General features: G+C 43.5%; 1 protein-coding gene across 1 annotated transcript; it reads left to right on the top strand.

Annotated features, from left to right (window-relative positions):
• Positions 1-26,655: 26,655 nt before the first annotated feature.
• COL9A2 (collagen type IX alpha 2 chain) lies at positions 26,656-105,954 on the top strand. Its single transcript, XM_088462689.1, has 32 exons — positions 26,656-26,877; positions 32,042-32,116; positions 40,716-40,748; positions 41,193-41,255; positions 45,451-45,504; positions 47,176-47,211; positions 47,312-47,335; positions 47,434-47,487; positions 49,415-49,468; positions 55,112-55,159; positions 64,167-64,223; positions 64,355-64,408; positions 68,085-68,138; positions 71,442-71,495; positions 72,769-72,822; positions 73,172-73,225; positions 77,106-77,159; positions 78,089-78,142; positions 78,234-78,287; positions 81,024-81,068; positions 83,564-83,617; positions 84,491-84,544; positions 84,713-84,766; positions 87,854-87,925; positions 88,134-88,169; positions 88,369-88,413; positions 92,840-92,872; positions 92,957-93,103; positions 93,323-93,377; positions 98,106-98,294; positions 100,329-100,406; positions 100,514-105,954. Exons 1-32 carry the CDS (start codon positions 26,806-26,808, stop codon positions 100,708-100,710), a joined length of 2,061 nt encoding a protein of 686 aa, XP_088318815.1. The 5' UTR covers positions 26,656-26,805; the 3' UTR covers positions 100,711-105,954.
• Positions 105,955-144,179: the final 38,225 nt, after the last annotated feature.

Raw genomic sequence — 144,179 nt, 5'->3', positions numbered from 1 at the left:
GGTCAAGCCAGCCGGCCCTTTACTTATGACACAGGCGCACGCTTGGCACTACTTTGTTGATGCACGTGCGACTACTGCGCACACAATTCACAAACACAGAAAATAAAATTTTTTTTGGTTTGGACTGGAGTGTACTTTCGGGGGTTACAGCACCCTTAACGGTCAAGCCAGCCGGCCCTTTACTTATGACACAGGCGCACGCTTGGCACTACTTTGTTGATGCACGTGCGGCTACTGCGCACACAATTCACAAACACAGAAAATAATTTTTTTTTTGGTTTGGACTGGAGTGTACTTTCGGGGGTTACAGCACCCTTAACGGTCAAGCCAGCCGGCCCTTTACTTATGACACAGGCGCACGCTTGGCACTACTTTGTTGATGCACGTGCGGCTACTGCGCACACAATTCACAAACACAGAAAATAATTTTTTTTTTGGTTTGGACTGGAGTGTACTTTCGGGGGTTACAGCACCCTTAACGGTCAAGCCAGCCGGCCCTTTACTTATGACACAGGCGCACGCTTGGCACTACTTTGTTGATGCACGTGCGGCTACTGCGCACACAATTCACAAACACAGAAAATAATTTTTTTTTTGGTTTGGACTGGAGTGTACTTTCGGGGGTTACAGCACCCTTAACGGTCAAGCCAGCCGGCCCTTTACTTATGACACAGGCGCACTCTTGGCACTACTTTGTTGATGCACGTGCGGCTACTGCGCACACAATTCACAAACACAGAAAATAATTTTTTTTTGGTTAGGACTGGAGTGTACTTTCGGGGGTTACAGCACCCTTTAACGGTCAAGCCAGCCGGCCCTTTACTTATGACACAGGCGCACGCTTGGCACTACTTTGTTGATGCACGTGCGGCTACTGCGCACACAATTCACAAACACAGAAAATAATTTTTTTTTTGGTTTGGACTGGAGTGTACTTTCGGGGGTTACAGCACCCTTAACGGTCAAGCCAGCCGGCCCTTTACTTATGACACAGGCGCACGCTTGGCACTACTTTGTTGATGCACGTGCGGCTACTGCGCACACAATTCACAAACACAGAAAATAATTTTTTTTTTGGTTTGGACTGGAGTGTACTTTCGGGGGTTACAGCACCCTTAACGGTCAAGCCAGCCGGCCCTTTACTTATGACACAGGCGCACGCTTGGCACTACTTTGTTGATGCACGTGCGGCTACTGCGCACACAATTCACAAACACAGAAAATAATTTTTTTTTGGTTTGGACTGGAGTGTACTTTCGGGGGTTACAGCACCCTTAACGGTCAAGCCAGCCGGCCCTTTACTTATGACACAGGCGCACGCTTGGCACTACTTTGTTGATGCACGTGCGGCTACTGCGCACACAATTCACAAACACAGAAAATATATTATTTTTTTAGCACTTGGGGGGAGCACCCCTGATGGACAGAGCACCCCCTGGACAACACTACAGCACTCCTTTAGGACTGGGACACTGCACAGGACTTTGGAGTGGACACAGCCCCTATGGAGAACTGACTGCACAACACAGTCCAGCCAGCCCCTATGGACTTTGAAGTAGTGGACACAGCCCCTATTAACAACAGCAGCACAGCACAACACAGCCAGCCCCTATGGACTTTGAAGTAGTGGACAACAGCAGCACTACACTACACTACACTACACAGCCCTAACTCCCACCCTCCCTCTTCACTGTCCACAGCCGAGTGAGAAAATGGTGCCGACGTGTGTACCTTATATAGGATCCAAAACCCGCGAGACTCGGAAGGCGGGAAGATGACGTTTTGCCTCGATTTCAGATCCGAGTCAGGCGGGAAAAGTCGAGCCTGACTCGGATCGGACTCGGATCGGGGGGGCTCGGGGGGGTTCGGATTTCAGAAATCCGAACCCGCTCACCCCTAGTTACGGCTCTGGCTGGCACCTTGTCGCTTTTCACTTTGTCTCCTAACACTGCTTAGTAAATAGACCCCATAATGTGAATAACACCATCCTGTGATATATAAATTTAAGTTGTAAATAAGGTTGCACTACTGTGTGGCGTAATTTGAACTGAGGGTACTATCGTGTGGCCATGCCCCTTTTTCGGGGGGCACGCGCTATCCCAATTTAAAGTATGAGGGATGGGGACGGCAACGCTCTTGCTGACCAAAAATGTCTAGTTACAGCTCTGTGGATGAGGATTGCTATGGGTAAGGGGTGAAAGGGTGTTGCTGACTGCTGCTGTGATCTGTGTTGCTGGGTGATGGGTGCTGTGCTGGGAGAGGGGTGCTGGGTCAGAGGCAGAACTAATAGCAATGCTGGGGGCACCTGCCAAAATCTTGCCTAGGGCATCAAATTAGTTAGGGCCGGCTCTGTCCATAATACTCCATGCCATTATACTATAGAAGTAAATTGATAATAAAACATAGACATAGACATGATTGTTAAATAAACATTAAATAAACCCTTGTTCACCAATATATCAATCTAAAATAAAAATATTCTAATCCAGTGCCAATTCTTTTTGTAATCCATGTGGAAATTTTTTTTTAACATGCACAGTTTTATTCAGTTAATGTGCATGTGCAGTAATTGCTGGCCAGGAAGGAAGAGGTAACTTTGCTACAGAGATAATGATAGGTGTAAATTATTTGTGCATGTAAAAGAACTCACTGGAACAAGCCAGTATACAGTAGGGATGTGCGCCGGACCATTTTTGCCGGATTTGGATTTGGTTCTAATTCGTCATCCGGCTTTGGATTTGGATTTGCCAAACTGCGGTGACTGGCTTTGGATTTGGATTTGGATTTGGGTTTGGATTTTTTTACAAAAATTGACAAAAAAAGCTAAAATCACATAAATTGGTCTTTTTTTTCTTCCTAGAGTATTATTAACCTCAATAACATTAATTTCCAGTCAATTTAGACCATATCACAGCTTATAATATTGTTTTCAACATCATTGGCCAAAGGTTGCAGTGAGCTGACTGGTTACTAAGCGACAAAGCAGCGGCACAATGACACAGACACCACAGTATAAAGCACATCTATGACACATTGCCACACAGCAGTGGCAGAAATGAAAAGTAGTGCACCCACCCAGTGGGGTACGGCCAGCAGAATCACAGTACTTGTTTACATAGTGGGCTACGGCACAGTGCACAATCTTATTCACATTACACCGCACATAGGGCCTGATTCACATTACACCATAAAGTAGTGTCTCTTATTTATGTTACGACACACAGTAGTGCCCCTTTTACACAATGCCCACAGTAGTGCCCCTTTTACACAATGCCCACAGTAGTGCTCCTTTTACACAATGCCCACAGTAGCGGTGTCCCTTACACAATGCCCCCAGCAGTGGTGCCCTCTATGCAGTCCCCTTAGTAGTAGGGTCCCCTATGCAGTGCCCCCAGTAGAATGCCCCCCAGTAGTATGCCCCCCATTAGCAGGCCCCCCCAGTAGTATGCCCCCCATTAGCATGCCACCCAGTAGTATGCCCCCCATTAGCAGGCCCCCCCAGTAGTATGCCCCCCATTAGCTGCCCCCCCTCAGTAGTATGGCCCCCCCAGTAGTATGGCCCCCCTAGTAGTATGCCCCCCCCAGTAGTAGGTTGTCCCAGTAGCAGGCCCCCCAGTAGTAGGCTGCCCCAGTAGTAGCCCCCCTGTAGTATGGCCCCCCTGTAGTATGGCCCCCCAGTAGTAGTAAGCCCCCCCAGTAGTATTCCCCCCCAGTAGTAGTAAGCCCCCCCAGTAGTATGGCCCGCCAGTAGCAGGCCCCTCAGTAGTATGGCCCCCCAGTAGCAGACCCCCCCAGTAGCAGATCCCCCGCTGTAGTATAGCCCCCCCAGTAGCAGGCCCCTCAGTAGTATGGACACCCAGTAGCAGACCCCCCCAGTAGTATAGCCCCCCCCAGTAGCAGGCCCCTCAGCAGTATGGACCCCCAGTAGTCGACCCCCCAGTAGTATAGCCCCCCCAGTAGTATAGCCCCCCCAGTAGCAGACCCCCCCAGTAGTATAGCCCCCCCAGTAGCAGGCCCCCCAGTAGTACGGCCCCCCCCTCACCCCCAGTAGCAGACCCCCCCAGTAGCAGACCCCCCCCAGTAGTGCCCCCGGCCCTTGCACAAGTAAAAAAAAACAAAAAAAAAACTTACCTGATTCCCCGCTCCCGCGCCGTCCGCTCTGCTGTCACACGCTGAGGAGGGAGCCGGAAGATGGAGCTCATGTGTGAGCTTCAGCCGGCTCCCTCCATGCAGCAGCCAATGAGAGTCTGTGTGACTCTCATTGGCTGCTGTAACAAACACACAGCTGCCGCTGGCGGCTGTGTGTTTGTGTCTGTGTAGGGCAGAGCGCTATCACTGCGCTCTGCCCTACACAATAGGAGCCCTGATGTCGGATTCTCTAGTGAGAATCCAACATCAGGCGGCTGCCGTTCGGCCCCGAACGGGGATCCGAGTCAGGCGGTGAACACCCGAACAGGGTTCGGGTGGACTCAGATCCCCAATGTTCGGAGCGGTTCGGATTCCACAGAATCCGAACCGCTCATCTCTAGTATACAGTATGTGGCTGCCCGGTGATATATTTTAAAAAAAAAAGCAACATAAGCAGCAATAAAAAATATTTGTTTTCTACAGAAATGGACTGTAAATAATAGACCCATTACAGTTAAGCACAATTTTCAAGCCCAAACATACATGATACATGTAAAATGAAGACTGTAATAGTATGCTTCTACCTAGTTATTTTGAGATGCATACAGAGGTGTAACTAGGGTCTTTGGAGCCCAGGGCAAATTGAAAAACGGCACGTGGCAAAAAATGGGCGTGGTCACACACACACACACACACACCGAAGGGGCATGGCCACTGAAAATAGGGAGTGCCAACATGACACGCCACACATTTCTCATCACTTTGGGAACATTCCTTTTCATTCCATATGCACCTTACCTATACGGTGATTTCAACAATGTGGAACCTCTGAAGAAATGTATCCTCCCTGGGAAGATGGCATCTTGAGTCGGTATTCACTATTCACATCGTCCGGAAGATGCTTGTTTGTGTAGGAATGTTAACAAGATCATCATCATACAGCAGCGGTTCAACCAGTCTCATGCCCCGTATGTAACTTCCTTCCCCCTGCGTCTCTTAGCACACCATCTTCCCCTGCAGCGTCTCTCAACACACCATCACCTCCCCTCCGTGTCGTCTCTCAGTCACACCAACATCTCCCCCTGTGTCGCCTCTCAGCACACCATTACCTCCCACAGCATCATCTCTCAGCACACCATCACCTCCCCCCCGGGTCGCCTCTCAGCAAACCATTACCTCCCCACCATGTTGTCTCTCAGCACACCATCGCCTCCCCCCCTGCATCGTTTCTCCGCCACACCATCACCTTCCCCTCTGCGTTGTCTCTCAGCACATCATCACCTCCCCACCGCGTCGACTCTCAGCACACCATCAGGACATGTGAATGAGAGGCTGGACAGGGTATCGCTCTGGACAGACAAAAATATATGAGTGCTTAGTAAATTTAGCTCCTTAACCTCTCACGCCTTTTTTGAGCAAATGTTACAATTTTTGTGGGCTTGTCAAATTTCCACATGTGTATTTGATGGACACAGACATGCACACAGACACACACTGACACAGATGCACACTGACACAGATACACACAGACCGACAATGTCTCCCTCTGCTGGGCCTGCCACAGCTCCCATGGCACGTGCCCTGCTCAACTCCCCCTAGTTATGCCACTGTATGCATAAGATAAATGAACCAATCTTCAGCTCGATGCTGCTATTTTTATAGTGTGTTAGAATACAGCCGCATCGAGCTATAGCTGAAGCTGGGTACACACTGCGGCTCTGTGTACTAAGCATTGGAGAGAGATAAAGTGGAAGGAGATAAATCGCAGGTGGGGAACTGCAGGCCGTATACATCCCGCAAGATCATTTTATCAGGCCCAGCCAGTTGTGGCTCTCTCTACTATGGAAGCCAATCCCGGGATCAATGGGATCCTGGGATTTAGCCCCACATAGTCCGGGATTTCAATCCCGTATTTTGGGATTGCATCCTCTGCAGCTGTGCAGTCACTGAAGTCCCTGCATAGCCGTTCATAAGTCACTGAGCAGATGGAACTGACAAGCTGCCCGGGCCATGACCTATGAACGGCTATGCGGTAGCTGTGTGTGTCCAGAGAACCCAACACAGGAGGTGGCGTGTCCCTTTACCCTGCGGGTCACCGTCTCCACTGATCAAGGCGTGAAGGCACCCCTGGATGTCACCCAGATCTTCCTTGAACCAGAGCCCGACTAGGGCGAATCACTCTGGGAGGAACTTCCCCACTTCCGCCCACAGAGGGTGTAAATAGCGTGCAGTCTGTGGGCTTCTTTGCCATGTTGGACATGGACATGGAGGGCAAGATGCCACTTATTTCACCAGGGACCCCGTTGTGGGTGTTCATCAGGGAGCAGAGGGGGTTCATATCCCGGGGCTAGGAGGAGGTGTGTGCCGCCATATGGAAGGGCTTCATAGCCTGTCACCATGCCTGTGACTGCATTCTTTGTACACCTCATGCTGCTGAGAGGTGCACAGTGCCTTTGTTTGGCATTACTAAAGCAGATTAAATAGTAAAATATACAGTGTGTGTATATATATATATATATATAATTTGGTATGGCCCGCAAATCATTTTATAAATATCACAATGGCCCTTGGCTGAAAAAAGATTCCCCACTCCTGAGATAAAGCAACAAACAATCAGCTCCTGTCAGGTTACAGGCTGTGTTTGAAAAATGAAAAATGCCATTTTATGATTCTCTTTGTACATAGGCCCTGATTCAGAGCCGGACGCTCTGACAGAGCGCTCGCTCTGAATCAGGGCCGTCCTCTTTTTTTAGAGCGGCCTCCTGGCCACTTGCATAGCTGTGGGTGACCACCCACAGCTATAGCGAGCGGCCAAAACGATGGTTGTGATGGTCAAGACCATCGCGACCATTGGGCTTGTGACGAGACCCTTGTGGTAGGGTCTCGTTACCGCAAGCCCTGGAGTGCTTTTGGCTCTATCAGAGCCGAGAGCACTCCCACTGACATCACTTGTGATGTCAGTGGGGCCGGCCACAGACGGTAGGCATTCCCATGGGAACGCCTCTGTCTGGCAGCCATGCCCCCGGCATGCCCACCAAAGGGGGCGTGCTGTCACTCACCATCGACAGCATGCCCCCTTTGTAGCGAGACCCGGAGCGACGGCTTGGCTGTGGCCGCTCAGCGCCTACCGTCTGTGGCCGCTCAGCGCTCGTGAGCGGGTCTGAATCAGGCCCATAGACCCCTACATCTGGTACGCTGATGCAGTCAAATGAATGAATCTATGATGGCAGCACCCAGCCGACAGGATGACATGATGGAACAATAAATTGTGCCGCCTGTACACAATGTACGAATATGGTGTATGACGGCGCAATGTATCGTTCTAGGCTGCATTTAGCTGCATGGCATCGTTCTTCTCAGCAGATGGGATGATGCAATGAAGGACCCACAGGCACACGTGATCTGGCGTACACACTATGCGATCTGCATGATATATTTAGTTACGATCTTTAACGGAACGATAAATCATGCAACGGATCGCATAGTGTGTACACAGCTTCAGTCTTCTAGGCTGGCAAATTTGGTGGTATGTCACGTTCTAATGCTGTGTGTGTGTAAATTATTAGGTGTTTGAGATAGTACCACTATACAAAAGTGGCAGCAAAGAAGAAGCAAGTAACTACAGACCAGTGAGCCTTACATCAGTAGTGGGAAAAATTATGGAAACACTATTAAAAGAAAGAGTTGTGGAGTATCTCAAATCCAACAATTTAGAGTATCCCAAACAGAATGGATTTACTCAGGGGAGATCATGCCAAACAAATCTTATTGACTTTTTTGACTCGGTGACCAAAGTAATAGATCAAGGGGGGGCCGTAGATGTAGCTTATCTAGACTTTAGTAAGGCTTTTGACTCTGTCCCGCATCGCAGAATGATAAACAAACTGGAAATCTTGGGATTGGATTTTATGACTGTTGAATGGATAAGATTTTGGTTGCAGGATAGGAAACAAAGTTGTAGTAAATGGAGTGTATTCACAGCAGGGAAAGTGGAGTACCCCAGGGATCTGTACTTGGGCCAGTGCTTTCTAATATCTATGTTGGTGATATTGCAAATAATATTAAAGGGAAAGTATGCCTTTTTGCAGATGACACAAAAGTATGCATCAGGGTAGATACACCAGGAGGGGTAAAACAAATGACTGAGGATCTGGGTAGACTAGAGGAATGGGCAAGAACATGGCAACTACAGTTTAATGTCAAAAAATGCTAAATCATGCACTTGAGTCCCAATAACCTAAAGGCTAAATATAGTATCGAGGACACTATAATAGAAAATACAGAGGAGGAAAGGGATTTAGGAGTCACCATTTCAGATGACTTGAAGGCAGGCAAGCAATGCACCAAAGCAATGAGGAAGGCAAGTCAGATGCTTGGTTGCACAGGGAGAGGAATCAGTAGCAGGAAAAGAGAAGTGATAATGCCACTGTATAGATCATTGGTACGGCCTCATCTACAATACTGTGTTCAGTTCTGGAGGCCATATCTCCAGAAGGATATAGACACATTAGAGACGATACAAAGAAGGGCAACTAAAATGGTGCATGGCCTACAGCACAGAACTTACCCAGAAAGACTAAAAGATCTTAATATGTATAGTTTGGAACAGAGAAGGGAAAGGGGGGACATGATAGAAACATTCAAATACATGAAGGGTTTTAACAAGGCAGGAGGGAAGCATTCTTCAAAGGAAGAGATGTACAAGAACACGAGGACATGCACTGAGACTGGAGGGAGGTAGGCTCAGAGGAAATTTGATGAAAAATTACTTCACAGAAAGGGTAGTGGATAAGTGGAATAGCCTCCCATCAGATGTAGTTGGAGCTAAAATGGTGGAACAATTAAACACGCTTGGGATAGGCATAAGAATATCCTTAAGAGAGACATAAGGAGTAAATAGGGTTGAAGTTGCCTAAAGGATACATGAAAAGGGGCAGACTAGATGGGCCAAGTGGTTCTTATCTGCCGTTAAATTCTATGTTTCTATGAGGAGAGGGGGTTAAGGGCCTAAAGATTCAAATGCTCTAGGATGTTGTCACGGCCCTACGGTTTTGACGGTTTGGACCAGGACCCGTGGACTTAGCTAGATGAATGGGAGAATAGCAGATGCTTGAGGCCCTAATAAGACTCCTTTGCATGAGACCAATTATATATTTATATTGTATTGATGTGACTGACTGAGTATGTATACAATACTAGAACTGCCAGGAAGCTGTCAGGGTTCAGCCTAGGATTGGCCTCTCTCACCTCCTTGCTGGCTTCCCCTGACTTCCTTGCGGTCAGACGTCTGGTGCAGTGATGGATGTGGGGCTGAGTATTCTGTCTTAGGTGCTTTTTGCGAGCTTCCATGGTCGGTTGTGTGTGCTGGGGATCGGAGTTCCCATCATGGGTGCCGCCATGACAGTTCCTCTCATGTGACAGTACTCCTAACCTATGGTAGCATGATTTCAGTCAGCTGATGCTGTGCTCCAGTAATCTGCTACCCCTGGGTATAAATCCGCCTCCAGAACTCCAGGAAGACGCTGTTCAACTTCGTTATTCCAAGTGCCTGTGTTACTCCCACTGTTGCTCTGTGCTAAATCCTTCAGCGTGTTGCTTCAGCCTGCTCACAGTTTCCCAGTTTCCTGTATTAGCTTCCATGCTAAACCTTACTCTGAGACTTTAGCTTTCTCACAGTACTTCAGTGTTTCATGTCCCTTCCCTGTGTGTCTTTGTATATGTGCTGCTAATTCTATTGCAGCTTTCCTGTGGCTAGTACCCTGTATCACTGAAGTGTCAGATTACCTGCTGGTATTAATTAGCTCACAGCTGGACCTCCCATTACATGTCTGTGTCAATCTGCTCTGTGTCTTGTCGGTGCAAATCTGCACTTGCAGTTAGCACTCTAGCAGTGTATGCCTATCTTCTCTATATGTCTTGTCTGTGCAATCTGCACCTGCATATATAATTATTCCCAGTATTTTGCCTTTGCCTAGTACCAGCATTTCTAGCTCTCGCAGTATTTGGCCTTTGTCCAGTACCACATTTCTAGCATTCCCAATATATTCCTTGAGTCCACTCTACTCTTGTATGTGCAATCCCTAGTATATGTTTGTGTTTTCCTGCATATTTAGCAAACTCCAGTACCTGCCTGTGTCCACATCTCCCTGAGCTGCTGAGCTAGTCAGCTCCTGGATTTCTTAGTGATTCTTAGTACATTCTCAGTAATCTCATGCAAGCCGGTGATCAGGATTTCTAATTGTGTTCCAGTGTATCTCCAGTGTTCTAGCAGTAACTTAACGTAATATAGTGTCCGGTCTTCTGCCATTCCCAGGTACCTGTCCAGAGGGCCGCGACCTGCTCATTTGGTGCAGCGGAAAACCAAATCCCAATTGGAGGGGTCACTGGAGAAAACCACCAAGTGAGTTAGACTCCGCGCCTCTGGGCAGGTCTAGCCAAACCTGGGTTCGGCCGCAAATAGGAGACCTAGCCACAGTCACTCCGATAGTCACCTGAACCCCCCGGCTCACCGTCCTTCACAGAGGATCACTTTCACCAGATTGTGACAGTTTGAACAGCCTAATATGCAAGCCGCCGGGTTCCAGGTTGAAGCAGGTTTTCAGGATTTACTCTTTCATGTGTCTGCACAGGAGACAGCTTTGCAATCCGTCAGACAGCAGCTGCAAGAGCTCTCTAGTCAAATTACGGTTATTCATTCAGTTCTAGCTGCTTTGTCTCCAGACACACCACACGTTCCGCCAGTGAATTCTCCACAGTTTCGTTCCGAAGTTTCAATTACCCCTACAGATGAAAAATTTTCTGTGCAAGCTAGTGAACCTCTCAAGTGTCCTCTGGTTCCCCAATTTCCTGATATTCGTGACCCTGGACCTTTCCAGAGTTTCTACTGGCTTCTAGAACAACTACAAAATCTCCGTCCCAAAATTTTTCAAGTTATTTCCAAGCTTTCTAGTGCTACTCCTGACTTGACTAACAGCTTTTCCAAGCAAACTAAAGTAAAGCATCAAAGTTACCTGCGCCCTAAACTTACTGAGGTTGAACGTCAGCGACGCCGGGAACTGCTTCTGTGTTTATATTGCGGTTATGACGATCACTTTCTTAAGGACTGTACTCTGCGCCCACTGAGAAGTGGTGACAAGGGTGTGACTCCTAATGTCTGCGTTTTCAGTTCTCCCCATTATCCATCAGTGATTCCCGTTTCTTCACTTACAGATAAGGAGGTGATGTCCACTAAGCAAAAGAAAGTTCAAGTTTTCGATTGGGGCCCTGCTACAAGATGCTTCAACCCTCGTCTAAGAAATATTGGGAGGATATTTCAACCTTCTAAAGTCAGGGACACTACTCATTCCACTTCTACAGGTCACGGCCCGGATTCCATTTCCATCAGTCCCAGCCCGGATTCTGCCTGTTCCGGTCCTAGTCCGGATTCTGCTTTTCCCAATACGGGACTCCAGTCAGTAGCCCCAGGAGGGGTCTCAACTTCCTTACCCCAGCCGGGGGTCCCAAGTCTCGCACCCCAGCAGGGGGTCTCAAGTTTCGCACCCCAGCAGGGGGTCTCAAGTCTCGCACCCCAAAAGGGGGTCTCAAGTTCCACGCTCCAGAAGGGGACCTTCGTTTCAAGTTTCATACCCCAGGAGGGGGTTTCAAATCTCTCACCCCAGAAGGGGGTTACAAGTTTTGTACCCCAAGAGGGGGCTTTCATTTCAAGTTTCACGCCCCAGGGAGGGGTCTTCGTTTCGAGTTTCATGCCCCAGGAGAGGGCCTTCATTTTGAGTTTCATGCCTCAAGAGGAGGCCTTCGTTTCGAGTTTCACACCCCAGGAGACGGCCTTCGTTTCGAGTTTCATGCCTCAAGGGGAGGCCTTCGTTTTGAGTGTTATGCCCCAGGAGCGGACCGTAATTTCAAGTGTTACCCCCCAAGAAAGGGTCTCAAGTTCCATACCTCAAGAGGGGGTTCTGAGCCACTCACCCCAGGAGGAAGTCTGTGCTCTTGCATCCCAAAAGGGGGTTTCATATTGCATACCCCGAAAGGAAAAGCCAAGTCAGCTTCCCCAGAAGGGGGTTTTAGGTACCATACTTCAACAGGGAGTGTCAAGTTCTGTACTCCAGGAGGGGGCCTTGAGTCTCTCACCCCAAAAGAAGGTTTCAAATCTTGTTTCCCAGGAAGGGGCCTCAAATGCTATCCCCCAGGAGGGTGTTTCTAGTGTTATACCCCAAGAAGGGATTTCAAGTGTCACGCTCCAAGAGGAAATCCTCATTTCAAGTTCTTTACCCCAGGAGGGGGTTTCAAGCCTCTTACCCAGAGAGAGGGTTCCTAGCTTATGCTCTGTTGCTTATCTGGGTGATATGGTCACTAATGTAGCAATATATATTATCCATGTCCTGTATTGTATTGTTCTGTAAGTCACTTGTATACAATTTGTTTTTGTACTTTGTAAGGCGCTGCGGAACACTTGTGGCGCCATATAAATAAATGCTAATAATAATAATAATAATAGTGTCCTTCCCCTAGAGGGGACTTCAAGTGTCTCACCCCAGGATGGGGTTCCCAGTGTAATACCCCAGGAGGGGATTTCCAGTGTTACGTTTCAAGAGAAAGTTCTTGTTTCAAATTCTTCACCCCAGGACAAGGGTCCAAGTATCCTAACCCAGGATGGGGTTTCCAGTGTTATACCCCAGGAGGGGATTTCAAGTGTTACGTTTCAAGAGAAAGTCCTTATTTCAAGTTCTTCACCCCAGGAGGGAGTTTCAAGCCTCGCACCCCAAGAGGGGGTTTCAGTTTCCCCACCCCAGGAGGGGATTTCAAGTGTCTCACCTCAGGATGGGGTTCCCAGTGTTGTGCCCCAAGGGGGAATTTCAAGTGTTATTCTCCAAGATGGGACCTCAAGTGCCTCACCCCAGGATGGGGTTCCAAGTGTTATACCTCAAGATGGGATTCCCAGTGTTATACCCCAGGAGGGGATTTCAAGTGCCTCATCCCAAGATGGGATTCCCAGTGTTAAACCCCAGGAGGGGATTTCAAGTGCCTCATCCCAAGATGGGATTCCCAGTGTTAAACCCCAGGAGGGGATTTCAAGTGACTCATCCCAAGATGGGGTTCCCAGTGTTATACCCCAGGAGGGGAATTCAAGTGCCTCATCCCAAGATGGGGTTCCCAGTGTTATACCCCAGGAGGGGAATTCAAGTGTCTTACCCCAGGATGGGGTTCACAGTGTAATGCCCCAAGATGGGGTTCGTGGTGTTATTCCCCTGGAGGGGACTTCAAGTGTCTCACCCCAGGATGGGATTCCTAGTGCCATCCCCCAGGGGGGATTTCGAGTATTACATTTCCATAGAAGAGTTCAAGTGTCTTACCCCAGGAGGGGGTCTCAAGTCTTGTACCCCAAGAACAAGGGTTTCCAAGTGTTACTCCCCAAGATGGGGGTTCAAGCATCATACCTCCAGAGGAGGTTTCTAGTTATGTACCCTGGCAGGGGGTATCAAGTCTCATAGTCCAGGGGAAAGTCTCAAGTTTTACATCTCAAAAAGGGATTTCAAAATCTGTATCCCAAGGAAAGATCTCCGGTTCTTTACTCAAGGAAGAATCTTCTAGTGTTGTGTCAAAGTCAAATGCTTTAGTGCCCAATCCATTAAGAGGTTCACAAGATGATGCTACCACTACATTTAAAGGTATACCTCAGGATCCATCTGATGTTTCTATGTCCATTTTTTTTATGGAGATATAATGCAGTATTATGCTTTGGTGGATCATTTCATCGCTATTATGAAATCCTCTCCATGGTCTGAAATCAAGCCTACTAATGTAGTAAAATGTATAATTTCATCTTTCCGAGGTAAAGCTTGGGACTGGGTTGAGCCTATTTATGATTCAAAGGATCCGATGCTGTCAGATTTAGTAGCCTTTACTGCGGCAGTCATTAAAGAATTTGGTCCAACTTATCCTTACAGTTCTCTCGAGGATACTCATCTCAACAAAGTCTCCAGTTCTGGGGTACCACCCTCTGCTATTAAGCTCAGATGCATTTCTTTGAGTCCTTCTCAAAAATATCCAGTACAAAAACAACCTGTCCAGAAGGATAAGACTCAAGGAGGCATAAGGATGATGAATTATAACACAGATTCTGACTATGATCCTGAGTACGATGAAAAAACTATTTCGGTAGTTCCCATGAAAGACACTTTGCAACTTAAGTCTTCTTCTTCTTCAAGTGGTTCGAAAAAGTCTCAGAAAAAGAAGAAGAATCGATGACTTCCTGGTGACCAACCTTTCTTGGACCAAGTTGACTATTTCTTCCAATTATTAGTCTTAGAATCCATCTGGTATTGGGAACCTTGTTCTTCTAAATTTTCCAGTTCTTATTGTATCTTCAATCAAGATTTTCGAGTTTCCTGTGTTTTTCAAATATATTTTTTGTGTCTTTCTGAGGAGTTCCATTTGAGCCTTTATGGGTGTTCGGTGCCCACCCTAAAAGGGGGGGGTACTGTCAGGGTTCAGCCTAGGATCGGCCTCTCTCACCTCCTTGCCGGCTTCCCCTGACTTCCTTGCGGTCAGACGTCTGGTGCAGTGAAGGATGTGGGGCTGAGTATTCTGCCTTAGGTGCTTTTTGCGAGCTTCCATGGTCGGCTGTGTGTGCTGGGGATCGGAGTTCCCATCATGGGTGCCGCCATGACAGTTCCTCTCATGTGACAGTACTCCTAACCTATGGTAGCATGATTTCAGTCAGCTGATGCTGTGCTCCAGTAATCTGCTACCCCTGGGTATAAATCCGCCTCCAGAACTCCAGGAAGACGCTGTTCAACTTCGTTATTCCAAGTGCCTGTGTTACTCCCACTGTTGCGCTGTGCTAAATCCTTCAGCGTGTTGCTTCAGCCTGCTCACAGTTTCCCAGTTTCCTGTATTAGCTTCCATGCTAAACCTTACTCTGAGACTTTAGCTTTCTCACAGTACTTCAGTGTTTCATGTCCCTTCCCTGTGTGTCTTTGTATATGTGCTGCTAATTCTATTGCAGCTTTCCTGTGGCTAGTACCCTGTATCACTGAAGTGTCAGATTACCTGCTGGTATTAATTAGCTCACAGCTGGACCTCCCAGCACATGTCTGTGTCAATCTGCTCTGTCTTGCCAGTGCAAATCTGCACTTGCAGTTAGCACTCTCCCAGTGTATGCCTATCTTCTCTATATGTCTTGTCTGTGCAATCTGCACCTGCATATATAATTATTCCCAGTATTTTGCCTTTGCCTAGTACCAGCATTTCTAGCTCTCGCAGTATTTGGCCTTTGTCCAGTACCACATTTCTAGCATTCCCAATATATTCCTTGAGTCCACTCTACTCTTGTATGTGCAATCCCTAGTATATGTTTGTGTTTTCCTGCATATTTAGCAAACTCCAGTACCTGCCTGTGTCCACATCTCCCTGAGCTGCTGAGCTAGTCAGCTCCTGGATTTCTTAGTGATTCTTAGTACATTCTCAGTAATCTCATGCAAGCCGGTGATCAGGATTTCTAATTGTGTTCCAGTGTATCTCCAGTGTTCTAGCAATAACTTAAGGTAATATAGTTTCCGGTCTTCTGCAATTCCCAGGTACCTGTCCAGAGGGCCGCGACCTGCTCTCTTGGTGCAGCGGAAAACCAAATCCCAATTGGAGGGGTCACTGGAGAAAACCACCAAGTGAGTTAGACTCCGCGCCTCTGGGCAGGTCTAGCCAAACCTGGGTTCGGCCGCAAATAGGAGACCTAGCCACAGTCACTCCGATAGTCACCTGAACCCCCCGGCTCTCCGTCCTCCACAGAGGATCACTTTCACCGGATTGTGACAGAAGCACAGGTAGTAGGAGTGACCACAGCGGAGTGCCAGTAGTACCAGTGACAGCCTGCAGGAGAATGGATCATGATGTGCTGCTCAATGCTGAATGCAGGATGTAGATGAACCTTCAGAGTACAATGGGACACCTGCTGGATTGAGTGTGTGGTGCACGACCCAGATGATGAATCATACCTCCCAACTGTCCTGCTTCCAGCGGGACAGTTCTGTTTTTCTGGGTCTGTCCAGCTGTCCAACCTGCGGGGCGCAGTATACTGCAGTGGGGGGGAAGTTGGGGAGAGCACATACCGCTGCTCTGCATAGCAGAGCAGCGGGTGTGCAGGAGGAGAACAGATGCCATGTGCATGCGCACGGCATCTGTTCTCTTGTGTACAGACTGCCTGGGGGCTGCCCACCATCTCGGAGAGTGCTGGGCATGCCCCCAAAGTGTTGAAAATGGGGGAAGGCGCGAGGCTCCGCCCCGGTTTCAGTTGACTCTGCTACTTTTCCCGGAAGCCACGCCCCCCTTTTGGACAGCCCTGTCCCTCGTTGGGAGGTATGGATGAATGCAGACTGAATCACACAGGATGCACTTGTATGCAGGTAACTCTAGATGCAGTCCTAGACACAGATGCACCGTTTGTGCAGTTATAAGAAACCTGTACAGATGCACTCCGTGGGGTATATTTACTAAAGGGCAGGTTTTTAAAAGTGGAGTTGTTGCCCATAGCAACAAATCAGATTCTACTTATAATTTATCTAACACCTTCAAGAACAGGGGTGGGAAACCTTTTTTCTGCCAGGGGCCATATGGATATTTATAATGTCATTTGTGGGCCATACAAATTATCAACTTAAAATTAGCCTGCTATATTTGGTCAAAAATGTAATTAACTCACCCCTAATGTTTAATAACTATCCAGTTTGTGATAACACATTTTTGCAACACTCCCAGTCTATCTGGCACTGACTGTCCTCTGAGTAACTGCAATACAGGCAGATGAGCAACATACGTGTCTGTCCCATCATGTAAACAGCACATCTCACCACCCACCATGTCCTTTTGTGGGCTCCGGTAGCCAAGAGGAGGGAGAGACTGTCTGTATCATACTTGCCTAACCTCCCGGGAGTCACGGGAGGCTCCCGATTTTATGGGTAACCCCTTGCACCCCCAGAAAGGTAGGCACTTTTCCAGCATTCTGCCCACTTCCTAGTAAAGTGGACAGAATGGGGAGAATATTACCAGGGATTGGCGGGTTCGTGCGTTGGGGGCAGGGCCTAATGACACAAAGAGAATCGTGTCATATAGCCCTGCCCCTATTTTAAATATCCGTGGTTCGTGGCAAATTCCCGCGAAGAGCGAGGCTTAATGCCCTCAACCAACTCTGCCAACCTGAGTCTCCTCCCCTGGAAGGGCAGCCATGGGGTCCTCTCACCAGCACTGTGGCAGCTGTACAGTGCTGTCATCAGGCCGGGCTGGTTACATCAGTGCTCCCATAGTAACAGACCGGCTGCCACAGTTATGGATGGCAGGGCCAGACCAAATGATGTTGCGGGCCTTATAGGTTCTGCAGGCCAGATGTTCCCCTCAGCTGTTCTAGAAGATAATAGCTTGAATCTGATTGGTTGCTATGAGCAACACCTCCACTCTTATAAACCCACACTTTAGTAAATATACCCCAGTGAGTGCAAACAAGGGAAGGCCGAGTCAGATGCAGGTGCACTAGTATGCAAGTCACTGAAGGCAATCAAAAGTAGTAGCACTGTGGAAAAGCAGGTTACTAATGGCAGATGCACTTTGGAAATGCAGGTTACTGATGGCAGAATCAGATGCAATTGCACATAGCAAATGTAGTTGGCTTGAAGCAGGATCAGATAAAGGAACTGAGCAGGGCGCTCCCAGCGTCTATTGGTCAAACAGGTCATGTGTTTTTTTATATTGTATTGATGTGACTGACTGAGTATGTATACAATACTAGAACTGCCAGGAAGCACAGGTAGTAGGAGTGAGCACAGCGGAGTGCCAGTAGTACCAGTGACAGCCTGCAGGGGGACGGATCATGATGTGCTGCACAATGCTGCATGCAGGATGTAGATGAAGCTCCAGAGTACAATGGGACACCTGCTGGATTGAGTGTGTGGTGCACGACCCAGATGATGAATCATACCTCCCAACTGTCCTGCTTCCAGCGGGACAGTCCCGTTTTTCTGGGACTGTCCCGCTGTCCCACCGGCGGGGCGCAGTGTCCTGCGGTGGGGGGGAAGTTGGGGAGAGCACATACCGCTGCTCTGCATAGCAGAGCAGCGGGTGTGCAGGAGGAGAACTGACGCCTGGAGGCAAGTTATAATTTGGTGTCCCCACCTCCACCATCACAGTCACTGACATTAATTGTTATGAATCCCAGGTAAGACTCACTTCTGATTTAAATTAATAGTGCTGAGGATTATTTGGCGCAATGGGGTCAACTGAATTGGTAGTCCTTGATAGAGGTGAGACACGGTGACCCAGTCGCAGCCTAGAGGGTTGACGTGCAATTGACAGAGGTGTGGCCTCGGAACTATGTAGCAGCCTTGAGGGCTGATGTGTACCTGGTTGAGGTGAGGTCTTGAGCTGAGTTGCAGCCTTGAGGGCTGATGTATACTTGGGTGAGGTGCGGCCTTGGGCCAAGTTACAGCCTTGAGGGATGATGCATACTTGGCTTAGGTGCGGCTTTAGGCTGAGATGCAGCCTTGAGGGCTGATGCGTACTTGGCTGAGGTGTGGCCTTTGGGCTGAGTTGTAGCCTTGGGGGCTGTTGTGAACTTGGCTGAGATGCGGCCGTGGGGCTGATTTGCAGCCTTGGGGGCTGTTGTGAACTTGGCTGAGATGCGGCTGTGGGGCTGAGTTGCAGCCTTGGGGGCTGTTGTGAACTTGGCTGAGATGTGGCCTTGGGGCCAAGTTGCAGCCTTGTAGGGCTGATGCATACTTGGCTGAGGTGCGGCCTTGGGGCCGAGTTGCAGCCTTGAGGACTGATGTGAACTTGGCTGAGATGCGGTGAAGATTGTATCAGAAAATCCACACGGACATAGAGGTGTGACTGAGACTGCAGCAATGTCCAAAAACAAGAGTCCAATCAGACACTGTAGTGCGGCTGAGACTGTCGTGATGTTAGGAGTGAAAGTCCACTCAGACGCTGACTTGTTGCTGAGTCTGCTAATGTTTGTAGCAGATAGTTCACTCAGATGCTGAAGTGTGGCTGAGACTGCTGGGATGTTCTTAGCAGAAGGTCCACACAGATGCAGAAGTGCGGCTGATACTGCTGAGATGTTGATAGCAGGTAGCCAGCACAGTCGCTGAAGTGCGGCTGAGACTGCAGAGATGTTGATAGCAAATAGCCCACACATACACTGAAGTGCAGCAGAGACTGCTGAGATGTTGATAGCAGGTAGCCCGCACAGACGCTGAAGTGCGGCTGAGACTGCAGAGATGTTGATAGCAAATAGCCCACACAGACGCTGAAGTGCAGTGGAGACTGCTGAGATGTTGATAGCAGGTAGTCCACACAAACGCTGAAGTCCGACTGAAACTGTCAATACACACACTGGAGACAAAGAACACACAGGAGCATAAATTCATCACACAAGAACCGGAAGGCACCTACTGAACGCTATCACCGGTATCTGAGCACAGAACCAGACGAAGAGAAAAATGAGAGGAAACCAATCTGAGCAGGGCGGAGATGACGGAGTAGCCAGGTAGGAGGACCTCACAGAGAAGCAGCCCTGCATCCTTGTCTCCTAGCAACAAGCCTATGAGAGCTGCCCGGAGCACTGTTGTCCAACAAGACGCAGCAGCGGCTTGTGACAGTACCCTCCCCTTGAAGAGGGGTTAAGGAACCCTAAAACCAGGCTTATTAGGGAAGTTCACATAAAAACTTATTTTCAGAGCAGGAGCATGTAAAAATCTTTTAGAGATCCAGGAGCGATCCTCTGGTCTGTACCCCTTCCAATGAACCAAGTACTGTAGACTTCCTTGTGAAAATCTGGAATCTAAGATTTTCTCCACAATAAATTCTTGATGACCCTGGATGAGAACAGGTGAAGGTCTCGCTGGATTTCTGGAACTGAACCTGGTAGAAGAAAAGTATGGTTTGAGTAAAGAACAATGGAATGTATTATTAATAATGAGTGTGTTGGGTAACTTCAGGCAAAAAGCAACAGGCTTGAACTGAGAGATGATTCTGAAAGGACCAATGAATTTAGGACCCAATTTCTGTGATCATTGGCGAATGTTGATATTCTTTGAGGACAGCCAGACCAGGTCTCCAACCTTGAAGCTACATGGCTTACAGTGTCTATCAGCCCATGCCTTGGAGCGAAAAGATGCCTTTAGAAGACACTGGTGAACCTTCTTCCAAACCAACTGGAGTCTAGAGACTGATGTAGAGAATGAAACTTTACCTGAATCAGTTTCAAAGGAATTAACTCTAGGATGCAGCCGAGAATTACAAAAAAATGGAGAAATGGAGGAAGATGAATGGCAAGAGTTACTGAAAGCAAATTCTGCAAGTGGTAAATGAGAAACCCAATCAATTTGATATTTGGAAACAAAACACTGGAGATATTGCTCCAAGGACTGGTTGACCAGTTCTGTCTGTCCATTTTCTTTGGGTATGGTACTGTGAAGACAAACGGAGGCTGATGCTGAGAGAAGAACAATTTTTTTTCCAAAAACGGGCAACGAATTGAATTCCTCAATCAGAAACAATGTCCACCGGTAATCCATGAAATCGGACAATATGTTGGATAAATAAAACAGATAGTTCTTTGGCAGACGGCAGTTTGGAGAGTTGAATGAAATGAGCCATTTTACAGAAACACCTGTCCAGATGACTGAGCAACGAGAGGAAGAAGGAAGATCAACAACAAAATCCATTGCAATATGAGTCCAGGGTGTAGACGGAGTAGGAAGAGGAAGAAGGAGGCAAGAAGGAGCAGTACGAGGAGATTAATTTCGGGAACAGACGTCACAGGCCAAAACAAATTCACGAACATCCTGGAACATGGATTGCCACCAGACTGAGCGAGATAGTAATACAGCAGATTTAGAGATGCCCGGGTGACCAATTGCTTTGGAGGAATTGAAGTCCGGGGGTGAGATGGGCTGCACATCTTAATTTAAACATAATAAGAGGTGCTACCATGCTGAGATCTGTAGTTTTAATGCAGAGAAAGGGGGGAATGCAGATTCACACTCTAAGCACTAGCCCCCCCTTTTTTTTCCTATGTATGTGTGTATTTAAGGCACACTTGAAGGTAGACTGGGCTAGCACTCCTCCTACCTGCCCCAGGTGATTTTAATTAATATTGGTCCTGTGCATTGCAGTACACACATGTAATGGGCACTACTATAGGTAAGTCCTAGGTACATTTATACAATGTGTCAGTATTAGGGATGTTAGGGACCCACCTGATGAAGTCACCGTGACATGGTAGGTGGGCAAACATCTTTGGTCAAGCATGTACTAAGAACCTCAATAGAAAACCATGTTAATTGATAGTTTATTATATATATTTTGATATTTAGGAATGGAAGTCTGACAGAACTGCTTTACGAAACTTTTCAGGGGGGCGCCGTGACTTGCACTGGTCCGCAGCTAGGGCTGCCGCCATGGAGAAGTGAGATGGGTAATTGTGGCTAAAGGGGTGTGCTGGGACTGCTGCACAGGTCTGAGGCTGGGGCTGCCGCCAGGGAGGAGTGAAACAGGGAGTTGTGGGTGAGGGGGGCGCCGGATGTGTCACTGACATAAGAAGCTGCTGAGGAGCAGCGACACCAATGAGTAGGGACAGGCCATAGATAGACATACCCGGCAGCTGATGGTCTGACACAGAGCTCTCCACTAGTGTATGGTGGCTTCTCAGGTGCCGGGAAGAGGTGCCATGTATTGGGCGGCCGTGACAGTACAATCCGTGTACCTAGTTACAGACCTAAGTGGGGTGAATACATTGTGGGCAATGGAGAAGGTGCCCTTTCAATGCTGGTGCCCGGCGGCAGGCGCCGCCATTGTCTCCCATAGTCCTGCCCCTGCATGTGAGCGTAACTCCCAGAATCTGGTAGGCTGATGTAGTCACATGAATCAATCCAAGATGACAGCACTCATGTGCCGCCACCACAGGTACTACCAGATTGGATTTGCCAGGCCCACATGGAGATGTGCCAGCCAGAGTCTCAGGAATGCCAGGTCGTGACCAGAAGTGGCATAGATGACAGGAAACTACTGGAGGAGGGGGTCTGTGTACAGGGTCCGATCGGGCCCCCTCCTCTCTGGCAGTGCAGTAGACTCTGGCATTGTGCCAGAGTCTACTGTGCATGCGCAGGACTCCAGGAACATGTCGGCTGCGCCGCGTTCCTGGGACATCTCTACTGCACATGTGCGAATCACCAGGGAAATGGCCACGGTGGCTATTTTCCTAATGATTTCTGCAGTGCGGCAGCATATGCGGGCCAACAGAGGTGAGTATATTTAATTGGGTGCAAGCTGTGCTGTGTGTGGGCCCCCCTTGTGCACTGCACACTTTGCACCCATTATAAATACGCCCCTGGGACTTGGTAATGGAGGTTGTGACCCTAATGTGTGACAGATGTGGCTATACCCTTATCATGATATTGGATGATTAGCCCAATTGCATAGGTGTGTACCTAGCTTAAGGGCCGGATTCAACCATTTGCAAGCTGTAGACGGTAATGATCAATTATGGTAGGCTGATTCTGCACCATTCTGCACCACAGGTTGTGAGCAGAACCAGCCTTCCAAGAGTTAATGCGTAAAGCTGTAGCACTTAATTTAATCTAGCCCTAAATTACAGATGTGTCCACATACATCTAGCCTACTTGTGCATTAAACAGTCCTTCTCCACGCACCATGTCGTGGCTCGATTCGGTAGCACTGAGCATCTTTTTGTGAGACTTTTTCCCTTAAAATGCGTCTTATTTGCAAAGCGATGTGATATGCAGCGTGCCATGTTCTGTGTGCAACTGCAGCTCTAACTGCATGTGAAATGCTATATTACAGTGTCACAGCCACTGACATGGAAATCTCAACTAATCCAATAATAATAAATCTTCTTTACCCTAGAACCTGGTTCTTATTAAATGTAGCCAGCAAGCAATTGAATGGCAGTTACTTGACTGTTTTGAATTAAACACAAGCAGTTTTAAAGAAGCGATTGAAGTGACATTCAAATTATAAGGTTTTCGAAAGGGATTTCACATTTAAAAAAATCTACAATGAAAAGGCAATGTGGAAGAAGTCATACCAATAGAGACGGCAACATATGCTCCCCGTAATAGTAAAGGGGAAATCATATTTTCTTATCAAACATAGAGGATTGGTTTTGCTTACAACACTTTCAGTATTTCATCTATATAAAGAACTATTCTATTTATTCACTAAATGGTAATACAGGCTATAATACAACCAACTAACTAACTCATGTATAAAATGTATAATATAATAATATAATTGGAAAAATTCTGGAAGCTATAAAATCTAGATCTCCCAGAAATAGGCAAATTATCAAGGGGATGGGGGAAAGCTGAAGCTCTAAGTGGCCCATGACCCCATTGCAAGATTAAATCATAGCACCAGAATGTATCATCTGGCACATGTAGGGGCAGGGGTTCCGAAAGGAGGCCGTTCCTGAGATGTGCCCGGAGTGCTATCTGGGCTACTGCACATGCGCAGTCCCGCTGACTGCACATACACAGCCACCATTGCTGGGGGGGTTCCTATGGGACCCTCTCCTGGTAAGTTTTGCGATGTGTAGACCATTGGCTACAATGGGCTAACGTCATCTAGCTGCGGGGGCCAATATCGGGACTGCATAGCATTCTGGATGTTGGTAAATTTGGCAGCATCGCATCCCCCATAGTAACCTATGGGGGATGGGCTGCCTGCGGGAATGGAGGGATAGAAGCAGGTATCGGAGATATCTGCTGCGGTCCCTTCTTCAAGCATTCAGGGATACTAAATATTTGTGGAGTAAGCTGCAAATATTTATTGATAAATGGGCCCCTAAGTCTCATTTACAAAGTAGGCTCAGCAGATGCTATTGAGGAAAAGCAATTCTTTTTTACTGCATGCTAGAGGACATGCATAGATGCAAACCCACCCACTAAGTAACACAAAGTATACAACAGTCACTAGTCCCATCCCTTAATGCTTATTTTTATACCCAACCATCACACACCTCATCCTCTTTTCTGTATTTAATTCTGGCCTTCCTGCACCTCTCACCACATGCAGGAGAAGGAACTAGCGTGTACCCCTGGAACCGGCACCCGGCAGGCCGTCAGCCCGTTCACAGTGATTAGACAGCTGCCGGAGTCTGGAGTCTTCAGCCAGACAACGGGGCGCATCCTCTGACACCCTAACTCACCGCCGGGAAAGCCCTCCCTACAACCTTGGCAATGGGCCTTCTGGGTCCCGCCGGGCCCTAGGTGAGTACCTTTGTTGCCTAGTGGTAAATCCGCCCCTGGTACTATGGGTACTGGAGTCGTCCCTGATCCTGGGCAGAGGGGGCTCCATTTATGAATGAAACATAACCCTTTAGTGCTCGCTAAAGGGGTTATGACTTCCTTTCTGCATTTAACAAACAGCGGTAATCTAAGATTACCACTGTTTGCCCCAGTATTGAGGGATGGTAATGGAGACCCGACGCTGCCTTTCTGGCTTCAGAGAAGCCTTCCAGGCACTGGCAGGTCTCTGTGTCATGCACATGCGCAGCCACCGTCGCGCATGCGCATTTCACCAGACCCCCCCGCTGGCAGCGTTAGACTAGCAGCAGCCCAGCAGAGGACCTCGTAGAGGAGGAGGACTTCGCTGGACCTTGCTGGTCTGGTAAATACCAGTGGATTTTTCGTTTGTATCACAGTGGTACTAAATAAAAAATGTCGCTGGTGTTTACCTATGTAAATAAATGAGGCCCAGTGCTGGAGGCGGGGCTTAACTACTCTGCACCAGCGCGCACACTTTCAATTCACACCCCCTCCCCTTCTCATGGGCATCCCCGTGGCAGCTGTAATTTGTGGTATGCGATGGCAGGCGGGCCCCCTAGGACCCAACCGGCCCTAGATGCCCGACTACACCACCTTGTGGGTAATGCGGCCCTAACTATAACTTTTCCATACCTATGCCTTTATCAACTCCTCTGAACCCCTATTTTCTTCCACAACACTTTATTTTATAACTGTTTTATACTGTATAACAATCTGAAGAGAATAGTAATCTTATCAAAATTAAGCTACTTCAACAGATCTGTAGAACTAAAAAAAATATATTCAGATGTAATTTAGCTCCTGGATAACAAAAATATAAGAATCGTTCTTGGGGCCTGAATCAGAGATGTACGCTAATGCAATCGCAACTGCATTCTCTCACAGATCACAGTTGCTAAAATATACTAATGTCTACCAAAGCATAGCCGAGCATAGGGACGCCCACTGCTGCCTTATCATATATGTCTGACGACGTACAACAGCATTAACATCGTTACAGATGGGGTAGCCATGCAGCATAAGTGGCAAGTCTGACCAGCCACAAACACTGCAGCTCTCCTGACATGCAGTGAGCTCTCATGCGGCGTAGGAGATCACAATAGCTAATTTATGCAGACACACCTGCGTTTGCCTCCACCAAACGCTGACTACCTGTCACTCACACTGCGAATGGATCCTCTGTGTGGGTGTAATCGCAAAGCAATCACTTCTACTGACACGCATGTGCTGCTGACACGCATGTGTAATGACAAACAATCGCTCAATCTGCATAAAAATCAGCACTGCGTACATCTCTGAAGCTAATCCCCCCATCAGTTCAGATGCCATACAATATAAGGCCTTGCAGCAAATTGACTGTCATGCCATAATGTATTCTGTGTACTAAACAATTTAAACTGTTCAACACACAGTAAAAGGTAGTGATATGAATACAATGTTGCTAAGGGAGTGTGACTGCCCTCTAGTGTAACACTGTTATCCTAAAATAAAGTACCAAAATCTGCTATTTCTATCCTACCAGTTGCAGCTCTCACACACAATGTTCTGTTCAGGCGCAGAAAGAGTTACATATGTTTTTGTCCCCTCTCCTGTGCAGTCAGAACACATAACAGAGCCTTTTATTGACTGCTGTTATTATAACAGGAAAGCTTTCAGTATGAGAGAAAGGAGAACATAGGTGTACAGAGGAGTAACTGTCTGCTCTGAACAACAGCCCATTCACTCCATCCTCCCTCCTACTGATATGTACTAGGAACTTTTATCTTATGTCAGCTATTATTGATGTGTCCTGTATTGAACTGTATTTTCACCCTGTAAGAAAATAAAACCTTAATTATTTTGTGTCACCCTTGTACTGCCCTGTGTTGCATGCTCTGTGATTATGTGTGCACCCCTGGCTACATGACTTTATTCAAAGTTCAATATTTCAATGGAGATATATAAACACTCATGGAAAGTTGGTGCTTGGATAGTCTCTATGGTTATCTGAATAAAAGTTAATATTCAATTTATTTTAGGAGAATAAGAATACGCTGTTAAAATGAAGGCATCTTACCTGATGTCTTCACTTGATAGCCAATAGGAGGGAGGGTCCCTTTTTGCCTACCAACCAATTGCTCTTTTTTTTCACCTAGCAGCTTATTACATATTCATGGACTCTCCTCCTCTCTCTAACCTTACAATGTCTGAGTGAGTCTGGGAGCTGCATCCCACATCCTCCTGTATTTGGGGTCTGGCAACACAGGGCTAGCTGGAGCTCTTACCTAGCTAGAAGGATTTTTCTAAAGGCCTGTGTGGCTTCCCCCTCCCCTCCCTGCAGATCCTCTAGCAACAAGAAGCTAGCACCATGGTCAGTGTATGGGGAAGCCTGCGGCTCTCTGTGAGTCTTCATCTCATCTGCTTTTCCCTGGCACAGTTTGTAAGTTTATTTTACCTTTTTGGATCATCTTTATGTTAAGGCATCTTACAGTAGGACAGGGGGTGTCAAAAAGTAACTGTTTTATTTTATTATTTGATGGTTGTGGAAAGGTTTGTCATGCTATGTAAATGTAACAACCAATGTTTACATTGATTTGTGTATAATTGTGTTTTAACTTTCAATGCTTTGGAAAGTAACCCCAAAATAACATATTTTTGCTACTTTTAACACATTAGTGCTGGGCAGAGAATACTGAATGTAAGGAATAGAATGAGCCCAAAAGTCATTAGGTCAAAGGACATCACAGAGAATGGAGGCCCAGGACTGTTCAGGAGTATTCCGTTAAGACAGAATGAATTGATAAGTGCATAAAGGGCTTATTTAATACAGTCATGTTGTGTGCACATATATATAGCAACTCTACAAGTTGTTGTTTGTTTTTTTAATGCACGTTTACATTTTATTTACTTTTGTTTGGTTGATGTAGGTTAGTTAGCACTGTACTGTTTTATAGACTGTGTGTTATTTGGTATTTGGTTAAAGATTCAATTCATCAATATAACTCACCGGCCTTTTCATTCCTAACTTATGATGGTTAAAAAAAATATGAATAAATGTATTCAGCTCTCTAATTTATGGCTCATGGGTCTAATTTTCTTTTAGCATTTTTTTACTGATAGCCTTGGCAAGCTCTATTAAGGACATATATGTCCTACCTACGATGAGTACAAGGTTATGTGGCTGATTGGGCCTATTGAGCAACACATTAAGAAACGTTATGGGAAATGGGAATTTACCGCTAAGGTCGTAAATTTAATGGAATTATCTCCCATTAGAGGTTGATAATATTAAGAATAAAGAGATTTGAAAGGTAAGACTCTAACAAAAATGAAAAGACAGAACATTACACAAGATAAATAGACAGGGCTATAAGTTGAAAATATGACAGCATTAAGAGTAGAGACTTTTAAATCATCATAGGTGTTTTTAGAGATCCATAGAATGTATAAGATATAAATAGTGGTATGGAGCACTAGACAAGATAAATAGGTATAGGTACCATGTGGTTGGTATCGGCTGTAATTTTGTATGGGATTTATCTGGAGCTTGGAGAGGGAGGGAGCTGAATATGTGAAGGTGTTTGTAGGGCAAGAGGCAGGAGGAATGTAGTATCCTGAGACATTTGGCATTCATATGTGAGAACAAAGTTTGCCATTCAGGAGCCTGATCCTGTTCCCCACACACTCACAGAGCCCCTGAACACAAACAAATGAAAGGACAGAGTGTCTGCTGCTTGCTGACATTTATACTAAACTAGTCATTCTTACAGCAGCCAGCACGGGAGGCATCAAACATTAAATTGGTAATGTTTATCCAATTTTATCTGTATTAAAACAATGGATTTACAATGACAACAGTTATAGTGCAATGAACCACTTTGAACCACTTTGCACAACATTCTGGGCTTGAATGACATTAAAATTGAATATGCTTTATTAATATCTCTAAGAAAAATATATATGGATTTATTGTTATGAAGGCAACATCTGTCAGAAAAGTGTCCTTCCTTATGTGTATTTATACATGGCTGCAAACTAGTCGTATACATGCTGTACAGAGTTTGCTATCCTCACCACTGCTGCTCTCTGCGGTCACTGTTACCTATCTACAAATAAGTATAATATCACTTATAACCTAACTCTAACTAACTAACAGGCATGGGACTTATGTTTTCTGGCAGCTCTCAATACAGTCTCAGATCAATTTCTTTACTTTCCTAAAGATATTTGTATTTCCAGACTGGATAAAGCCTTTAATATTGTCCTGTGTTTTGGTATTATGTGATAAAACTCCATTCAACAAACATTCGTTATTAATAGCAGTGTTCTCCTCTCTTCTTTAGTGTTAAACTCTATTATACTAATCATAATGCGGACTAATCATTTCAAGGACTAGTGAAATGACAACCAAAGCATTGTTTAACAAAACATTACATGCAAAGTTGTGGACCCATCACAATGGACCTCCCTGCCACAGATTTATAAGTAAACTGCTTCCAGGCCCGGCTGAACTATGGGCCTAAATATGTCTACTGCTGTATTACACATCTGTATACTGTAGCACCTTTATTTGTATTTGCTGGTCCAGGGATAGGATTGCTTTTTGTTAGTGTTATTTACTTGTGGCAGACAGATGTGCATGATTTTCTTTCTTAATTAATATACTGTTTAATACTGACATCACACTGTGATGTCCTATGTCCATTTGCAGGCTGCTTTAGTATATAATATCCTGAATGAGGTTTATGGTTGCTTTATACTAGTTATGTATCAATTGTAGAAAGATGAAATAAAACACTATGGGCCTGATTCAGAGCCGTTCGCTATTTGCGGTCGTTCGTTCAAAAACAAGGGGTGGCTATTCAAATGATCCGTTCGCAAATTGCAGTCTGTTCACACCTCTAAGTCTGAACGAGCGAGCAAAACATACGCTCGTTTATTTGTTAAAAACGCCCCCTGGCCGCTCGCACCATACGTCATGTCCGCTATTTATTAGATTAATCGAGTACATCGACCAGCGTATGAACTGCTCGCTATTCTTGTGGTTGGTTTTTGCTACCACAATTTTGCGAACAGTTCTGGCTTAAAAAAAACCCAGTGACGTGGTCAATGACGCTGCTGTTTTAAATATGCACACCCATAAAACGCCCGTTTTGACCTTTAAGCACGCCTGCGTTCTGATTTCCACTCCCCGTTTTCAAGCACCTTCCCCTGTTACCACCCACATACGCCTCATCCTGTCACTCAAATTATCAGGCATTCGCTATTTTGCAAGCACATGAATTTCGGCCGCACTGACTGGTTCGCGCATGCGTATAACGATCCGTACGCATGCGCAGATGTGCGAACATCGCTCGGAATGAGCGTACTGCCGCTAGCGAGTGGCTCTGAATGAGGGCCTATGCTCCTACTGATATACAAAATATATCCACTTAATATAATTTTCAATCACCTGCCCAATATCCACAATCATTTACATGATTCCATCTTAGTTTGGATAAGATACTGGAAACTGGTCCTTGAAAGTAGTAGAGGCTACATTTCTTGTCAATAGAAGTGCATGATGATGTCACCATTGGCAGGGGGGTAATTAGGTATTTGAAGGCCCCATAGCAAAAGTTTGTAAGGACCCCTATGTACCACCCGATGGTGAATAATGAATATAACACATGTAAATTTGACAAGGAAGATGGATCCCCCTCAGCTCTGGGCCCCATAGCAGCTGCACCCCTTGTAGTAACACCCATGACAATTGGTGATTATAGCAATTCACAGACCAATCTAGGAGGCTTCAAAGACCACTCTTCCCTCCTGTTCATTAGTAATCAAAAATTCTATTTACAGTGTAATACATTCAAAACAAGGTCACTGGGTGCCACTAGGCCCTGAAATAGGCCGGTATTTGTCCAGCATTATAGTATTTTTCTGTCACTGAGACTTTTTTTTTTTTTTTTTAGCAAAAAAGCAGCCATATTGTCCCACATGATACATGCAATAAGCTGGCAGATTTAATGTTTGAACTTTGAGGCTGGGGAACCCACTGTTCACTATAGTGACATATACATGAGGAGACATAGTAGAAAATGCTCATTGGAGGAAAGCCTGATTGGGAATTGGTTCGATTCCCGTCAGCGGCAGCCTGACAGGAGCAGAGTGCGACGCAGCGGAAGCCAGACAGCGCTGGAAATCCCGATCGTGGATAGGTAAGTATCCACTAACCTAACCCCCCTAACCCTAACCCTCCTTAGGGGTGCCTAACCCTAACTTCCCCCCAAGTGCCTAACCCTAATCCCCCCTCTAAGTGCCTAACCCTAACCACCCCCTTCCCCGCTGCCTAAACCTAAGTCCCCCGGGGGGGTGCCTAACCCTAAGTCCCCCCCCGGGGGTGCCTAACCCTAACCCTCCCTCCCCCTAGCCTAAATCTAACCCTCCCGGGGGGGTGCCTAACCCTAAATCCCCCCTGGGAGCCCTAAACCTAACCCTCCCCCCCCCCGCGGCTGTCCGCTCGCGGCGCCCGGCATCACTACGAACGTGATGCCGGGCGCCGGTCTCCCGGCGTCGGGGAAATGCGGACGTCTACATCTAGACGCCCGGCATTTCACCCTTGCCGAGATAAGACAGTCGGGAAGCCGGCTGCCGGTATTTAGGCAGTCGGCTTCCCAATTGCCTCCCCCTGATTGCCATTACATCATAAGTGTACAGTAGTTTTACTACATATCTGCATACACACAATAACATATGGGCAGCTTAAAGATGGCCTTTGTGGATCAAGGGTTCTGGTAATTCCAACTCTATGTGTTTCAGTTTTATTTGCACTGTTATGGAAGAGAGATGCCTTAGTGTAGTGTTAGTAGTCCTGCATATCATTGAAAGGGGTGGTGCCACTTAGAAACATGATGAATGGTGTACTGTGTGCCAGCCTATGGCTCCCTCCTGTTGTTGCAGTGCCATGATTTGTAATGACCAGCAACAACCTACCCCCTGTTTACATATTGTCTTTGTCACTGTGGGAGGAACGTCAAGTATTTACCTACATTATTCCCACTAGCTCCATCTTCAGAATAAGGAGACAACTCCTGACAAATACTGTTTGCATACAGTTTCAGGTGACTTTTAACTGCAGCATGAAAAGTATTTTATATACTTTTGTTATCTTTTCAGTGGTATTATATGAGGTTGCATTATATTTAGGAATGAGCAATGATATACTGAGCCTTCTTACACATACATAAGTGTAAACAATATGCATTAGATATATATTAGATATATGGGATAAACATTAGCACATTATTAATAATGCGCCTCTGACAATGTAGTGCTATGCAAAATGCAGATGTTTGTACTTGTCTCCTTGTAATAGCAGGTTTTGGCACTATAAGAAGTGCATTTGGATTAAAAATGTACTTATTGCTTTAAATGTGTGCATTTATAACATGTTCTTCTTGCTTATTTATAACACCAGAAATGTAACTAAATATATATTCATACGTGATCGCTCACTTTGTAATAGACTGTAGAATGTTTATAACATTGCCTCTTAGCAAACGGGTATACTTAATATGAAATATTTCACCTAATCACTAGTATATTGTCTATTCCTGCAGACGGGTTCACCAGGTCCACCAGGGCCTCCTGGTCCACCAGGATCACCAGGAATCCCAGGATCAGATGGCATTGATGTGAGTACACAATCCAGGAACAAAGAACCTCTGTGTGTGCCAGACTGAGACTCTGAATACTTCTTAAAAACTACCTCTAGATGGCAAGCATTGACAGTGTATGCTCTGTATAAAACGCACATTCTTCACAACTACATAGACTTAAATAAATCGTGAACCTATATAAGACTTAATAAAGTGTTTTAGTACAAAATTGATTAAATACTTTCAATTATTGTAGTAATAACTGGTTCATTTGAAACTTTAATTAATAAGGATAACAGTTGTTAGTTTTGATCATATGATTATAAAAGATATTTTACTAAAAAGGTTAATGTAAAATAAATCCACTAGAGTGGCCAAATAAAATGGAATAAGTTAGGGTGAAAAAGCATATTGGTAATGATGACAATAAATGTTGCTTTACACTCTATGCAGCCAAATTTTGTAAAATAAAAATATAAGAAAACAATCTAGATACCATTTGATAAACATAAGAAAGTTACATACACAGAAGGAGCAATTAAATTCGGCAAGATGTGACACAGTTCATTGTCAGAGATGCTTGGCTGTACACATATCCACCTGCAATGTATACTGTACCTGCCACATCGATAGTTTTACTGCGCTCTCTACAGGGTGCAAAGAAAAACTGGCCACGATCTGCCATTCCCATCTTTTTTCATTATAAAGCCCCAGAATGTCTTTTAGGGTGATACTCACCATGGGAGATTTACAGCTAGGATGTGTACTTCCCTGATTACATCTAGTGAACAGTTACTTTAAGTATAGTTTCCTATAATTTTTGAAGCCTCCAAATTTAAAGTTTTAAGCTGGGTACATAGTTTGGGTGACAAACGATATATTGCTAGTGCCTCAGCCTGTGCCTGTTGTTCACAGACATATCAGGTCGGCCCTGCAGCACATGCGATGCCGATATATCTTCCAGATATATCAGTACGTTGGGCTGTGTGTACAGGCGACCTAGCGACCTAACGCCCGCCCGTACACAAAACGCAGGACCCGCCAACACTGACATCACAACTGGGAGGGCAAATTTAATTGCCTGCCTAGTTGTGATGCCTGGCCAGACATATTGAGCAGCCGATTGGTCAGTGTATATAGGTTACCAATTTGGCCGCTCGCTTGGCGTGATTGCAGGTCGGCTGCTGGGTTGCTCAAGTGTGTAACCAGCATTAGTGTATTTAATATTTTCCATAGGTGAGGACGCGAGTCAGCAAATTGAGTATTACAGCGTAACAGATCATTTCATAGAAGTGTGTCAGGTGATAAAATCTTTTAGTCACAATGCTGGATAAATCTCATGTTAAGAACAGATATGTTAAGTCACGTCCATTTTTAACACTTTAATGGAATTTGAATCCAGACCTGCAAATGCAAGTGTTGTCTCTATAGCACTTTTGTTTCTGTCTGGCTGTCATGATATCACAAAATAATAAATAATCATAATTATAAATAATTCTGGGACATGCACCTTTCACTAAATATTTTAAGCTTATGTCCAATAGTAGACAGCATAAAATACTTACTCAACCTCTACCTTGAGTGGCTCATCTGGATATTAGTGGCCAAACAGCTTACAAATGTATGTAGTGAGGGGCAGCTCAGCTGTATAGAAGTGGCCCACATGGGGAAATGCATCATTGTCACCTTAAATGGGCCATCAATGTAATGTTCTAGCCATATGTAAATAAAGGCATTGAGAGGTTACTATAGATACCGCAATAAAGTCCATAGCAGGAATGGCAAGTGTTAAAGGCACTGAGGCTTGCCTGAAACACATGCTGGGGCCATGCAGGTAATTGCAGTAGGGAAAAGCGCTAATTGAATCTGCCCCAAATGATGACAGTTGTTCCTATGGAATGGGGAGAAGTGGTGCATTTCTGCAGCAGATCTGTTTACATTAGTGAAATACAGAAACTTATGGGAGGCACAGTACATCACCCTCAAATCTAGGGGACTCAGACCAGTGGCAATGGGTGGTCTGAATCCCATTACTATCCCTGAAGAAAGAGACATAAATATAATGCTGGCAGTCACAGTTCCTGGTGCAGGGTGGGCAGCATAGGTCCCCTTTGACTGAAGGGCCTCCATACACTAACCATCCATGTGTATGGGTTTGTGGAACAGGATGACAGCAGAGAAAGAGAAGTTTGTGCCGGTCTCCCAGTTGTTAGTTACTGCTATAGTAGCATGTACATGTCAGAATATGTTATTTTATATTGCTAATGAAAATATATTTTTAATGTATTAATTAACTAATTTATCAAGTTTTCGACTGGTACTTGTCCAACCTGATTGTTTCTGTTTGTTCTGAGTATAAATGATCTTTACTTTAAGGGCTCATATTATCATATTATTTTAAGACAGTTCCACCAAATTTTGGGGTATCAAGGGCCGTGAATTTTGTATCCAGATGGTGTTCAGCTGCTGTAAGACAATACTGAGCCAAGTTACCTTTCAACTTTCTTGTCTCTACAAACACATTAATCTTAATAACTGCTGTGTGCTCACGAAATCACTCATGTTGTTATTGCTCTCCTCGCTCTTCAGACCATTTTACCAAATTGTCCAATATTTTCAATTCACTCCTGCTCCCATATTTTAAATCATTATATTTCTGACATGTATTTTTCCTTACAGTGTTGGAAATGACAAGCTACTGTACGTAGCCATAGGTTTTCATAGAAAAATTGACAGGCTTTTAAGTACAGCACATCAGCAAGTATGAAAGTATGACAAGTGAAAATACTAAATTACCCATAGCATTGTATTTTCATTTTTATAATCAGATGTTTTCACCTAATCTATTTCCTGTTTCAAATATCAAATACGGGTTTGGAGTTTTCATTATTATAAGATGTACATATATAGATCTGGTCCCTGGCTTGGTCCAGTTTAGCCAACCCTTGGGTACATAAATTGGACAGATCACCTAGGCACAGTTAATGTGATTGGTTGATAATTGGGCCCACTTGAAGATCAGTCATTGGTTGATTTCCCAACAACCCTTGTTGACACATGAATCATCCTGACCAGGTGTTGATCTGCATTGCTGCCCATTTTGGCCATCCGCTCCACCCCTTTGCGGCCGCTTTATCAAGTCACACCGTTTTATAGAATGAAAAACTGCATGGAACCCACCTTCTCACTTTGGGCTTATGCAATAAATATGTACATTGGGATCTATACACATCACTAGATCTCTATACATTACAGTATATCTCATCTTCTTTGCAGTAATTATGTTTTACACACAACCAAACTGCACAGTTAACTCTATATCCAATACTGTCTACAATACCACAGTCTTCAATACCAGTTAATCCATATACTATGGAAGTCACATATACTCAATAGGAAGAAATATTGTATTTATTTTTTAACAATCCTTAATATGACCACATTTAGAATTTTGATTAATGCAAATAAACCTAAAGCTAAAAACAAGCCCACTTGCACTTCAAAATAGTTTAGCATTGAAATGGTACAGAACTGTTTAGAAGGCATGTAGCTAGTTAAATTGAGATTGTTAAAAAGCAAAATGGCAGTTTGACCTGAGTGAAATACAGTAAAACCCCTCCTAGACTAATATCACACATACTACATTGTGTCCACAATAACAACATTTAAACATATACTCCTAAGCTATACATTACTCCAGTTTCTCTACTGTCTATATTACTATATTTACACATCACAATAAACTTCACACATTTGGAACATTTGGAAGCCAAATAGGCGGAAATGACCTCTCCAGTCGTAGGGAGTCATGTCCGATGTGGGCAGGTCTGCATTCGCTTGTTTATGTGCATTCGCTTTATGAGCGTGTGCAGCAAGTCACACAAGAATCACTATGCAACTTGGTAGTACTCAATCTGCAATTACCACATTTACATATATGGTTAACACCATAGTGTAGATTGAGATTGTACATTTTCTATTTATTGCTTTCCATGTTATGAGTATCTCCTTGGGTGTATACTCATTTTGCATTACTCCAGCTGCACTTTAATTTTCATTGTGCACTCTTTTAAGGCACTTCCTTTTGAAGTACTCAATCTGCATCAGCCCTTGTGTCTCAATCTCTCTACACTTATGCTGGGTACACACTTCACAATGTCTACTCAGCCCGATGTCGCATGCGATGGGACTCGGCATGGGTGCCGGCATCGGAAAGTGCATGCACACTTGCCGATGACGGCAGCGATGGAGTGACAGTGGGGGGCAAAATGCAGCATGGCCCGCGCTGACGATATCGCTCGTTGGACCAGCATGCAGGTGCGACAGGCAATGTCACTGATGATATGCGGGAGCTAGACTTATAGTCTAGTGTGTACCCGACATAAGACCCTAGCATATGCCTCTAAACCGCATACATTATATGCTGTCTATCATATACACTTCTAAGCCACGTGGTTTACACCAACTTTACCACTGTCACCCACTTACTAAACAGTTAGTTCCATTGTGTGTCCTCTATGTAATTTACAGAAAAAGCCATCCATGATCCATCCAATCCTGACTTGCTTCCTTCCCTTGTACACATTGGTGGAAAGCTGCCCGGCTAAGTTTTTTCTGTTTATAAGCGTCCTGAAACAGAATGATCCTGCTCTGTGCTGCTCCTAAGACAACATCATGATCAGAAAGACATTACAAAAATGTTGCCCCATCCACTGTAACAATAATCAATCACACTGCATCAGGGGAGCTGTAATTTTGAGTCATTGCATAGAAGATGACGGTGTCATTCTTACACCTGTCTATCAGAGCTGATTTTTTAAATGAGGCCACAATTTAGTGATTGCAATGCTATAGGGATGGGTATTGTAAAATAATATACTAGATGACTCTGTGTAATTGCTTCTTACACTAACACACATACTGTCCACAGGGTTGGACTGACCCACAGGGGGACTGGAGAACCACTCCGGTGGGCCTCACTGCATAAGAGCCCACCTCCTCCTCTAGGGGTCATGTTCCGAACTGTGCACTTGAATTATACATTATACATATGTTACATTATACTGCACAGGACTATGGTGTATTTTCTACAATGCAGTGCTGTTACTGATATGGTACATTATCACACATACACTAGCAGTATTTTACTGCCCTTCTGCTCCACGGGAGGTTTCTGTCCTCCCTGAGCTCGCCTTAGTAGTGTAACACGACTTGTGGCCCATCCTGATGAAAAAGTCTAAGTACTATGAAATGTCGGTTTTATGGATGTCACTATAATGATTTGAATACAGCTTTTGTACTATAACAATTGGGAGTGCCGCCTTGTTCTTTACAAGGAACCCTTGGAGATTATAATTTGTTTGGGAAGGCACCCCTGTGCTGACTGTACTATACGGAGTGCCAGGCTGTTTTTGAAAAAAAAATAAAATAAAAATATACATATATATATATATATATATATATATAATATATATATATATATAGAAAGGGCCCAGGTCATCCACTCTCTAATGGTTAGACAAGCCTCAGTGAGGTTGGCCGCACCCCCCTCTTATTCAAGTTGTAGGCTGGCCACGTCCCTAAGTATGGGCCCCCTATCCCTGCATTCCCCCATTGGGCCTTTCATGCCCCAGTCCATCACTGACTGTACATCACTAAACTCCACATAATGCAGATTGTTCCCCACTGTCTATAATAACTCTCCAACACAAACCACAAAACTCCACATATTACTTTAAGTAACACATCCCTCACTGTCCCTGACTCCCTGCACTATAATACCCTTACAAACTTTAGTAAGACTGACGTATATCCGTATGTCCAAAATTTGCTGCTGTTATACAGTACTGTATTCACTCTCATACATTCCACTGTGTCCAATACTGGCAGCAGCAAACCCAAACTGCTGCTTTGTTGGTATACCCTGAGATCTATAGAAAGAAATCACTCAGTGAGCAGCACAGTACAACGTGAATCATTCACTAGTAATCCAACTTCCCATAAGGAGTACAGTATAGTACACGTATACATTCTTAATGGGTTCCCTTTACCATGCAACTAATGTTACCAGACCTCATATGTATAATTAAATATAAAAGTAATAACAAAAAAGTTATTTTTACATATTAAACAACCGACAATAAGACCCCCTATTCTGTAATGACAATAGTTGCCATATTATAAATGCACATATCTTGTAGCAGCACAAGTGTTTATATTATACAGCCACCATAGCTCACATATCATTTGTAACCTTTCTGTTTCTTACGATGATTTGAGAAATGACAGCAGTAGTATAATTTCTATCTGTGGCATTATGCCAGTAATTTGTTCATCAGTAGTGAGATGCCACTTGCCTGTCCATTGGTAAAAAAAAAAGTCACCAGTAAAGAAAATGGCACTGCTATGTCCCTCAGTAGTAAATAACCAACATGCTCCTCAGCCACAAACATACCCATTAGTACTACTAATGGGTATGTTTGTGGCTGAGAAACATGTTGGTTATTTACTACTGAGGGACGTAGCAGTGCCATTTTTAGTAACACGGCAATCAGTGTTAATGCCCACTAACTTCACAACCAGTAGTAAAACTTATTAATATGACCACTAGTAGTACTGCAATTAATATGGCTGCCATATTAATTATATTCAGATACTACCAACCTAAGTGTCTGCCAGCGACTCTGCCTCTTTCTCTGTCATCTGCAGATTCTAGCAGTTCCAGGCCAGCAGACATAGAAAAGGGTGTACCTTGTCCCTCTGAGATTGGTCACTGATACCTAAGGGGCTCATGCTTACATCACCTAAGATAAGAGCTAGCAGTGAATTGCTGCCAGCTCTTAGCCTGGTCCCAATAAAATTAAATAAAAATAAAACTGTTGAATTGTGTACAATAAAGGATGTGTTTGTTCCCATAACCCTAGCAAAGGGTTATGGGGCCACTGTGGGTAATTCCACCTTTGGAATTTATCTGTTGATTACATCCTCTACAGTACAAGTGAGGGAGGGTTACTGGCTTAGTAGTGTACATCCAGGCACATATGAAATGTATGTGTTACATGCAGCACTGCATCTAATACACATCTATATTTTTTATTGTGCAAACACGCAGCATGAATGTAAATTAATAGCAAAGAAGCCATGCAACAGATTTATTTATTTATACATACCGATGTATTTATTAATACATACGTTGTTTTCTTGCACTATGGGAGAATAATTCCCTCTAATGACCTAGTTTTTGGCAATGCTGACTAGTTTGCAACCCCTTTTCTAAAGATCTCTTTCTTTTCTCTAGTAAAAATACATGAAATAGAGATATTTATAGATTGCACAGATGGTTCCTCTTTTTCCGCTAATGAGCTTTAGATGAGTGTAAGTTAGTTCCTGTGTACTATTGAACTTGTTTATATATCCATGCATCCTAATTTGGTGTGTGGGTGGACAAAATAGAGAACACAAATAGGGTGCATTAATTCCAATGGCACTAAGATGCTTGGTTATCAATAGTGGTAACAGATGTGAGATTCCCTACTGCAATCCCAGTATGCTATAGGGTTCTGGCAGCTTTTTTCTTTTCCTTACTGTTTCTTTAGTAATTAGTAGAGATTTTATGGGAGCACTGCACAAATTTCATCATTGCACAATGCTCTTGTAAGGAACCAGGGCCTGATTCAGCAGAGATCACAACTGTGATTCGGCACATAATCGTCCGATTGTTGGATTCTGCGCATGTGTATGTATCGCAGTGCGCATGCGTGAACACTCCACTGCGATCGTGATTGCAATCTCAGTGATTACGCAAACCCATCGCAGAGTGATTGACAGGAAGTACCGTTTAGGGGTGGTGACGGGGGGAGGTCGGCGAAACGCAGGCGTTCCAGTGCGTTTCAACGCTGTTACAGGGGCGTGCATAAATTAGCCACTGCGATGCCATACTCAGCTTGGGCTTGCACTGCGTGCGAGGAGGTTAGCAAACCCTGAGTAAGGCCTTGTGCAAGTGTGCGTGAGGCTGCAATGGTACTAGATGTTACCAATGGTTTTGCAGTCTTGCTAAGTATTACAGATATGTGTAAGGTAAAGTAGGCATCCTTATGTTAGGCTGCGTATGGCAATGCGATTGAAATAATTAGCATATCTTCGCAGTGAGACTGCGTGCATAATCGATATTGCGATCGCAGTTGCGATCCGTACTGAATTAGGTCCCCAGACCTATAATTAGTATGTAGAAATCATGCCACATTGGTCACTATAATTCAGACTGTTTTGTTTCATTAATGGGTTGAGATATGATATCAGGTGGGTCCAGCACAGATTTTGCTTGGGAGCTTTGTACCTTTATTTATATCCAGATGTATTTTGACTTCTGCTGAATCTTCACACTTATCCATTTCAAATGTTGCTATGATAGACAATATGCTTTTGGCAATAGACAACTGGTTAAATATCTGTGATTACCATGAATACAAGTTATACAATTTCTTGATCTTAATTTACTTTCAAATATTTGAGTCAATCAACATTTCATTACAATGTGTCTAAACGTCTGTTGGATAAATTATGTGTACAGTTTACACTGAGAGCAATCAGGAAGAATTAAGAGACGGTTTGTTAATTGAGCTCTACTTCTCCACAGGGTGACAAAGGGCCTCCAGGAATTCAACCTGCGGTGAGTACCAATTAAATAAGAGGTTTAATCCTTCAGTATACGGAAAGGCATGCCATGCTGATTAAAGCCCCCCTGTTTATAGAAATGTGACTGAACTACTGGTGGAATCTCTTATAATTTTACAAATTAGTTTTAGCAAAAAGTCACTATCTGGAACAGTATGTAGTTACTATTTTATTTAACCATTCTCAAATCATTTTATGATGCACTTCCTATGGAGCTAAAATGAGAACCACAAGGAAAAATCCTCTTAGTTTTATTTTAGTTAAAGAATATTCTAAGTTATATATTAATTACAATATATGAATTTTAAGAATTCATTGAGGTTCAGGGAGTGTAAAATGAAGAAACTATAATGGAAATATTCTGTGTATTACAGGCAGTGCACAATGTTGAATCAATGATAAATTTCTCCAATTCTTTTGATGGTCTCTCTTTTTTTAGGGTGCAAAAGGGGAACCAGGCCTTCCTGGACCAGACGGCGCTCCTGGAGAATCTGGAATTGATGTGAGTTGACTGTCAATCAGTTTTAGTGACTATTAGTTGTAACTCCAAGTGCAGCAGTCTTGGATTAAGCCACATAGACCAGACCATTTAAGTTCAGAATGTCACTTTATAATAATGTAACAGTTTAATTATTGCTGTTATTTTAAATGGATCTATACTCTTGTTGAGGATGAGGGAGCACTTGCCTTGTTGCATTTAAAAAAATTGCACATTTTAAATGACTAGGAAATACATTTGCTGCTAATATAGGGAAGTATAGAAAAGTGACCTGAGGTGAATTTAAAAGGTTTAGTTAGGTCTGGCTGTCTGACTACTCACTGCACACTATTGATTATTATTATGCATGATATAAAATGCATACATGTACAGTATAACATCTCACTGTTGTTATGTTATAATACCTTGCCTTACCTGTCCTGCACATTATCAGACTTGCCAAAATAAGATATTCCATGAGAGGGACATACAGTATGTCTTTATTTGGATTACCTATATATTTAACAGATTTGCACATACCACTTACAGTAAATACAATTTTCTGCTGGAAAGCACAAGTAAAAATAGAAAGAGTTTACATTACATTATGCACACTGGTCCCCACTGTGAATGCACATTTCCTCACTGAGGGTAGTTCTGCCCCTGGCATTCAGTACACAGGGCATGTGAAAAGAATGGCAAGAACAGCAAATGAAAAACATGCCGTGGCGTCAATCCTCCATGGTCCCAAACTCACATACAGTACATCCGGAAAGTATTTACAACGCGTCACTTTTTCCACATTTTGTTATGTTACAGCCTTATTCCAAAATGGAATAAATTCATTTTTGTCCTCAAAATTCTACACACAACACCCCATAATGACAACATGTAAAAAGTTTTTTAGAGATTTTTGCAAATTTTATAAAATAAAACTAAGAAATCACATGTATATTAGTATTCACAGCCTTTGCCATGAAGCTCAAAATTGAGCTCAGGTGCATCCAGTTTCCACTGATCATCCTTGAGATGTTCCTACAGCTTAATTGGAGTCGCCCTGTGGTAAATTCAGTTGATTGGACATGATTTAGAATTTTGAGGAGAAAAATTAATTTATTCCATTTTGGAATAAGGCTGTAACATTACAAAATGTGGATAAAGTGACGCGCTGTGAATACTTTCCGGATGCACTGTATAGGACAGTTTAGGTTAGAATCGCTCAAGTGTGTGATATATTTGCATCTGAAGTTCTGGGGCCAACTAGTATATTCCCTATTATATTATTACTCCATTCATTTTTTTCTTAGCCATAACAATAGCCTCTTAGATTGACAACCAAATAGTCCAATGGGGTGCTCCAAAGTGAAACCAAACCCTAAGACATGGAAACGAATAACATTTGTACATGTTTATGTTTATGTACACTGAAGTGCCAAAAGTCATGGGATAGGAGCCTAGTATCATGTAGGACCCCATCTAGCCCAGCAAAGTGCAGTAACTCAATGTGGCATCGATATCACAAGTGGACGGAAGACCTATGGAGGGATGTTGACCCATGACATCTGGACAGCTTCCCACAGCTCCCTGATATTTATAGGTGCAGGATCTTGGGTGCGAATGGACCTCTCCACCACGTCCCATAAATGCTCAATTGGGTTCATGTCAGGGGAACATGGTAGCCGCACCATTCGTCAGAACTCTCCACAATGCTCCTCGAACCAATTCTAGGCAACTTGGGATCAATGACACAGTGCATTTTTTTGCTGGAATGTTCCATCAGTGTGGGGGTACTTGAAGTTCATAAAGTGCTGCAAATGGTCATGAAGCAATGCAGTGTATCGATTACTGGTCAATGATGTATTCAGGCAGACCAGTGGGTCAGACCCATGCTACGTGAACAAACCCCACACATTTATGGAACCACCACCAAGCTGAACGATGTCTTGTTGACAACTGGGGTTCATGACCTCATGGGGTCTGCGCCACACCAGAATCTTACCATCAGGCTGAAACAACTAGAACCATGACTCATCGGACCACTCCACATGTTGGCAGTCCTCCAGGATTCAATTACAAACCCAGGTGAGGCTTTGTATCTGGTGTTGTAGTCTTAGCAGGAGCACTCTGGTGGGTTTTCGTTTCCATATCCCATGGAAGCTTAAGAACGCTGCACTGACCTGGTGGATATGCATCTGGTACCTCCTGCATTGAATGTGGATGTGATTTGAGCCAGTGTCGCTTGTCTGTTACCACGGACAATTCTGGCTAGACACCACTGGTCACGATCATTAAGCACCCGTGGTCGGCCACTGCACTGTCCATGGTGGGTGGTAATGCCTTCCATGAGTTATTCCTGGTACCCACCTGACACAGTAGATCGAGGTATGTTGAATGTTCACACAACTTCGGAAATGTCCCATCCGTCGGGCACCACTCTCATGTCCTGTTTGAAATCCGATAATTCACGTTGCCTTGCCATGAGCAGCCTACCCAGTGTTCAAACTGACCCATGAGATATCAGATTACAACTGATGCAGGTCTAAGTATTTCCAAGATATCACAGTATGGTGATGCCACCTACCATTACCTTTATATACTGCTATCCCATGACTTTTGGCGCTTAGATGTATTTGATAAAGTGGAACTATCTGCATATTTTTGCCACATTGCCCCTTATACTGATAGAATGTGTGGTGTCTCCATGGTTATCTTTTTAGATGGCTTTCACATGTGTAGTAGGGACGAAGCTTCCTGCACAGCATTATCTGTATTGTAAGCCTGTCACAGGGGTCAGAGGAGCATGTGCTAAGCTCTTCTAAGCATGGCTAAGTACACTCTCCACTGATCACTCCTGCACAGCAGCATGGGATTGAGGTAGGGATGGCCATCAGAAGGATAAACATTGATGATCTACATTAATGGTGCTTAGTATCAATTGCATGAAACCATCTATGGGAAACCATTGATGGTTTCACTCATCGATGGACAGTCATGGTTGTGCTTCACTGTGGATGGCAGGGCAATCTCATGTTAGAGATGAAGATGGAGCATAGAGTCGGGTCAAGGGTGAGGCTAAGCTTTGTGCCCCTTGCGTCAATTAAAAAAAGAATAGCTTTGTCTCTGCCATCAGTGTGTATAGGTAAAGTCTATAGAGTGATATCAATTGATTGGAGACGTAAGACCCCAAACCAGTATCTTGCCTAGGCCCCCATGTAGTCTTAATCCAGTTTTGCAGAGGAAACTCTTAAGCCTGCTTCTCTTCGTCAGATCTGCTCATCAAACACCATCTCCTAATGAATGTGACTTTGAAAAATCTGGCAACGCACTATGGGTCTGATGCTGAGTTGTACATTATGCCTGTTTACCGAGTTTTTACACTGTACATTCCCTAGCACCAAGTGCATGCAAGTATGGGATACGCTTAGTCATACGCATTTCATTTACATCTTCACTTCCCACAGAGTTAAAATAGTAATTTCTGATTTAGCGCTCCCCTCAGTGCAGCATTATTTCACCTATGAGTGACCATCCAACCATAAACATAAACATATGTGTATATATAATGGCGCTCCGTGAATAACTCAGCACCAATAAACATCAGCCAAATCCAATTCATGTATCCTTCTTTCTTGCATATCCCACTTTTAAATGAATGTCTTATGCCAGCATAGTGATAATGTCCCACTATTGATGTTATTTAGCCGATCTTTCAAAGTCTATAATAGCTCAAAGAAATATATAATAAACATTTATAAGTGATACTTATTTCCTGAAAAAAGGAAAGATTTGTCCTGCATCAAAATTTATGTGTGAAGATAAGTAGTATTGATATAACATAAAATAAATTGCATTAACGGACGGATACTTTTCCTTATCCATACTACTTTTGTTTTATTTGATTTATCCTCAGTGTAATCTCAATGTATCCTCAGTGGTGCATGCTGGAGAAAGGTCAATGCAATGCATTACACTGTCAATGCAGAGGTGTAATCCATGCAATAGAAATTTAGTGTACTCTATTTCTATATGTTTCCAAAGAAGACAAAATACAACAACAACAACAAAAAGTAACATGAACAGTGCATAGATGTGAAGAGACCCTATAAAAAGAAACAGCATCCAGTAGTAGAGATAGGGGCTACATCTGTCCCAAATTTGATCTAACACAATATATAATACAGAGAATGTTGTGCTGACCACAAATACACTTTCTCCACAGGGATTAATAGGAGCCAAAGGAGATCCTGGACCATCAGGTCGCCCAGGCTCAAAAGTAAGTGTGACTGATGTTTAGCTGTCAGTGAGTGGCTGTGTTAGATTAATGCTTTTTTTCCATAACCTTTCTCTTTATATTATCTTGCTTTCTCTATTTATTATTTTACCATGCTTTATCCTCCTGATTTCCATATGTAGCAGTACTCACAATCACAATGCAGTAGATTATTGTTTTCTAACCCCATGCATACTGGCATAAAGTGACCCTGGTAATGATTTTGTAATCATCCTTTCCCCACAAATACCTTCTACACCTCATTATAGTCACTGTTAAATCATATTCTTCCTTGGCAGAAGTAGAATTGTTTCCTTGTGGAAACTGCATATAACACAATATATATATATATATATATATATATATATATATATAAAACAACATATAACTTTAGTTCATCTTTTCCTATTTAATGCTGATTATGGAGTTCAGGGGCGTATCAATAATTGATGCAGGGTGTGCGGTACACATGGGTCCAGGGGAGGCCCACACCACACACCCTGCACTCTTATTCATTCATACCTTTCCGAAGTCCCGCGTTGGCTGTCGCACCCCTGCACTAAACGCCTGGAAAATTACTATTTTCCCGGCGTTTTGCACATGCACAGTGGGCAAATCGACGAGGAAAATGGCAACCGTGCCATTTTCACGGCAGCTTGCGCATGCACAGTAGACTCTGCGCACAGACTAGTGCCCAGAGTCTACTGCGGTCTGCTGCGGTCAGTCCACCATCCGCCGGGGAGAGAGGAGGAGGCCCCGGAAGGGGAATGCACACGGGCCCCCTCCTCTCTTGATATACCCCTGATGGAGTTGATACTAGATTTGAGAGCAAAGCAAAAAAAAGCAAGTAACTTTACACCTAGGTATAGCCATCCTGCACTGCAGGTGGGGTAGATTTAAAATATGCAGATACTGTAGATTTACATTTCAGGGGTGTGTCCAAACTCAAATCTCAATTGTAGTGTAAAAATAAAGCAATCCACTATTTGTGGGCTACGTGCAAGAACAGCCAGTATTTACCCTGGATGCAAAAAAAAGTATTTGCGCCCCGTGCATTGCAATATGTTTTGTCACGTGTAAAAATGCTTTTATTTAGCTTTTCTCCCAATTGAGAATCAGCCACCTTTAAGCATACCAACAACTACAAAAGACTACTGTATTCCATCTAACTCTTCACCAAGATATATTCTTGCATTTATTATAACATTTCATATTTAGAACCCAGGAATAGTCACCAAACTGGATTTGCTTGGGCACCTGTCTTCATTCATTTCTACTTTTCTGGAGAGATCTCGGTCTCCACATATAATTTATGACTGGCCGAACCCTATAAACATGACAGAAGTCACAGAGCAGTCTTGTGACCCAAAATGAAAACTTCTCCTGGACCTTCTAATGTGATAATACTTGTTACAATGTTGATATATTAAATGTGGGTTGTGCTGTTTCTTTTTTCACTATGTACTGTAAAGAGTAAATGAAGGGACACCGTAAATGTATTTATTATTTTTTGTTCCCTGGCATGGATGAGGAATGCCCTAACATGTCTATTGTAGTAAATTATCTTTGATCATTTGAGATGAGGTTATTGTCCACAGCTGTTTATGCACGGAAACATGTAATATCATATTATTTATTATATGACTTATGTCATAAAACTCCTTTGTTATATAGGGTCAGTCTGGACTACCAGGGCCACCAGGGAAGCCTGTGAGTATACATATTCATAGCACCATTCTCTTTCTTGTATTTCTATATACTTAGCTGACATGATATTAACAATTGATTTCCCTTCTCATTTTTGTATTAGGGACCTGGAATAGCTGGACTTCCTGTAAGTGTAAAGTATACCTTATTTTATTGTTAAAATGATAACATGCAATATGCAACATATTATACAAAAAAGATTGACAATGTACCGTTTTTACTTAGGGTAACACAGGACCAGTTGGACTTCCCGGTGAAATTGGTGCCACAGGACCAAAGGTAAGATATTTCATTGACATATAGGCCCCATTTACTAACGAGTTTTATCACCAAAACTAGTGATAAATGTCACTGTGCATGATAAATGGTGCTCCAGCCAATCAGCTCCCAACTGTCATTTTTCTATCAGTTGACAGTTGGGAGCTGATTGGCTGGAGCACCATTTATCATACACAGTGACATTTATCACTAGTTTTGGTGATAAAACTCGTTAGTAAATGAGTGTTCCTCTGCTCAGGTGGAAGCAGCTGAAGAGTCACATACACAGTAGTATCAGCAGGTCTGCGCGCTTTTCACCCTTCTCATACATTGGCCCTGTTTTTGCTTTCTTGGTTAGCTTGGTTCCTTGCAGACTTTGCCTTCATCCAGAAACCTGTTTATTTCTAGTATGATGATCAGAGCATACTAACTGGTCAAGTGATCATTCTGTTTCCATGAGACTTCAGTAGTTATTCATGTTCCTTATTTATTGTACACATAAATCCTTCACGGGCACCGTGAGACGCATGGTTGGGAAAATTTATTAAAGCTCTATTTGTAAGGAGCAGCACAGCCATGTATATTCACTAGCACATATTTTACAGCCCCATGCATACACAAGAGTACATTCTAGGTCTATCTTTGCAATCAGTGTACAAAAAAATGGTAGATTTGAAGATGTATCTCAAAAGAATATTGTTCAGAACACGTAAAAAAAAAGAAAAATGACCACTAAGCAATGCATGACCTCCCATCACATTGTTTGATACCATCATTTATCTAAACCTAATATTTGCTTGCTCTTCTTCTGAGTTTCTCTCATCGCTCCTGAAAGTAAGGGGACACCCATACTACTTTTATTTCAAGATGCAGATACTTTGATTTCATCCTTTTAAAAAGATTGGTTTACATATTCAAGTTTATGCAGGTAGTTTAGTTGTTTGCAAATGAACTAAAAACTAAATTCAGTGAAAAGAAAATACTGACTTACCGCCTACAAGGTATTAGTGATTCAGGTCTATTTGAGCAGCAGCTAAACCATTACAGAGCCCCACAGTATCAGGGTCATCTTCAAATGTGCTCCGCCCCTTTATCCACTGTTAAATTATTGTTAGAATATTATTTCTTATTTTGGGGGAATTTGTGCATAGACTGGCCCATTACTGAATCACTGTGGAATGGACACCATGCCGTGTCACTTAAATATAAAAACATAATAGGCAAATATTACTGCGGTGTCCAGCAACATATGACACTTGTCTTTCATTTGTAATTGATTCCCTAATGTATATCTTCTCATTCAGGGCTGTCTATCTGGGGGTAGTTTGTAACCCTCCTGTGGTTCTTGTAGCACCTAGTTCTCGCCAAAGATACACCCCAAAGGTTCTATTCTTTGTCTAAAGTGCAATGTGTGGTACACACTTGAATGACAAATCGTTAGATCGGCCGACCAGTCTAACGATATGGTAAGGTTGTGCACAAATGACCTTGTTCATACAACTTACCAATAGGGCGCCTGATATGTCTGGCCAGGAGAACCAGCTGTGATATCTTTCAGATATACTGCATCTCCCGTGCAGCACAGCAGATGCAATATATCTGTGAAAGTAGTCCATCACAGATATATCGTTCGTATAAACAATATATTGCCTAATGTGTACCCAGTATTAGGCTCAGGCATCTGTATTTATAAAATTATTTACAGTACATTCAGTACATGTAGCCCTTGCATTACAATAACTTGGATGGAACAGTTCTCAGATGAATATAGAAGCATGTCTGTTCCATCACTCACTTTTACCTTACGTGTTTTTTTTAACCCCTCCAGCTCACTACTCCAACAGTGCAAGTTTTCTATGTCTCCTCACATAGTCATCCATGTGCATTATCGGATCAATGCAAGTAGTGATCAATGTTTATGGTTTCTTATGTTTTACTTTTCTTTTAGGGTATAACAGGGCCTGTCGGGCCTTCTGGACCACCTGGACCCCCTGGAAAACCTGTATGTATATCAATAATTTTATGTGTCATTTATATTTACAATCAAAAGGGAAACTTTGCTATAGAATGCTAAGTTGTACCTCATATTGCCTAGAATGAATTCTACCAGGAACTTACGTGTCTGTACGTTGTGATTTTGTTTGTTTTTTGTAAGTAATATTAGTGGATAGGATGAATGGTTTCTTTTGTGAGTAAATACTAACTAAATTCTAAATTCTAAATATCATCTTACTCTGAAGTTAAATATGTTCTCATTATATTATGATTTCTTATGTTGTCTTCCTAAATTCCTACTTAAAAGTTAGCTATTTGATACATGTGTAATGAAACACTGCTAGTTGGTCAGTATTTACTATTATTAACAGTTATTTATATAGTGTCCACATAGAATGCAAAATGGATGCAAATTATTCTTACAAGAAAAAGTGCAGAAAAATAAGCATAATTCTGCAAATTTGCAAAGCGGTACCCAACTTGGGATGAATGCACATCAACATCGGAAGCACATACGCCTGGTTTACTACAAGTGCTAGTTATCAGCTTGTACATAAGATACATCTCCTGACAGACATAAATACAATACAAACTACTGCTGTGCTGGGCGGTTTCTAAATGAACACACCCTTTCTGTACTCTGCCTATGTTATAATGCCCCTTCCCATTTCTGCCTCTCCAGTCACAAGGAGTGTGTTGTTGGAAATGTGTGTACAGGTTTTCTAGGTGTTCCAGTACACACCAAAAGACTCCCTGAGACTACAAACAGCACAATTGCTTAACTAGTGGAGTGGTTTTGTTGGTGTTATAGGAGATATAGCCATAATAACTGTTATACACTGGTTTGATGGAGCATAGCTTGAGAGGAGCAGGATGATATACAACTCACCAGCTGGAGAACGTATCTTGTGACCGGGTAGTGGTACAAGGATGCTGGAAGGCATTGGGGGTGGCAGTAATACGGTACCAGGGTCTCTCTGGAGCTAAGTGGGAGACTACTGTCTCCTACTGTGACACTCAACACAGTGACATGATGGCGCTGTGCATGTGCAGTAGCTAAGTCCTGTGGCCATCTTGGAACAGGGAATGAAACCTCCCTGGAGAAAGAAAATGTAGTGTGCGCAGTAGCTCTCTCCACTTTCAACAAGTGTCAGATGCACAGAAGCCACCATTCATTTGCTAAGCCTGCACATATAGTGGCGTCACACAAGCTGGCATAGAACTACCTCTGCAAAAGGCCCTCAGTTCAGAGTTAGTACTAATGGGAGGAAGATGTAGTACTATGGGGAAGAGGAATTATAGCAATATAAGCTTCAGCATTAGTCAGCATATACATGGTACAGTAGTCTACAATGCTCTCAGTAACTTGATATAAAGGTGGTAGACAGAGGTTAAAATGATGGCAAGTACAGCTTGGACACATCTTTAAATATGGTCATTGATCCATACAAAGTAAGTGTCCACAGTACAAGTATTCAGAGTGAAAACTGGATATCCAATATTTATGAATGTGAGTCCTGAAGGAGCACAAGTCATAAAGATCAATAAACCCTATTCTTTGAAGTGTTGCATCTGCACTTGTCTTTCGTAAGAATATATGAAGATAGAACCACCTGAGTAATGAGTCCAAACAGAAAGAGTGTGTCCGAAATACAGTATACTACTCAGAGGTGCTATGTGTTACTTGAACTGCATTACCACCATGGGAAATAAATAACTATGGGAACCTTTGATACATGTAGCTATTTTCCCCAATGCTCTACCAGTTCTGTAATATATACTAGTAATTACTGTGTTGAGCAAGCTGTATTGGTGATTGTACTACCATTTACAATCCCATAACACCCCCCAACTCTGTTTCTGTCTGTGCCTATGAGAGAAACAGAGGAACCCTGGGAAAACAGCCTCAGATAGCAGCCCCAAGGGCTCCAGCTATTTGAGGGGCCACCATGAGAAAATATTTTTCTTTGTTGGTAATGCTGCATTAAACAACTGGGACCTTGATTTAAAAGTTGGATATGCTCAAGTCAGTTTGCTCCACATAAAACCGCATCTTGCATCATTTGTAGCACTGTATATATATATATATGCACATTTTGTGCCCGTATTTTGAATTTCAGTAATGCTTATCTGTCCATGGCCGTGGATCGCTGTTTGTGGTTGTTGTGATAATGTTGTACAGGAGTCGGTGTCCGCAGTAAAGGTGGGAGCAACTGAGATTGGTATACTGTAGTCTAGATGAAGAAGCATGATGGTAGTATGTGGTCCCAGGAGAGAAATACAATGGTGTAGTAGGTAGTGATGTTAGACAGAGTGCTAGTGCAGGGTGTAGTAGGTAGTGATGTTAGACAGAGTGCTAGTGCAGGGTGTAGTAGGTAGTGATGTTAGACAGAGTGCTAGTGCAGGGTGTAGTAGGTAGTGATGTTAGACAGAGTGCTAGTGCAGGGTGTAGTAGGTAGTGATGTTAGACAGAGTGCTAGTGCAGGGTGTAGTAGGTAGTGATGTTAGACAGAGTGCTAGTGCAGGGTGTAGCAGGTAGTGATGTTAGACAGAGTAGAAGGTAGTGATGTTATATAGAGTGCTAGTGCAGGGAGTAGAAGGTAGTGATGTTATGTAGAGTGCTAGTGCAAGGTGTAAAGGTAGTAATGTTATAGAGTGCTAGTGCAGGGTGTAGTAGGTAGTGATGTTAGACAGAGTGCTAGTGCAGGGTGTAGCAGGTAGTGATGTTAGACAGAGTAGAAGGTAGTGATGTTATATAGAGTGCTAGTGCAGGGAATAGAAGGTAGTGATGTTATGTAGAGTGCTAGTGCAAGGTGTAAAGGTAGTAATGTTATAGAGTGCTAGTGCAAGGTGTAAAGGTAGTAATGTTATATAGAGTGCTAGTGCAGGTTGTAGACTGTTGAAGGTAGTGATGTCAAATAGAGTTCTAGTGCAGGGTGTAGAAGGTAGTGATGTCAGATAGAGTGCTAGTGCACTGGCACAGACTATAAAGAGTTTATATAGTAGTAAAAGGTTGTACATGTAAAAGTGTGTGTTGTGCTCAGATATTAAAATGATTAGTTATTTGAATATGATGGGGTTAGCTTAGTCTGAGAGTACTGAAAAAAGGGGGTTAGGATAGAGGAGCAGAAGTATGTTGTTAAGGTGACATAAAAGTGATGATACAGTTTGATTAAGAAGAGTTTATGGATGAAATTGTCATGCCTGAGGGTTGAGGTTGATCAGAACAGGCATGGGAAGCTGAAGAGGAGACTAGAGAGGCGTGAATGCATCTGGGTGGCTTGAGCCAGGACTTCCTCATGTGTTGATGTGAGGAGGTAGAGGAACTGCAGTGGATGATGGGCCCGAAGGCAAGGACAGGAATGGAATGTCTTTATTATACACCAGGTTGGAATGAGAATTGAAGATTATGATATCAGACTGGGACTGATGATGTGGAACTGATGATGAGCTGAATAGAGTAGAATTGGAATTGATGATACTGAATAGACGAGTAGAATCGGTTTGGGACTGATGATGCTGAATTAATGAGTAGGATCGGTTTGAGACCGATGATGCTGAATTGAAGAGTAGGATTGGTTTGAGACCAGTGTTTGGAGATATTGGATGGAACCGATGTTTGGAGATATCAGATGGGACCAATGTTTGGATACGGGATAGGACCGATGTTTGTAGATATCAGATGTAACCGATGTTTGGAATTATCGGACACAACCGATGATGGTAGGTAGTAACAAGTCTCAGTGGAATAACCAGACTGGAGTACAGATAACTTGAGTAACCATACTTGGAACTGGAATCACACGGACTGGAACCGTTCAGATACAGAGTACCTGAGAGCTGTGGGCCTGATTCAGAGGCGCTCGCAAAAAGCGAGCGCTCGCTCTGAATCAGGGTGGGCTCTTCCTTTTTAAGTTGCGGCCTCTTGGCCGCTCGCATAGCTGTGACCATCGTGACCATCGGACTTGCGACGAGACCCTTGTGGTAGGGTCTTGTGGCCGCAAGCCCCAGAGAGCTTTCGGCTCTAACAGAGCCAGAAGCTCTCTCACTGACATCACTGGTGATGTCAGTGAGGCCGCCCACAAACGGCAGGCGTTCGCTTGGGAACGCCTCCGTTTGTGTAGCCACCCCCGGGCCACGCCTACAAAAGGGGTCGAGCTGTCGATCAACATCGACAGCCGCCCCTTTTGTAGTGAGTCTTGGAGCAAGCGCTCTTTGCGCTCGCTCCGGGGCTCGCGCACGTGCGCACTGGCCCACCATCGACCCGGTTGCGAGCACACAGCGCTTGCGACAGGGTCTGAATCAGGCCATTGTACTGGCAATGGGAGCCAGTCAGGAATTGGAATTTATAGGGGTGGATCCCCAGAGATTGGATGCTGCGATCAGCTGGTCCGGGAGCAGCGCTCTGAACGGAGGAAGAGTGTCAGGTGACCGAGTCCAGCATGGCTGCGTCCATACTGTGGTTTAGGAGGGAACTCTGGTGTGCAGCTTATGTACCATCATACTGAGAAGACATGCTGTGAGCAAGGAGCTGCGGGGAGCCATCTCCACACTCAGTGACAGGACACTGAGCGGACTGGGCAGGAACAGCACAGACAGACCTCAATACCAGCCGAGAGAGATGTGCAGCGTGAGTGGACCTCTATGCTATCATGGAGTGATGCACAGCGCAAGCAGACCTCAGCGCTAGCCTGGACAGACACCGGACAGGAAGAAAAGGCAATTTTTAGTGTCCGGAACATGACAGCAATAAAGATGGAATATATAAAATGATGTATAATGTATTACATTTTTAATAGAATAATATATATTTAAAAATATAAGTATATGATATAGTTTAAATGATTAAATATAAAAGAATCAAGTCGACCATACCCCTTACAGACATGCCCACTTTTGACTACACTTGTCTTTATGTAATGCATTTTAGGCTACGTATCTTTGTATGTCTTTGTATGTCTCATAGGCCAGCAGGTGGAAGTGTCTATTGCTGCTGATAATGGTGGTGGTGGATTCAGTTTTTGCTAGTTTGAAAGTTGCACACAAATGTACACAAAAGTCGCAATATTACGACTAATGGTCCACTATGCTCTTTACTAGTTATACTCAAACCTGTACTCCATTTGTGACATGTTTTTCCTTTATGTAAGTTTTTATAAATGTCCCTGGTGTCTATTGCTTTGAGTTTGAATATAATTAGCGGCCAGTGCAGGGAAATGTGGTTGAACTTGCCATTAATAAATGACTTCCATATAGCTTATGTTAGCATATTTTGCACATTTATTAAAAGTGTATGACCTTTTTCCTTCTACCTTCAGGGAATGATCTGTTTTCCCAGAGAATCTGTGCCTCTTCCTATGGCCCCTGCTGTATTTTGCAATTTGCATTGACATACATTATTAAACTTATTATCCATTTTTTTCTTCACTCTTTTATAAGCTGTAACACTATGTACTATCTGTATAACACATTGTCCCTGTGCAGTTCCTAAATTAGAGAATGAACAGTAAATGATGAGTCTGTGTAATTATGGGAATTTACGAGCGTAGAGCCGAAATAACTTATAAGACAAAAACATTTCACAGTGAGCTTGTCCTGCAGATTCAGACAATGACATGCTGTATAATGTCTCACACCTTCTGCATTTCAGGGTCCTACTGGGAACATCCTTGGCTTGGAAGGCAGTGCTGATTTCTTGGTGAGTGCATTTTGTGGGGGTAGTACAGTCAATTGCTTCTGAACCAGGGTAACACCTACTGTGCTCATGAATCTGTCCCCAAAATATTATTCTAAGGAATAATATTTATGACAAATTTATGACAAATTTATGACAAATTTAGTGCACTATATTATAATGGGGTAAAGAGGCCTACAAATAAATCAAGTGACCATAGAGGAAGTGTATACATTTCTGTATACTTTTTTTATTTATATATATTAGTGATTCCAGGGGTCTTTAACTGGCTGCCTATGAAAAATAAATGGTTTAGGAGACTTTTAGACAGAATTATGTTAATGTGTCTATGCTATAAAGAAGTACCCCGTCAAATATAATATTAATATATTGATCTGGAAAATACTTTAGCAGAAACAGTAACTGTAAAGCCCTATACATTTTTATCTAGAATCATAGGAAGAACATTTAAGAAAACATAATACAGACACTTGTTCCTATTGTAACTGCATAGAACATGTATATAGCCCCATTCTACACTGTGGGGTAAATTTACTAAGTTTCGAGTTTGGGTGAGATTGCAATCTCGGATGAGTTTAGGCATGTTTTTCAACTCGCAAATTTACTAAAGACAAACTCGTGTGAGTTTGGGAGAGAGTTTTCATTTTTCACTGAAATATTCGCGTGAGATTGCAAACTTGAATCAACTCACCATCGGCCAAACTCTGAAGTACTTTTCATGAGAAAGATGCAACTCGGGACTTTACCAAGAATCGAGATTATAATCTCGGGTGAGATTGTAGCAAACTCGCAAAGAAATTGAACTTTCAAATAGACCACCTCCTGAGCTGCGAGTTTTACAGAAACATACACAGATCAGTGTGATTTGTGTATGTTTCTGCATGTGTACCTAATTTAAAGTGTTTTTATAAAAAAAAAAAGACATAGGGTCACCCTCCAAAAGCATAACCAGCCCCTTCCTGGTTCCTAAAATTACGGGGAACAAAACGAGTAGGGTTCCCTTGTAATTTAGGAACCAGCACCTGGCTGCAGGGCCAGTGCTGGTTTTAAATATAGGGGGAAAAAATGCGTAGGGGTCCCCCTATATTTAAAACCAGTACCAGTCCCATACCAACCGGGGTGTAATGCCACAGCCAGGAGTCCCTATCACTGGGTCTCCAGAGCCAAGCATTAACACCCCAAGCTGGTCAGCCCAAGCCGGGGATCTCAGGGGAGGTGGTGACCCCTCCAAGAAGGGGTCCCCTCTCTCCCAAAACCCCAGGCATAGGCTGAAGCCTGGGGCTCTTCCCCACACTCCTAGAGTGGTGAGTAAGAGGTAATAATGTGGTATATAGTTCTAAACTATTGTAATTTACAGTGGAACTACAGGTGCCAGCATGCCTGCTCTTTGGTACTTGTGGAACTACACGTGCCAGAAGGCGGCCAGCATCTGTACCTCCACTGTAAAATAAATAATAAAAAAAAACAGCACACACACATTGTCTAAAGTAAAACTTTATTACATACCTACCTACCTCACTCACACATACTTACCTGTGCCAGCTGGTCGGTCCACTTCTCCCATGTAGAATCCATTTCTGAGAACCTGGAATAAAGATCCTATACTCACCTCCATCCTCACGCTGCTCTCCGTAGCATCCAGGAGTCTTGGCAACATAACAAACCGAGTAACCAAACCCATACGGACAAGTATTGGTATGTGTAGACTAGGGGTGTGCACCGGCCACTTTTCGTGTTTTGTGTTTTGGATCTTTCTTCGTGTTTTGGTTCTGGATTGGTTTTGCCAAAACCACCTTTCCGTGTTTTGGGTTCTGGGTTTTGTGTTTTGGATCTGTATTTTTTTGAAAAATAGCATAAAAACAGCTAAAATCTTAGAATTTGTGGGTTTTTCTGCTCCTATGCTATTATTAACCTCAATAACCTTAATTTCCACTCATTTCCAGTCTATTCTGAACACCTCACACCTCACAATAGTGTTTTTATGTCCAAAAGGTTGCACCGAGGTAGCTGGATGACTATGCTAAGCGACATGAGTGGGCGGCACAAACACGTGGCCCATCTAGGAGTGAAACTGCAGTGGCAGACAGGATGGCAGTTTGAAAAACTAGGCCCCAAACAGTACATAATGCAAAGAAAAAAAAGAGGTGCAAGATGGAATTGTCCTTGGGCCCTCCCACCCACTCTTATGTTGTATAAACAGGACATGCACACTTAACAAACCAATAATTTCAGCGCCAGGGTCTGCCACACGACTGTGGCTGAAATGATTGGTTCGTTTGGTCCCCCACAAAACAAGCTGGCAATTAATCTGTCCCTGCACAAACTGGCTCTACGGAGGCAAGATGTCGTTCTCATCCTCCTCATCCACCGATTCCTCACCCTCTTCAGTGTTGTGTACATCCTCATCTTCACAGAGTATTAATTCGTCCCCGCTGGAATCCACCACCACAGGTCCCTCTGTACGTTCTGGAGGCTGGTCTCCCTGGAAGAGTTGATAATTCATTTTTATGAACATCATCTTCTCCACATTTTGTGGAAGCAACCTCCTACACCTTTCGCTGACAAGGTTCCTGGGTGCACTAAACACTCTTTCGGAGTACACACTGGAGGGGGGCAACTCAGGTAAAATAGAGCCAGTTTGTACAGGGGCCTCCAAATTGCCTCTTTTTCCTGCCAGTACTGGTACGGGCTGTCTGACATGCCTACTTGGATGCTGTCACCGATGTAATCCTCCACCATTCTGTCAATGGTGACAGTATCATATGCAGTGACAGTAGACATGTCAGAAATTGTTGCCAGGTCCTTCAGTCCGGACCAGATGTCCAAACTTGGTCCTGCCTGCCCTGCATCACCGCCAGCGGGTTGCTAAGGATACCTAAGTTTTTTCCTGGCAGCCCCAGTTGCGAGAGAAAATGAAGAAGGAGCTGTTGACGTGTCACGTTCCGCTTCAGCTGACAATGTTTTCACCAGCAGGTCTTTGCACCTCTGCAGGCTTGTGTCGGCCGGAAAGAGGCTTTAAACCTAGGATCAAGCACGGTGGCCAAAATGTAGTGGTCTGATTTCAACAGATTGACCACCCTGGAATCCTGGCAAAGCGAATAAAGGGCTTCATCCACAATCACACATGCCGAGCGGAATCGCTCCGTCTTAGCTCCTCCTTCACTTTCTCCAGCTGCTTCTGCAAAAGCCTGATGAGGGGAATGACCTGACTCAAGTGGCAGTGTCTGAACTGACTTCACGTGTGGCAAGTTCGATGGGCTGGAGAACCTTGCACAACACGGAAACCATTCTCCACTGCGCTTGAGTCAGGTGCATACTCCCTCCTTTGCCTATGTCATAGGTGGATGTATAGGCTTGAATGGCCTTTTGCTGCTCCTCCATCCTCTGAAGCATATAGAGGGTTGAGTTCCACAGCGTCACAACCTCTTGCTTCAGGTGATGTTAGGGCAGGTTCAAGAGTGTTTGCTGGGGCTCCAGTCTTCAGCACGCAGTCGCTGAATGGCGAAAGCGGACAGAAATTTTTCGGCCCACACAAAGCGTCTCTTGCACGCCCCTGTCGCTTTTCAGCAAATTCTGCACCACCAAGTTTATTGTGTGAGCAAAACATGGGACGTGCTGGAATTTGCCCAGATGTAATGCCCGCACAATATTGGTGGCGTTGTCAGATATCACAAATCCCCAGGAGAGTCTAAGTGGGGTAAGCCACTGGGCGATGATTTCCCTCAGTTTCTCTAAGATGTTGTCGGCGGTGTGCCTCTTACTGAAACTGGTGATACACAGCGTAGCCTGCCCTGGAACGAGCTGGTGTTTCTGAGATGCTGCTACTGGTGACGCTGCTGTTGTTGCTGCATAAGGTGATACATCTACCCAGTGGGCTGTCACAGTCATATAGTCCTTAGTCTGCCCTGTTCCACTTGTCCACATGTCCATGGTTAAGTGGACATTGGGTACAACCGCATTTTTCAGGACACTTTTTCTGACGTTTCTGTACAGTCTTGGTATCGCCTGCCTAGTGAAGTGGAATCTAGGCGGGATTTGGAACCGGGGACACACTACCTCCATAAATTGTCTAAATCCCACTGCACTAATGGCGGATACCGGACGCATGTCTAACACCAACATAGCAGTCAAGGCCTCAGTTATACGTTTTGCTTCAGGATGACTGCTGTCGTACTTCATCCTCCTCGCTAAGGGCTGTTGGAGGGTCAATTGTTTAGTAAAAGTAGTGGTGTTCCTACTTCCTCTCTGGGATGATGAACGACTCCCAGCAGCAACAGCAGCAGTGGCAGCAGTAGGCGTAGCAATGCAGGATCCTCCGAAGGAATCCCGGATAGGAGAGTCAGTCATGCCAGTGACATGGCCTGCAGGACTACTTCCGATCCTGACTAAGGAGGAAATTGACAAGTAGGGAGTTGACGGTGTGGTTTGCAGGTGCTTGGATACAACAGGACAAAGGGATTTAGGTGTCCCTGGACTGCTTGCGGTCTTAGCCAAAGTTTCTGAACTTGACAGTAACTTTTTATGAACGCGCTGTAGGTGACGTATAAGGGAGGATGTTCCTAGGTGGTTAACGTGCCTACCCCTACTTATTTCACTTTTACATATGGTACATATGGCAAGACAGTTGTTGTCCGGATTTGGATAGAAATATTGCCAGTGATGGGCTTTTTCATCCCACGGACAACAACTGTCTCCCCCGGAGCCTGATTTAAACAAACCACATCACCATCAGAATCCTCCTCGCCAACTTCCTCCTCACCGCCAGCTACACCAGTATCCTCATCCTGTTGTACTTCAACAGTGACATCTTCAATTTGCATATCAGCAAGTGCACTGTGGGTGCTCCTTTCAGCACTTGCAGAGGACGTGCAAATGGTGGAAAGAGCCACCTCTTCCTGTCCAGTGCTGGGAAGGTCAGGCATCGCAACCACCACCACACTTGGACTCGGACTCTCCTTGGGGATTTGTGATATCTTCTTAGAACGTACAGTTCTTCGCTGTGCTTTTGCCAGCTTAACTCGTTTGATTTTTTTAGAGGGATGAGGGCTTCCATCGTCATGTGAAGCTGAACCACTAGTCATGAACATAGGGAAAGACCTTAGCCGTTCCTTGCCACTCCGTGTCGTAAATGGCATATTGGCAAGTTTACGTTTCTCTTCAGATGATTTAAATGTTTTTTTTTAAGGTCAATTTCCTGAACTTTGTCTTTTGGGATTGTATATGCCCTATACTATGACATTGGGCATCGGCCTTGGCAGACGACGTTGATGGCATGTTATCGTCTAAGTCATGACTAGTGGCAGCAGCTTCAGCACTAGGAGGAAGTGGTTCTTGATCTTTCCCTATTTTATTTTTATCGGAGAAAGTTTGGTCCTCCATTTATGTTATATTGATATATACATGCGGCTAAGGCACACACAAAGACAGAATATATTTTTTTATTTTTGTTGGACACTAGTGCACTTTGGGGGTTACACCACCCTTTAACAGACAGACGCATGCTTGGCACTGCTGCTTTGAGGATGCACTTACAGTGCAGACAATTCACAAACACAGAAGAAAATTTTTTATTTTGTTGGAGTGCACTTTTGGGGTTACACCACCCTTTAACAGACAGACACACACTTGGTGCTGCTGCTTTGAGGATGCACGTACAGTGCATACAATTCACAAACACAGAAAAAAAAAATATTTTTTGGAGTGCACTTTGGGGGTTACAGCACCCTTTAATGGACAAGCCAACCGGCCGTTTACTTATGACACAGGCGCACGCTTGGCGCTGCTCCTTTGTTGATGCACGTGCAGCCACAGTGCACACAATTCACAAACAGAAAATATTTTTTTATTTTGTTTGGAGTGCACTTTGGGGTTTACACCACCGTTTAACAGACGAGCCAGCCGGCCCTTTACTTATGACACAGGCGCACGCTTGGCACTACTTTGTTGATGCATGTGCGGCCACAGTGCACACAATTCACAAACACAGAAAATTATTTTTTATTTTGTTTGAAGTGCACTTTGGGGGTTACAGCACCCTTTAACAGACGAGCCAGCCAGCCCTTTACTTATGACACAGGCGCACGCTTGGCGCTGCTCCTTTGTTGATGCACGTGCAGCCACAGTGCACACAATTCACAAACACAGAAAAATTTTTTTTATTTTGTTTGGAGTGCACTTTGGGGGTTACAGCACCTTTTAACGGACCACCCACAGCATATGCGAGCGTCCATGATGATGGTCGCGATGGTCTTGACCATCGCGACCATCGGGCTTGCGACGGAGACCCTGTGGTAGGGTCTCGCTGCCGCAAGCCCTGGAGTGATTTTGGCTGTATCAGAGCCAAAAATCACTCCCACTGACATAACTAGTGATGTGAGAGGGGCCGGCTTCAGACGGTAGGCGTTCCCATGGGAACGCCTCCGTCTGGCAGGCACGCCCCCGGCACGCCCACCAAAGGGGGCGAGCTGTCAATCAACATCGACAGCACTCCCCCTTTGGTGCGAGACCCGGAGCGATGGAGAGCCCGTCGCTCGCTGGGTCTCGTGCATGCGCACGATGGAGCTCCCTCCGTCGTGCGCATGCGCAGTGGGGAAACATCGACCCGCTTGCCGCGTCCTGCACTCCCGAGTGGGTCTGAATGACCCCCTTATTTTATAAAATGGGCTAACTAAAATGAGTCCAATAGATATTGCCTGAATTGTAACTTCCACCAAGGTGGTAGCACAATTACAGATTTCAAAGAACTCTGTGGACTAAACCCTATGCTATGGGGTAAATTTACAAAAGGTCGATTTTAATCCATTTTAAACAACATCGATATTTTGTTTCTGGGGCTAAATCACACATTTACCAACACTTAAAAACCAAATAAAAAATGTACTTTTCGAAAATGTGTGTGTTTAACCCCAGAAACACAACATCGAAATTGATCAATTTTAGTCGATTTGAAATCAATTAAAATTGACCTTTAGTAAATATACCCCTATGGCTCTAGTTATGCACATTTGTTTCTGTACAGTTGGAGTATTATGGCTGTCAACATTGTGATTGTCGACATGATGACTGCATCCCCATTCTACATGTGTTGCCATTTTTTCCATAATAATCAATGCATAGCATAGGCATGGTATGTAGTTAGGAAGCCAACGGCCGAAATGCCGACCGCCGGCTTCCCGACTGTCATATCCCGACAAGGGACTAATGATAAGCATCGAAATACTGACGCCTATCATTATCCCTATGTTGGGATCCTGATACCAGGCATACCGAACGAAGGTAAGCCGGGCGGCGGTGTGGACAACTACGCGGGGGGGAGGGTTAGGTCACGGGCTCCTGGGAGGGACTTAGGGTTAGGTACCCCCCCAAGAGGGTTAGGGTCAGGCTAGGGGAAGGGGGGTTAGTGTTAGGCACCCCCGGGGGGGGGAGGTTTGGGACCCCCCTGGGACGGTTAGGGGTTAGGTTTAGGGTGAGGAGAGGGGGGTTAGGTTTAGGCACTTACGGGGGGAGGTTAGGCTCCCCTAAAGGAGGGTTAGAGTTAAGGGGGGGGAGAGGGTTAGGAATAGTAGAAATACTTACCCTGTCGGGACCTTCTAGTGCTGGTCTTCCGGCGTATTTGAACTGCCCGACTTAGGTCCGGCGGTAACTCATACCGATTCCCATAGGCACATGTGTGGAATGCCTACATTCTCTGCCTGAGGCAGCAGCTGAAATTCAGCTGCTAAAATCCTTTATACAAAATCCCATAAACATTAGTATATGAGCTTTATGCAGTTGTACAACCTCAGACAAATATTTTCACTTACAGGCATTATTTGATCTACCAGGAAAAAGATAACAAGCTATTATTTAGACTTTTGCATCAAGAATAAATAATAAATTACTTTGCTGAACTCCAAAGCATAATGCATGAGACAGCTGTATCAGGTTCCCTCATTATAGATTGAAACAGCCTCAATGCTAGGGACTTGTATATTTCAATATTTCACCCTCATATATGATTCCCACAAAATGCTGAAAATTATAAAGGTCAATTTGCTATTGTATTCCCAATGGCTATTTCTCTTCTTAGCATTGGAAGAGTTTACCTGTGTTTTGCCCAAATGTATTTACACTTGTCCATAAGTCACCCATTGTTTGAATCTTACATTATGCTAATTCATTCACTTAACTACAAACTAGAAATTACCACACAGACACCTATGTGGAATTAAAAGAGGACACAGCCGAAATGTATTGATCAATTTGTAATTAGAAAGATGGTGGCAGTAAAAAAGCAGTGCTCCAAGGCCACATAATAAGAGGCGGATCCCCACCCAGCGCAAACTGACCTGAGGCAGAACCATTCTCCCTTAATTGAAACAGCATTGACCCCTCCTTAAGATGAAGGCCCGGTCCCCCCCTAAGGGGAATGACCAACTGACGCTATCAAAAGGCAAGTGCTACCCAGGCACTCTTACGCTATAATAGGCTGTCTAGGAGCACTGCTTCCAGCTAGGCTGCACCTCCACCTGTTGGAAGGAAAAAAGAAATTGCAAAGTCCAACAAAATCAACAAGAATTGCATACAAAGCAGCTTAGACGGGTGGGTGAGTGGAGTTCCAGAACTGGAAAAGAGGACGATGGCTCCTCTTCCAGACTATTTATAATGAATAGTAGAGGCCCTGCCCTTCATAGCTGCCATAGGCTATTATTTTGATGGACACAATCCTGGCTATGCCCCCTCCTGTCCTTTAACCCCTGGTGAACTAGCAATATTCCATCCTAAACAGGGTGCTTATCTTTCCTCAAACTTATTCAAGTATTCAGAACAATTTTTTGTCACTTCAAATACATTGGATTGAAAGTGTGTACTGTGTATTTCCTTCTATCTCAGTAAGATAGTATATTGAACAGTAGCCATAAACCAGGAGTCAACACAAGTTTGTCCCTCTGGTCTCATATTTATCTATTTTGTACACTGTATTGTAGGCCTCTGAAAATGTTTCAATGTACAGTAATGTGTTTTTTTTCAGTGTCCAACAAACTGCCCATCAGGTCCAAAGGGTCCCCAAGGACTACAAGGGGTGAAGGTGAGTCACTCTAATCTCCCAATTTTTATCTGAGCATTTTATCCTTATCCTCAACATTGAATTTCTCTGTCTTCTTAGTTATCACATGACTGTGTTGTAGATACTAATATTGATCCTATTTTCTTTTTAAGGGGCACAAAGGACGTCCAGGTCCCCTTGGTGAGCCAGGACAACAGGGAAAATCTGTAAGTATATCTTACACCCCTTTAAGATATAAAATCCCAGCTTCAAATCGGCTCGGACCTGGAACACTGAGCACGGGTTAAAGCCGAGCTAACCCTTTTACACAAGGGTGACAACCCGGGTTATTCCCGAGTTGTCACCCTTCACACCAGACCCAGGTCTTTCAGTGACCAGGGTCTCCCATCATTCAGTGGACGCTTGGAGATTATGTAATCTCAGAAACAAACAGATCACAGGTGCACAACTCCAAATTACTAATTATATATAAATACATTTTCAATCACATCAAGACCTGGGTCGCACCTTTTAGACTTGAGCCGAGTCTTAAGTCCCGGGAAAAACCCTCATTGCGACCAGGGTCACGGACCCGGGACTGTCAACCCGGGTCAGACCTTTCCAACTTATGTGTGGAAGGGGTATTATAAATTAATTTGAATACAGTTGATTTTTGTGTTGAGTAAAAAAGATGCTACTGAAGAATTGTCTCTATTTATCTCTAACATGTCTGATATAATCCTACACCATGGCATGTATATCTCCATTATATGTAAACTATTGTCAAGTATTTTAAAATATAACATTTGTGGTTTGTTTCTGTAGTGATCTGAAATATTACCAAGCAGTTTGGTAGCTATGGTAGTGGACTTAGTGTATTGGTATTCTAAGAGAGGTAACGTAAATGGAGATGAAGTACCAACCAATCACGTCCTAACTGTCACTTTACAGGATGTTTCAAAAATGACATTTAGTAGCTTATTGGTTGGTACTTTATCCCCGTCCACTTTATCTCTTTCCAAGGCTTAGTACATAGACCAGGGACGCCAAGTGGCCTGGGTACTCATGGGGGTATCATGTGAGTCCCTCAGTATGGCGCCAATCGGGGGGGCGATCAGTGCGATCGCTCCCCCCCACAGACAGAGGTTGGGAGACTGCAGCTGCTACTGCTCAGCAGCAGCAAGCAGCCTCCCTGCTCTTACTGCAGCTGCTGTGTGCTGGGTTGCTGACAGATAAAATGGAGGAGGGGGGTTGCCTGACCTGGGCCCCCACCAGGCCCCTCCAACAAGCCCGGGTAATTAGTACCCACTTCCCCCCCTCTCGGCGCCCCTGCATAGACCCCTAAAAACTCGTTTATTACAAGGGGGTGGTTCTAGGGTGACCCAGCTGTTTTAAGTAGAACATAGTATTTTAAAAATACTAAATTTTCTTGAAACAAATATCTAAAGTACTGAAATGTCTGTATTTGTATTTATTGTATTCACAACACTAATAAAATATCTATATTAGACTGTGAAATGCCTCTAAATAGTTGTTTACAGTATCTCCACATTAAGCAATAAGAAAGATTTCTGGGCTAATTTCATATAGATAGAGTTTCATATGCTGTAATGTATTCATACATCTGAGTTGTCATGTCGGACACATAAGAAATAAGTATGAAAATATTTTCAGTAACAGGAGCAACATCATCATAAAAATACTTAAAAACCATTACAACCTTCCTCTATTCAAATATAGCGTTTTGGATCAAGTCTCATCCATCAATGACATGTTTCTCAATGTATTTTCGTACATCATGGACTCAAGATGGACTTATTCTACTCAATGATCAGCACAGAATACTTTGTAATATATTCTTTTTCATTAATTACAAATAACATATATATATATATCTATATATATATATATATATATATATATATGTATATATATATATATATATATATATGGACAAAGTTTGATTACATAAGTATCCACTCCTTTTGTTTAAAATTAAATACACATAAATAAACACTGGTACAATCAGTAGTCTTCATACATCTGCCTTTAAGAAATGCGGTTAGTGTCTTGTGAAACAGAAGCTTCATCATGAAGATCAAAGAACATTTACAACAAAATCGAGTGCAGACTATTAAAATGCACCAATAAAATGGAGGATGTAAGAAAAATGTGTAAAAAGGTTTTTAATATCCCTGGGTGCACTGTCAAGTCCTTCATAAAAAAAAATACGGTACAACTATGAATTTTTCAAAATTCATACCATCCATACAACAAAGGAGGCCACTAAGAAGCCTTTGGCATCACTGGCAATTACAAAATAGTTTTTAGCGAGGTACAGCAATACTTATAAGTAAAAGCCTATTAGTAAGGGGTACATATTATAATCATTACTATATAAAGCAACAGAGAATTGTATGAGCAAGCTACAAAAATGCTATACATAGCCATTAGTGTCCACATATACTGTATAAATACAATGTGCGATAACATATTAATAATGTACTAATACAATACGTTTGATATACAGATTCAGCCTCTCTGGAAGTTAGTGTTCCATGTTAGAGATGGGGTAAACTGGTTCTGAGAGAACAACAGCCCGTGCACACTTCACAAATATATGCTTTATGGAAGGATGGCAAATGAATACTATTGTTGAAGAAATTCCATGGAATATCACATACAGTTTGCCAAAGAGCATGTGGGGTTCCCAGATGCTTAGTAGAGACAGATTATATGGTCTAAGACCAAGATTTAATTTTTCATCTTCAACACTCGAGTCTATGTTTGGCACAGTCTAACACTATGCGAGAATACTGTCCTTAACATGTAACATGGTAGTGGGATGCAGAATAATATGGGGATGTTCTGATGCTTTAGTTACTTAGGAATTGAAACATAGAGGGAAATGTGGTTAAATAGACAAATATATATATTCATTCATTCCAGCAATACAAAGAGCCGGAACACAGCAAAATACATACTGGAGTCTCTTAACCCCTTTGCTGCTGAGGTTCTTCTCACTTTGTCCTAAGTACATTCAGTGCCCTCACCCAGCTATGAAAAATGCCATAGTGCAGGGTGATATTGTCTGGTTATCACTAGATCATAGCTATTAGGGGACTCCCCTCTTTCAAATATGGGTGTCCCCACATATAAATGGAAAACTATGTTTTCTGTAGTGCTGGGTAATATTGCTGGTGATGACAGGTGATCACCAGACAATAGGTACTAAGGGTCCCCATCATTTCAAAGAGGGAAACCCATCTTTCATATGTGGGTACCCATTAATTTATGGAAGCCAGGATGGAGGAGCTCTTTCCCCATCCCTGGACTCCATGATTTTATGCACACTGATGACCAGGCAATAACTTATATGGTTCCACCTGGTCTGAAAGAAGGGACTCCACTCTTTCCAAGGAGGATCCCCCATCTTCCTCTATGCCATGCCTGTGACAATGTTACTTCCAGACTCTCCCCCTCAGCCACCTTCTCTCCCCACTGGTCATCAGGACTGATGGGGAGAAGGTGAAGGTCAATATATTTTGTTTTTTATTCCATCTACTGCCATGGAGGACTCATCCTTTGCAGTTTTAAGATAAATGCAGAGGACAAGTATCACTGCAATAAACAGGTTAAATACCAAAAAAAATGTATTGAGAGGGTCCCAATCACATCCCAGATTATGTTTTAAACTGTTTCTTTTCCCCAGCCACTACAGAGAAAACAATTTTTATTCCATGATGTAAGAAATAAAATGTTATGACGAATCAAATTTTGATGTAGTATTAATAGTAGCTGTTTGTGTTATAGCTGCAATAGTCAGTAATATGTTTAATTATATCTAGAAATACATTATTTGCATTCCACTAAATAAATTGGATCCTTCTTTCTCAATTTCAGGGCCCAAAAGGAGATGTTGGGATTTCTGGAGAACAAGGAATTCCAGGTCCCCCGGTAATGTATTTTACGTAACTAAATAAATGAAGTGTGTTGTAAAAATATACATAATTATGTGGACAGAAGTGTTAAATAAGTATTCTCATGTGCCTAGGGACTTAACAATTCCTCAAAGTAACCCCTCAGTGATCAATAGATCAATCCATCAATAGCCAAAATGTGCTTATTTAATACCCCTGAATTTGTACAAATGTTTAGATGACATTTTTATGAAGCCTCAGCTACGAAGTCTATGGTTCTTTATAAAATTAATTCTGGCACCAGGATACAGATCTGTAACCCATGCCTTCGGTATAAATATACTGGGTGTGGCTTGGAAGACTATGCTTTATTATCAAGAGTAATATGAACACCAGAATGATACAGCAAATCTTTTCATACCAAAAGTATGTACAGTATGTTCTTCACGAAACATGAATCTGCTCATAGGGCCTGATTCAGCAAGGATCGCAACTGCGATTACGCATGCAATCGGCCGATTGTTGCGTTCTGTTCATGCGTATACAGTGACTACGTAGACCCATCGCAGAGTGATTGATAGAAAGTACCGTTTGGGGGTCGTGACGGAGGGGGGGTGGTCGGCGAATCGTAGCCGTGCCAGTGCGTTTGAATGCCATTACAGGGGCGTGCATAGATTATGCACTGCGATGCCATACGCAGCTTGTGTACTCACTGCGTACGATGAGGTTACGTACGATGAGGTTAGCAATTCCTTAGTAAGATCAGAGCTTGTGCAAGTGTGCATGAGGCTGCGATGGTACTCGACTGTACCAATGGTTTTGCAGTCTTGCTAAGTATTGCGAATGTGTGTAAGGTAAGGTGGGCGTCCTTATATCAGGCTGCGTATGGCAAGGCGATCGCAAAGGATTGGCATATCTTTGCAGCGAGACTGCGTGCATAACTGCTATTGCAATCGCAGTTGCGATCCATACTGAAACAGGCCCATAGTCACATATCACTGGTTACCTTGTGTTTAATAGCCATTGAATTTGGTAATTTATTACAAACACTTATGTTGCCACTTTGTGGAGGCAATGTTGTATTTCTTTTAGTACAAATTGTAGTCAAGATAGTAGCATAAGTAGTATATACTACGCGCAATGAGTTTCTAAAGGACTTTTCTACCTTCATATACATGTAGTATTTTGGTTTGTATATGTCCTTCTATAAGTCTTAGGGGTAATAAAGTGACAGTTTTTAGAAGTGAGTTTTAGAGGAGATGTTGCCCATAGCAACCAATCAGATTCTACTTAACATTTAACTAGCACCTTCTAGAAGATAATAGCTAGAATCTGATTGGTTGCTATGGGCAACATCTCTTCTAAAACTCACTTCTAAAAACTCTCACTTTAGTAAATTTACCCCTTACATTGTTTTATATTTCAGGTTTACTTCAGTGCTTTTTCATTTTAACCATATCCCTATGTTATGAGCCAAAATTGTTCCTTTCGTGGCTCCTGGACAACATGGCAGCTCTGCTGTGCTCACTTCTTTGGATAACATGAGAACCAGATAATATCTGTGTAGTATCCCTGGACAACAAACACAAGCAGCTTTAACTTCACAGAACTGAAAAGTGCAGAACAAAGCTACAAAGAAAAAGCAATTTAAAACTAAAAGTAAAACTGACAGGAGGTCATGTACAAACAAATGTATTATTAAAGTTATCTGAAAGTAGTATTTATTGAATATTAATTTACCACAAAGATGTGTTACCATGAAAGTTATGGAAAAGGTTATGAAATATTCCTCTGTTCAGCATATAGGGGCCTATATTTATTTCAATTGAAATACAGGTCAGTCTTCCCAATGTAGCTGTTTTCAGAGGTTTGGAGCATTTTAGAGTATACTTATTTACTAAGGGGGTATCATACTCTTATTAGTTAATAGAAGTGGTCCCTTTCTAAATGATCACATCAAGAGTCCCCATAGTTTTCTATGGACACTGCAAAAAATGCCTCATTTACCACTAGATGGCATTAGCATTGTAGCCTATATGCTACATTTACATTTATAGAGATTTATTACACACACTTGGCTGGTGCATACGCATTAGGCAGGACTGGTTCAAAGCTGGAAGTAAAGATCTATGACCTAGAAGCCCCTCCGGCGTCCTACTGCGCATGGGCAGAAGGACACGCGTGCCGTGGGGGGTGCTGCAAAGGATCCATCTTACAGTACTCTGCGGAAAGAAGCCCATAGGCTTCTAAGGGTAACAGCATCAGAAAGATGCAGGGGCATTTCTAGAGAGGAGGGGGCCCATGTGCAGTCTCCGACACGGGTCCCTCCTCTCTGTCCGGCGACCGGCAACACACTGAGCGTTATAGAGTTATAGACTCTGGGCACTAGAGTGCGCCCATAGTCCATTTTCCCTGTACTGCGCATGCGCAAACAATGGGAAAATGGCCGCAGCAGCCGGACCCCCGCGCCGACGTGGGACTCCGGAGAGGTAAGTAATACTATGGGTGCAGGGTGTGTGGTGCGGGGCCCTCCTGGACCCAGGGGCCCGTGTGCCCCGCACACCCTGCACCCATTATATATACGCCCCTGGGAAGCTGGCGTTACCCACCGCAACTAAGCCCCGGAGTGCATCGCATTCTGGGGCTTGGTGCATAATATGAATGCGGTCAAATTAGCATTTTCAGGGTTTGACCGCATTTCTCACCTTGCTGCATCCCGCCTAGTCTGTACTTGTACATTGCTGTAACCTACTCTGGAGCGAAGAAAATATAATATCATATATTTAAAGTGTAAACTGATTTGCTCACATAAGAGTACAGTGAGACATTTATTTAAGACCTAATTGTTCCAAAACATGTCTTACTGTAAATTGAATGCAATGTTGACCAAATCTACTAACAAAATTACTAGTTTGTTCTTTTTTTTAAAGAATTATGTCAATTTTACAAACATTTGGCTGAATTTCCTTGGATAGACTATATTTACTATTCTTTCCAACTGTAAGTCCTATTTTAGGCAAACCCTATATGTATGTATTGTGCACTAAGTGAAATAATAATAGGACCAAACTAAGGTGAGGTACTGTTTATTGAATGAGTGTTTTTTATGTTTGCAAAACATTTTTTTTCTAAATTATATAGCTTGTGCTGTGCCAGTCTGAATGCCAGGAAGGAGAGAGCAGCCGATAACAATATTATCAGTGGATTTTTTTTAATATATCATAGATTCATACTACAGTAGTTGATTATAATGCAATTATACAACAAATGGTAGATACTCTGGTAAATATTAAAGCATGACTTGGTTTTTCTTATAACATTTTTGACATCTGTAACACAGGGCCCAATAGGTATCCGTGGTTACACAGGAATGGTTGGACCCAAAGGTGAGACGGTAAGTGTCTGTGTGGACAGAATATGGTTTCTGGGACAGCCTCTAGAGGATTATTACACTCAGACCTTGCCTTAGGATAGGAACAGCCCTGTACATAGTCTGGCAAGTGTTGTTTGTCTGCAAGGTCTAACTATTCAATAAGTCTTGATCCACAATCTCATTTCCCTCCCAAATGGAAAAGTAGAACTGTATTACATTTACCTAGAGTATTGCCACATAGCCACACATGTAGCCATCAGTGTTATGGAGAATGATGGCCATTTTCTTGTAGTATGCCTTTTTCTTCTTCTATGTTTCCTCCATAGAGCCATATTCAATTAAGCAGACCCGCGATACTTTTCCGCCTCCCGGACTTTTCGTCTACTCCGCCTGTTTTGCAGGCGGAAAAGTATTGCGCGCGTGCCAGCGTATCCTCGTATTCAATTTGAAAGTACGCGAAAACGGGATCCGGCGAAACCTAAACAAGCGGAAAGTCATGTCAGATTTTGGGAAATCAGGCTGACACCCCCCAAAAGATGCTCTGACATGGGGGTTAGCTATGGTTACCCACGATTTGGATTGCTGAAGGTATTTGGTGTTTTTAAACGGGCTCAATAGCTGCTAAATAGCGTTTTTGTATAAGTGGTGAAGAATAGTATTCAGGAGGTTTTTTTGCAGAAATTAACTTAATACAGCAAATTTGGGATACTTGAAAATGGGGGCCAGCATATTTAAAAGTTGGTGAAGTTAAGTTTAAAAAATCATGAAAAATCCATCTGCCGCAAGCACCTGCAATGAAAAAAACACCTGGGGCATACTTGGGGATCCGCCTGTAGTCTAGTTCGCTAGTTTTTAACCTTGTCTCCCAATATTTTATTTTTTTTCGCCCCCAAATTTAAAGTGATTTTTTGGGGTGTTCTTAAGTTTTTTTTTTTACATTTTGTTGCAGTTTACCTTTGGGGGACTGTCTGAAGGCTGCACGGGGGTTCCCGCAATGTTGCACCCCGAAACCCCAATTCTGCACTTTTTTCCGCCTGCTATTTATAGGCGAAACTTTTCCGCCTATTACATTATATTGATTTTCCTCCTAGGCGGAAAGTCTTTCAAATTGAATATGGCGAAACTTTTTCGCCGATTCCGGCTTTTCGCTCCAAATTGAATACGGGCCATAGTGGGCAAAGAATCATGACATCATCAACGTGTTGTTTCCCATGTACAAAGGAAAGTAATATGCTCGCTTTGTTATTCTGTGATTAATTCTAACATCAGTTGTTTTCCCCTCTACCTTTGTCAGGGACCCATCGGATATAAGGGGATGATCGGATCTGTTGGAGCAGCAGGGAAGCCTGTAAGTTGAAGTAAAAGTACTATTCCCCCCATTTCATCTTATATTTGGTACAGTAGTTTATAAATCATTCAGATTTCGGATACAAATTGTGTGTCCTGTATCAGATGGGACTGCAGTGTTATACTCTGTGTTTACTGTGCAGTGCTGTACACCATGGATCTCTGCAGGGTTATATACAACCTGTAGAGCAGGGGTGAAAACCCCCATCCTGTTAGTGCAGATTTTTCAGTCCTCATCATTACAGAATCTCCTGAGGAACAAAGTGTTTTAATTAAAATACACTTATGGTGGCTATTATCGTTAATGAGTCTGACTTTGCAGAACTTTCACTTCTCCATGTCTTTTTCAGGGTGAGGAGGGGCCGAAAGGGCCTCCAGGAGAACCTGGTGAGAAAGGAGACAGGGTGAGTCACAGTTTTTATTTTTTTAATATCAACATATAACTACTGTATTTTATACATGAAAAGCGTAATCTTTCTGTGTTTTGTTCACGGTTTACATACATGCATGCCAATATGTCCACATATTGGTGCTAATATGTTCCATATGTAGGCATGCTAATATGTTTACGTACAGTACATGCACAGCAAAATCCTTCATAGATAACCTATGAGATAAATATCAGCTGTAGAATAATATACATGAGGTATGTAATAAAGACTCAGAGACCACTAACAGTACATGCGTTCCAGACTTTCTAGTTGGTAGCTGATTTATTTTATAAGATCCAGAGGTGGAGCTAATTATTTTAGTTGTGATACTGAGATCTGTAAAACATGCAATGTTACTGGTCCCTGAAGACCAAATTTGGGAACCACTTTTTTGAACTATATGGCGAAGGAGATAGTCTAAAAAACAAACTTTCATTATCAAACATATTAATTTGCTATAAATTACATTAGTGGTCAGGAAATTGTTCCCATAATAAACATACATACATGACCAGTAGTAGACAGAACTGAGCTTTATAAAAACATGCTACTATCTTCTGTTAGGACGCCTGTCTCTTCTAGCTGGCAGCTGCTCTCTGGTCTCTGTGGTCCAGTGTGCTAATTGAGTGCTCAAATCGACACGCACTGCACACTGGGTAGGAGAAGCTGCTGCCACTGGGCATGTGCAGCAGCTCCATTCCATACTTAATACTGCAAGTTGTTGCTACAGTTCTGGTAAAATCATGATAAATACTACTGCTATTGTGATCATGATTTGAGCTGCAGGCTGGGTTGGAGGGGTGTTTCCTGGTAATCAGCAGTCTGGGAGAGAAAGAAGGTATGTAAAATAAGTAGAGAACCCCTTTAAAGTTGTGTAAGTGAGAGGACGAAGCGTTTGAGGCTTGTAATCGATGTTCTCGATATCACCGGCCTCTGCCGTATCACACCGAAATTCCTGAATCAACAGTAAAGCTGAGGTGTTTGTAGGACATTTTATCTTACTGGAACAGCATATATAATCCAAGATGCAGTTTCACATATTTACACCAATAAATAAATAAATAAATAATAAAATAGCTATTGAACTCTGCAAAAATATAGATTTTATAATATCTGACTTTTTGGGATCAATTCAATTAAACACAAGGGGGATGAATTGCCATTGTAATGTCATGGAGATGCCGCCAAAGGACCCGTATCTCACCCCCCTCGTGGCCCGATTGTGCCCCGGACTTGTTGGTTTTTGTATGCAGCTCTATGGGGCTGTGAACAAAAGTCTATGAGTCCGGCAGTACAAATGTGGCATATAGCTGCACTTATATGTAACACCCGACAGCCCAACATATTGGGCGGCCGATACACATTACACGACCCGGTGCCTGACTGCCCGATATGTTGGGCACCGGCTCCATTCACCTGTGCGGCATCGGCAGCTGGGTCGTTCTGTCGGCCCTACATGCAGGCAGACGGAACGACCCCAATGGATGACTTGCAGGAGCGAGCATGGTCGCCCATAGTGCATACACATTTTCCAATGCGGACGTTATGTCGGCCTGATCTGCCGGATCGGGCGACATATCGTCTAATGTGTACTCACCTTTATTGTGGCTGGAGGAGTTTAAAAAGAGATACTGGTAGCCCATGCACTAAAATCTCATGTGTTTGCAGCAATGCAAAAGTTAATTGAAGACATTTTATTGGGCAATATGGACACGCTTCAATGGCATACGACTTGGTCCAATCCTGCTGCTGATTTTCTTCACCAATTATGTGTGCAGCAATAACAAGTCATTAAGGAAGTAGATGAAAGAGAGAGACAAGAAGTGTAGTGTTCTTGAAGCTGAGATGTTACATGTCCAGCTGGAGAATGTTTGAATACTAAACAGAGTAATGATCAACAACAAGGCCATACAGTATATGATTCTTATCACAAGGAAATAAAAAGATTAGAGTTTTACATAAATGAACCCATAAAACTCCAAATAGACACACGGATATCAGATATTGGCACAAAATGTCAGAATTGTCGGTATTGATGTAAACACATAAATTTATAAAATGGCTGCCATCAATGATATTTAGCTATATAAAAGAATGATGAAATGGTTACATTTAAACTGCAGCTTCAGCAAGAAAAGAAGAAAGGGACAGTAGACTAAAATGTGGCTAGACAGAAATAGGAAATCCAAAGAAGCTCAAACTGATGATGAGGAGATATCCTCATGGACCTGCACTCTGACACACTGTGCAAAGAGACACACTGTGCAGAGGTCAAAGTATGAAACACAGCAACTTGGAACTGTTATCACAAGGCTCAGCAAAAAAAGGAAAGGAATTTGACTTGTGTGGTCATTACTCTGTAAAATGGCTTACAATAGTTTCTAAGGATAATGTAAAGTATGTGTATGAGACAATGGTTATGCTCCAATAATGGGGGTTCATTTAGAATAACAGAAGTTGGGGGGAGGTGAATGATAAAACATATTTTACTCTGAGTGTAATACTTTGTATGCTTCTAGGTGCTGGCCAATCAGGGAGAGCAAAGAAAGTTGACTGTTGTGCAGATGATGGCAGAATAGGGAAGTGAGCAGGGCAGCTGCTCGCATTCTGATTACTATGGCATATGTACCTGCATAATATAAAGGTGTCACCACATAGGCACAAGTCAGGCATGTATTTACAGGTGTATGCACGTGTTCCAGCAGTTAGTGTGTGTGAGAGAATAGCTTATGCAGTCAGCAATACTTTACATCTGTAGATGAAGCACAAACTAAAGTTAAAGTAATATGCCAAAATTGCAAAAGTAATTTATTAAAAAGTTACTAGTACTTATTTGTCATACATATCATAGATTATGACAACACAAATTCCTGAACTATCAGTGAAGGTTATGTGCTAGTGTGACCCTTTATCTGACAGAAAAAGTACTTTGAGGCATCAATTACGATTGAGACTTATGGTAAAGCTGCATAGAAAGTGTAATGAACATAATTAGCCGGTCATGCTGAGGTGCTGCTGTAATCAATAACCTGACAGGAAAATTGTATATTTTAAACAGCAAGTACAGTTATGTTCTTATGTTATTCAATACAAATTGAAATAATTGATGTTTTATATATATATAATAATTGTAATTGCTAAGCTACAGCACTGCTTTATCTAGCTGTAATTTGGAAGGAAAAAAATTAAATGTAAATGTTTGATGTTATGATTTTTTTTTTACGAACTGTTCAGAAATAGTATAACCTGTATATTATTACTAATTAATGTGGTCAATGGTACTTTATATAAAGTAGATTTGTCACATCAGACTTGTCACTATTTTATTTTGCAAAGTCTGTTCTAGGAGAACCACCAATGCTTTCACAAAAGAGGACTCAATATGTAGAGTTTTGCCACAGAAGGTCAGGTCCTTGTCAGTCTCTTTGATACATCTCCAACCTTTGCACACTGATGGAATTACTTTGAGGGTTTATTCACACCTCTGTGTCCAATAATTCTAGGCCTAGTTTTGCATGTTTTAAAGAATGCCAGACACTAAGGGGGTGATTCTGAGTCGGATACAGGGAAAGTGTTTTTCCTCTGTGCATGTCTCCGAGACGCACTTCGTATGCATGCCGATGGTTACCGCCAGAAGCCCGCAGATCGAAATTGCATGGTGATCCATGCAATTTCAATGGGTCAACAGGCCGCTGAGACCGGCAGCCAAGGTCCTTTGGACATTCTGCACCTGCAACAAAAGTCTCACTCACTACTGCAACTGTGTCGACCTTAGAATCACCTCCTAAATGTTTAGTATGAGTGAGTATAATTCCTCCTTTGATTAACTAATCCACAATTCTCTCTATTGCAGGGGGCACGTGGCATTACAGGGCAAATTGGAGCAATGGGTCCAAAGGGAAACAATGTAAGTTTTGCTTGTATGCTATACAGGAAAAAAAAAACGATGTAAATAATAATAAAATATAAGCAGATATCTTTTCATCAGCAAGTAAGAAAATCCTGCATAACATGAAATGACTGATAAGAGATTAGGGGGTCTATTTATCTTAAGTTGGTGTTAACTATACTCAGTAGTGGGGATCAGCAAAACCAGACAGACTTTGCTAAGTCCCACCTGGTTTAAATCACTATGCGCATGCTTGGGCGTTAGTTGTACATGCACATATCCCTTTATCCATTTGCTGGTATCGTTAGGCTGCTGGCATCCAGGAGAAAACCATACCAGAGGCACCGCAGCTCGGTATATTGCAGCATATGAACATTATGTATTTGTGCGATGTGCAGCGAAACAGAAGAGTCCCCGTTCACCTAGCGGTTCTGCGTCATATGGCAAGAGACACTTGGCGTGGCTTAAATGCTCCACCATGGGTAGCAATGAATAATTTTTCCTAAATTTTGCTTCTTATTCACCCCAGCTCGGTAAATTCCAGCTTCAGGACTAACTAGCATTATGTATTGGTGCGATGTGCAGCGAAACAGATGAGTCCCTAAATTGCAAAGCCGATGGTGCGTCAAATGGGGCTATTTGGAATGATTTAAGTAAAGGTTTATGTGGACACATTTGTACATGATGCTTATTTGGGGGCATAGGATATAGACTAAAAGCAAGCAGAGCTAATGTTCTTCCAGAGGACACATCTTCCATGCCAAAGATCCAACAACTTCAGCAGTATATGTAGCTAGTTCATTGTCTTTTAGTACTAACAATGATATTGGGGGCTTGGGGAGAAGCTCTTCTCACATACAAACTATCCACATTCTCACTATTTTCAGTCTGTTTTGTCTGACAACATCTCAGTTTCTATATGTGTTCTAAGTCTGTGCTACTTGCAGGGTCTACCTGGTATTGACGGCAAGGATGGTACCCCGGGTATTCCTGGTTTAAAGGTGAGTAACCATGTGGTCTTTGCTTTATTCTCCACCATGTTTCACATTTGTCTTCATGTCATCTCTTTTTCCATAAATCTCTTATGTCTAGGGCAGCCCTGGCCAAAATGGTATTCCTGGTGCTCCTGGTCATCAAGGGTTATCTGTAAGTATCCTGTATGTTCTTACTGCTCAGAAAGGATTTTATTTGTCTCCCAAGCTACAAGCCCTTAATGAGTTTTCTCCAGGACTAACCAGCAAAAAGTGTCTAATATTGGAGCATAGATTGAGCAGGTTATGCAGTAATAATACCTGGATCATCCTGGCTGGATGTCCTCCACAAGGGCATATTGTTCACTGTAATGCAGTTCTAGACCCTTAGATAAAACTAATCCTCCCTCACACTAGGGCTGTAGCTGATCTCCTTCAAATTTCTCAGCTTTTGTGTAATATCTTTCAGAGGCTGTCCCTCTTTGGAATAGACATGCTACTGGTTTCCAAGACACTTGCCAGAATGATCTCTGAGGCTGGCGTTAGCCCTTTCTCGTGGTATGACCATGCCAGGGCAATCTTAACTTATGGGGACACTGGTCAGCTGCCCAGGGGCTCACAATTCTAGGGACCTTAGAGCAGGGCTGGGTTGGGCCGGGGGGCATCTACATGTGCAGGCTCTCACTCCATGCACAGGGCAGCCGGCTGAGAGACAGGCAGAGAAAGATGCTCCCCGGCCACTCTGATTGTAAATTCCACTCAATCAGAGCAGCTAGGTAGCATTCTCTACCTGCCTTCCAGCCTGCAGTCACATATTAAGGGGCCTTCCCTTACTTTAATCACAGCTGCAGTGCAGAGCTGGAACTGCACTGCTAGCTGGAAAAAAATAGAGGGATGTGGAGTCTTTAATTTTCGCTTCACATCATGTTTTTTTATTTTTAAACATTGATTTTGTTGAAAGTACCAATAAATCTAAAGGTTTAATTTATTGAATGTTTACATTTTTATTTCCATGAATGGGTGGGTTAGGGCCTCATTGCATTACTTTGCCAAGGGCCTACAATGATGTGAAATTGGCCTTGGACTATGCAGGGTTTGTATATTCTCCTGAATTTGTATAATTCCCCTCGGAGATCGTGGAACTGCTATTCTCGAATATTTTGAACTTAATGAGTTATGATCTGGGTGGCACAAAAGGCAACTATCCAGGGCAGGTTTAAAAGCAAAGCAGTTGCTGGCAGGGAGCTCGCACAACTGGATTTTACATCTCTTGAAGTAAATATAAATAGGTTATTGACCTTGCATAAACAATCGCCCTCTGCTGACCTGCTTACCCCAATCGACACTCTTAGAAGGCAGTTGAACACTATATTGTCAAGTAGATCTGCCAATATATTTAAAAAATTAAAACAGCGATATTATGATAAGGCAGTTAAGGCGGACCAAGTCCTGGCCAGCAAGCTCAGACAGAAGGGGGCCCTAGGTATGATAAACAGGCTTAAGATGTGTCAGGCTCATAAGATTACCTATGATCCCTCGGAAATTAAGTGGGAGGTCCATGATTATTACACTAAATACGCCATGCCACTGCCCCTTTCTGGAATCGGTATGTAATACTGGCGGCTGAATAGCAACAGGATCATATACCGACACCAGAAGACCGAAGGAGGGAAATACTGACAGGGGGTGGTAAGTACCCTAACCCTCCCCCTACCCCTGCCTTAGTGGTGCCTATCCCTAACCTCTCCCCCTAGTGCCTAACCCTAACCTACCCCCGTTAGTGCCTAACCCTAACCAACCCTCCCCACACCCTAAACCTAATCCTCCTGGGGGTGCCTAATACTAATCCCCCCTTTCCCTACCCTAACCCTCCTGGGGGGTGCCTAACCCTAAGCCTCACCAGGGGTCCCTAAACCTAACTCCCCCCCCCCTGCAGCTAGAAGCTAAGACGCCTGGCTTACCTTCGTTCGGTGTCAGGATTTCATAGTGGGGCTAATGATTGGCATCGGGATTTCGACGCCTACCTTTAGTCCCATGTCGGGCTTTCAGTCTCGGGATATCGTCGGGCGAGATAGTGCCTGTTGGTATCCAGACTGCACCCCCCCTTTCTAGTGTTACTCATACTGTGTCTTTCTCTGATCTACTGTATATTTAGATAACACTCTGCCCCTACAGCTGTCTGACAAACAGTTATAGGCGCTAAACACTGACATCACAGAAGACAAGTTTCTAGCAGCAATCAAGGGTCTTAAACCTCCAATGGCCCCTGGCCCCAACGATCTTAGTCCACAGTATTATAAAAAAATTTGCATTCTTTTTTAAAGACTTATTTAATAGTAACTGCAACAGGTGGCTTTGAATAAACACAGCCTCTGGGAACCAGCAGGTAGACCCAACAACTGCACAAATTGCTGCTCACGACTCCCTCCCCCTATCTTCCCATTGGTACTGCTACATAAAAAAAAGATCATCAGCTTCTTTGATGCAAGGGGAGGTGCAATAATGTTTAGCCTATGGGCGACCTTATAATGTTTAGCCTAGGGGCGGCCTAATAATGTTTAGCCTAGGGGCAGCCTAATAATATTTAGCCTAGGGGTGGCCTGCATTCATGTGACTTATCCAACTTGTATATCAGCAAAGTTTGAAAATAGAGACAACTGTGTAAGTAGATATACAAATGATACAATTTATGGAATGCATGCTTTATCTTTTTGGAAAAAGTAGTACATCCTAACTGTGAGAATATAGCTGCTAGGTACCCCATTGTACATTGCAAAATTTTGAGAACCAATTACAGCAATAATTTCACAACACCCATCAATGTGAGACTCATTTAAATAAATGAACTAAGTAATGATGTGAATCCCCTTCTTGTTAACACAGCATGTGTTCCTTGTTCTGTCTTTTTCAGGGGTTACCTGGTCAACCTGGTGCTAAAGGAGGAAGTGGACAAAAGGTTAGTTTTTAATATATTTTACTTCACTTTACATCTATAATTTTTAAGTGTAGATGGAAAAGTTACTTAGTAATAACTTAGTTTTATACAAACACGTCAAGAGAAGTTGTGGTGGGCATCACTGGTAGCAGTAGTAATAACATGTCTGTCCTGTCACCAGATGCTGCTTTATGACTCCAGCACATATTCTGATATTGGGCTCTACATACATATGGGACAGATTCTGTTACATCGTTTGTTTTTGTAAACTATTTTATCTCCAAGATTCTTTAAAGGTGTCAATAATCTGTGATGTCCTGACAGTGGAATCACTACCACTACAGATCAATTTTGAAATGGTCTTCAGCAAGTGAATATGCATTAAAAAAACAATATTTCTGTTGAACAGATAATCTGGTCACACCACCCAGTACAAAAAGGCCGGGGGTTAGGCATTGTCGATGTCCCAGGAAAACCTGTCTCCAGCTTGTCTGGTTTCTGGAAGGACAAGAGGGTGCAGCTAAGAGCACTGAAGTGCCATGATATGGCATTACAAGCAAATTTTGCAAATAAGAACCAAATATTTCTAGTAATGCAATATTGATACTCATAGGAGCATATTCAGTATATGTGCTCCCAATACCGGTGTCCCATACAAAATTATTGTATTACTGTCCCCAAAAAATAAATAATTAAATATACATATATATTTCTTTTTTTACAAGGCTGATTTGTGCTTTTTAAAGTAAAAACATGATAAGAAGCAAACTTTTTTGTTTTATTACAAATGAATAAAATTAAATATGCAAAAAAAATAGATTTTTTCTTTGGGGGGGGGGGGTGATTTTAGGCCAATTAAAAAAAAAAGATAAAGCAATTATTTTTCATGTCATTTTTTTTTTATTACATTTGGGGTGAATAAATTAACAAAACAATTGATTCTGGGGTAATTTGCGGCCATTATTGGTTTTACCAAACCAATAATGACATGTAATTATTGGACTAATTAAGCTAATTGGAAACTTCCAATTGCTTAGTTAGTTCTGGGGGGGGGGGGGAATGAGATTACTTTGGTGTTCTGTAGCAAGTTCAAACAATTTTTCCTTGAAATATCAATTTTAGGAAAAATTGGACTTGCTCTGAAGATGGGAGAAAAAAAAGCAAGTTAATTTCTACAGACATTACCACTGCTGGTTTTTTTGCAGGCAACTGAATAGGAAAAACCTTTTAGCTGCGGTAAAAAATTAAATTTTTTTGCCTGTAATTGAATATACTGTACAGTTTTGTAACATTATTTATGAGGTAAAATTTTAAAAATGATGAGTATTCACTAGAACTAGAGAATGCCACATAAAGTCATTAATAAAAACATTTAATTGTTTATATTACTACACTATTTAAATCAGTTTTTTCAATTATATAAATCAATAAGTCTGTATATAATATATATATATTATATCTATCCTTCTGAGTCAACCTACGTCATATGTGTAGGCTGTTGTGGAGAAAACGAAGACTGCTACTGTACTGCGGCATCCATGATATACAAGATTTGCCTATTGTAAAATAAATGAGTTTTTATCGAATGGCGGTAAACTCCTTGCTTCTAAATTTATGCTACATTCTAGTTGGTTATTAGTTTTTTTCAGTTTTATTTTTTTATAGAATGAGAACAGGCTGAAATTATTAATAATGTAATAAAATTATGAGAAATGCATAACACATTGTGAATAAATAACTCATTAACATCTCAAAAAAAGTCACTAATTAAGAATGTTATGGTAATTTGCAACCTTTTAAAAAATATATTTTTACAACCTTTTTTAAATGGTGCAAGTTGCACAGTGGTTAGTTTCTGTCTCGCTGTGCTTTTGTGTTTGTGTGGATTTCCCCTGTATGCTCTAGAAAGCTCCGACTGTCCAAAGACTTTGTGGTAGGTTAAAATTGTCTTCCAAGTAAAGTTAGCTGTGCTTCTGGTGTTTTTACCTGTGGTAGAGAAATTAGACTGTAGGGGACTGGTGCAGGGACTGATGTTCCCTGTGGAATGTACATACACATCTTACAGATTTAAATATAATAGGAATAGATTCTTAGATAGAATTCTTTGATTATACAGTGGTACATCATTTGTTAGTGGTAAATAAATAAATATCAATATGGTACTATTTTTTACTTTTACCTTTTGTTTTAAGACTAGTAGCATACTATAATTTTATTGAATAACTCTATTAGACGGTTCAGCTATAATTGATCAGATTAATCTGATTCTCAAAATGTAATACACATTTAAGAGTTTAAAGTATGATAAAGGTTGTTGGAATTGGAAATATTCGCAAAGTACTAACTTGTTGAGGAACTTGCAATAATATAAATAGAACTCATCTCATAGTGGTATATGTTAATAAAATATGTTTATTGATAGTCAGGAATTCTTAATTACATGTTCACATTCAATTAATAACCAGTAGTCTCTGAATTATCCTTCTTATAACCAGCAATCTGCTTGTTTCCCACAGGGTGAGCCAGGTTCTCGTGGAGAATCAGGATTCTCAGGAGTTCCTGGAAAGCAGGTAAGTACAGATAACAATCAGTGATCTTATAATGAATTATATGTTTGTCCAGGAAAGAGCATTTACTAGAGCCTAACGAAGGCTGTAAGGCATTGTGTAAGCTGGCCAGAGAAATGACATAAGTACATGGAGGCCAACAGACTCTTCTTTTAAAGGTGGGTACCCATTAGGTGACTCCCCGATGGTGCCGATAAACAACATATCGGGCGATCGGTACACAATGCACGATCCGGTGACCGCCACCTCGATATTTCTTTCACCAGCACCATCGAACTTGCCGGTGTCAGCAGCTGGGTCACTCTGTCGTCCGTGCATGTCGGGCAACAGGGGCGCACATGGTGGGTACACACTAGATGATGTGCCCGATATGTTGGCCCGATCTGCAGGATCGGATGACATATCATCTAGCGTGTACCTGGCATCAGCATATCAGCCTCAGAGCATGCCAAATTATGTGCTCTCTCCTGGGAAAATAAGGGATGTTGGGGGAAACCCCCTTCACTATGTTATATGATAATGATTTATGCCAATATAGGGCCTAGTGATTTTACATTTAGAAATGTTGCAGGAAGCTCAATTTTTTTTCCTGAACACATAATAAAGTAAGAGAAAAATAGCACATGTAAATCGCTGTGTAGCACGCTCCTGCCAGCACAAATATAGAACTGCCACCTAGTAACCAAATTATCTATCATGGAAAATGTCTTTGTAAAAAGCCAGACATACAAAGCATATTGTTCTCTTATAATTAATGGTTTATTTTTATAGTACATTCTACATACAGCTACACTGAAAAATGTCTGCCCACACATATTGTACGTTCTGTTCTCCTTCCTGTATGCAGTATTCTTATAATTCATCTGTACTTGTCAGGGAGAAAGGGGTCCACCTGGAGAAGCTGGTCCCAGAGGCCTTGTAGGTGTAAAAGTAAGTGGCTGTCGTGTTCTCTTTATTATGTACTCTAAATGCATATATACTGTATATAAATTTAAAAAATACATTGAAAAGTTTGCATCTTATGGGAATTGTATTTATACGATAGAAGAATATATTGTAACATTATCTTAAAAAATAAGTGATACTTTATATCTTCAGGGGGACAGTGGAGAAAGAGGACCAGTTGGACCAATTGGTGTAGACGGAAAAGTGGTGAGTACCTTGTGACTTGGAGCAAGAAGTGTTATATATGCATGTTAGTAAATGTATATGTACACATAAAGATCTTTCCTCACTATCTACCCCATCGGTGTCACTCCTGTCTGTCTGCCCCTCCCCTTTTGAATGTAAGCTCTCACAAGCAGGGCCCTCTTCCCTCATGTATCAGCATATTAGCTTCAGGGCATGTCATCTTATGTGCTCTCTACTGGGAAAATAAGGGCATGTTGGGGGAATCCCCATTCACTATGTTATATGATAATGAAATGCCAATATAGGACCTAGTGATTTTACATTTAGAAGTGTTGCAAGAAGCTCAATTTTCTTTACTGAACACATAATAAAATAAGAGAAAAATAACACATGTAAATCGCTGTGTAGCACGCTCCCGCCAGCACAAATATAGAACTGCCACCTAGTAACCAAATTATCGGTATACAATCGGGAAGCCGGCTGCCTTAATACCGGCAGCCGGCTTCCCGACTGTCATATCCCGGCGAGGGATGAAATGCCGGGCGTCTAGATGTAGACGCCTGACATTTCCCTGACGCCGGGAGACCAGCGCCCGGCATCCCGATTGAAGGAGATGCCGGGCGCCGCGAGCGGACAGCCGCGCGGGGGGAGGGTTAGGTTTAGGGCACCCGGGGGGGACTTAGGGTTAGGCATGTGGCCGGCGGTATTTCATACCGATTCCAAATTATCTATCATGGAAAATGTCTTTGTAAAAAGCCAGACATACAAAGCATATTGTTCTCCATATTGTTCTTCTCACTGTCTACCCCATTGGTGTCACTCCTGTCTGTCTGCCTCTCCCCTTTTCAATGTAAGCTCTCACGAGCAGGGCCCTCTTCCCTCATGTGCCTCTCCTTCCCTTACTATCATTTACTCCTAACTCCCATAATGGCACATAACACTTGGTTGCCTGCACCCTGCTACTTCTTTAAGTCTTATGATCGCTAATGCAGCAATGTTTATAAACCATGTCCTTATCCTGCATTGTTTGGTACTGTTAATAACTGTTTTCTTGTGTGCTCATTTGATTATGTACTTTGTAATGCACTGCGGAACCCTTGTGGCACCATATAAATAAAGGATAATAATAATAATAATAATAATAATAATAATAATAAAAATAATAAAAAGCAGATTAATAATCTTTTTATCCAAAAAGATTTTGTATATTTTGTTTGTATACTGTCTTTTAAGCTGGCCATACACTGACAAGAATCTTTCAAATCGGGCCATTTAATGGCCATCCTGAACAATATTCTTTCAGTGTATGGACATGGACAATAATCAGCAAACACTGAAAACAGCAGACAGTCTTTCAAAGATAATGGGTCTCATTCAGACCTGGTCGCAAGCGTGAGCACTCGCAACCAGGTCAATGTTAAGGCCCTGCGCACGCGCAGTGGCCACACTGCGCATGCGCAATCCCCGGAGTGAGAGAGAATTTCTATTGCTCTGGAGCTCACTACAAAAGGGGCGGCTGTCGATCAACAGCTCGCCCCGTTTTGTAGGCGGGGTGGGGGGTTGGCTACACAAACGGAGGCGTTCCTGACGGCACGCCTGCCATTTTGTGGGCGGCCACAATGACATCAGCAATGATGTCAGTGGGGATCTTCCTGCTCGATCAGAGCAGGAAGCTCCCTGGGGCTTGCGGTTGCCGAGACCCAACCTTAGGGTCTCGTCGCAAGCCACGATGGTCGCGATGGTCTTGACAGGAAACAGGAGAGAGGTCTTGACAGGTCTTAAACAGACGAGCCCTTGATCAGTTGGCACCAGGGCTGGATTCCCTAAGGGATCAGCCTGCAATAACATGTTATGACGCTAGGTACAACTAGGCCCACAAATGTTTATTTGTGAGCCCAACCCCCCCTAGAAATCCAACACTAGCCTAGGGCTTGTTGGGATGGGGGTACTAATTTAACATGTTGCTTGCCATGGTTGAATGCTGCAGATTGATTGTATTATTTGCCAATTTGGTGCAAATGAACCAGTCTTTAAAAAAAGTCCTTGAATCATCTGTGTTCACTCTGTATTTGACCATTTCCTGTAACAGTTACTTAATATATATATGAATATACAATACAGTTCCTGTATTGATAAATATATATATGAAGTACTCATAATTTGAGGTAGATCATTTGTGCAGCCATATTGTATACTATATGCAAGTATATGGTTTTCTGACTGCAGCTAATTCTGCTGAATTGACTTATGTTGGCAATACACACAGAGAGCAAGTGGTGCAAATATTGACAAATTGACACATTACCATATAATATGGCGTGCCCAAAAATCATGTCAGTAGATGGCCACTGTTGGCCTGTGTACATAATTATCTTCCAAGTAATAGACTCCATGTTATTTAGCAGCTGATGGCTTGATCTGTGGAATATGGCCTCCTACATATGTGCTACAGGAAAAAAAGGGGATTTTCCCTCCAGCACACTGCAGCAAAATCAACAAAAATACTTGAATCCTACATGATAATAGAAATTCAGAGGTATTGGTTTACATACATTTGCAAATATATGAATAAGCGCTGGGCCAACGTCAAGGCTCCTCTATACCAGCGTCCCTAACATTATGGAGTTCACGTCCGAGATGCAGGGAACCCCAAAAGAATCCAGCCAAGGACTATTCCCAGGGCATCACACGAAAAATGGAAAAAAGGTGAAAGTGAAGTGTAAAGTATAGTTGTGTAAAGATAAATCAATAAGTGTTAATGGTAAGGGGTTAAAATTACATAAATAATAGACAAACAAATAGAAAGGTGATAAAAAAATATCTATGTGAATTAAGTGGTGATGCCCTGAAAAAAGGCCCAGCCAGAGCAACCTCGGGGGTCCCACGCCCAAACGCTCACCCCAAAATAATTGTTGCTACCTAATAGTAGCACCCACTCTGGGTCATATAATTACAAATTACATATGTGGCCAAATTATAAAAGGAACTTGTTGCCCGGGACGAACAAGAGGATCAGAGATTTAACACTTTTATGACTAGAATTAGAGTGGTTTAAGGATGAATAAAACAGATAAACGTGAGCTTTAAACATATTTCTTTTTTTAACAGGGGGCTAAGGGTGAACAAGGACCTCCTGGCATACCAGGACCACAGGGTATTCCTGGAATAAAAGCAGACAAGGTAAAAAACTGGTGATTCGGTATTATTCAGTCACAATGAAAAACTAGCAAAATAGACTTTGTCTCCATCTGTGAGCTCAAGATATTGTATTAAAAAGTATTATATCAGGCACAGAGAACAATGGAAGGTGATAGCTATAATCAGACCCTTGCTGTTAATGATAGGCTACCACACCAGACTCACTCAGGTTTTTTTTTGCTCTTTGCAGGGTTTCCCAGGAAAGGTTGGGTCGAAGGGTGAGTTGGTAAGTGAGATTTCTATGTTTACTGATTGGTGCTTTGTTATCTACATAGATGGACTAAAAACACGACATAAATTGTTACATTAATTTTATGGGTGAAGAACTACAGAATATGAATTCAATATTTTCTAATTTTCTATACATTGTGTCCAGTTTTGTGTTACTCTAATACTGTGTATCCTGCAAACGTGTTTCTTTTTAGGGTGATCCAGGAGTTGAAGGCTTGGCTGGTGAGAAAGGAGAAAAAGTGAGTAAGATTGAATTTTTCTATTTATATGGCTCCAAAAGAAAACGCATATTGTATTTTAATATTTGTATGTTAATCTTACTCTGTAGTTTAGAATACATAAAAGTAATAGTGCATACTGGGAATTTAAAGTGCTCATGGAAAATTATATGAAAGTGATCTCTTGCAGGTGGGACCAAATTAGGAGGCATTCTCAAATTGCTATGGGGTACTGTAGGAACTTGCATGTGCCTCCACATAGTGACACTGCACAGCCTTTGTAGGGATGGGCAGCAAGTCTGGATATGGTTATCTCTATAGACAGTGCTAGGCCACCCCCAACTCATTCCCTCTTCTTCAAACACAGCAATAACGTGGAGTGGACCACTATAGGTTCAAAGCTTCCCCTTCATGAACAAAGCAGTTTGAGGCAGGACATATCTGCAGCCTGTCTCTGCAGTCAGGACAGTCACCATAACAGTGTTTGACAGCCCCCAAAATTGGCATTTTTCCACCAGAACCAGCATAACTATCAGAAGGTTCTGCTATCTCCTACCTGTTCTTTTAACTTCGACCACCTGCTGCTGCTGGTTTCCATAACTACTTGTCTTTTTCCTGGGAATGCTGGGGCCCTGTTGGGAATAGGTTCTATTTACCTCCTGGAAACCAAGCAACAAGTGAACATTCTAGGCCTCCCTTTTCCCAAACCAGCCCCAACATTAGATCAATAGCACCATGTTTAATAATTAGGTCTGCTTCCAACAACAAATCCAACATTAAATGAATATACTTTACATTTAATAAATAGGCCGATAATCATCTTGGTCTCTGATGCACAGTATATTGTAATCTACTCAATAAAATTTACTTTAAAAAGAAAAATAAATAAATATGCCAATTTCATCCAATAAGCACTCACATTAAAATTATTAATCACACTTTTGATATTCTCCAAATTGCAGGAATAGCACCTACAGTATATTAAAAGCCAATAACTCCAAATTTCATTAAAAGTCTCTACAAAACAAAACAAATACATTGCATAACATTAATACCCATCACCACCCCATACATAACATTAATACTCCTCCAGTAGACACACATTTTAGGTCAGAAGTTAAAGAAAATTTGTATTAGTGTTTCTAGATATTATGGTCACTGTTTCAAAATTTAGACAAATGTTTGAAGAATGTATAGAGTAGACAGTGGGCAAAGAAATGTAAACACCATGGCATTTAGTCTACCAATGGCTGGACTTCTGCAAGAGGGTTGCAGCATCATTCTTCCACAAGAAAATCACCGATCTGGCACCTGTCTGATGGTGGTGGAAATTTTTACAGAGTAACTCCATGATATATCTATAACATCAAAATCCAGCCAATGCTAGGAAAATACACCATTAGGGAACCTTTTACTTTTGGAACCAAGCATTCAGGGCTGTATAATGCTGCATTGGCGCCACTTGTGCACTCATCAATTTGCCACAAACATAAGGAAGACTAATTTATATGATACCACCACCCTTCTCATTGCTCAGTAGGTGAAGACATATGTTATTTGCACTGCTGAACTCATGGAAGTACATTTCCAAGTGTGATGAGTGTTTTATGACTTTGAATATTATATCCTGGTCAGTAGAGTTCTCATCGTACCATTGTTGATCTTACTGGCTATTTTTTCCACGGTTTATATTTTCTAACAATTGATCTGCAGTTGTTCCTTCGTGAAACATTAGCATGTTGAGCTGTATTGGTCATTAAAGGTTCTGCCAAACTTGCTGTTATGCTAGCTATAATAACAGGCAACCAGGGCAAGCCAACATTTTTATATATGACAATGACCATGCTGGATTGTTATTTGCTTAATTAATGCATGAGCCACACTTGTGTGGATGCCCTTGGCTTCAATATGCTCGTTATCCCTCATTTATTCATGTGTTACCAGTTTTGTCTACTAACTAGGTAAACTACAAAACTAAATGAAACAAGTGCAGCAATGTACAATACAGGGATGGTTATAGGGCTTCTGGGCTTGATTCAGAGGTGGACGCTAATGGTGCAGCAACTGTGACTTTTTTGCAAAGTTGCAGCAATGATAATATGCAAATGATAGTTTCAGCCTACCCTTGTGTACTAGCGTGCGCTGGAATATGGAAGCCCTGAGACACCCACTTTCAATGACCGTAGACAATGCAACTCCAAACACTACAGCATCGACACATCATCACGTTCACCTTTGTCACTTGCACCAGCCTACGGCAGGCGCAGTGCAGAGTCTCCTTCAGAAATTCCAAAGTGACTGCAGATCTGCATCTGAGAATGCAACTTCATTCACTGACATACCTCCAATACTCCTATAACTCGCCCCTGAGACGGTCTTTTTGGTTTTCATTCACATCAGTCCACCTCCCAGTCACCACCCAGGAACTCCCATGGTTTTGCCTTGCTGTTCCTAATGCCAGAACTCACAGAAGGAAACAGAGGCCCTGATTCAGAGCCGGACGCTCTGACAGAGAGCTCGCTCTGAATCAGGGCCGTCCCTCTGAATTTAAGAGCGGCCTCCTGGCCGCTCGCATAGCTGTGGGTGACAACCCACAGCTATAGCGAGCGGCCAAAATGATGGTCGCGATGGTCAAGACCATCGCGACCATCGGGCTTGCGACGAGACCCTTGTGGTAGGGTCTTGTTGCCGCAAGCCCTGGAGTGCTTTTGGCTCTATCAGAGCCAAAAGCACTCCCACTGACATCACTAGTGATGTCAGTGGGGCCGGCCCCAGACGGTAGGCGTTCCCTTGGGCACGCCTCTGTCTGGGCAGTCACGCCCCCGGCACGCCCACCAAAGGGGGCATGCTGTCAATCACCATCGACAGCACGCCCCCTTTGGTGCGAGACACATAGCGATGGCTTGGCCGTCGTTATTCGGGTCTCGCGCATGCACACGATGGAGCCGGCTCCGTCGTGCGCATGCGCACTTGGCCAACATCGACCCGCTTGTGAGCGCTCAGCGCTCGCGAGCGGGTCTGAATCAGGCCCAGAGTACGGAGCAGTACATTCAGGGTGACGCATGCGCCGTAGCAGTTTCCAGGACTTTTTGCGCATGTGCACTAGCAAATAATCGCTCAACTGCGCAAACATCAGCATTGCATTCACCTATGAATCAGGCCCATAGTTTCTAAACATTTTGGAAATGCTGTACAAAGCGGGGACATTTAATAGCTGGTTTTACTCTTTTAAATTATGCCATTTGGCATACTCACCAGGTTCTTGCAGGTTCTTGGGGGCTATTACATTTCCCCCAAAGTGTTTCAGCAACTGTATGGCTTGAGCGATTCTTTCTTGACAATGTAACAGTGTATCTCACTGAATGCTATAGTAGGTGTTAATAAGGGCACTTCAATTTACTCCATTTTACTTCACCAATGACATACATCTGGCTATAGGAAAAACTGCTTTCTATATTTCATAGTGTATAATACACAAGTGCATTGTTGTAACAAACTTACATGTTGTAAAACAAATTACACAACTACTGTAAAGTTACAATGACAGTTTACACAAATAAAGTTTTGTTGCAAAAATATGCTAATGCCTTCCAAACTATAGCCGAGCACAGGGACGCCCACTGGTGACTTAGCATTGCCATCCGACAACGTACAACAGTGTAAACATTGGTAACATTGATGCAGATGGGGCATCCCATTTTCTCCAAACGTCACTTTTCGCGGCTAATTGAATTTGGCCCTTTACTGAGAGTGAGTGCAATAATCCTATTATAGGTAACCTGTGTTTAGTCAACATAAAGTCCCCTCCCATCACCTTTCACCCGGTCCCAGCAAACCACTGGCTCCTCCCTCCTTTCGGCCACACAAATGGTGCGTACAGACGTAGTGATATAAATGAGCGATTTGAACGATAACGATATCGTTATCGTTCAAATCGGTCATTTAAATGGTCCCTACCAACTCACCATCGACCAGCGATGCGCGGCCACGTATGGACAATAGCGATATAGTCCATTGGCCGTGCATGCCAGTCAACTTGCTCGATATCGAACAGTCGTCGGTGAGTTGGTGGTGTTGTTGGATGTTCGATATCGATCATCCAGCACACCAGGGAGGGTGCAGGACGATAAGCCAGCGATATCGTATAGCTGGCTGATCACTACGTGTGTATACACCATTACTTGCCTCTAGCCTCCTGGTAGCAGCGCATCCACGGTGTGGAATTGGTTACATCGCATCCTGGTAGATAGGTACCCATCTCCTTAGTATCAGTTTCTTCGGCTGCAACATGATCAGCCTAATAGTTGATCAGGCGCTAGATGTATGCATTAATAGGTTGACAAATTTGACATAATTCCAATTATACTACTTACCATGTATTACAAATATCTATTTATCACTTCCGTATGTTTATATTTGTATTTACAATCTAGTTGTCTGTTTTTAGGGAGATTCTGGTGAACCAGGTACAAAAGGACAGGTAAGTTTGTTTACAGAAATATAGCGTGTTCTCTATAAGTATCGAAGTCTTTGTGGTTCAAACTTTTCTTGCGTCTCTTCATAGCAAGGTGTACATGGAGAACTGGGCTACACAGGTCCCACTGGAGATGCTGGCCAGCCTGGAATTCAAGGATTAGCAGGACCACCAGGACCACGCGGACTTAATGGAGAGAGGGGAGTCCCTGGAATGCCTGGTCGGCCAGGAGTTGCAGTGAGTAGTGTCAAGAAGACGCCAATAGAAATTATAAGTTAAGTTAATGATCAGTTAAGTAATTAACATTAAGTTGGCTGTTAAAACTTTAGACAGCAAGGCAATCACATCTAGAACAGCATAATAAATGATTGAAGCACATTTGACAGTGACATCTTGCCTTTTAACACTTATTCACAACATCCTGCCTGACAATGTTTTTATGATATGTTTTTTCAGGGAAGAGATGCTGGAGATCAACATATAATTGATGTTGTTTTGAAAATGCTGCAAGGTGAGTATATATAAGAACAGTCAGTAACAAGGATGCAGTGTACCGTACTGACCAGCTAGGTGGCTGATGAGAGTGCATGGATGTAGTCTGAGCTATTGCAGAGGTGCCCGGCAGTGAATATCTGCTATATAGAAGAAGGGGGGAGGTGATCACCATTAAATATTTAGTATGGGAAGACATCAGTTTCAAAAATATCAAGGACAGTAACTAACATTTAGCTGTTATGTAATAAGCATTTACTGTATGTTAGTAATTTATTTTATTTTTATTGGCGTCATTCTTATAGAAACAAGCACATGGGTCATATTCGATGTAGAATACAAGCATACATGACAAAAATATGATAAATAACTGTGTTTAAAAAATAAAGGCAATATGAAAGCGTCAAATTGGGCTATGAATTCATACTATAAATACACATCTTACAAACAGAGAAACATACAAAATCCCAACAAAGCTGGCAATTAAAGCCTAATGGCCTGATTCTGAGTCAACGTAATGCCGATATTAATGTAAATGGCCAATGTTTTTCAACTTTCAATTAGCAAAAAAGTCGCACAGCTCATGTGTCCCATCGGAGCTGGATTAAGAACTCACTGGGCCCTAGGAAAGATACTGGTTTGGGGCCCCTATCCCTATCCATTCATACAATGAATACCTTTTCTAGACAATCTGGAGCTGAAAGAAAATCTTAAATAGAACCCCCTCCCACTACAGAAACAAAAAATAAATAACAAAGCAAACTAATCCATAAAGAAATAAAACATATGGGTCTACTTAACGATAAGCAGTGATAGGTAACACTTTCAATCATCAGTGCCTGTAATTCCATCAACAAGTCATAGCGAACATATCTCGTTGCAGCCCAGTTACACCCAGTCAGTTGCAAGTGGAGATAAAACTGAGACACATACGATTCTGATAGAGTATCCACCGCCCCCTTCCCATTTTTGTGACCACCATACAATACTGAGAGCGTGTGAATGACTGCCATATAATACAGAGAGCATGTGAATGACCCCTATATATACTACAGAGAACATGTGAATGAACCCTATATATAATACATAGAGCATGTGAATGACCCCTATATATAATACAGAGAGCATGTGAATGACCACCATATAATACAGAGAACATGTGAATGTCCGCCATATAATACAGTGAGCATGTGAATGACCCCTATATATAATACAGAGAACATGTGAATGAACCCTATATATAATACAGAGAACATGTGAATGACCCCTATATATAATACAGAGAGCATGTGAATGACCACCATATAATACTGAGAGCATGTAAATAACCTCCATATAATATAGAGAGCATGTGAATGACCCCTATATATAATACAAAGTGCATGTGAATAACCACTATACAACACAGAGTAGTTTTGAGACTGACACACAATAGTATCCCCTTATTCTAAAAAAAATCCCTCCTAAACAAATCATTAACTACTTCAGGATGATTATAGCATTCACCATAACTGACCAACCCCATATAAACAGTCCCTTATCTACATCAGTAATTCCATTCACAGTCATTACTGTGCCTCCCTCTGTTTGATAAAAAAAATGTTTTCATGTTAATTAGCCCCCAAAAATCATTAATGCCTTCATCATAACTGACCCTCATAATTAAACCCACACACAACTTACTTAAAACATTTCCCCAACTATACCAATTACCCACCCCTCCATCTCCATTTACCTGTTGCTGTTCTGATCTCATTCATTGTAAATTTTTCATGAGGCTGCTGCTGCTGCTGCTGATGATCTCCACAGGTCAGAGGAGCATGTGATGGGTCCCTCCAATCAGAGATCATCACATGCTCCTCTGACCCCTCTGCAGCATCTCGGATTTACCTATTAGTGCAACACCACTCCCTCTGTGTCCCCGACTGAGAGACTGTGAGTCACATGACACATATTCTTTCTGAGACTGTCTGTTAGTGACAGAGTCAGACTCTACTGCTGGTGGCACCTATTCTCATGGTCATGGTGACACCCTTTCCCGCTTGTGGCCAGACCCCCTTCCCCCAATTGCGAGTGGACCTCCCCTGCTTGGCGGCAGGTGGGCCCCTCGGTACTACTGGGCCCTAGGCGACAGCCTGTATTGCCTTGTGCATAATCCAAGGTCTAAGAAATGTACTGGAAATGTATTGGGTATTCCTGGGTGGTGACTGGGAGGTGGCTATTAAGATGCAGGGAGATGCACTGTCTTATGGGCATGTTATGGGAGTGTTGCGAGCATGTTACATAACAAGTTGCAAACTCAGGTACTTAATCGCTTATATTGGAGGCCATAGTTTGATGGAGATTATGCACCTAGCCTGGGGCTGGAGCAAGTTTTAATGGTACGTCCGATGGTTTGCGATTAAAGACTCACAAAATGGCTATCCCAGTCCTTGCACAGTCACATGCACCAGATGAAGGGCTTTAACTAGAATTAGCATAAAGACGCAGACACAAATACAACTAAAGATGCTATAAAGCAGTCGCAGCAGCGTGCTGGAAATAAGAAAATACATTTTTCAAGGATGGATTTGTTGGAGGTCATCCTCCAAAAAAAAGCATATTCAAAAGATTTTTAGAATGTGGGAGAGTTTTATACATTAGAGAACAAATACTTTCTGCTATAAGACACATGCAAAGGACACACCAATTTCCTGTAACATTCTAATGCAAAGGTTCTTTAAAGATATTAAGTGAAGGAGGAATTTAAAAGGACAATAATTGACCAAATCTGCAGCAAATCTCCACACTGAGGGCCTGATTCAGCAGTACACCGGGAATGTGCGCAGGACCCATTCTGCGAGTGTGCAGAATGGGTCCTGCTAAGATGCACGCAAGCCCTTGAATGCCTGTGCCTGATTGAAAGGCAGAGGTATTTAAGGAGCAGTGCGAGGATGGAGTAGTCCGGCGTTCCCGGAAATGGGGTATGTCCGCCCTGTTTTCCAGGAGTGGCCAACCCAGGGACTGTGTGGATGTACTCTGTCTGCTAGGCTCGCAAGCCGGCCAGCCTGAGTAAGCTGATGGTGATCCCAGCCTGCGACATGGGATCGCATATGCAGCAAGGGGTGTCATACACCTGCTGCATTTGCATTATTGCAAGGATCACAATTGCAAAATTGCCTGATGTGCAACTTTGCAATTGCGATCCTTGCTGACAATAGGATGTGCCAAGAAACAGATATCCAGATAAGCAGAAGCAAGAAGTGGTTTAATAGAGAATATTAATGACCCGAGCAATCCATCCATCATTAAACCTGGAAAATGATCCTGCCATTCTAGCAGACCTGACATGACCCCTGTATGATCCAAAGGGTCACAAGGAAAATTATAATACAGAGAATTTGCTCTCTTTTTACATGGGTTCTTCAGCAAGAGGGTATCAAGTAGATTTTTCCAGTCAGATTGGAAGAAATAATTGGAAATGCTCTAAACATAATGCTTGACGTGTAAGAAAGCAAGATCACATAGCATAGGAAACCACTCTATAGCCTGTGATTATCACCAAGGTCTCCTCAGTGAATTATCTAGCCATTGACCTACCAATTTCAAACCCCCAGATACACACAAAGTGAAGGGGTGGGCCTCCAAGCAAAGCTGAAAGTCAGGGTTCCTATTAAAAGTCAAATGGATAGCCTTGTAAGGGTCTAAGGTATGTTTACATCTCAAAATAAACCAGCATAGAGTTGTTGGTCATGAGCATGTAAAAAAGCTGATGTTCAGAAGGAAACTCCCTTCTATACATATTTTGATTGCCAAGCCAATCCTTTAAATAGCATAAAATGTGCCTTGTGATTAGTAACAATAGTTACAAGTAACTAGTCCATAGACGCAGATCAGATCATTAATGCATGTAGGAGGCATGGCGCCCCCTGCTGCATTAACATAATTGCAAGGACGAAATTGCAAAGCTGTTTGTGTGCGGCTTTACAATTCCATCCTGTGCTGATTCAGGCCCAGTGATCAATTTTGCTACCCTGAACTCTGAAAGTCCATACAGCAAATTTAAATTGCAGGATGTGCACTGCAGTCAGTGTCTTCTGACTGAAAATAGTTTTACTAAACCTCTGTACCTAAAATCCTACATGCTGTGAAGATGTTTTTAATGGTTCTCTATAAGGATTACTATTCCATAGCTAGACTGTAGATCATCAAATCACCTGGACTAGCTAACAAATGAAAATGAGCTACAGTTCATAACAGGGGCATCTAAAGAGAGGAGGGGGACCGTGTGCATTCTCCGTCCGGGGCCCCCTCCTCTCTAACTGGTAGCCGACTAGAGAGTGCCCAGAGGCTACTGCGCATGCGCAGATTGCCGGGGAAATGGCGTTGCCGCCATTTTCCCGGAAATTTCCTCCCTGCACATTCGCAAAACGTCTGAAAAATGGCCGAGGCGGCCATTTTCAGGTGTTTGAACAGCGATGAGACACCCGATGCAGAACCTCGGAGAGGCAAGTTTTAGATAATATGGGTGCAGGGTGTGCACCCATTATAAATACGCTCCTGGTTCATAATGATCTACGCCAGTATAATTCCCATATGCATTGCAGAGTTTTGTTTTATTTTAAACATCAAAAAAGGTGAAAATGTTTAAGATGACTGCAAGTAGCCTGCATCCACGTTGTTATATGTTGAATAATGTAATGTAGATTATTCTAAAAACAATTGTTGTTGTTAAATGGCAACACTCTTCTTCTTGTCTCTAACAAAGAGAAACTGGCAGATGTGGCAGTCAGTGCTAAGAGAGCAGCCCTAGGTGGAGCCGGCATTGTGGGACCACCCGGACCGCCTGGACCACCAGGACCATCTGGAGAACAGGGTCCCCATGGACACCAAGGACCACGTGGTATCCCTGGCATAGTGGGTGTCATGGGCCAAATTGGAAATACAGGACCCAAAGGTTAGTGAGCATATGGATATTCACTTTAAGAACGTATGAAATTTTTTAGATGAAATGTGAAATGTACCATGACTGTGTTATATATATCAAACATAAGTTCACACAGTCCTGAAAATAAACACCTTGGGGTATAATTACTAAAGTGAGAGTTTCTAGAATTGGAGATGTTGCCCATAGCTGTCAGGATGTGACGTGGGATCAGCCACTACTCACCAATGCGCCAGCATCCTTGAGCGTAGGTGTTCAGTCGCCGGGGGTGGAGGTTAGTGGTGGCTGAGTATTCTCCACGGGATCTGTTAGGGCTTCCGTGCGTGCGTCCTGGTTCCCGTGGTGGCGGGCATGGGCGCAGCCATGTTGGTCCATATCACCTGACTAGTCTCTCCCAATGGTAGTCCTGCTGTCACTCAGCTGATCTTCTGATCCAATGACCAACTACTTAAGGGTATTTAGTCTGACTCCAGGAACAGGAAGTTGCTGTTCAACTTCACTTTTCCAGTGACTGTGTTTACTAGCTGTTGCAGCTTTCCAAGTTCCACGTTCTTTCCTTCCAATGTTATATCCCAGCATCTGGATTCGCTCCTAGCTTTATTCTGTTTATTACCAGTAACTCTTTCCAGTGTTTCCCATGATCAGACTCCTCCAGTGATTTCTCCAATACTTGTCTCCATGCTGAAATTCCAGCACTAAAACCTGTCTAATTCTCCTGTGTATATGTCAGCACCTATCTCTGTATTGAGACATCAGTTTAACTATTTCAGCACTAATGAGCATCTAATTCTCCTGTGTATGTGTCAGAGTCTGGCTCTGTGCTGAAACTCCAGTTTAACCTCAAGTTTTACTTCAGTTAATCCTCTTGTGTTTACGCAGCTTTGGCTCATTTACCAGTTTTCTGTGTCTCCTCCTGTACCATTACCAAGCACTAGTTACAATATCTTTCCCTGCATCTGGATTCATTAAGCACCTGCCTTTTTTCCACACAATTGTATCTACGGTGTATTAAGTTCACTCACCTGCGTCTGAAGTTCCCTGTACAGTTACTTGTATTCCGTGACTGGATCTACAGAGTGCCCATGCACTAACCCACGTCTGAGTTACAGTACCTGCACAGTATCTCCATTCTGTGACTGGATCTACAAAGTGTCTTTACACTACCCTGCATCTGGGTTCACTGTACACCCAGTGTTCCTCTGTGTCTGGATTACTGAGTTTTCTTTACACTACCCTGTGTCCAGATCTTCCAAGTTACCCAAAGCATTCAGTATCTGACCTTCCATTATTATTTGTCACTCCCAACTAGTCTGTGCCTGGATCTCCTGTGTCATTTCTTGGTGTATCCTGCCTCTGAATCCAGCAACGCTTCATAGAGCATACCAGTACATCATTCCACCCATTATACTAGTGTTAGTTGCTGGTATCCTCGTCACTCCCAAGTACCTAACCAGAGGGCCGCGACTTGCTCACTCAGTACGGCGAAACCTAAATCCCAACAGGAGGGGTCACTGGTGAAGACCACCGCGTGGGTTAGACTCCGCACCTCTGGTTAGGTCTAGCCAACACCAGGGTTTGACCTTTATTGAGGGACCTACAGTAGTACTGTCACTTCTTTAGCTGCCTCCTAGCCATCCTAACCCCCCAGCTCCCTATCCTACACGGAGGAATTCCTTGCACTGGATCGTGACAATAGCAACCAATCAGATTCTACTTAACAATTAACTAGCACCTTCTAGAATATAATAGCTAGAATCTGATTGGTTGCCATGGGCAACATCTCCACTTCTAAAAACTCTCACTTCAGTAAATTTACCCCCTTGAGTGTGGTTATCTACAAAGATGTTGGTGTTATGTGAAATGTAAAGAGGACATTGGTATAAATAGGGCTAGAAGAAGTGTGTAAAGGGTGCAAGTAATTAACAATGGTATATAGGAATAGTGTATGATAATAGCAAGGACATAATAGCATTTTAATATGCTCCTATTGCAGCTATACTATTAGCAAGTATAAAAATTTAACTATATACAATTGTATTCTTACAGGAAAGCAAGGAGAAAAGGGAGACCAAGGAGAACAAGGTCGTGGACATCAGGGTCTGCCTGGCCCACATGGAATTCCAGGTAAGATTGATATACACATTGCTGTTATGTATGTTACACTTTTCCCAAGAATTAATAACTAGCCAGTTATTGAGAAACTGATTATAGAAAACATTTATCTTACTCAGGTCTCCCTGGCATCCCTGGTCAGGCCATCAATGGAAAAGATGGAGAAAGAGGTTCAGAGGGTACCACAGGAATACCTGGCCGACCTGGATTTCCTGGCCCCTCTGGGCTCCCAGGATTTTGTGAGGCAGCAGCATGTTTGGCAGCATCTGCATATGCTCCAGCCTCTCTGACTGAACCTGGTGCCGTCAAGGGTTAAAGATCCCACTGTTCCTTTCAGATACTCCCCAGGACACGAGACAAACTGAAAAATAAAAAGTAACATGAAAAGGAACCTATTTCCTGCTGCATGGGCTCACACCCCTAATACATCATCCCCAAGGGTCCATCCAGCAGTAAGGAGGCTATTGGAATTGGCACGGCCAAAGGAGGAACAAGTGAAAGAAGTTCTAACACTCGGAAATAATGTCTTAACCAGCCTACAGTGTGCAGTTAACCACTTTCCTCCTAAACACTGACCTCAACACCATCCTTTCTTTTCCTTATGTATTGGATAATTGGGGTTATGCTTAACTCCTTTGCTGCCTGTGAAGAAGACTAGTCAGTGAATCATAGCCAACATGGGATAGACAGTGCAATAATGTATACATGTGTGACATATAGTGCTGGAACACCTCAGTGACGCTCTTAAGCACTCACAGTCTTCCCTTTCTCCAAAGGGGGCCAGGCCAGAAATACATTTTTTAGTAAAAATATGATTTGATTTTTTTGTGAAAGAATTGAAATATAGTGTCGTTTCATAATATGTATTGTGTCATATCAGACCTATGTTAGGTGTTTGAGGTCCAGAAATGTGGAGCATCCATCATTAAACTGTGCAGGTTATTGAAGTGATTTGGCCCAGGCAGACAGGTCACAGGACTCATACACAAAAGTCACAAATCAGCAGTATGTCCAGTGATGCATTTAGCTGCAATCACTTCAAAGATAACACCATGATAAACTCTATTCAACAAACTCTGATCTCTGTAGTACACCTGTCCTGAAGAACAAACTGGAGCACTGGACATGGAATCGGTATGAAATACCGATTCCCGGCAGCAGCAGCCCGACAGTTGAACAGATCCCGGCAGCGGCAGCCCGACAGCGCTGGAAATCCCGATCGTTCTCAGGTAAGTAATAACTAACCTAACCCCCCTAACCCTAACCCTCCTTAGGGGGTGCCTAACCCTAACCGCCCCCCCAAGTGCCTAACCCTAATCCCCCCTGTAAGTGCCTAACCCCCCCCCTTCCCCGCTGCCTAAACCTAAGTCTCCCGGGGGGGTGCCTAACCCTAAGTCCCCCCCGGGGTGCCTAACCCTAAGTCCCCCCCGGGGGTGCCTAACCCTCCCTCCCCCTAGCCTAACCCTCCCAGGTGTGCTAAACCTAACCCTCCCCCCGCGCGGCTGTCCGCTCGCAGCGCCTGGCAACCCTTCGATCGGGATGCCGGGCGCCTGTCTCCCGGCGTTCGGAAGATGACAGGCGTCTAGATATAGACGCCTATAATTTAACCCACGCCGGGATAAAGCAGTCGGGAAGCCGGCTGTCGGGATCACGTCAGCTGGTTTCCCGATTGCATCCCTTGGACATCCCCCCTAAAAACACTTACTGTGCCGCAGGCCTGTCCAGTGCTCGAAAACATGCAAGTAAGTACTAAGGACACGTTTGTTACAGATATCACGTATCTTTATGATAACAGCTAGTGGACAGAGCTCTCAATGATCCAAGCTTAAGGGACACAATATCTCTGCAAATGGGACTTACTTGCTAGTATTTTGCACAGATTTTAAACTTATAAAGTATGAATACATTTCCTACTGCTCGCTCAGTCCAAAGTTATATACGCTTTTAATTATATCCTATATCCACACTTGCTTGATCTCATACTTACCTTTCTTTCTATCCCCTCTGGGCAAATCGTGTCATTATAGCCCTACATCTACAGTGCAATCACAAAATCACGCAGAGGGAACGAGATCGATGAAGTGATATGTTGAGAATGGCATCATCATCCGTATCTTCAGCATTTTATTAGGAATTAGGCAAGATGCAGGGGTGGTACCTCATCTCCTGGGAATCCAGGGGAATCTCCTTAAAAAGGGAGTGTCCAAATTTTTGACGAGTTCTAATGGACTCTCCTAGCTCACTGTGTGATGCCACAAATCACGGCATTGCACAGGGAAGGCTGGGCCATAATGACGTGAATCGTGTCACTACTATGTTCCCTGCACTTGTCACTTGGGCCTCCCTCCAACAGTAGGTAAGTATGATTATATCATATTTTTGGGTTGGGTACGGGATCCTGACGGTCAGAATGCCGTCACCAACATCCCGACAGAATAGCAACATATTTTTGTAAGTATTATAACCCTAACCCTCCCTCTAACCCACCCCTCCCACAGCCTAACCTTAACCCTCCCATCCCGCAGCCTAACCCTCCCGTCCTGCAGCCTAACCCTCCCCTCCTGTAGCCTAACCCTGACCCTCCTCTCCCACAGCCTAACCCTAACCTTCCCCTTACCCACCCCTCCCACCAGGGGCATATTTAGAGAGGAGGGGGATTGTCTTCACTCCTCGTCCAGAGCCCCCTCCTCTCTCTCCTGCAGCTGCCGCGCACTGACAGGTTCAGTAGACTCCGGGCACTAGTCCATGCCCAGAGTCTACTGCGCATGCGCAGGACACCGGGAACATTATGCGGCAGTCATTTTCCCGGCGATTTCCCTATAACACTTGCGCAGAACTCCGGGAAAATCGGCACGGCTGCCATTTTCCAGGCATTCTGTGTAGCGCCTCTCCAGCCGATGTGGGACTTCGGAGAGGTAAGTATTAGAAAGTTTGGTTGCATGAAGTGCGGTGCGGGCCCAGGGGACCTCCTGCAGCCTAACCCTCCCATCCTGCAGCGTAACCCTAACCCTCCCATCCTGCAGCCCAACCCTAACCCTCCCCTCCCGCAGCCTAACCCTAGCCCTCCCCCTAGTGCCTAACCCTAAGTCTCCCTCTGACCCTAATACTTACCTCCGCAATCTGTTGGTTTCCTGACAGTCAGGATGCCGCTGTTGGTATTGTGACCGTCGGCATCCTGACAGTCGAGAAGCTGACTACATCCCATATTTCTGTGTCTAGAGCTTACAGCATGTATGGGAGGACATTTATGAAAGCTGGCGCACAAGAAGAAGCTGCTAATAACAAAAGCAGGCAAATTTTGTCATTTTCTTGTTCAACCTGTGAAAGAAAGCAAATGTTATTGGTTGCTATGGGTTACAATACCATTTTCCTGTGCACCAGAGTTTATTAATGTCCTCCAATGCTTTTAGCAAAATAAACTTTGAACATATGCTGAACTGTAAATTAGATTATACAGAATGATTATCAGTATGTGCCCTTATTTTCATTCCTCACATGACTTTTCTCTAAGATTTGCCTTTTCTTGTTGCCATCTTGTCACAGGCATGTGTCTCTAATGTGTGTGCTTGCTACTAGTATGCTAACATTCTTTTTGTTTGTGACTTGTGTGCTTCCTATTTCTGTGTGTACCATGTCCTTTATTCCTCTGTGTTAACAAATGTCATGTCCTTTGTGCAATTTATTAAAAGTATATGTCTGAAATCTGTGTGTTATTAGATGTGTTGTTTCATGTAGTACGTTCAGTTTGCTGTTGTTGTTGTTAGTTATATGTTTGTTCTGTCTGCTTGTGATATCATACATTCCCTGTTTTTCTGTATATAGATATGTGTTATACTTGCCTGCATGTACATGTTGCACCTACGGTATATGTTAAAAGTGTGTATCCTTCATGTGTTGCATTCACCGTATGTCCTGTCAGATGTGTGTTTTTCATATATGTAATGCAGTGCATGTCCCTTGTGTTTCTGAGTCACCTATATGTGTTACATGTATCTATATAGCAACTAACATTTTGAAATGATTGGGGTACTCCAGCAACCCCCCCAATTTCCCACATGACTGAGAAATGCCATGCATAGACATGGACTGTGGTAGGTCAAATATTGGGGGACTGAAACACCCACAGAGCTTGCACCTATGCATCTACCTATTGTCCCTGTTATAAAGAAGTGTATTTACATACTGTAAATGTAAAATGCTACTTGTCCCTTCTGTGTCTTTGTCACAATTACATGTCTTTATTTTTTTCTCTATGTGATATACGTCTTGTTCGCTTGTTAATATATATCAAGTATGTAATGCATTTTGCATATGTCTTCTAGTGGTGTTAAATACATAGGCCCCTCTTTATTTATGTTTCTTACGTCTCTGTTAAATGTATGTGTTCAGTTTTAATGTATTGTAGCATGTCGCTTGTGTCAATGTAAAAATATATATCCATTGTGCTTGTTTGTGTCCCTACTATTGGTAGGTTACCTGTCCGTCATGTCTCTGAAATTGCTTTAGTGTTGTGTTACATGTATGAGTCCTTTTTGTTTGCCATGTGGTGCTTTTGAGTTGTATTGTGCCAGAGACAAGAACCAGGCTCCCTTTATACAACATCTGTCTGTCCATATAGGCTGAATAGTAGGGAACCATCTGCTTATAAGAGATTATGATGAAACTGATAAATGATGAAATGCACAACAAACCGAATGAAGGCAAACCCATCTGATTATAGTCACTGTATTATGGGTCTGCCTGCCCATGAGGTCCTTGATACATTTCTATAGTGTCTCTTGAAAACTAATGTCTGTCTTATGTATGAAAACTAGACGGCCTAGGGATAGAGGTTATTTTCTGTATTAGGTAGGAGAGGTCAGTGCTCTTGTGGGGGGAAGGGGGTGATGTCTCAAGCCTTGGAGAGAGATAAAGTACCAATCACAGCCTATAAAATGACAGCTAGAAGCTAATTGGCTAGTACTTTATCACTCTCCAGTTTATCTCCCCCTTGTGTCTGTATAAGAAAGAGGGATGTGTATTAGAAAGAAGGGAGCTCTATATGTCAGTATACTGTGTTCTAGGAAGAGATGGGAGGCTAGTCTTCTGATGTCTGTGCTTTAGGAGGCGAGGTTCTTTACTGTTCTTAAAATGTATCACACATTGGAATGTTCTATTTTATATGTTTGTGTTTTAAACACTGCCCATTATGCAAATTTATCTCATCCTATTTTCCGTTTCTAGTTAGTCAAATGACATTGCAGGTAATATACTTCTGACAAAGTTGTTAAACTGTAATTTAAGTATATTTGTGTTTTCTTTCTAAACCAAAATACTTAACCTGTCTATGGCTGTATGGCTGTCATACACTAACCAAATTCACTAAGGCCTGAGGTATCATGTCGCTATTGACAAGCTTTAATGTTCCTCCTCATGTAAATCTGTGTAAATGATTATTTTATATATAACTGAAAAAAGAATTTTTGCCTAAAGGAAGAATAAAGCAAAGTTGGGGTGTATTTGTTCTGCGACTGCTATGAGTTTTAATTTACAGATTGTATGTAATTAGATATCAAGTTTTACTAGATACTTACAGGCTACTAACACTAAACAAAATAATCATACATGAGGAAATTTAAATTGCAAATAAAGTGCACAAAAAGAAACTACTGTAGGTAAATGATAAATTGATACATAAATTGCAAAAGTCTCTTAGAAGATTTAGAAAGAATTACTGTATAGTCCTTACCATTTTTCAATCCATGTGTGTTTTGTGGAATCAATAAGTATAACTTGTGTGCAGGAATACTAAAGGATTATTTTAAAAATCAACAATTCACATACAGCTTCCAGATATCCCCAGATTTATCTGGGCTGCCCTGACCAAGTACAGTAGGTCAACATAATAATGAGTAGGCTGGCAAGTAGCACATAGCTACAAAGTTTTTAGTTATAACACAGCAACTGTAAGACAAGGAGTTGTGCTGGAACTAACAGGAGCTTATAATATTTAATATCCTCCCAGAATGTGATGTTTTTTAAGTTCCAAATCTTTTTCTTTTTTTTCTGAGATACATTTCATTTATACTGTATATGCAAACTAGTTGAAGTACCCGGCGTTGCCCGGGTTTAAATCTTCAAGTTATTAAGTTAGGCCTCCCAGACCAATTGACAGGCATCCTAGACCAATTGCCACCCCTCTGTGAAGTTTTCTTTCTAATCCAATCAGTGGTAGGTCTAGAACAGGCTCCCCGGGTCAAAGTTCTGCCTAGTGTACACCAACGGGAGGTCCACCTGGGACCTCAACCCTCTAGTATGTCTTCTGGGATCCAATGTTACCACTCTGTGAAGTGTTCGTCCAAATCCATCCAGTGTAAGGGGTAAATTTACTAAGAATCGTTTTGGGCCCCATTTGTCCCATTTTTCAACTCGGATAGGATTGATCAAAAACGGCTGTTTTTTTCACTTAAAAAATTAGGAATTTACCATGCTCCCGAAAAAGCAGGCTACTCATATCAGTGAAATATGTGCAGACTGCTTATTTATTTATATTTTAAGGGTTAATTTTAAATGAAAAAATTTACATGGGGTCCCCCCCCCCAAAAGGCTAACCAGCCCGGACTGGTCAGTCAGTCCTGGTTTCTAAAATTATGGAGAACAAAACGAGTAGAGTTCCACCGTAATTTAAGAACCAGCACCTGGCTGCAGGGCCAGTGCTGGTTTTAAATATAGGGGAAAAAAATTGCGTAGGGGTCCACTTATATTTAAAACCAGCACCGGACCCAAACCGACCGGGGTGTAATGCCACAGCCAGGAGACCCTATCTCAGGAGAGGTGGGGACCTCCCCAAAAAAGGGGTCCACCCTCTCCCGAACCCCAGGCTTGGTCAGAAGCCCGGGACTCTTCCCCGCACCCCTGGAGTGGTGGGTACGAGGGTAATAAAGTGTTAAAAAGTATTAAACTATTGTACTTTGCAGTGGAACTACAGGTGCCAGCAAGCCTGTCCTTTGGTACTTGTGGAACTACAAGTGCCAGCAGGCAGCCGGCACCCGTACCCCCACGGTCAAATAAATAGTTGAACAAAGACAGAACACACACACCGTATACAGTAAAAGTTTATTACATACACCTATCCCATTCACACATACTTACCTGCTGCCATATGTTTCTGTCCCCTTGTCCCCGTAGAATCCAATGGGAGTACTTGTAACAAAGATCCTATACTCACCTCCATCCTCGCACTGGTCTCCGTAGCATCCAGGGGGGTCTTTGCAAAACAATGACATGATTACCTGAAACCAAACGGACAAGTATTGGTATGTGTGTTGTCACACATACCAATACTACGCGAATGCCAGCTGACAGGACGTCACGGAAATTCCAAAGTCTCGCCAACCAATCAGAGGCTGCTTCACATATAGTGGCCGCCAGTGCCAGATTAACGTCCACATGGGCCTGGAGCTGAAATGTATGAAGGGCCTATTGTGTGCCACTGCAGAGGGTAGGGGGGGTGACAGGTGCTTCGGCTGTGTGACTAGTGATGTTGGGGGGGGGGAGGTGGCCAGTACTTGTGGGTGTGGTCAACAGAGGAGGTGGGGCCTGTGTCGTGGCTATCTCCATGGAGGTTATAACTGGTGCCTACCTTTAACCACATTTATAGTGGAGTTATAACAAGATAAAAATTGTGTTTTTTGTGAATGGGTTAGAACGGTATTGTCTGTCTTTCTTTGAGTGCTAGAATTTTTTAAAATAATTAAAAAAAGAATAAAATAATCCAAAATTGTACACTGATAATTGACATATTTCTAGGAGTTTTCATCCAACATCCCTAGCCACTGCAGTAAATTAATTAATGTACTGCCTTAGCTGTTGCATTTTAAAATAACTAAATTGCTACAGTACAATGGCACTAATGTACCAGGGCGGTAAAGATTAACTTACTGCTTTACAGATCTGCATATGTGAGCTGGTTTGGGGGTCTCATTTCTACTTTTTAGTTGGAAAAATAAAAATACAGTCACAGAGAACATCACAGTGACTGCAATATAATACAGAGAGCATTGCAGTGATCACCATATAATATAGAGCACAGGTTCTCAAACTCGGTCCTCAGAACCCCAAACAGTGCATGTTTTCCTGGTCTCCTCACAGGATCACAAGTGAAATAATTAGCACAATCAGTGGAACTTTTAAAATGTGTCAGTGAGTAATGAATACACCTGTGCACCTGCTGGGTGACCTGGAAAACGTGACCTGTGTGGGGTCCTGAGGACTGAGTTTGAGAACCTCAAATATTAGTGTCCGCCATATACACAAGTGATCGCCTCTACATTACAGAGAACAATGAGTGCCATACAATACAGAGAACCCCAGTGACCACCACAAAGTGCATAGGACATCATAACCACACACTATGGCCCCTGGTATTGGATAAATTAGACAGCAAGCTGCTGGGAGATCTATAACCACTATAATATATATCATGAATAGATGGCTGGCACTCTGGACGTCTATTACACAAATGCATATGGGATGCCGGTACTCAGGATCCCGGCGGTCAAAATACCAACTCCAGCATCCCGACCATGTTACAATACCAACTGCTAGAGTTAAGTAACCCTAACCTAACCGTGAACTCTACGCCTAAACCTAACCCCCCCCCCACAGCCTAACCCTCCCTCCCCACAGCCTTAACCTAACCTCCACTTGTTGGCATTTTGACTATTTGATCATTATATATATAGCACACATGAGCACAGGTACACACACAGAAGCAAACGCGTGGTGTGTGCAAACATGGGGGGGGTTATTTCTGTCTGTTTCATTGCCATGAAGGGGCATACTAAGGAGCAGTGTTACCTCTGATGCACTGAGCACTCTCTATATGTTATTTTTGAGCCATCAAAAAATTAGCACAAGCTACACATACCTTTTTCTAGTTTGCCTATTATAGGAGCACACTCAACTGAGAATCACTTGTTACAGCTCATACTGTACATCCCCCATCTCTTACCTGTCCTGATATTCTGCTCTCCTCTAAAAGTACATTACTGTAAAGTTGTTGTCACCAGGTGCTTTTGGATGGTGGAGCTGGAGCCTAGACCAGAGAACCCAATGAGAGGCAGCACAACACGTCACTCAGTCACCACTGTTTGGTAGGACATTTGAATCTCTGCAACAACAGGAAGCCTGAAGAGCAGGGCATAACATTACCGAAGTTTTGGTGTCACACAGGGACATAATTGCTGTTGAACCAGGGGGCGGAGCTTAGCGGGACAGGGACGGAGCTTTGGGCTGCATGGGGCGGAGCTTTGGACAGCACTCGGTAGTAAGAGAGGAGGGTAGAGCGTAATTGCGGATGGACCAGGGGGCGGAGCTTAGCTGGACCAGGGGCGGAGCTTCGGACAGCACCCGGTGGTAAAGGAGGAGGGTAGAGTAACTGGGCTTCGGATCGGCCTGCAGGGAGGGGATTGAACAGGTCATTGCAGTCATGTTGGTGGAGACAGGAGAATTTTTTTTTTTTTTCTCCTGGTTGCACTAAGGGCCTGTTTCCATAGGGGGCCTGGAGCTGTAGCTCCACCCGCCCCGTTATTAATCCGGCCCTGGTGGCCGCTCATTGGCTGGAACCCAGGTGGGTTCCGCTGAGCCTTTTGGGGGGGAAGACCCCACGTCAATTTTTTCAGAAGAATTAACCCTAAAAACACACGTATCATTAGTAAACATACACAATTCACACTGATTGTGTATGTTGGATGGCAACTCGCAGATCAGGAGGTGGTGCATTTGAAACTTTTATTGATACCCCGATTTGGCTGTAAAATGGCAGAATATAGCAAAACGAATAATGGTAAATTCCTGATTTAGGCAGAAATGAATGAAAAGTACTTCCAATTTGAGCCGATGGTGAATTAATTTCTATTGAAAAAACAGCCGAATTTGCGGCATTAAATAACCAGATTTCATCCCCAAAAGATGAACAAATCACCCAACGTTAATCATAGTAAATTCCTAAATTTAAAAAAAGTGATTTTTTTTCACCCGCGATAGCAATCTTGGATCAACAAGAATCTTAGTAAATTTACCCCTAAGACTCAGAACAGGCTGCCCGGGTCAAAGTTTTGCCCAGCGTACACCAACAGGATGTGCGACCGGGACCTCAACCCCCTAGTATGTCTTCTGGAATCCAATGTTACCACTCCACCAACAGGAGGTCCGACTGGAACCCTAACCCCCCTAAAACCTGTCCGGGATCCAACTGGACCACCTCGCATTGGTTTCATCCCAATGCAGGAGGTCCGAATGTATAACCAGCAGACAAACAAACAGACCAATGAAAAGATTAAAAACTAAGTACAACACATAAAATGTAACTGTGTATACAGTAAATGTAATAAATCCGAGGAGGTTTCGGTATGGTGGCCTTAACTCTGACCAGAATAGACCATGGTCAACTGACTTTGGGACTGACTGAAAGACGGCTGTAATGCAGAAGTTTTCGCTAATGGACGATTTTTTTCCCCTGTGCATGTGGACAGATCACACTGCGCTTGTGCTGCGATAGTCCTGCAACAACAGTACCAGTAAGAATTTATTTGCTAAGTGATTGACAGGCAAGAACCGTTTGTGGACAGCATAGGGTTACTCAAAAGTTCGATGACCGTCCGATGTGTGACCAATGGTGGCGTCTTTGTCCACAAGCAGTGGACTTGAGACACTGCAGATGGGCGCCTCAAAACATGATGTAAATCAATGATTACATATCCCACCTCCCTCTTCTCTTCTCCAGCTCGCAGGGCAGTTCCTGCTCTTCACTGCAGCTGTGATTAAAGTATGGGGACCACCTGAGGGATCATGCCCCCTGTGCCCCAACCCCCTAAATCTGGCTCTGTGGCTGAGGCTGGGAGGCAGGTAGAGAATGCTGTGGGTCTGCTCTGATTGTGTGTAATTCACAATCAGAGCTGCCATTGATCATCTTTCTCTGCCTGCCCATCAGATGGCTGCCGTATGCATGGTGTGAGAATCCGCACACTCCATGTAGATGCCCCCCGGCCCAGCCTACCCCATGCCTGATGGCCCATAAAATCATGGGGCCCTGGGCAGCTGCCCAGTGTGTCTATACGTTAAGATGATCCTGCCTTTACAATAATTATATACCTCGCTCTCATTATTAATTAGCCCCAACACCGTCAAATAATTTCATTTGCATACATTGACCTCCTAATTACATTCCTCAGTCTCATAAAAAATCTTCATCTTTATTAACACCATTAAAGCATTAACCCCTTTTTCTTTTTACTATATGCATAAACTATACCCCCTTATACCCTAACTTACCTGTTGGTGATCTCTTCTATTCCACGCCTGTTGCAGGCATGCAGCAGTGCTCAGGAAGCAGCTGCATGTCATCAAGGAGGAGGAGGGGCCATGTAGAGAGACAGTGGAGACTGGGGCCCTGCAGCCTATTGCTGAGGCATATGGCCCCTGGGAGGGGATAACTGTATGCTGACTGCCCTCCCTCCCTGCTCAGCTCTCGCCAATGCTCCCCATGATGGCAGCTGCGACTCTGGATCCTCCACTTGAACCGCCTTCCTCTGTTACTTGGGGCATGTTCCTCGTCTGCCCCGCTCTCCTCCAGCTGCCATTACCTTGCCTAAATCCACATGGGGTATCAATCAGTCTCTGGCACAACAAGCATTTGGACTGGCATAAAGCCTAAGGGGTAAATTTACTAAGTTTTGATTTTAGTTTTTCAATGAATTTCAGTTGGTTTTGCAAATCGCAAATTTACTATATAAAAACCCAGGGTATGCCCCTTGCTTACAAATGTGCAAAATGTTCTACAAGCACCTTATTAATTGCATTTGTAAGTAATATATGCATTTACCCCAAAGCAGTATGCAATTTTGCTGAAAGCTATTTTAGCATTTAGGCCCTGATTCAGAGCCGGACGCAAGTGGCTGCTCGTTCGCTCCGAGCAATGTTTGCCCAACTGCACATGCGTACGCATGCGCGAACCAGTCAGTGCGGCCGAAATTCATGTGCTCGCAAAATAGCGAATGCCTGATAATTTGAGTGACAGAAAGAGGCGTATGTGGGTGGTAACAGGGGAAGGTGCTTGAAAACGGGGAGTGGAGATCCGATCGCAGGCGTGCTTAAAGGTCAAAACGGGCGTTTTATGGGTGTGCATATTTAAAACAGCAGCGTCATTGACCACGTCACTGGGTTCTTTTATAGCCAGAACTGCTCGCAAAATTGTGGTAGCAAAAACCAACCACAAGAATAGCGAGCAGTTCATACCCTGGTTGATGTACTCGATTAATCTAATAAATAGCGGACATGACGTAGGATGCGAGCGGCCAGGGGGCGTATTTTTCCAAAAAACGAACGCAAGTTTTGTTCGCTCGTTCAGACCTAGAGGCGTGAACAGACCGCAAACAGCGAACGGTTCATTTGAATAGCCACCCCTTGTTTTAGAACGAACGACCGCAAATAGCGAGTGGCTCTGAATGAGGGCCTTAGTTTCTGACCCCATACTCCATAAATACTATTAGCATGTCTGCATATGGCTGCACCAGGATGCGGTCAATATCCCAAGCGTGGGGATTCTGGCGGTCAGAATGCTGGCGCCGGAATTCCGACACCTGTCAGAGTCCCGGCGCAGGCATCCCGACCACCGGAATCCTGAAGGTAAGTAGCGGGATTAAGGGGTGGATTAGCATTAGAGGTTAGGCACTAGGGGGAGGATTAGAGTTAGGCACTAAGAGGGGAGAGTTAGGTTCAGGGACTACGGGGGAGGTTAGGTTCAGGCACCGGGGAGGGAGGGTTAGGGTAGGGGGAGGGTTAGGATACCGAGGTGTCGCGTTCCTAACCCTGTCGGGATGCCACCGCCGGGATCCTGAGCGCTGTCATCCCGTACCCCGGGATGCACCACACAAGGGGCTAATGCTGAGCTGGATGTATTGATGTTTAAAATCGCAAGGGCAAATTACGTTCACACATCCAATTACACATATATGCTTAAGTGTATCATGATGCTGGTGAGACACCATTCATCATCATTATTATTATAATTAGGTATACAAAAAAGGCATCCCACCCACACTGAAAAAAAAAACGCTTCCAGCACCAACAGTCATAGCCTAGGCTGGTAGCAGCAAAGCGCAACCCCCCGCCCCCTCCTCCCCCCACCTGAGCATGTTCTGCCCGACTGTTATACTTACAGCATGCCGGCCGCTGGTGCGTTCCCCTGCTGCTTACCGCACTGCTGCCAACCTCCGCTGGCAGGCCCCCAGTATGCCTGGCTGTGACAGGACACGGCCGGCAGATTTCTTTTAAATACTATCCTCTGTTCACCACATGCTGCAGCTGCTGGGAAGAGTCTCCCCTCTGTCTGTTTCCCGGTGATACTTGTAAGTTCTTCTTCAGTTTATAGTAAATAAACAGTTAATTGAAGAAGCACTTACAAGTGTCACCAGGGAACAGAGGGTCAGACACTTCCCGGCAGCAGCAATATGCAGTGGCGGGGAGAAAACACAGTCCAGCGACGGAGGGAGCCCGAGGAAGGCCTGCAGATAAGTGTATGTCCTGCTGCTACACAAGCTGCCATGTAAACGGCAGCTTGTGTAGCCTTACAGGGGCTGTATGCCATCGCAGAATGGCGTACAGTAACACCATCAAATTCCGAGAGCCTAATTTCTGCATTCCCATGCTAAAGTATGGGGAGTGTGAAAATTAAGGCAGATGGACTTAACCAAGAGATATTGGTGATATCTCCTGCGTTAAGTGTATTAATGAATACTAAAAAACTGTTAATTAAGGAAAAAGTCCTTAAAACCGTTAATTTAGTGTTGATGAATAGGCCCCTATATCTATTATAAACTGGGCTTGTGACACAATAACAGGGAAACTCACAGTATGGGGTCTACCTACCATAATGTCACTTAGCCCTAGCCTGCTCAGCATAGCCTGTCCAACACATCATTGGTTATAAGGTTTTATCTGTATACTGTACTATGCAACCCGATGGTTTAGAAGGCATTTGACTGGTGCATATCAGCTAGGGCACATCAAATAACATCTTAATAAAATACTTCTAAAAGAAATTAAGATGGCAAACAGAGCCCCCATAAAGCTTGGAGCACTAGGCAACTGCAGAACCTGGTTTCACTGTCGGTGAAGCCAGCTGCTGCCATATATGATTAGGCGAGACACCATTCTTTATTTTCTGTGCGTGTCTATTTTGATTGAAACATTTACTTTTACTGTTAAATGATTACTTTTTCTACTCTAAAGTAGAACCTTGGATATTATCCAACAAGATGAAGAGAAATGAACATGTAAACAAAATACTGGAATACATGACTTCATTGTTGTATAACATTTGTTCAACTTATGCTATAATTGATACAAACTATTGTTTTACTCCGTATAACATTCTTTACAGTAAGCTTCATCTTTGTGATAAATCTGTTCACAAACAAGCAACCAGTACAACCAAAACATAAATACAATTGCATTCAATTCAATGATAAATGAAAACTGAATTGTTTCTAATTCATAAATTGGGTGATATGCAGAGAGGATTTGCTATTTCAATTTTCACTTAATGTTTAGGTAAGGAGGAAGCAAAATATAAATGTAATGTCATGAAATTCACCAATGAGATCAACAGCATTCATGTTTTAGGTTCTCAATATAATACATTATGAAATTTAAAAAAAGAAAGAAAAAAAACCCTTGTTCTATTTGTAAGAAGAGAGAACCTAAACAAATCCTACTTTAATATTTACTTACGCTGGACTACTTATACTTTACGGTCATGCAGGGGGAGTGCCGGGTCAGTATATATAAATAAATATTAGGGGTGTGCACCGGCCACTTTTCGTGTTTTGTGTTTTGGTTTTGGATCTGGATCTTTCTTCGTGTTTTGGATCTGGATTGGTTTTGCCAAAACCACCCTTCCGTGTTTTGGGTTCTGGGTTTTGTGTTTTGGATCTGTATTTTTTTTAAAAAAAGCATAAAAACAGCTAAAATCACAGAATTTGTTGGTTTCTCTGCTCCTATGCTATTATTAACCTCAATAACCTTAATTTCCACTCATTTCCAGTCTATTCTGAACACCTCACAATAGTGTTTTCATGTCCAAAAGGTTGCACCGAGGTAGCTGGATGACTATGCTAAGCGACACGAGTGGGCGGCACAAACACGTGACCCATCTAGGAGTGACACTGCAGTGGCAGACAGGATGGCAGTTAGAAAAACTAGGCCCCAAACTGTACATAATGCAAAGAAAAAAAAGAAGTGCAAGATGGAATTGTCCTTGGGCCCTCCCACCCACCCTTATGTTGTATAAACAGGACATGCACACTTTAACAAATCAATCATTTCAGCGCCAGGGTCTGCCACACAACTGTGGCTGAAATGATTGGTTCGTTTGGGCCCCCACAAAACAAGCTGGCAATTAATGTGTCCCTGCACAAACTGGCTCTACGGAGGCAAGATGTCATCCTCATCCTCCTCATCCACCGATTCCTCACCCTCTTCAGTGTGTACATCCTCATCCTCACAGAGTATTAATTCGTCCCTGCTGGAACCACAGGTCCCTCTGTACGTTCTGGAGGCTGGTCTCCCTGGAAGAGTTGATAATTCATTTTATGAACATCATCTTCTCCACATTTTGTGGAAGCAACCTCCTACGCCTTTCGCTGACAAGGTTCCCGGCTGCACTAAACACTCTTTCGGAGTACACACTGGAGGGGGGGCAACTCAGGTAAAATAGAGCCAGTTTGTACAGGGACCTCCAAATTGCTTCTTTTTCCTGCCAGTACAGGTACGGACTGTCTGACATGCCTACTTGGATGCTGTCACCGATGTAATCCTTTAACAGACAGACGCACGCTTGTCGCTGCTGCTTTGAGGATTCAAGTGCGGCTACAGCCCACACAATTCACAAAGACAGAAAAAAAAAAAGAATATTTTTATTGTTTGTGGAGCACACTTTGAGGGTTACACCACCCTTTAACAGACAGACGCACGCTTGTCGCTGCTGCTTTGAGGATGCAAGTGCGGCTACAGCCCACACAATTCACAAAGACAGAAAAAAGAAGAAGAATATTTTAATTGTTTGTGTAGAACACTTTGAGGTGTCACCACCCTTTAACAGACAGACGCACGCTTGTCGCTGCTGCTTTAAGGATGCAGGTGCGGCTACAGCCCACACATTTCACAAAGACCGAAAAAAAAAGAACAATATTTTAATTGTTTGTGTAGAACACTTTGAGGTGTCACCACCCTTTAACAGACAGACGCACGCTTGTCGCTGCTGCTTTAAGGATGCAGGTGCGGCTACAGCCCACACAATTCACATAGACAGAAAAAAAAAGAACAATATTTTAATTGTTTGTGTAGCACACTTTGAGGGTGTCACCACCCTTTAACAGACAGACGCACGCTTGTCGCTGCTGCTTTGAGGATGCAAGTGTGGCTACATCGCACACAAGTCACAAACACATTAAAAAAATAGTTTTTTATTTTTTGGAACACTTTGAGAGTTACACCACCCTTTAACAGACAGACGCACGCTTGTCGCTGCTGCTTTAAGGATGCAGGTGCGGCTACAGCCCACACATTTCACAAAGACCGAAAAAAAAAGAACAATATTTTAATTGTTTGTGTAGAACACTTTGAGGGTGTCACCACCCTTTAACAGACAGACGCACGCTTGTCGCTGCTGCTTTAAGGATGCAGGTGCGGCTACAGCCCACACAATTCACATAGACAGAAAAAAGAAGAAGAATATTTTTATTGTTTGTGTAGCACACTTTGAGGGTGTCACCACCCTTTAACAGACAGACGCACGCTTGTCGCTGCTGCTTTAAGGATGCAGGTGCGGCTACATCGCACACAAGTCACAAACACATTAAAAAAATAGTTTTTTATTTTTTGGAGCACTTTGAGAGTTACACCACCCTTTAACAGACAGACGCACGCTTGTCGCTGCTGCTTTAAGGATGCAGGTGCGGCTACAGCCCACACATTTCACAAAGACCAAAAAAAAAAGAACAATATTTTAATTGTTTGTGTAGCACACTTTGAGGGTGTCACCACCCTTTAGCAGACAGACGCACGCTTGTCGCTGCTGCTTTGAGGATGCAAGTGTGGCTACATCGCACACAAGTCACAAACACATTAAAAAAATAGTTTTTTATTTTTTGGAACACTTTGAGAGTTACACCACCCTTTAACAGACAGACGCACGCTTGTCGCTGCTGCTTTAAGGATGCAGGTGCGGCTACAGCCCACACATTTCACAAAGACCGAAAAAAAAAGAACAATATTTTAATTGTTTGTGTAGAACACTTTGAGGGTGTCACCACCCTTTAACAGACAGACGCACGCTTGTCGCTGCTGCTTTAAGGATGCAGGTGCGGCTACAGCCCACACATTTCACAAAGACCAAAAAAAAAAGAACAATATTTTAATTGTTTGTGTAGCACACTTTGAGGGTGTCACCACCCTTTAACAGACAGACGCACGCTTGTCGCTGCTGCTTTGAGGATGCAAGTGTGGCTACATCGCACACAAGTCACAAACACATTAAAAAAATAGTTTTTTATTTTTTGGAACACTTTGAGAGTTACACCACCCTTTAACAGACAGACGCACGCTTGTCGCTGCTGCTTTAAGGATGCAGGTGCGGCTACAGCCCACACATTTCACAAAGACCGAAAAAAAAGAACAATATTTTAATTGTTTGTGTAGAACACTTTGAGGGTGTCACCACCCTTTAACAGACAGACGCACGCTTGTCGCTGCTGCTTTAAGGATGCAGGTGCGGCTACAGCCCACACATTTCACAAAGACCAAAAAAAAAAGAACAATATTTTAATTGTTTGTGTAGCACACTTTGAGGGTGTCACCACCCTTTAACAGACAGACGCACGCTTGTCGCTGCTGCTTTAAGGATGCAGGTGCGGCTACAGCCCACACAATTCACAAAGACAGAAAAAAGAACAATATTTTAATTGTTTGTGTAGCACACTTTGAGGGTGTCACCACCCTTTAACAGACAGACGCACGCTTGTCGCTGCTGCTTTAAGGATGCAGGTGCGGCTACAGCCCACACAATTCACAAAGACAGAAAAAAGAACAATATTTTAATTGTTTGTGTAGCACACTTTGAGGGTGTCACCACCCTTTAACAGACAGACGCACGCTTGTCGCTGCTGCTTTAAGGATGCAGGTGCGGCTACAGCCCACACATTTCACAAAGACCAAAAAAAAAAGAACAATATTTTAATTGTTTGTGTAGCACACTTTGAGGGTGTCACCACCCTTTAACAGACAGACGCACGCTTGTCGCTGCTGCTTTGAGGATGCAAGTGTGGCTACATCGCCCACAAGTCACAAACACATTAAAAAAATAGTTTTTTATTTTTTGGAACACTTTGAGAGTTACACCACCCTTTAACAGACAGACGCACGCTTGTCGCTGCTGCTTTAAGGATGCAGGTGCGGCTACAGCCCACACATTTCACAAAGACCGAAAAAAAAAGAACAATATTTTAATTGTTTGTGTAGCACACTTTGAGGGTGTCACCACCCTTTAACAGACAGACGCACGCTTGTCGCTGCTGCTTTGAGGATGCAAGTGTGGCTACATCGCCCACAAGTCACAAACACATTAAAAAAATAGTTTTTTATTTTTTGGAACACTTTGAGAGTTACACCACCCTTTAACAGACAGACGCACGCTTGTCGCTGCTGCTTTAAGGATGCAGGTGCGGCTACAGCCCACACATTTCACAAAGACCGAAAAAAAAAGAACAATATTTTAATTGTTTGTGTAGAACACTTTGAGGGTGTCACCACCCTTTAACAGACAGACGCACGCTTGTCGCTGCTGCTTTAAGGATGCAGGTGCGGCTACAGCCCACACATTTCACAAAGACCAAAAAAAAAGAACAATATTTTAATTGTTTGTGTAGCACACTTTGAGGGTGTCACCACCCTTTAACAGACAGACGCACGCTTGTCGCTGCTGCTTTAAGGATGCAGGTGCGGCTACAGCCCACACAATTCACAAAGACAGAAAAAAGAACAATATTTTAATTGTTTGTGTAGCACACTTTGAGGGTGTCACCACCCTTTAACAGACAGACGCACGCTTGTCACTGTTGCTTTAAGGATGCAGGTGCGGCTACAGCCCACACAATTCACAAAGACAGAAAAAAGAACAATATTTTAATTGTTTGTGTAGCACACTTTGAGGGTGTCACCACCCTTTAACAGACAGACGCACGCTTGTCGCTGCTGCTTTAAGGATGCAGGTGCGGCTACAGCCCACACAATTCACAAAGACAGAAAAAAAAGAACAATATTTTAATTGTTTGTGTAGCACACTTTGAGGGTGTCACCACCCTTTAACAGACAGACGCACGCTTGTCGCTGCTGCTTTGAGGATGCAGGTGGAATCTAGACGGGATTTGGAACCGAGGACACACTACCTCCATCAATTGTCTAAATCCCACTGCACTAATGTCGGATACCGGACGCACGTCTAACACCAACATAGCAGTCAAGGCCTCAGTTATACGTTTTGCTTCAGGATGACTGCTGTCGTACTTCATCCTCATCGCTAGGGACTGTTGGAGGGTCAATTGTTTAGTAAAAGTAGTGATGTTCCTACTTCCTCTCTGGGATGATGAACAACTCCCAGCAGCAGCAACAGCACTAGGAGGAAGAGGTTCTTGATCTCTCCCTATTTTATTTTTATCGGAGAAAGTTTGGTCCTCCATTTATGTTATATTGATATATATACGTGCGGCTAAAGCGCACACAAACACAGAAAATATTATTTTATTTTTGCTGGAGAGTAGTGCACTTTGTGGGTTACACCACCCTTTAAGAAATGAGCCAGCCGGCTCTTTACTTATGGGACACAGGCGCACGCTTGGCGCTGCTCCTTTGTTGATGCACGTGCAGCCACAGTGCACACAATTCACAAACACAGAAAATAATTTTTTTTTTTGGTTTGGACTGGAGTGTACTTTCGGGGGTTACAGCACCCTTAACGGTCAAGCCAGCCGGTCCTTTACTTATGACACAGGCGCACGCTTGGCACTACTTTGTTGATGCACGTGCGGCTACTGCGCACACAATTCACAAACACAGAAAATAATTTTTTTTTAGGTTTGGACTGGAGTGTACTTTCGGGGGTTACAGCACCCTTAACGGTCAAGCCAGCCGGCCCTTTACTTATGACACAGGCGCACGCTTGGCACTACTTTGTTGATGCACGTGCGGCTACTGCGCACACAATTCACAAACACAGAAAATAATTTTTTTTTGGTTTGGACTGGAGTGTACTTTCGGGGGTTACAGCACCCTTTAACGGTCAAGCCAGCCGGCCCTTTACTTATGACACAGGCGCACGCTTGGCACTACTTTGTTGATGCACGTGCGGCTACTGCGCACACAATTCACAAACACAGAAAATAATTTTTTTTTAGGTTTCGACTGGAGTGTACATTCGGGGGTTACAGCACCCTTAACGGTCAAGCCAGCCGGCCCTTTACTTATGACACAGGCGCACGCTTGGCACTACTTTGTTGATGCACGTGCGGCTACTGCGCACACAATTCACAAACACAGAAAATAATTTTTTTTTTGGTTTGGACTGGAGTGTACTTTCGGGGGTTACAGCACCCTTAACGGTCAAGCCAGCCGGCCCTTTACTTATGACACAGGCGCACGCTTGGCACTACTTTGTTGATGCACGTGCGGCTACTGCGCACACAATTCACAAACACAGAAAATAATTTTTTTTTTGGTTTGGACTGGAGTGTACTTTCGGGGGTTACAGCACCCTTAACGGTCAAGCCAGCCGGCCCTTTACTTATGACACAGGCGCACGTTTGGCACTACTTTGTTGATGCACGTGCGGCTACTGCGCACACAATTCACAAACACAGAAAATAATTTTTTTTTTGGTTTGGACTCGAGTGTACTTTGGGGGTTACAGCACCCTTTAACGGTCAAGCCAGCCGGCCCTTTACTTATGACACAGGCGCACGCTTGGCACTACTTTGTTGATGCACGTGCGGCTACTGCGCACACAATTCACAAACACAGAAAATAATTTTTTTTTTGGTTTGGACTGGAGTGTACTTTCGGGGGTTACAGCACCCTTAACGGTCAAGCCAGCCGGCCCTTTACTTATGACACAGGCGCACGCTTGGCACTACTTTGTTGATGCACGTGCGGCTACTGCGCACACAATTCACAAACACAGAAAAGATTTTTTTTTTTGGTTTGGACTGGAGTGTACTTTCGGGGGTTACAGCACCCTTAACGGTCAAGCCAGCCGGCCCTTTACTTATGACACAGGCGCACGCTTGGCACTACTTTGTTGATGCACGTGCGGCTACTGCGCACACAATTCACAAACACAGAAAATAATTTTTTTTTTGGTTTGGACTGGAGTGTACTTTCGGGGGTTACAGCACCCTTAACGGTCAAGCCAGCCGGCCCTTTACTTATGACACAGGCGCACGCTTGGCACTACTTTGTTGATGCACATGCGGCTACTGCGCACACAATTCACAAACACAGAAAATAATTTTTTTTTGGTTTGGACTGGAGTGTACTTTCGGGGGTTACAGCACCCTTTAACGGTCAAGCCAGCCGGCCCTTTACTTATGACACAGGCGCACGCTTGGCACTACTTTGTTGATGCACGTGCGGCTACTGCGCACACAATTCACAAACACAGAAAATATATTATTTTTTTAGCACTTGGGGGGAGCACCCCTGATGAACAGAGCACCCCCTGGACAACACTACAGCACTCCTTTAGGACTGGGACACTGCACAGGACTTTGGAGTGGACACAGCCCCTATGGAGAACTGACTGCACAACACAGTCCAGCCAGCCCCTATGGACTTTGAAGTAGTGGACACAGCCCCTATTAACAACAGCAGCACAGCACAACACAGCCAGCCCCTATGGACTTTGAAGTAGTGGACAACAGCAGCACTACACTACACTACACTACACAGCCCTAACTCCCACCCTCCCTCTTCACTGTCCACAGCCGAGTGAGAAAATGGCGCCGACGCGGGTACCTTATATAGGATCCAAAACCCGCGAGACTCGGAAGGCGGGATGATGACGTTTTGCCTCGATTTCAGATCCGAGTCAGGCGGGAAAAGTCGAGCCTGACTCGGATCGGACTCGGATCGGGGGGGCTCGGGGGGGTTCGGATTTCAGAAATCCGAACCCGCTCACCCCTAATAAATATATATATATATATATATATATATATATATATCATCCTTGCCTACTCTCCCGAAATGCCCAGTAGGCTCCAGAAACTCGGGTGGCATTCCCGGCCGCCCAGAAGAGTAAACAAGTCTCCCCACTCCCAGCCTGCTTTGAGATATTTTCATTAAAACATTAAAAGCCACTAAACTCCCAAACTTTTACCTTAAAAGAGGCTATAAACATTAATTATGTGTTTCTATTCATTTTTAGTCATTTATATTACTAATTGGTGTCATTGAGTGTGTTGATTGACACTACACATACTAGTGCATGTTATTTTATATTTCTGATCACAGGGCCTGATTCAGAGCCGGACACTATTTGCGCTCGCTCGTTCAGAAAAAGGGGCCGGCTATTTAAATTGAGCGCTCGCTCTTTGCGGTCTGTTGACGCCTCTATGTCTGAGCGAGCGAATGAAACATGCGCTCGCTATTTTGTAAAGACGCCCCCTGGCCGCTCGCATCCTACGTCATCTCCGCTATTTATTAGATTAATCGCGTACATCGAAAGGCGTCTGAACTGCTCGCAGTGCTTGTGGTAGGATTTTCCTACTGCAATCATGCGAACAGTTCAGGCTAAGAGACAACCAAGTGACGTGGCCGATGACGCTGCTTTGTTAATTATGCACACCCTTAAAACGCCCTTTTGACCGTTTGGCATGCCTGCATTCGGATCACCACTCCCCATTTTCAAGCACCTTCCCCTGTTACCACCCACACACACACACGCCTCATCCTGTCACTCAAATTAGCAGGCACTCGCTATTTTGCGAGCGCTCGATTTCCGACCACACTGACTGGTTGGCGCATGCGCATTACGACCCAAACGCATGTGCGGTTGTGCGAACATCGCTCGGAGCGAACGGGCTGCCGCTTACGAGCGGCTCTGAATCAGGCCCACAGTCTTTTAATTGAGCAGCTCTTAATACATATAGGCCCTGAATGAGAGCCACTCGCTGCTGGCGGGCGCTCGCTCTGAATGTGGACATTTTTTTTTTCTCCGGCCGCTCGCAAAGCTGTGGGAGACCATCCACAGCTTGTGCGAGTGGCCAGGAGACCATCGCGATTATCGCGACCATCGGGCTTGCGACAAGACCCTGGGGTAGGGTCTAGCTGCTGCAAGCCCGAATGAACTTCCTGTCAGTCAGCCCTCCTACAAACGCCAGCCGTTTCTAAGGGAACGCCTGCGTTTGTCCGGCCACCCCCCCACAAAACGGGGGCGAGCTGTCAATCAACATCGACAGCCGCCCCATCTTGTTGCGAGCCCGTAGCGACTGAACTTCAGTCGCTCAGCAGATCTCGCTCACGCCGGGCGTAGCAGTGGGCAACCATCGGCACACTTGCGAGTGGCTCTGAATCGGGCCCATAGAGTGCAACTCGCTTATTATTTGTTTTTGGCTCCAGACGACAGACAGACAGAACTTACACCAGTCTTTCCCATTGCTTTGGTGCCATGGGTTCTACTATTTGTGCATTCTGTGCTCAGTATTTTAGTTTACAAACTTGTTTATTGGCCCAAAAGCCCCTCAAGAAAGTCTTGTTATAAACAGGTTACTTGAAGATAAGGATTCTTAATGCTTGGCATCCAACTAACCCTGTACAGTTTCTCACCATTCTCTCTCTTACCCAAAAACTAGGTCACCATTACCAGACATATATTCTGATAGAGATAAATAATAATTGGCAGCCATATATATTGCAGAGGAATACCACACAGAACAAATCACATCTTACAGAGAAACACACCCCAGCTGCAAACAGAAATTGCAGCCAAATACCCCTCCACATTCTGGACCACCTATTGCAAGGATACCCCAACTGCCAGTCACTTAGATTGACACTTCCTCCAAAACCACAGAAACGTGATGCACAGAAACCTCTCAAATGTCGAACACCAGGTGCACAGAGACACCTCAACAGCAGGGGCAAACGCAGGATTTTTAGGGGGGGTTCCAATATATATATATATATATATATATATATAAATATATATATATATGTGTGTGTATGTGTGTGACACACGCAGCAAACATGCACACAACATACACACACAACATACTTGCATACATGCACATAGCAGACTTACACACACCCTAGTTGCCAGGCTGCTGCTCGGGTGGCCGTACTGATCCTCCCTTTTCCCTGGGACTCCTATGTCTCACACACATACATCCCAAACACCCTTCCCCCTCCAGGACTTCAATGTCACACACACACACACATACATACATCACACACACACACACGCAAACACATACAACACACATACCACCTACCCGGGCCAACACTAGTAACAAGAGTGTTTGAGCCTCTCAGTGACTTGCCGCCTTCCCACGCCGCGCCGCTCCCAACAGCTCCTCCATCCCTCGTCAGCACTGTGGGAGTTCTCTGGAGAGACGTCATGAATCTCCTTAAAGCCAGTGCGCCAAGCTGGAGTCGGGGGAGGCGGAGCTCACAGAAGGGTTGTGGATAGATCCCCTTCCGTAGATGTACCTATGGAAAGGGGATCTAGCATCAACCTTCACAGTAGTCAGGACAGCCGGGTGCGCCGCTGATATACACCACAGAGGGCGCCCGGCAAATACACATTGCAGCAGCTGCCGGGCAGACCTCTCTCCAGAGAACTCCCACAGAGCATTTCCCCCTCTGTACGGCCACCCGTGTTACAGCCCGAGACGGAGATAAGACTGTCTCCATCTATAAAAAAAAAAATTTGGTTGGTCAGGGGGGGTTTCTGGGTACTCGGAAACCCCCCTGCGTGTGCTAGTGAACAGCCAGCACCTGCTTAATATAGTCTCCACATCCTAACTGATACCATATTCCCCTGACTGCCAACACCTATTGTACAGACTCCACATCCTAACTGATACCAGAACCCCCAATTGCCAGCACCTGTTACACAGACTCCACATCCTGATTCCAGATCCCCCAACTGCCAGCATCTGTTACACAGAATCAGCATCCTAACTGACACTAGATCCTCCAACTGCCAGCACCTGTTACACAGAGACTCCACATCCTAACTGATACCAGATCCCCCAACTGTCAGTACTGATAACGGCAAGTTGTCAGTAACCAGGCTATCCAGAAAGGAAAGGGTTAATCATGGCTGGAGAGTAAAAATGAGATGCACAGCAATGGTGTCAAACAATACTCTAACTTTATTAAGCATGTTAAGGATTTATATATCTTCTTATAATATCTAGGCATGCGTAATGGCTGATTTGATTAAGTCACGTACACACTGTAAATTCTATTTGTATTAACGGCAGGGGGCAGCATTGTACTATTAATAAGCAAACACAAGTATTATATATTCTTTGACACATCATTAAAAGGTTCTGCTCATTATTTCTGAGAATAACCATAGTGACCTTGCAGCCCAGATGCTTGTTGATACATCTGAGAAAATTTTCACAATAAACACATAGAACTTCTCAACAGGTGCACAAATTTGAACAAACCAATATCGAGAGTTTAACCCTATCAGTACCTGTTACACAGAGGCTCCACATTCTAACTGATAACAGATCCCCAACTACCAGTAACTGTTACACAGATACACAGAGACTCCACATCCTGACTGATATTGGTTCCCACAACTGATAGCACCTGGTAGACAGAGACTCCACACTGTAACTGATACCAAATCCCAGAACTACTAGCACCTGTTACACAGAGACTCCCCATCCTAACTGATGCCAGATTCCCCAACTGCCAGCACTTGATACACACAGACTCCACATCCTAACTGATTCCAGATTCCCCAACTGCCAGCACCTGTTTTGCATACACCCCATAGAATCAGTGAAATCCCTTTTTTGGGCACCCAAACTTGAGTTTGGGCATGCTAAGCAGGACCTTAGAGCTGCCCGGTGCAACTGAGCCACTCCAAGAGGTGTAGTGTACCATCTTTTTCTTTAAATTTAGCATCTTATTTGCATCGCAGGCACAGTGAAAAGCAGCTCACAGAGATACTAGGCTGCGACTTTCACCACACAGGAATTACTTTTACACAGGTACAAAGTTGCAGATAAAGCTGAATGGAATTTGGTGGTAGAAAAAGCAGCGGCAGCTGCATCATAGCACTTCATATACAGATTTATACTCATTCGCACACAGATGTAAAAATGTTGCACTTCAAATTAATCAGTGTAATCTAGTAGAGTAGTTTTGTTGCTTCCAGTTGTTTTATAGCAATAAGATGCACATTTTGAGCGAAAAAGACGCTTGATGTGGCCCAGTCGCAGGGGACCTGGTTCGCCGAGAGGAGCTGTTTGGTGTGACTGAAGCCACAGTGTCAGGATGTGGCCTGGGATCGTCCGCTACTCACCTCCACACCGGCATCCTTGGGCTTAGGCAGAGCCGTAACTAGACTTTTTGTTTGCCTGTGCCAGAGAGAGCATTGGCGCCCCCCCTCCCATTTTTTAAATAAGGACATATGATAGTGTACTTGAAAAAGGTCCATGGCCTCATGAGGAAGGACCAGGGAAGAGATAGGGGAGGCCAGGAGATGTTGGGGATAAAAGAAGAGGAAGCTACAAGTAAGAGTGATAATAAATAGGAAAATTGACAGGCCCAAACAGCACCCCCTGCCCTGCGGTGCCCTGTGCCATGGCACAGGTCGCAGTACCCTGGTTACGGCCCTGGGCTTAGGTTTTCAGTCACTGGGAGTAGAGGTGAGTGGTGACTGAGTATTCTCCCCGGGGTATGCTAGGGCTTCCGTGCATGTGTGCTGGTTCCCGGGGTGCCGGGCATGGGTGCAGCCATGTTGGTGCATATCACCTGACTAGTCTCTCCCAATGGTAGTCCTGTGGTCACTCAGCTGATCCTCTGATCCAGTGACCAGCTACACAGGGGTATTTAGTCTGACTCCAGGAACAGGGAATTGCTGTTCAACTTTGCTGTTCCAGTGATTGTTATGCTCTCCGGTGTTTTCCATGAAGTATCTACAGTGTGTTGTTTCAGCCCTCATGCTGACCTCTAGTGTTACTTGTATTAGCTCTCATACTAATTCCCAGCATTTTACTTCAGCTCTCTCACCAAACTCCAGTGTTTCTTGTAAAACCCTGTGTTGTCTTCTAGTGTGCTGCTCAGCTATCTAACTGGCTCTCTGTGTTCCTGTGGTGTCAGCTTTCATGCTAATTACTAGTTAGCTCTCAGCTGGATCTCTAATAATTCCCTGTACATGCCTGTATCCACATTTCTCTATGTTTCTCTGTGCAAGTCCGCACCTGGATCTCTAGCAAATTCCAATACATGATGTGTTCAAGTATTCAGTTCATATGCCAATCTCCTGCGTTCAAGTATTCAGTTCATATGTCCATTTCCTGCGTTCAAGTATTCAGTTCATATGCCGATCTCCTGCGTTCAAGTATTCAGTTCATATGCCCATCTCCTGTGTTCAAGTATTCAGTTCATATGCTGATCTCCTGTGTTCAAGTATTCAGTTCATATGCTGATCTATTGTGTTCAAGTATTTAGTTCATTCACTGGTCTCCTGTGTTCAATTATTCAGTTCATTCACTGCTCTCCTGACTTTAAGTATTCAGTTCATACCCTGATCTCCTTTGCTCAAGTATTCAGTTCACATGCCGATCTCCTGTGTTCAAGTCTTCAGTTCATATGCCAAACTCTTGTGTTCAAGCATTTAGTTCATATGCTGATCTCCTGTTTTCAAGTATTCAGTTCATATGCTGATCTCCTGTGTTCAAGTATTCAGTTCATTCACTGATCTCCTGTATTCAAGTATTCAGTTCATACACTGATCTCCTGTGCTCAAGTATTCAGTTCATCTGACGATCTCCTGCATTCAAGTATTCAGTTCATATGCCGATCTCCTGTGTTCAAGTATTAAGTTCATACGCTGATCTCCTGTGTTCAAGTATTCAGTTCACATGCTGATCTCCTGTGTTCAAGTATTCAGTCCTAGCTGATTCTTTGCATCCTAGCTATTTAGTTTTCATGTTGGCCTCTAGTGTTATTGCATTCCTAGGGTTCCCAGTGCTAATTCATTCTAATATAGTTCCGGCCTTCCTGCCACTCCCAGGTACCTGTCCAGAGGGTCACAACCTGCTCACTTGGTGCACGAAACCCATATCCCAACTGGAGGGGTCACTGGTGAAGACCACCAAGTGAGTTAGATTCCGCGCCTCTGGGCAGGTCTAGCCAAACCTGGGTTTTGCCGCAATAGGGAGACCTAGTATTGTCACTCACCTGGTCGCTCCCTAGCCACTCTAACCCCCTGGCTTTTGTCTTCTCCTGAGGAACTTTCCATATGGTTCTTGACACACAGTGTATGAGAACACATATGTAGCAGATATAGGGGCAGATGTATTATGCTCTGGGAAGTGATAAAGTGGAGAATGATAAACAACCAACCAATTGGCTCCAAAAAATTTTTTTCAAACACAGCCTGTAACATGACAGTTAGGAGCTGAGTATCTGGTAGTTTATCACTCTCCACTTTATCAATTTCCAGGCCTTAATACAATTTCCAGACATTCTGAAGAGGAAAAGTGGAGACTTTGCTGATAGCAACCAATAAGCTTACAGCTATAATTTATTAAGTACATTCTATAAAATTATAGGTAGAACCTGATTGGCTGCTATAAGCAACGTCTCTACATGTCCATTTTAGAAGGTTTGATACATCTCCCACATATTTCCGTGCCTACATATACTGTTGACATTTTCAGGAGTCATTCAGGATTGATCTTACGGGTCCGGAATGACCCCCAGAAGCAATGGGTGAAAGTGGCATGATGCAGTGACAGCGGAGGTGACCATCACTGCCCCACAATACACTGACTTATGCATTATGGCACTTTCTGGACCATTTTCTGACCTCTTTTTCCTGCTCCACGACACACAGAAGGACAAATCAATCAATTTCATGTTCCTGTAAATACTTTGCAAGATTCTGTTTATTGAGCCTTAAGCCATTAAAATATTACTACTATTGTTATATAGTTTGCTAGCACACTGTAAAATGATACATAACATTATATTAACTATAAATGTACATAATTCGTATACATTCATTTTATTTCCAGTTAAATTCCATTTAAAGCTGACTGACTTTAATATCACTGTGCTGGGGTGCAGTGATAATAAAAAATATTATACTGCTCTCCTTCCATAATTACTATACTGCTGTTCATTAGCAGCACATTGCCACACAGACTCGCTAGCACACAATAAAATTATAGTAACCTTTTCATGAATTCAGTATTGTTAATGCGGAACTCAGCATAGTCATGTGATGATATAAAAACAGTGTTTCTGTTCCAACCAAATGAATGCTTGTGTGGCTAGATTGGTCACTATCACAGTATAATGATAAATTATCACAAACTAATAAATAAGGGGAAGTTGATAAGAAACAATAGACTTGTGTCCTGGTAAATGATTAAGGTTACATCCACACAGATTTTGGGGCTCATGCTGAGTTGGACACGTACAGTACACACCCAAAAAGTCATACGCAAGTCAAGATACATTTAGCTCTGCACCAGTCACATATATCTGTGGAGAGGGGGAATTTTATTAGAGTTACATCATTTTAGCCCTGTCCAATCTTCATAGACCCAGTGTCGGACTGGGACATGAAGGGCCCACAGGGGGAATTCAATGGTAGGGGCCCACTGAAGGGAGGCAGAGCAAAGCTAAAGGGGTGTGGCCAGCTAACAGAGGAGCAGAAGTAAAATTAAAAAACATGCACAGGTCTAGAGCCAAATAAATAAAAAAAAATAACAACAATAACGCTGAATCTGATATTCTAGTTATAGTTTAAAGCCAGGGAATAATTTTTATGTCCAGTCTCCAGTAGGCATAGGGTTTAGAAGCTGTAGCTCTAGTTACCTTGGGCTAGCTTGGATACAGCTATCAGCATTGTAAAGTCTGAAATGTATGTACAGTGAGGGAAAAACCCATTGTTAGACCCGTCGCATTAAGGTGCCAGCGCCTGCTGTGCCGCAGTGCCCACCATATAATGCAGAGAGTTGTCGCATTACTCACTATATAATGCAGTGTCGCAGTGCCCGCCATATAATGCAGAGTGCTGCAGTGCCCGCCATATACATATAGAGTATCACAGTGCCCATCACATAATGCAGAGAGTGTCACAGTGCTCACCATATAATACAAAGAGTCACACTGACCGCCATATAATACAGAGAGTGCCGCAGTACCCACCATATAAAGCAGAGAGTTGTCTCATTGCTCACTATATAATGCAGAGACTGCTGCAGTGTCCAGCATATAATGTGGAGTGTTGCAGTGCCCGCCATATACGTAATATAAAGTGTTACATTGCTCACCATAAATACAAAACAAGTGTCGCAGTGTCCACCATATATGTAAAACAGAGTGTCACAATGCCCACCATATAATGCCGACTTCAGTCGAGGTTGGGGGAAAACGAGTGGTCTGACGGCGCCCTCTCCTTCTGACCCCAGCTGACTGATGGTGCCCGCTCCTTCCGCAGCCAGCCGACTGATGGCACCCTCTCTTTCCGCCCACAGCCAACTGATGGCGCCCTCTCCTTCCACCCCCAGCCGACCATTAAGCCTGGGGATGGAGCCGCCGCCGGGGAACCCGGACCCTGGAGCCCACCCCTCCCACCCTCCGCCAGCCCGAGCCGCACGTGCCAAGTTCTTAAGGGAGCGAACAAGCATTCCAGGGCCTATCCCCGGATTTTCTCAGGAATGCTGGTGCTTGCAAAGTGATGAGGATATGTGTGTCATCACTCTCATTACTCCCAAGCACATCGAAACTACTCAAGACCAGTCTGAATCCATCCATCTGCCAGGCTCCGGGGAACCACAATACAGGCAAGAGGGGTGGGCCCGCAAAACCCATCCCTCTACCGCACCGTGCCCCTCCGGGACTCCCAGAGAACACAAGTGGAACCTGGACCAGCCAAAAGTGGACCCCACTCTGACTGCGCCTGTCAGCAAGGCTCCGGGGAACCATGACACAGGCAAGAGGGATGGGCCCGTGAAACCCATCCCTCTACTGCACCATGCCCCCTGGCACTCACGATGTTTCCACATGTCTCGACCTTCAAAGCCATCTCCAGGACGGGGAGGACACGAGTGGAACCTGGACCATCCAAAAGTGGACCCCACTCTGACTGCGCCCGTCAGCCAGGCTCTGGGGGACCATGACACAGGCAAGAGGGATGGGCCCGCGAAACCCATCCCTCTACCGCACTGTGCCCCCTGGCACTCACGGTGTTTCCACATGTCTCGACCTTCAAAGCCATCTCCGAGATGGGGAGGACACGAGTGGAACCTGGACCAGCCAAAAGGGGACCCCACTCTGACTGCGCCCATCATCAAGGCTCTGGGGACAGCGATACAGGCAAGAGGGGTGGGTCCGGGAACTCATCCCTCTACCGCACCGTGCCTCCCAGCACTCCCGGTGTTTCCACATGTCTTGACCTTCCATGCCATCTCCGGGACGGGGAGGACACGAGTGGAACCTGAACTAGCCAAAAGGGGACCCCACTCTGACTGCGCCCGTCAGCCAGGCTCCGGGGAACAGTGCTACAGGCAAGAGGGGTGGGTCCAGGAAACTCATCCCTCTACTGCACCATGCCCCCTGGCACTCCCGGTGTTTCCACACGACTCAACCTTCCATGCCATCTCCGGAATGCCGAGGGCACGAGTGGAACCTGGGTTTCTCAATGCCTAGTTTATGCATGTCTCTTCAACGGGATTGAAACGCACTGACACGCCTGAATTCGCACGACCACACCCCATCACCACATACAAATGGTACTACCTGTCAATCACTGGGTGATAGGTCTGCGTGCTGTCGGTGCTCGCATTAACTTTCGCATGCACTGCATCTTATACGCATGCGCAGAGCGCAAACATCGGCCGACTGCATACAAATGCAGCATTGCATTGCTTGCTGAATCAGGCCCACTGTTCACTGTATTTTTCACACAAAATACAGTGACAGTGCCTCTGCCCCCTCCTCAACCCCAACGGGTGCTCCCCCTGTGACCCCACTTGACCACCCCCCTCTCCTCCAACTGACATTTACCTGGGTGATCAGTGAGCTCTCTCCTCCAGTCAGCTGGTCGCCAGGGCTCCTGGTTTATGACTCCAGTCAACTGTGCTGTAAACTAAGATGCCGGTTTACAGCACAGCTAACCAGGGTCACAGTGTAGGAGCCCCGGTGACCAGCTGACTGGAGGAGAGAGATCATAGATCAGAGGACCCCCGGCTGCAGGTAAGTGTCTGAGGTATTTTTTTTTAACACTATTATTTTTAATACTATTTAGACCACAAAGCTGATCACATGGGGCCAGCTCCCGGCTCTGTTCTGCCTGTCAGAGTGGAGCAGGAGCCGGGGAACCAGGGGAAACCCAGCTTAACGCCAGCAGATGGCAATGTTATGGCAGGTCTCCAACCCGGTATTTTTTTACAATTTCCCCTTAGTAAATTTTAGGCAGATTGCATTTTCCATTGCAAGTATGGGGAATGCAATTTGCTTGCTAAAGAAATGAGAATGAAAGGGCTTGGAGCAGTTTTTAACTAAAACTACTCTAATAGCCCTTTAATACAGTTCAGTGAAACTAAAATAATGTGAAAAGGGTGTGAAAACACCTTTTTTCACATTAGTTTAGTAAAAATAAGATTGATAAATAGAGCCCATAGAGGGCCTGATTCAGCAAGGATCACAATTGCAAAGCTACACGCAGGCAGCTTTGCAATTGTGATCCTTGCAATAATGCAAATGCAGCAGGAGGTGTTTGACACCCTCTACTGCATTGCAATCCCAGGCACTGCAATGGAGGTTGCAGGCTGGTCCCAACGGTAGATGGTGCTGGGGGGCCGCCCAGCTGAGTAAGCCTCAGCTTGCTGAGGCTTGCCCAAGCTTTCCGGCTTCTGAGCCCAGCAGACTGTGTACGTTCACGCAGTCCCTTGGCCTGTCCACTCCTGGAAAACAGGGCAGACAAGCCTCATTCCGGGAACACCAGCCGACCCCACCTCCGCACCACCCCTTAAATGCCTCTGCCTGTCAATCAGGCAGAGGCATTCAAGTGCTTGAATGCATCTTAGCAAGACCCATTCTGCAAACTTGCAGAATGGGTCCTGCGCATGTGCAGATTCCAGATAATCGGGACTGCTAAATCAGGCCCAGAGTCACTTTAACAGATGATCTAACTCTAAATAGGCAGGTGTATCATTGGAAAATCAACAAAAGAAGAACTATACCCCTCATGTAATTAATAAACTGGGGAGATGCCAAAAGCTCAAACATAATTTGAGAACAGATACTAATGAGTTTATTCCATGCACCGAGAAGAGGGTGGTTCTGTCGCCCATTACAAAATATTGTATCTACGTCCTATCAACACACCCTGACACTTAAAGGGTATGCAGCTTCTTCAGAAGGCCCTAGTATTCACAGCAGAGTGCTGACCAGAGCTGGGCTAAGACTATGGACACTTAAAACAGGGGGACCTCAAGTGGCATGTCTGTCATGGATGCAGAGGGTGCGGTGCACACGGGTCCATCTAGGACTAACCACTGTGCCTTCTGCATTGTGCATGGTGTGCCAGCTTCCTATGCTTCTTTCGTGGAGTCTTATGGTGCATACACACGTAACGATTTTGTAACCAACGATTTTCTGTCAGATTTTCCCTTGAAAAAGTGAACGATTTTTTGAAGTGTAAAGAACGATTTTTTGAACGATGAACGAATAATGTTCCTTCCCTTAATGAAAATCGTCATGTTGGATAGTCTGAAATGGACGATGAACGATAACTACAAACTACAAATGGGAGTGTACATTTGTGATTATCGTTCATCGTTATCGACAAATCATTAAAAAAATTGTTACGTGTGTATGCACCTTAAGTCTTGCTAGTGATGTATTCAGAAAGATGGCACCACACAGGAGCTAGCAAGGACGTTGGCAATGTGCCAGAGTCTTTGCTCTCTTCTGTGGAGTAATCAGCTAGGCACAGGAGCTGAACTGGGTGGAGTCTTAGAGGGAGGGGGCAGAGCCTTAAGAGGGGAAGGAGAAAGGAGAAAAAGACAACAGTACATCTCCCCTGGAATGTTGGTTCCAGGGGAGGAAGCAGCCATCATGCCGAGACTGAAGAAAGGGGGCCGGTTACAAGTACAGGGGTGTTGGCCACGGCTTATGCAAACTGTGGCTGCCACCAGTGTTCAGTAAAATAAGGACAACAGAGACATCCTTATTATTGTGCTGGTAGCCCCAGTGCCATCCCCTCAGGTGCTGGCGCCCTAGGCAGCTGCCTAATGGTAGTGCTGCCCCTGTGCACAGTCTATATTAATGCTAATTCAGTCTGTGTAGTTACCAGGAACCAGTACCTCTTTGATATTACTTGTTACTTGTAACTGCCTTCTCATGAATATACAGTGGTTAGCTCTAATGCCTCACAGCGATGGGGTCATGGGTTATACTTTGACAAGGGGTGTATATGTGTGTGCGGTTTATATGTTTCCCTATGTTTGTGTCGTTTCCTCCATGTGCCTCAGCTTCCTCCCACAGTACAAAAACCTACTATATATTAGTGTGTTTGATGGATGGGAAATGTAGACCTTATGATCCCCAGAGCTTAAGCACATCTTGCATTAAGGGAAAGGCATCTTGCTAAGGAGGAAGACCTCAAGTTCTAAAGGTCTTATCATCTCTCTATGGGTACTGACCTAACATAAACCTTATGAAAAGAATACAGTAAAATAAGGATACAATAAAATTAAATTGTGAAATGTAATGAATTGAAACCAGTAAAATCACAAATGATGTTTATGTAATTGGTAAGATGTTTATTTAATAGGTGGCTGATGGTGTTAGCGGACAATGCAGCAAGGTGACCGCCTTGGCCCAAGCGGACATCACCTACTAGGGGCACATTCCAGATGGATGACAGAACATGCGTTACAACAAGCTGTAGTCTTTTTCTAAAGGGAGTTCAATTAAAGTTTCAGATCATTTAATTCATAGGAAGAATTAATCATTTATGTTTTAACAATAGTGAGAATACTCTAAAAATATCAGCAATGACAGGGAAATTGTACCCAGAATACAATTCCACACAGAATTCTTAGGAAAAAAAATTTAATTACAAAGTTTAAGCAATCATAGTTTTGGTTATGTAAAAAAGTAGTGTTTTTTTTTTAACCTAACTATTAAACTGCATACACACGTAAAGATTTTTTGTCCAACCATCCAACTAGTTGATTGGTTGGAATGAAAATCTGGTAAGGCATAAAAGCAAATGCCAATCAGCAATTTGCTCCCAAACGCCGGAAAATGGACAAAAACTGTTGTTTGAACAAATTGCTTAGATCAAACATTTAACAAACTTGTCTAATGACCATTTTTCATCTGTTCTCTGGCATTTAGGAGCAAATTGCTGATCATCATTTACTCCCATACGTTTCCAGATTTTAATTTCAACCAATCAACTAGTTGGATGGTTGTACAGAAAATATTTACGTGTGTATGCAGCTTTAAATTGTAATCCAATGGGATTATGCAGTATAAGGAATCCACAGGAAATATTTTTAATTTGTCATCCAATCCTACACTAGCCACTATACACTAATGATGGCTATACACTAGCCACTATACACTAATGATGGCTATACACTAGCCACTATACACTAATGATGGCTATACACTAGCCATCAGATTATGGAACTGTTTTATAAAAACAGATACATAATTGAGAATCTGCTTTATAAGCTAGCCATCAGATTGGGGTCGTTTAGTATACAGGTCACCAGATTGGATGCTTATATATGCAGATCATCTCCATCTTGGGATAACTTGTTTGAACTTTGAACACAGGATTTTTTTTTTTTTTCCAAAATGAGAATTTTGTTTTTGCTTTGCCAAAATGACAAGAGAACAGGACTGAGGACTAGTGAGCTCATCACTACATCTGGAGCTTCTCATGAGTATTTGGGACACTGGACCTCATTCAGACCTGCACTGAGCGCTCGCAACCGGGTCGATGTTTAGGCCCTGCGCACGCGCGGTGGCTGCACTGCGCGTGTGCACGCACCAGAGCGAGAGAGAAATTCTCACTACAAAAGGGGCGGCTGTTGATGGTGATCGACAGCTTGACCCGTTTTGAAATGGTGGCACAAGGAAGTGACATGAAGAAGGTAAGTATATGTGGAGGAGATGGGAAGGGTAACAAGGGCAGTATTAATTAAATAGAAATAAAGGAGCATATTTTACTACAAGGATAGCTTTATTCTCAAAAATGATAATGAATGACTAGATATATTATATATTGTTGGAATTATCTGTTTTTACAGGTTTATCTCTTAGTTTTATTATTTTTATTTCATTTACAATTATAATGAACTATGGGCCCAATTCAGACCCACTCGCTAGACTGTGTTCGCACACAGCTGGCCGATTTTTGCTATCTGCGCATACGCATAAAATGCAGTGCGCCCGTGCGAACCAGTCACTGCGATTGGGAAGCAATCACACATTGAACATAGACGGCTTGCTAGAATGAGTGACAGGATGAGCCATTTGTGGGTGGTGACAGTGGAAGGTCAATGAAAACGGGGGTGTGGTGGTGCGAATGTAGGCGTACCTGAGCGTTATAATGCCGTTGCAGGTGTGTGCATAATTTCGATGAAGAGTCAAAGTACACATCACTTGGCTGTGTTACACACTGCAGGGATCACAATGCTTGTGGTAGGGAATGGTCTTATTATTTTTGTTTTAATTATTATTTATTTTTATTCTTGTTGTGACTAATGGTGCTCCTGGTTTGTATCATTCTATCTTGTATCTGTACCCCCAACCCTTATAGTTTACCTTTTGCCCTTTTTTTGTACCCCCATGTTCTTTTTTCTGAAAAACCAACAAAGACTACAATAAAAAAAAATAATAATAATTTTTATGATAAAGAGATGTATAAATACTAGGACATTAGGAAAAAATAAGCTGCCACAATAACACTGAAAGCACTTACCTCAGGTACTGCCAGGTGTTTTCTTGGCATAGGGACCACAGGGGGCAATTTATGCAGCGCACCCCTGAAAAGAGAAATCAGACACCATTGTACCTAAATGACTCCATGAGAACATCAATTATACAACCTTTCTAGGCTGATTCACATCAGTAGGACATTGTCCTTCTCATTTTATACTCATCAGTTTTTCTATATTATTATACAAAAAATAAATATATTACAGTGACATTTTAAGTAAAATGTAATATGCTACATGATAGTTACTGAGATGCAAAAATAGCTAAGATTAGTATATGAATGGGATCCATAACTATATATAATGGTATATGATTAACATTTAAACAGAATTAGCTAAAATATTCTATTCGTATCTATAAATTACACTATTTTCATTATGTTAAATTTTTATCCATAAATCACATTGTTATATATTGTTCATGTGATATCTCCACAAAGTACGTACGTGCATCTCATAAGAACAATGTCCCTGGAACTGAGGGCCTAATTCAGACCCGCTCGCGAGCGCTCGCAAGCGGGTCGATGGTGCCCTAATGCGCATGCGCACGACGGAGGGAGCTGTCGCTCCGGGTCTCGCACCAAAGGGGGCATGCTGTCGATGGTGAGTGACAGCACGCCCCCTTTGGTGGGCATGCCGGCGGCGTTGCTACCCAGACGGAGGCGTTCCCATGGGAACGCCTTCCATCTGGAGCCGGCCCCACTGACATCACTAGTGATGTCAGTGGGAGTGCTTTTGGCTCTGATAGAGCCAAAAGCACTCCTGGGCTTGCGGCAGCGAGACCCTACCACAGGGTTTCGTCGCAAGCCTGATGGTCGCGATGGTCTTGACATAAGCATAAGCTGTGGGTGGCCCTGAGCCTGTTGTCCTTCCAGTCCGGCCCTATGAAAAAGAATACAGAAATAGTACAGTTATTATTGTGTCTGGTATATGTTTTGCTTCAGTTAGTCAATGGATTATAGTTTGTAAATATAAATCACTATTAGTTCCTTTTGTTCCCAGGCCAGTCACTTCCTCTGCCTAATCTGCAATCTAGTCCTGTGCAATAGATACTATTCCATTACAGCATACCCTAAGGCAGACTTTTTTTTTACTTTTTTGAAAATATATTTTTTATTAACCACTGAAGGTGTTTATTTTTGTGTTCACAAAATGTACTATAGATAAAATATTGGACAACTGTAAAGACCAGCATATGTACACACCTCCCAACCGTCCAAGCATGGTAACTTTTGGGGCAACTACAATTTGTATGGCTGCGATAAGCCGTGATGCAGATCGTTAGTCCACAACTGTGATAAACAGAACCCTCTAACTTTTAATTGCATTGTACAAGAATACCTGGAGGATGAGTCTCAGCTGAGTATTGATTTTTCTGGCGCCCTCAGGGATCTTGTGGGTCAGACTCACATGGTGCGCCTTCTCCTGCAGGATTAAGTGTGGACAGCAGAGAGTCACTGACACTGGCACACTCAGAGTACATAGGGAGACAAGAGAATATGGAGTAGTAACAAGAATGACCAGGATACAATGGTGGAGTATTCCCCAAAGAGGTGGAACAAAGAGTATATAAAGATAAAGTTTAAACAATCATAGTTTCACACCCTGCACCCATATGCTTTAATACTTACCCCTCTGAAGTCCCACGTCAGGCTTTAGCGCTCAACAAAACACAAGAACAATGGCCACCACGGCTATTTTTCCAGCATTTTACGCATGCGCACTAGGGCAATCATGGGGAAAATGGCGGGTGCAACATTTTTCCGGTTACCTGCGCACACTCTAGTGCCCAGAGTCTACAGGTGCAGTGCTGAGTGCTGCTGGTTGCCAGAGAGAAAGGAGGGGGCCCAGACAGAAACCACACATGGGCACCCTCCTATCTAGAAACGCCCCTGCTGAAAGCACTTACCTCAGGTACTGCCAGGTGTTTTCTAGTCATAGGAACCACGGCCTCAGGTACTGCCAGGTGTTTTCTTGGCTTAGGGACCACAACCTCAGTACTGCCAGGAGTCTCAGCTGAACAGGGATCTTGTGGGCCAGACTCACATGGTGCTCCATCACCTGCAGAAGGAAGGGTGGACAGCAGAGAGTCACTGACACTGGCACACTCAGAGTACACAGGGAGACAAGAGAATACGGAGAAGTAACAAGAATAACCAGGATACAATGGTGGAGTATTCCCCAAAGAGTATATAATGATAAAGTTTACAGAATCTGTTTCATTTTTATTTATGTAAAACCATAATATATATATATATATTATATATATATATATATATATTGTGACACAGTTAGGTTAGGGGGTCCCTCTCCTGGGTAGAGGACTCCTTCCTTACACACACACACAGCAGCAGGGAAGCAGCACACCAGTCTGGATGCAAGTACAAGCTGGTCGGCGCCAGTCTTTATTGTACAATGTCAGAAATAACATAAAGAAAACATAAACATAAATCCTAGCCCTGTCGGGGCACTAACTTCACAGGTAGTTCCTTCACTACCAGAACCTGGCAGGGCCTAATGCCCTCACCAGCAACAAAAGCACAGCACAACACTTACAGTTAGGTTTCCAAGTGTCTCTGAGCAAACTCCCTGCCTGCTCTCCCAGGTGAGACAATCAGCCCTCAACACACTAGGCTTATATTGGCCACTCTCAGGTGGAAACCCTAACAAGCCTGTTACCAGGCTGCGAGAACCAAAACCTGGAGTGGCCGTGGGTGGAGCCCTCCCTCTCCTCTCACCCACAACCCCCAGGTCCCAAACCGGCTTTTTAAAAAGCCGAGACTCAAGCCTGCTACACTGCAGACTTTCTCCTGGGGATTTTAAACACATAGGACAGGAATCTGGGATAAATGTCCCTGCCACAGACCACTTTACCAGTGATCCTATCACAATATATATATATATAAAATGATGGATGGAACTTCGGGGCTAGTAATGCAAATAATCACAGCAAGCTGTATGGGTAGATGTCAACGTTTCAGAGCAACAATGCTCTTTTATCAAGACAGAATGAAACAATGCCAAACAAACATGTAAATATACATACCATAATCACCAGAGTGCTCGTGTCACGCTGACCCGTCCGAGTCCCGATGACGTCATGGGCGCGCAATGCGCCGGCGGTCAGTGACTAACAGGGGGGCGTGGTCAACAGTGTGTACCGTCACCAAGGGAACTAGAAAATAGAATCAACAACTTGGAAGCCAGTCATGGGTACATGCTAACTGTATAGCAATCTATCTACAACTCCTGATAGGCAGCAGGCCAACGAGGAGAAAAAATGCACAATACTAAGACACATACAGATAACACAAACAGTCCTATAATGAATAAATGACAGTAAGTGAAATGATATATCAATAGCCCAGGGTAGACAAATACAAGCACACAGAAGTGCGTTGAATCCAGCTATGCTATAGGGCAGATAATCAAATAAGGGATCTCTCCATGGTACTGAATAACTAAATCATCTGAGAAGGACAATAGCTAAGATAATCATAAGTACTAGAAAGAGCGGATGATAGAACAAAAATGAGCGGATGATAGAACAAAAGGATGCAAAGCATATAACAGTCCCGATTACTGAGAAGTGAGTGTTACAAAAAACAGCTCAATGATAACATCTCATTAAGTCCCCATGGTTGCACCGTTTGCAAAGTATGTATCCAATAGGCTTCTTTTTGAAGTAGCGTACGATCTCTGTCGCCTCCCCTCAGATTGGGAGGAACCCAGTCAATCATTTTATATCTGATAGTCGAAACACTGTGTTGGAAATTCCTGAAATGTTTGGCCACTGGTTGATCCAATCCTCTGCCTTCAATGGCCGCCCTGATGTTAGAGCGGTGTAGAGCCATTCTCTCCTTCAACTGTCGGGAAGTTTTGCCCACATAAAGCATGCCACAAGGGCACCTCACCACATAAACTACATACCGACTAGAGCAAATGAGTGGATATTTAATAAGGAACTTTTTGCCTGATCTGGGATGGTAAAAAGCATTACCAGTTTCTAAAATCTGCACGTGATGCACCTATACATTTGTAATTACCAGCTGGACAAGTCAGAAAGTGGGAAGAAGGTGCCTTGGAATAATGACTTACATCATTATGTACAACAATGTCCTTAATGTTTCTCCCCCTCTTGCAGGAAGTTAGAATAGTAGAACCTTGTAAGGCAGGTAGTTTAGGGTCGTTGGCAACTATGGGCCATATGTTCTTGGCCGACCGTGTCAGATGTCTACTAGCTGTGGTGAATTGTTGGGTATAAATGACCTTGTTGGAACTCACTTTGGGTCCCGTCGATGTCAAAGCTAAGGCCCTAGGGGTTGCTAATACTTTGTCTTTTGCTTGCTTCAAAATCTTGTATTGATACCCCGTTGTAGAAATTTACTAGACATACTGTCAATTTGTTTAATCACATCTGCTCTATCACTGCAGATTCTCAAAATTCTCAGGAATTGGGAATACGGGAGTTTTGTTTCCTAAATTTGGGTCGTCTGTCCCAGGTTTGACCTCTGTTGTATGCCTAGCTGTATACTTTCAATTCGGCGTAGTCCCGTGTCACTGTCTGCAATTTCGATTTTTTAAACTGTATTAAGTCTGTGCGATATTTTTCAATCTGCAAGGATAATTTATTGAGCCAATCTTGTGACGTGTCCGACTTGATTTTAGTTAAATGAGCCTGTTCAAAGGCAGAAATTTTGTCCTTAACGAGAGTTAACTCCCTGCGTGATTCCTCAATTACCAGCAGGATCAAATCAAAGGAACATTTATTGAGGACTGGAGCCCATCTGTGACAAAATTCGATGTTGTATCGTCCGATCATCGGGATATTCCTGATGCGAAATCCTCGGGGGATTTTTTTATCCCTATAATAGTCTGATAGAGAAATGCCGTGCAGCAAGAAGTCCACTTCTCGTTTCTTAAGGCGGGATAATTGTGCTATCAATTGTTCAACAGTGTCTTCACCAGTGGTGTCTTGTAGGTTAGATTCAAATAATAAAGTGTCTGCTTCAGAGTCCGTGAGTGATAATACTTCACCCAAGGGTAAGCAAATATTAGCAAAACCAAGACGCTTCCTATGTAGTAGTCATCCCCGTGGAAACAATCAATGTGAAAAACAAAAAAAATAAAAACACTGCTTTACTGAACCCAGTGTAAGCACAGAGAGTCTGATATGTGAAAAGTACACTTGTAAATCCGGTGCCTTGTCAAATGAACACTAAAGCCTGTTACAGTCTAGGTGTCACACAAATATAACAACCGAGGACCCGGTGCCTCACCAGAGTTGGACTCATAGATAGACAAAAATGATGGACGGAACTCCGGGACTAGTAATGTAAATAATCACAGCAAGCTGTATGGGTAGATGTCGACGTTTCAGAGCACCTATGCTCTTTTATCAAGACCGAATTAAACAATGCCAAACAAACAACATGTAAATATACATACCATAATCACCAGAGTGCTCGTGTCACGCTGACCCATCCGAGTCCACATTTATCCCTCAGTCCTCAAATTTGAGCATCAAATGCTTCATTAATCACATGGACAATGTGATTTCTAAGTACACCTCGCCAGAAACGTCTATCCGACATAATCTAGCCCATAGTGAAATCCAAGCTCTACATCAACTGGGTAGCTATAAAGACATTGTTATTTGCCCTGCAGACAAGGGGGGAGGAATAGTGGTACAGGATCTAGTATCATACAAAAAAGAATGCTACCGGCAATTATCTGACAATACAGTATATGAGTTGATGCAAGAAGATCCCACCAACAAGTTTCAAACTGAACTTTTTGGACTTTTGGACCAAGCAGCAGTGGATAATGTCATTACACCTACTATTAGGGATGCTCTCAAACAGGAGGCTCCCAAGATTCCAGTCTTTTACACTATTCCCAAGCTGCACAAAGATGCGATCCCCCCCCCGGGTAGGCCGATCATAGCTGCCAGGGACTCATTATATTATGGGATTTCTCAATTTCTGGATTTTTATTTACAGCCATTACTCAGTTCCAAACAGTCTTATCTTAAAGAAACTACAGCATTTATCTGCAGATTACAGAATTTATCTCTGCTACCGGCTCGTCATCACATGTGCACCATAGACGTGTGTAGTTTATAGACCAGTATACCCCACAAGGAGGTTATTCAAGCTATTCAAAGCTTCATCAGCAATCATCCATTGTACACAGGGCCTGATCCCAATTTTTTTGCTGTGTTGTTGGAACATACTTTGACTAGGAACTATTTCCTATTTGATAATAAGATTTACACCCAACGCACTGGGTGTGCCATGGGTTCATGTGTGGCACTCAGTTTTGCCAACATCTTTATGTTTGGAGTAGAAGAAGAATTCTTCCTGCTGGATCCCAATGTTGTCAAATACATCAGAGGGTACTCTAGGTATATAGATGACATTTTCTCTTTGTGGTCTGGACCGCTTGAACTGTTTTTACAGTTAATGATTGA

The sequence above is a fragment of the Taudactylus pleione genome, unplaced genomic scaffold (assembly GCF_031769625.1).
Source record: "Taudactylus pleione unplaced genomic scaffold, aTauple2 ptg000007l, whole genome shotgun sequence".
Classification (NCBI taxonomy): domain Eukaryota; kingdom Metazoa; phylum Chordata; class Amphibia; order Anura; family Myobatrachidae; genus Taudactylus; species Taudactylus pleione.
This window is presented reverse-complemented; position numbering and strand designations above follow the sequence as displayed.

Coding starts and splice junctions, on each gene's coding strand:
- COL9A2 (XM_088462689.1), top strand. CDS start 26,806: ATGGTCAGTGTATGGGGAAGCCTGCGGCTCTCTGTGAGTCTTCATCTC. Junction 45,505..47,175: donor CAGGTCGCCCAGGCTCAAAA/GTAAGTGTGACT, acceptor TTTGTTATATAG/GGTCAGTCTGGACTACCAGG. Junction 81,069..83,563: donor AAGGAGGAAGTGGACAAAAG/GTTAGTTTTTAA, acceptor TGTTTCCCACAG/GGTGAGCCAGGTTCTCGTGG.